The 121,896-nt window shown below is 49.4% G+C and overlaps 2 protein-coding genes and 1 non-coding gene across 5 annotated transcripts in view; 2 read left to right on the top strand and 1 right to left on the bottom strand.

Annotated features, from left to right (window-relative positions):
* Window positions 1–848: 848 nt before the first annotated feature.
* Window positions 849–101,105, top strand: LOC109563682 (uncharacterized). Its single transcript, XM_070795647.1, has 11 exons — window positions 849–901; window positions 1,605–1,697; window positions 2,046–2,227; window positions 3,365–3,615; window positions 22,040–22,186; window positions 85,476–85,559; window positions 88,258–88,367; window positions 97,343–97,403; window positions 98,038–98,237; window positions 100,273–100,372; window positions 100,777–101,105. Exons 1-11 carry the CDS (start codon window positions 849–851, stop codon window positions 100,819–100,821), a joined length of 1,326 nt encoding a protein of 441 aa, XP_070651748.1. The 3' UTR covers window positions 100,822–101,105.
* Window positions 81,770–81,871, bottom strand: LOC139185068 (U6 spliceosomal RNA). The gene has a single exon (XR_011568647.1). It is a non-coding gene; the product is annotated as a U6 spliceosomal RNA (small nuclear RNA).
* A 14,207-nt stretch (window positions 101,106–115,312) lies between the features above and the next one.
* Window positions 115,313–121,896, top strand: part of TBXT (T-box transcription factor T) — a 10,480-nt gene continuing 3,896 nt past the window's right edge. Inside the window, exons 1-6 of one of the 3 annotated variants that reach the window (XM_019967008.2) lie at window positions 115,313–115,650; window positions 116,290–116,554; window positions 117,531–117,665; window positions 118,766–118,827; window positions 118,944–119,005; window positions 121,048–121,221. In XM_019967008.2, coding sequence (XP_019822567.2) covers window positions 115,445–115,650; window positions 116,290–116,554; window positions 117,531–117,665; window positions 118,766–118,827; window positions 118,944–119,005; window positions 121,048–121,221 — 904 coding nt within the window. In that variant the 5' untranslated portion in view covers window positions 115,313–115,444. Of the gene's footprint in view, window positions 115,651–116,289; window positions 116,555–117,530; window positions 117,666–118,765; window positions 118,828–118,943; window positions 119,006–121,044; window positions 121,222–121,896 lie in introns of all 3 variants that reach the window. The other 2 variants (XM_070795648.1, XM_019967009.2) reach the window with 2 other exon arrangements.

Below are 121,896 nucleotides of genomic sequence, written 5' to 3'. Positions count from 1 at the left end.
CTTCACTTTTCATGAAAAAGACTCAAGAGAAAAGAAATGTATTATATTCTTAAATGGGCTTCCTTGGTACTTTAGACAGTAAAGGATTTGTTTGCAATGCAGGAGACCTGGGTTCTATTCCTGGGTCTGGAAATTCCCTTGGAGAAGGAAATGGCTACCCACTCCAGTATTTTTGCCTGGATTATTCCATGGACAGAGGAGCCTGGCGGGCTAAAGTCCATGGGGGTCACAAAGAGGCAGACACGACTGAGCAACTAACACACACATGTTCTTAAATACTCTTGGAAATAATGTGGAGGGTTTGATTTTTTTTTTTTTTTTTTTGAGTCATGAAAATAAGTCTTAAGTGGAGGCACCATTAAACTGTCTTTTTACTTCCAGCTGAGTTAACAGCTCTTCTGTGTCATGGTTGAGCGATCTGTGTTCAGCCCTGGCTGCCCCTGGATCGTTAGGAACAAACAAAGCAGGAGACAACGTCTAGTGACTCAGATCCCCGGGGGGCCTGGGCGCCCGGCCGAAACTTCCTGGTGCTCGTAAGGTGTGGCCAGAGGTGGGAACCTCTCTAAAACTCGACTACCCAGACTCCACACGCCCAGCTCCCCAGGGAGTTATTTAAGCACCTCACTTACACCAGCAACTTAAAACCCACTCGTGTTTCATTTCCCTTCTCACCAGCATTTGTAGCGGAGAAACCTTGGGAACGCAGGCTGCAGAGCACCACCTTCACGGTGTAACTCGAATAGAAGGAGATGCAGAGTTTCGGTTCCCAGTACGCAAACCCGAGGAAGCGGTATTCTGGCTTTCGGCAATGCAGCAATGCTGAAACGTGTCCAAGGCAATAAACCCGCATGGCACTAAACCAGAGCCCCGTCACCTCCCGCTGGTTTGGGTTACGGACAGGGTGAGCCCTCAGAGTTTGCAGCCACAGGGTCCCAAGATATTAACAGGGAGTCCCTGCGTCAGGCAGGTGAGGTCCTTCCAGTCCCATTTACAAATTCAGTTCAGTTCAGTTCAGTTCATTTCAGTCGCTCAGTCGTGTCCGACTCTTTGCGACCCCATGAATCGCAGCACGCCAGGCCTCCCTGTCCATCACCATCTCACAGAATTTAGAGGGAGGCCCAGCAGTCCCTAACAGGCCAGAGGGTTAGACACGTTTGGGTCGGGATCAGACACACGTGGACTGATTCCTGTCCTTCTACGACTCAGCCACGTGAGCTTGGAGTTATGGGCCTAAGTCAGACTTAATGGCAGACTCTGGACACTGACCCCAGGGCTCCACCTTGCTGGGCCCTTTCATGCTTCCAGGACCCCCTCGCCCCCAGGTGGCTCACTGCCTCTGGGGGGTCTCACTGCTTCTGAGACCCTTTACCCCAGTCCCCGACCCCATCTAGCTCTCATTCCATTCAGTTCTACCACCATCATCTCAGGACACGCACACTCATGTTCTCCTTTCTGCGTGCTGACTGGTTCTGGGTCGTGTGCTGTGACATCCTGGGCTGTGCTCCACCGATACTCACCTGAGTCCCCACAGGTGACACCCTGTGGACCCGCCTTCACGCAGTGTGACTGCAGCTGTGCCCACCCCCCACTGCTGCTCCCTGCAGACAGAAGCCTCCACCTCCGGGCAGCACAGAGCAGCGAGGTGGTCACAACATCGCCGCCTTCTTGCACGCCACCCTGGATTCATCGAGTTCAGCGTGAGCACATTTGCAGAAAAGCTTTCCTCCCATGGTCAGTGCGGTTGTGCTGGGGGACCCCCCGCAGCCCACAAGGTGTCCAGGTCACGTCAGCTGTAGGCCAGGCTGCCCCCTCCTCAGGGTCTCCCCGCCAGGGGCCTGGGACTGAAAGAGAACGGGGCAGAGGAAAGAACGGCGGAGCGACTTGGCGACGGCCCCGCAGGGCGCACCGGCCACATCCCAGCGCCTGACACCAGGGCTGGCTGGCGGCAGGCCCCCAGGGCAGGCCCGGGAGGACAATATGAAACCTGTGAGACAAAGGCGGCCTTCTGTCAGCCTCTTCCCTCCTGGCCTCTCCTCCACATGCAGAATACATGCCTGCCTCCCTGCCTCCAGGCTCCATGGCCAGGACTGCGGATCTGAGATCGCGGGGCCAGTGCTGATGGGCGGTGGGCTGGGGTGTTCCTTGAAAAGCTCCTGCCGCCTCTCCCATGGAAAGAGGTCCCAGGCCGTGGTGTCTGGCTTGTGTCTCAGCCTTCTGGAAGGATCTGGTAAGGAAGCTCCCAGGGGAGGGGAGCTCCAAACAGCGTGTTGATGCCGCCATATAGAGCTTTGCCCCATCTCAGCTCTTTCCCCGAAGACTGTGCTGTTGGATGTGAAATACTCATCTGACTGATTTCCACAGACTCTTACTTCCATAGATCAACCCATTGTGCGTGCTAAGTTGCTTCATCGTGTCTGACTCTTTGCGGCCCCCTGGACAGCAGCCCACCAGGCTCCTCTGTCCATGAGATTCTCCAGGCAAGGATACTGGAGTGGGTTTCCAGTTCCTTCTCCAGGGGATCTTCCTGGCCCAGGGATTGAACCCAGGTCTCCTGCATTGACAGGTGGATTCTTTACATTTAGTGCCACCTGCAAAGCCCTAGATCAGCCCATTAGTTTATACATTTTCTTTGCTTCTCAAGTTATCTGGGGTGAAGAATCAATTTTTTTTTCTATCTTCAATTTCAATGAAATTTTAAAAAGACCTGCAAAGTACACGGCAAATTTTTCTATTATTAATTCAACAGACGTAAGGCTTCTTTGACCCACGTTGTAGCCCAGATGGCTCTAGTGGTGAAGAGCCTGCCCACCGATGCAGGAGACGTAGGAGACCTGGGTTCAATCCCTGGGGCAGGAAGATCCCCTGGAGGAGGCAATGGCAACCCACTCCAGTATCCTTGCCTGGAGAATCCCATGGACAGAGGAGCCTGGCAGGCTACAGTCCATGGGGTCACAGAGTTGGACACGACTGAGCGACTGAACACACATGAAAATTTCCACTTTCAGTTTTCTAAGCGGCTTTTGAGTCCTTCCTACCGGCTTCTGTGCTCATCTCCCAGGGACCAGCTTTGAGCGTCACGGCTCTGAAGGGCCTTTGCCTCCTTGTGGGTTTGCGCAGTGCGTCAGGTTTAGAACCTTCTGGATGTGACTTTGCTTCTGACTAGGAGCCTGAACTCAGCTCCTGACAAGCTGACGGAGAGAATCTGTCCAGATGAGGGAGCTTGCACGGCACACGTCTTATCGGGCCTTTGCTTTGGGCCTCCCCGGGTCTCCGTCCTTAAGCCCATGCCGTTAATCTTCTCGGTTGCTTTCAGGCGAATGATGAGCTGTGTGCGCGCCTGGCCGTCCTTCCTGTCGCATTTCAGGTGGACAAGCGTGGGCTTGTCGAGTGCAACCGCAGAGGCACCGGCGGCCACCACGTCACCCCTCCCTTCGCAGGGTCCTCTTCCTTTTCTCTGACTCTGCTTCGGAGAGTGCTTCCTTAGCTTCGGGAAGAGGCTGTAATCTAACTCATTGTCTGTTTGCTCTGAAAACCAGCGTGGACGTGCAGAGGCCGACTGGATCACCGTCAGTAACCGTGCTGCCAGTCCGAGAAGCCAGCCCGGCCTCTGAAGCGGTGAGTGCCACCCTGCTGGTGGACGCAGGTCAGGTTTCCCTGGCTTTCTGTCAGGCTGTGTCCTTCCACCTTTCCTCTCCGTAATGACAGTCATCGAGCACATATGTATTGAGCGCCTTTTGGTTCCAAACAAGGCTGCGTTAGTGAGACTCTTGGTCGGAAAAAGTAGAAACCAATTCTGAATAACTTTGCAAAAAAAAATAAAGGGAATGGATGGGAGGGATGGTCAGCAGCTCACAGAGCTGATGCTTCTAGAGAGCAGCTGAGGGAAAGCGAGCAGGATGGAGGAGACCAGGGGTGAAGCCACAGGTGGGGACCGTCACCAAGGCCCGCACGCCCCTGCTCCACTGGCCCGGCGCCCCGATGCGCCCAGCCCTCAGGATCTGAACACGAGCTCTCCTGTGGGCAAATGCAGGTCCCAAGCTCGGCTGACGCTGCCAGGACCTGGCATTTGAGTAGAAGGTGGCGGGGGCTTCCACGAGCAGGTGAGTGTGGACAGTGACCAATTGGGGGTCTTTGCAAGCGTCTCCCTCTGGGACTGCACTCTGGCGAGTCAGGGGGCCTCATGTGTCCTGCAAAGAGAACGGACACCCCTCCTCCAGGCCAGGGAGGCCCGATCTCCACGACACTGACGGTGTAGGGTGGGCTGTTCTCGGTGGCTCCGGGTGGGCCGGCTGCCCGTGCACTGGGGGACGTCGAGGAGCACCTCTGGCCTCTATTCACTGAGTGCACGAGCCGCCCCTCCTCAGGAATGACGACCGATAGGCAACAGTATCTGCCCCTCCTGACTGTGACCCCCATCAGAGGTTTTGTTAAAGTTCCCCAGCCCATGTCAGAGCCCTTGGAGCAGAAACCCCGGGACCTGAGGTTAGAGTTTGCTTTTTAAAGTCTTCCCTGATGGTTTTATGCACGTTAGAGCTTGAGTGCCATGGATATGGGAGCTTTGTAAGTGGTGGCAGGGGAGGGTGGTTAGGTTTCCCTTCTAGAGAGGTCGCTCTGACAGGCAGAGGAGTTTAGAAAGTCCGGGATGGAGAGGATGAACCTGCGATGAAGACCGAGGTAGACGTGGAGCAGAGAGACCAGATGTGAACCCTCGGGGGTGAGTCTCAGAAGACGCACTGTGGGTGCAGGGACACGTGCCCGAGCACCCCTAGATTCCTGATTTGGAGGATGGCGTGACGGTGCCCGAGATTGGGAAAGTCAGGGTGACTCCCAGGAGAAGAGAAGGAGCTCAGAGTAGGACCCGTGGGGCTCCCGGGGCTGACGGGAGCCCCTGATGGAGGCCAGTGTGGAGACGGGGTGTGGTGCCGTCAGCAGCCTGGGGGTCACCGCAGAAGGAACAAGAGGGCAGAGCAGAGCCCTGACAAGCCAGCGGCATGTGGGCAAGGGGAGGACCCGGGAGACAGATGGAGGGCAGAGGCCAGGGAGACGGGAGGAGGAGCAAGGGGAGCTGAGGGAGACCGCAGGAGTGGACCCCTGGCCGGGTGCCAGGATGAGGTGATGGACAAGGGCCAGGGGTCTCATACTCTGTGGATAAGAAGTGGCCTTTGGCAGAGTGATTTTGGTAGAGTCATGAGAATAGAAATCAGATCACAGCAGCGATTAGTAAGGGGTGAGACGGTGAAGGAGGAGAATGCTGTCTTTGGAGGGAACAAGATGGTTGACAGCACTCCCCAGGGGCTGAGAGGCAAAGGAGGATTTCCGTTTGTCCTTAAAGCTTTTGCCATGTCGCAGGCACACATTCTACCTCACGGACGTAAGCCCACGTACTTTGGCCAGTTTTGATATATGTCGCATCTGCGAAACCATCGCCACGATCAAAACGGTGGCTGTGTCCTCAGCCTCAAATCTCTGGTTTCTCCTGGGAAGTCCTCCCCCCATCCTCCCCCGCCCTCCCCTCTCACCCCAAAGCAACCACTGACGGGCTTTTCATCACGATCGATTAGTTTGCGTTTTCCAGAATTCTATCTGAGTGGAATCCAAGCTGTTGGCTGTGACGTATAAGGTTACTATAAACACACACGTGCACAGACGTTCCTACACTTTCTTCTGGGTAAATACCTAGGCTTGGAAAGGGGATTCAAATCGTAAACTATGATTAACTTTTTAAGAAACCAACGTGGTGGCACGTTTCACGTCCTCACCGGTTGGAGGCCGAGCTCTGTACCCCAGCCCACACTTGGAGTGGCCCCCTTTTCAAGTTTAGCTGTTCTCTTCGGCCTCTGGTAGCATCTCATCCTGATTTTGACTTGAGCAACATGTTTGTTTACCAACCCTGGATCTTCTCTGCTGGGGTGTCTATTCACATCTTTTGCCCATTAAAAAATGTTGTTTCTGGCGATTTTCCTCATTCTAATCTTAAAGGGTCCCTGCACTCACTCTGCATGCGTGCGTGTGTGTGTGTATGTGTGTGTGTGTGTTTGCAACCTCTCCAGGCAAGAATACAGGCAATATGCTCCAGGCAATTCTCCAGGCAGTACTCCAGGCAAAATTCTGCAGGCAAGAATACTGGAGTGGACTGCCAAGCCCTCCTCCAGGGCATCTTCCCAACCCAGGGATCAGAGCCCTGTCTCCTGGGTACCCTGCATTGTCGGGCGGGTTCTTTACCGTTAGCGCCACCTGGGAAGGCCCACTCACTCACTGGAAAGGGATCAAATATTTAATGAGGAGAAATTGTGAAAGGCTTAAGAAATGCTAGGCTTACACAGACACTGCCAGGAATGTGGTTTTCTTAAACAGTGTCCTTTGTCTTCGGTGTTTTTGCCCCTGTGAATGTGTCTTGTTTCTTCAATGACTGAAAGATCAAAATGCAGACACCACAGCGTGAAGCAGCAGCAGGATCCGATAGAAATCCTGAATCCACTTCTCAAGGAAACCGCGTTGCAGCGCCGGGTCCCCTGGGTGCCTCTGTGGCCTTTCTCTCCTTTCATCTGCTTCATCACCAGCGAGGGGGCAGCCCAGCCCCCAGTCCGCGGCCCAATCCCGTGCGGAGGTTCAGGCTGTCTCCAAGGGAACCGGGCCCGTCTTCCTGTTGCTCCACCACCCGCTCCGAGTCCCGAGTCCTGTAAGCGCATCTCTCATGTAACAGGAAAAAACGCAAGAGGGGAGCTTTGCCTGCTGATGAGAAGAAATCACTCGGCCTGGCGGGGGCTTCCCATCGGGCTCCCTCCTCCCCCGCTACTGTGGGCGTCAGGGACCCGCGGTGCACGGAGCCCCCCAGACAGCAGGTTCACAGGCCCAGCAGCCGGGAGTGACAGGATGCTACAAACGTGGAGGCGGTGAGAGCAGGTTGCCATGACAACACAGGTGAAGGCCCAGTCGGCACAGGGCCAGCCTGGTTTCTGTCTGCTTGTGGGCAGAGCATCCCTTCTGGTTGGAGGGTCATGCGAGCCTCTCCCAACCCCCCAGCCTCACTGTGACCTGCAGAGGAAAGGAGCTTCACACTGGGGTTGTGTGTGTCCAAATCAGAAACGTGTGATGCCACGGTGCTCGCCCTTAGTATGTGAAATGCAATCTCTTCTCTTCTACCACATTTATAGTATACAGAGTATGTTGCATTATTTTCTCTTCTGTTCCATAAAAAATGATCCACTAAACTGAATGCATGACCCTAGCGGTTGCAGACTTGAGGTTTAGAAAAGTGCCCAGATTAATGGATAAACTTTCAGGCGCTTTCCTAAATGTGGTCAGAGGTTTACTTGCTTCCTTTCCTCTTTGAGGCAGAAAGAAACTGAGGCACAGGTTCACAGACTTTCCTTGTGGGGTCCCAGCTAAGCGGGCAGGGTCTGGGCAGCCAGGTCAGGGTCCTCCCCGATGTCCATGGCCTCCTGGCTCAGGCAGGGAAGGGGTGTCTCCAGTTGCAAAGGAGAAGTTTGTTTTTTAGCCACTTTTAGCTGGGAAAGACTGATGGTAGGAGGAGAAGGCGGCGACAGAGGATGAGACAGTTGGATGGCATCACCAACTCAATGGACATAAGTCTGAGCAAGCTCCGGGAGTTGGTGATGGACAGGGAAGCATGGTGTGCTGCAGTCCATGGGGTCGCAAAGAGTTGGATATGACTGAGCCACTGAACAGCAAACAGCACTGAAATACAGTGGACTTTATGGGGGCTCTAACTGGTATACAAAGGCACTAGAGTATAATTTCTTTCTTTTCTTTAAAAAATGTTTTTCAGGGATAAAAGTCCATATTCTTGGTATTTCCAAATCTCCCAAAGCAATTCATCTGAAGTTTAGAATATTTTCTGGGAAGGTGTCCTCCGATTTGTAACATACATTGTCAACACATTTTCCTCTAGAAATGCATTTCAATTTGTCTTTATTTTTGTTTCAACATTGAGTTTATTCAATTTAAATTTCTCTTTTTAGATTTTATTCTACCTGCTTCTGAGTCATAGTTATTTGACGCCATAGTAAATCAGTAGGGCCCCAGAATCATTAGTATAATTACTTACTGAAAAAATAAGACTCTGTCACGAAGCATGAAAGTATGAGAATTTTCACAGGAGTGTAGTATTTATTTCAAATTGCACAAAGCTGGTTCTGTGCTTGCCTCTCCTTTTTCTAGCGTGCCGTTCTTTTTTTCCCTTCCGTCTTTCCTTGCCTCACTTAATCTCCTTTTCCCTCTCATTTATCCTTGAGTCTGTGTGATTGTCTGTTTTGAAATGTCAGCAATCTTTCTCTTTAGTCATTTACACTCTGGGCCAGTTAAATATCCAGGCCATTCACCTTTCTGTCTGTTCCGTCCTCACCCTCATCACCTTCACAGCAACGGGGTCTAAGCTGCCCAGAGAATGTGGGCTGACTCAGCACAGGCAGGAATCCTGATAAAATATGAGACCACAGCATCATTTATGAAGCTTCCCTCCAAAGTGAAAACATAACAGTTCCTGGAGACTAGCAAGGGCATGCTGGGTTTGGATGTGACAAATGATGGATAATAATGCCATCTTTCTTCAGGAAAACAAGGCTTCCTGAGCGTGTGGGGAGCAGCGGCAGTGGGCGGTGATCTCACTTCTAGGGGTGGGTTGGACAGGGACAGGGACAAGAGAGGCGACCAGCTCCCGGGCCAGCTACTGAGCCACACTGAGCACCATCAGGAAGGTAGCATAGCACCTGCCTAAAACAGAGAAATCTCACCATGAGTCATCGGCATTTAATGCAGAATTAGCAGACCTGCCGTGACAGTGAAAGTCGCTCAGTCATGTCTGACTCTTTGTGACCCCCATGGAGTATACAGTCCATGGAATTCTTCAGGCCAGAATACTGGAGTGGGTAGCCTTTCCTTTCTCCAGGGGATCAACCTAACCCAGGTCTCCTGCATTGCAGGAGGATTCTTTACCAGCTGAGCCACAAGGGAAGCCCAAGAATACTGGAGTAGGTAGCCTTTCCCTTCTCCAGGGGATCATCCCAATAAAGGAGTAGAACTGGGGTCTCCTGCATTGCAGGAGGATTCTTTGCCAACTGAGCCATCCCACGGTGTAATGGTGAGCACTCTGGACCCCGAATCCAGCCGTGAAAGGCCAGCTCATCATAGTCCTTCAGAAGCAGAGACCAAGGAACCCAAGTGCAGACTGCTTGGGTGCAAGAGCCTAGGAGCCGCCTGGAGCCCCTCTGCACGGAGGAGTCAAGTCCCTCCTGCCCCTGTCCTCTTGCACAGACAGCTGCCACCTCCCCACCCTCACCTGGTTTTAAGAGCAGGCTGTGGGACAGAAACTGGATCTGCACCTTGGGGTGACAGCCTGTCCTTCACGGCACCAAGTACCTGGGCTGCACGGTTCCCTCGGGGGGAGCACCATGTCCCCTAGTTTCCCCATGCTGGCAACTGACTTTGTGAATGTTTTGGAAACTGAGACACTGGCATTTGCAGTTGCATAAACTCTCTTTCAAAGGCATAGTTCAATCTGTCAAACTCTCATCAGACAAGAAACTGGATCTTGGAGCTCTGGACTTGTGCTACCATGGAAACCTCCAGAAATTTCAAGTTGTTGGCATCTCATTATCTCAGAATCCGTACCTGATGCTGAACAGAAGAAAAGCAACGTGAGAGCTGAAATACCTGTGGGTTGCGACTTTTAAGAGTCACCAACGTATTTGTGCATGTTATGTAATCACTATTGTTAAAGAAAACCGTATTATTCCAGGAAATTAGCTCCAGCTCCTTAAAATGTACAAATTACACACTCAAATTTTTTCAAAATAGTTACAGAAAAAAAAAGTATTTAATGCTCTGCCACACAGGAATCAGCATAATAGATTATAATGCTTTTGATAGCCATGACGTCAGTAAAGAATATTTTCTGTTGTGAAATACAGTTACTATGAAAACCTGAATGTTAGTTGGTAGGGGACGAAGCAGAAATGTTGAAAAGTTGAAACCTGGTTTGCTAGCAGTGAAATGAAGTTGCCGAAATCCAAGGAACCCGGACCCTGAGGGGCGTGTGAGAGTCTCCAGTTGGGGGGTGGGTGGCATCCGGTCTGCTGTCTGAGTGTGGTCTTACTTCCTGTATAATCCGCGCTGCGGCAACATCAGTGGGTCAGAAAGAGAGCCTCGCCTGCAGGGAAGGGACGGGCAGGTGCCTGGTGGAAACACAGCTCCAGCACCATGGACAGGGGACACGCTCTCCCTAGACATGAAGCTGACCCCGGTCAGGGGGCAGGTCAGGAGCTGCGGCGGGGTGGAGGGTGTGGATGGTGATAAAGGGTTAGAAAGGAAGGTAAGGCTGAAGCCAGGTGCCCAGCGCTCCTTTTCTCAGGCTTCTGCCGGGCACAGGGCTGTCACCGCGGGATGCAACCAGGGAAGAGTCTGACCACACAGTGGCCAGGGCACACGCGCACACACGCACGTGCACACACATGCACACACATCATCGAGGACGGAGACTCGGCAGCATAACCCAGGCTGTGGGGTCCAGAAGGAGACCCTCCTCCGGCACGAGACAGCGGGTCAGGTTGCTCAGAACTGCCCGAGAGCTGCACTGGGGCTGGAGCTGGTCCCCTCTGGGGCAGGTCTTTGTTGACCTTTTGAACTGTGGTTTTCAAAAAAACTATTGAGAGTCTGTTGGACTGCAAGGAGATCCAACCAGTCCGTCCTAAAGGAAATCAGTCTTGAATATTCATTGGAAGGACTGATGCTGAAACTGAAGCTCCAATACTCTGGCCACCTGATGAGAAGAACTGACTCACTGGAAAAGACCCTGATGCTGGGAAAGATTGAGGGCAGGAGGAGAAGGGGACAACAGAGGACGAGATGGTTGCATGGTATCACCAACTCGATGGACGTGAGTTTGAGTAAACTCGAGGAGTTGGTGATGGACAGGGAGGCCTCACGCGCTGCAGTCCATGGGGTCGCAAAGAGTCAGACACGACTGAGCGACCGAACTGAACTGAACTTGATGACCTTTCAGGAATTCCTTGGTTTGGCCAACCTCGCACGAGAAGCTTGAGATCTGCCGCCGTGAAAGTATTTGCAGCACAGAAGGGAGCCAAGGCCACGAGGCGGCACATAGCTGGAAAAGGCTGTTGGGGGGAGCGGGTGTAAAACGAGGGACATGCAGCTCCTCTGTCACCGCCTGAAGCAGCTGGAAGACCTGCTTCCCAAAGGTGCTGGCCACCCGGGCTGCTCTGGCATCTCCTGCACCCCCACTCCTTGGACGGTCACTCTCATATGGAGGGTGTTCTGCCAATTTGCACAGTTGTGCCAGTGCACCCAGGGAGGTACCCAGAGCTCAGTGACAGGCACAGGTGGGGGCTGTTAACCAGGCTGGCAGGTACCGGGTGGTCCTGGCGAGGCCGAGCCTGAGGGCCGTGCCCGGGGCCCGAGTGCTGGAGCTGGGGGGCTCTTCCGCCACAGCCGCCACGCGTGTCCAGCCTTCCGGGTATCTGGGCTCCAAGGGGACAGAGGGGCCACACTGATGGGGCTGCAGTTTCCTTCATTTGTGACCTTAGTATTATTATTATTTTTCCTCAGAATTTGACAGTGTGGGTTTCTCTTTTCTTCAACTAACTGCATTCATAGCACCAACTCTCAGGTCAAAAGTTGACACAGAATATTCTATGGTTTTAAAAATAGTTTTTCCCGCAATGAAACAGGTAACACACCTGAATGTCAGACATGGGTAATACATCAGCTTGCTGTAACAAAGCGGCACAGGGTGGGTGTCTTAAACACCAGAACTTCATTGTCTCATACTGGAGGCCAGAGAGCGTGGTTAAGGCTTGGGGAGGGCTGGTTCCTGCCTTGGCGCTGCCCCAGCCCCCAGCGATGGAGGTGATTCTTGGGCTTCCTGGGCTGTAGGTGCATCTGCCCGAGTCTGTCTTCACCATCACAGCGTTCTCCTTCTCCTGTGTGTGTGTCTGTGGCTGAGTTTCTCCTGTTTATACAGACACTAATCATGTGTGATCTGGGGCCCACCCTGCTCCAGTATGATCTTGTCTCAACTGTGTCTCCAACCACCATCTTTCCAAGTGAAGTCACATTCTAGGCACTGGGCTTAAGACATCAACCCACAGATTTTTAGTAAAGGTGATGCAACCCGCCAGCGTTGCAGTCAGTTGTAGCTGCCACTTTTCCTTCTTAGACTTGAGCCTCTTTTTAGCATAGTGTGTACCCAGAACTCAGATTTCCAAAGGTTAATTCTGTTGTCAGCAGCGGGCTCTGTGAAGGTTGTGAAGATAAAGACATGAATTTCACAGCGCCACGCTCATGCGGACTTTAGTCCTATTTTGAAAAGATCGCCATGTTCTGATGAAACAGCAGGAAGTAACGTTTGGGGTCAACGTGATGGTGGTTTCTTTCTGTCGGCCTCTATGAGCTCATTCGCAACATTGATGCTTGTGAAATAGAGGGTCTGAGCCTATCTGTGCTTTAATCACATGTGACACTTCCTGAAAGTGAAGGTGTCAGCCACTCAGTCGTGTCCGACTCTTTGTGACCCCCGTGGACTGCAGCCCGCCAGGCTCCTCTGCCCATGGGATTCTCCAGGCAAGAATCCTGGAGTGGGGTGCCATGCCCTCCTCCAGGGGATCTTCCTGACCCAGGGATTGAACCCAGGTCTCCTGACAGTTCATATCTGTTCCTGTTTCAAGATTTTCTTCCTCTGAGGCTCTCTTACTTCTGTTACCATAGCAAAGCCCAAAACTTTTTTAGGAAGATGTTTATTGAGACCTCATATACTTTAAATAATAGCTTTAAAAGCATCAAGACTACTTGGATGTGAAAAGAGTTCAACTATTTTATTTCATGGTCGAGTTTAAACACATCTGTTTAAGATGCTCGACGTCCCCGGGTTACTTCAACAGGAAGCTGCTGCTTCTCACCTCTGATGGGGTTAGGATTTTCACGAGGGCGGCCGGGGCTCTCATCAGCTTCCAGATTCTTCTCTCCTCTGAGCCGCGTAACACATGCTGAGCTCCAGGACCACGTACAGGTACCTCCTGTGGGCCGGGCCGCGTTCTCAGGGGAGAGACGCAAGAGGTGAGCAAAACACGAGTCCTCGGCCTCGCGGGCCTCGGTCCTGCCGCAGGGAGAGTCCTCGGCCTCGCGGGCCTCGGTTCTGCCTCAGGGAGAGTCCTCGGCCTCTCGGGCCTCGGTCCTGCTGCAGGGAGACAACGTGGAGCCAGAAGAGTCAGCCGTTGTTGTTTACTCACTCAGTCGTGTCTGACTCTCTGTGACCCCAGGGACTGTAGCCCGCCAGGCTCCTCTGTCCATGGGATTTCCCAGGCAAGAATCCTGCAGTAGATTGCCATTTCCTTCGCCAGGGCATCTTGCCGACCCAGGGACTGAAAGCACGTCTCCTGTACTCCTGAATTGCTGGTGGACTCTTTACTGCTGAAGCACCAGGGAAATCACTTGTCAATACAAGTCAGGTTGAATCACGCACAAGTACATGACATACGTAGAGAGTTTGCCCTGATGTGATGAGCAGAGTGGAGGAAAATGAACCAGGGGTGCAGCCGAGCACCAGGGGCGGGGGAGGCCCAGCAAGAAGTGCGCTGGAGGGGGTGGGACGGGCCCGCGGTGCAGACATGGGCACAGACCTGCCTGGACGGAGCTCCCAGGGCAGCGGTTGCCAGGCTCCTGGGCCTGGGCGTAAGCTGGGGCCCTGGGGCACAGGTCACGTGGGCGGGGAACTTCCATGGCAACAAGCCTCAGGGAGAGGAGGTGACCGAGCCCTGTTCTGGAAGGGCACCCGGGGGGCAGCCTGGGGGCCAGCATGGTGGGAGCAGGCTCCCAAAGCCCCTCTGAAGCAACCAGCCCAGAAGCTCCCGGGTTTGTAAAGCACCCGCTGTTTGCAGCCTTGTGTAGGCAACGCGGGCAAGGGAACAACAAAGTCACTCTGACCAGGACAGGGTCTTGTCCCGTGGGAGGAGGACACACACGTGTTTGCACACCCCCTGCAGGCACACACATGCACACGTGTACACACATCACACGCACACACGCACACACATGCACACATCACACACGTGTGCACACAGACACTTAGACAAGGTCAACATAGCCAACCTGGATGAGCTACAAGACCATTATGTGAGATCTGATAAGGGGTCGCACAACCAGTGATTACATTTCTCACGTTTGTGAAAAGTACAAACATTGGAAGGTGAGGCACAGAGAAGGAAACCACGTTATGTTTTCCACTCTTGACATAAAAGAGCATCCCAGCCACAACAAGCTGTCACCCCACAGTCACTCCAGTGGCTGTAACAAGAAAGGACAGACCGTAACGAGGACGTGGAGGAATCCAAGCCCTGTCGTTACGGTGACAGGGTAAAACTGCGCAGCCACTTTGGAAAGTGGTTTACGGTTCCTTAAAAAGTTCAGCCTCGAATCACTGCATGACCCAGAAATTCCACTTCTAAGCACATACCTAAGATAATAGAAAATTTATGTTCACACAAAAACTTGTACATGATTTTCATAACAGCATTATTCATAAGAGTTAAGCACTGAGAACAACCCTAATGTCCATCAAGTACTAACAGACATCAAAATCTGTCTCTCCATAACCATACCAGTTAGCCGTAAAAGGGAACTACGTTCTTATGTATCTGGTGCAGCACAGATGAAACTTGAAGATATTACGCTAAGTGAAAGGAACCAGATGTCAAAGACTACATGTTGCGTGGTACTATTTGTCTGGAATGATTCTATTTGTGTGAAATATCCAGACTAGAGGTCTGCTGGGGTCCGAATCAGTCTGCCGGGGCTGCCCTAACAAAAGAGCACAGTCGGGGCAGGCGCTTAGACGTTTATTTCCACACAGCTCTACAGGCTGGCTCTGCAAGGTCAGGGTGCGGGCAGGTTTGGTTTCTCCTGAGGCCTCTCTCCTTGGCTTGCAGACACTCGCCCACCCCGCATGTCCTCACGTGGACTTTCTCTGTGTACCTGCACTCCTGGGTCCCTCTGTGTCCGAATCTCCTCTTCTTATACGGGCAGCCATCAGGTTGGGTCGTCTCACTTTAATGATGACCTCGTAAAGCCTCCATCTCCACATACAGTCACACTCTGAGGGGCCGAGGTCAGGACTCCAACATCAGGCACCTCTGTCCCCGGGATTCTCCAGGCGAGAACACTGGTATAGGTTGCCGTGCCCTCCCCCAGGGGATCTTCCTGACCCAGGGATTGAACCCCCATCTCTTACGTCTCCTGCATTGGCAAGCAGGTTCCTTAGCTCCAGAGCCACTTGAAGCTAGCGGGCAGGCTTTTCCTCTGGGGCAATGAAAACGGTCTGACGCTCATTCTGGTGATGGGCGCAGTACACTGAGAGACATTCAAGTGAACTCTTTAAGGCGGTGAGTTTCAGGACCTGTGAATTACATGCCTCAGTTAAAAAACAATCTTCTGCTAACCTCCAAAAGAGGCTAATGCAAGTGCCCAGTGGAAGAAAGACATGAGAAATGAGGACGAAACGTAAGGAAGTGTTTCCTGTAGACGCAGGACCCCCGCGGACTGGTTTCCCAGTGCCTTTGAGTAGCCACCTGCTAAAGACTCCACGCTGTTGCCAGGCTCTGAATTCCAGGAAGGAGAAAATGCTGAGATGTAAAACAAAGGCTCTCGGTGGCTGAATTCCCCGGGCTGAGCCCTGGTGACTCACGCTTCTGCGGGCGGGTCCGGCCCGGAGCGGGCGCTGCTGTGCTGCGAAGACAGTCCCTCTGCAGCGTCCCCCGGCCTGGTCCTCTGAGCGTCTCGCGTCCACAGCTGCCTCGTGCAAAAGCCATCATTCCTGTTCCGCCCGCCCCCTGGGAGCCTGGGCGGGGGCTTTGCGGAGCCCCTTTCTGCTTGACGGAGCCCCGGGCCTTGGGGACGCAGGGCCGCCCACGGCGGCTGACGGCTGTCTCTGCCATCTGCCTGCTCATCCTTCAGCTGTGTGTTTGCACAAACCGAACACCGCAGCCTTCTCGCAGCATTGTAGGGAAGCACGTCTTGTGAAGTGCAGGAAAAAACAGGCTGAAAGGGGCCTTAGGGTAACAGGGATCTTCATCCACAGTTTGGTACGATTCTCCTCAGGTGCGCCTTAACAGGTCACGAATCTTGAAAGATCATGAGAAACGGCTAATGGAAAGAGCCCCTGCAACAGACATTTCATTCTGCTGAAGACAAAGGAAACACAGCTCGTCCTGCTGGAGGAGGCAGTAACTGCTTACGTCACAAGCCGACTCTGTGGCCTTTACTATCTCCCTACGTAACGCCCTCAGTTTCTGTGCGACACGGCCAGGCCGTTCTTGGTGGCAGAAAATATCCCTGTTGTGTGGATGCTAAAAGCCTATATTCTGGCAAAAGTAACACTTTTAAGAGTGTGAATTTGCAGTTTCTAACAAACCTTTCAGAAAAAGGTCATTTTACTGAGCGCGTGTGAGAAATTCACGCAGCTCGTGGTCACCCACAGTCACAAAAGAGAACATGAGCTGAAATCAGCCAATAATGTGGAAAATCCAAGGACCTCGCCTCTTCTGAACTCTTTCCCTGCCGGAGTCAAGATTGGCTCCAGGTAGGGGTGGCGGCTCCTTGGTCCCTGGCGCCCTCTGCAGGAGGAAAGGGGAAGTGACGAGGGTCAGCAGGACGTCTGGATGGCGCCAGCGAGCAGGCGTGCTGACAAAATGAGCTGTGAGTGCAGCTGTGGCCTGGGTAGCATCTGCGTGCGTGATTTAAGGCTCGAGCAATTTCAGGTTGAGAAGCCTTCAACCAGAGAAGACATACAACACTTTCATAGGAAGACTTACCGACATAAAGAGACCAGTTCTCCCTGATTTTCAAAATATTTGTTGTTTGGTTGCTAATGGACTGCGGCACACCAGGCTCCTCTGTCCTCCACTATCTCCTGGAGCTTGCTCAAATTGACGTCCATTGACTCAGCAGTGCCATCCAACCATCTCATCCTCTGCCGTCCCCTTCTCCTCCTGCCTTCAATCTTCCCCAGCATCAGGGTCTTTTCCAATGAGTCAGTTCTTCGCATCAGGTGGCCAAAGGGTTGGAGCTTCAGCTTCAGTCCTTCCAATGAATATTCAGGGTTTATTTCCTGTAGGATGGACTGGTTTGATCTCCTTGCTGTCCAAGGGACTCTTAAAGAGTCTTGTCAAGCACTGCAATTCAAAATCATCTATTCTTTGGCATTCAGCCTTCTTTATGGTCCAACTTTCACATCCATACATGACTACTGGAAAAACAACAGCTCTGACTATATGGACCTTTGTCAGCAAAGAGATGTCTCTGCTTTTTAATATGCTGTCTAGGTTTGTCATACGTTTCCTTCCAAGGCACAAGTGTCTTTTAATTTCATGGCTGCAGTCACCATCTGCACTGATTTTGGAGCCCAGGAAAATGAAATTTTTCACTGCTTCCACTTTTTCCCCTTCTATTTGCAATGAGAAGATTGGACTGGATACTATGATATTAGTTTTTTGAATGTCAAGTTTTAAGCCAGCTTTTTCACTCTCCTCTTTCACTTTCATAAAGAGGCTCTTCAGTTCCTCTTCACTTTCTGCCATAAATGCGGTGTCATCTGCAAACTATAGGTTGTTATTTCTCCTAGAATCTTGATTTTGGCTGTGATTCATCCAGTCCAGCATTTCTCATGACGTACTCTGCATATAAGTTAAATAAGCAGGGTGACAATATACAGCCTTGACGTACTCCTTTCCCAATTTGGAACCAGTCTGTTGTTCCACGTCCAGTTCTAATTCTTACTTCCTGACCTGCATACAGATTTCTCAAAAGGCAGGTCAGGTGGTCTGGTATTCCCATCTCTTGAAGAATTTCCCACAGTTTGTTGTGATTCAAACAGTCAAAGGCTTTGGCGTAGTCAATGAAGCAGTTCAGTTCAGTTAAATTGCTCAGTCGTGTCCAACTTTGCGATCATATTGAGTGAAGCAGAAGTAGATTCTTTTCTGGAACTCTCTTGCTTTTTCTATGAGCCAACAAATGTTGGCAATTTGATCTCTGGTTCCTTCCTCTGCCTTTTCCAAATCTATCTTGAACATCTGGAATTTCATGGTTCACGTACTGTTGAAGCCTGGCTTGAAGGATTTTGAGCATTACTTTGCTAGCATGTGAGATGAGTGCAATTGTGCGGTAGTTTGAACATTTTTGGCCTTTCTTTGGGATTGAAATAAAATCTGACCTTTTTCAATTCTGTGGCCACTGCTGTGTTTTCCCAATTTGCTGGCATATTGAATGTAGCACTTTAACAGCACCATCTTTTAGGATTTGAAATAGCTCAACTGGAATTCCGTCACCTCCACTAGCTTTGTTCGTAGTGATGCTTCCTAAGGCCCATTTGACTTCGCATTTCAGGATGTCTGGCTCTATGTGAGTGATCACACCATTGTGGTTTCTGGATCATGAAGTTCTTTTTTGTATAGTTCTGTGTATTCTTGCCACCTTTTCTTAATATCTTCTGCTTCTGTTAGGTCCATACCATTTCTGTCCTTTATTGAGCCCAACTTTGCATGAAATGTTCCCTTGGTATCTCTAATTTTCTTGAAGAGATCTCTAGTCTTTCCCATTGTATTGTTTCCAAATAAAGGCTATCAATTTTCTCCCTGGAGATAGATAAATTGATTATAAAAGTTTACATGAAAAATAAGTAGAATTTATAAGAATCAATAAGAAATGATAAGAATCAATAAGAAAATCTTGACAAAGAAGAATTTAGGTGGGGGAAGGGGCTAGCCCTTCTAGGCATTACAACACGTGATAAAGTGTCTATAATTACAGCAAGGTAGTATTAGCACATCACTGGAACAGAACAGAAAATCAAGGAGTCAACCCAAGAGCAGATGGAAATTTAGGGTGATAAGTGCATCCTCTTAGACCTTACTGGGAGAAACAATGGGCTTTTTACTGAATGACGTGGAGAATCGTGGACCGCCTCTGGGATTAGATCCATACCCTGTGCGGTCCCTAGGCTCATCCCAGAGCTTCAGAGATCTGTGAGCCAAACGCGAAACCACGGTGTCTGAAGAGGGGGTCGGTGGTGTGCCACGCTACCCTGGACCTCCACATGTGAGGTGCTAACTTCTGGGGCTGTTCCTACCGAGGAACCCACATGCTGTTCCCACCGCCACGAGCTGTGGGCCTGGGCGTCCATCACAGGAGCCACCTGCGTGGACTCTGCACGTGTCCATTTGCTGGGGCCCAGGCTGTGGGTCCACACGGCGGTCCACGGCACTGGGTGTCCAGCATCCTAACTCTTCAGAGAGGAAGGGCCTTCACTGAGGTGAACTTCCTCAGAGGCGAGAGGATTAAACAGGACGTATATGCTGAGAACTACAATTCTAAAAGACACCTGCACCCCGGTGTTCATCACAGCACTATTTACGATAGCCAGGACACGGAAGCAACTTAGAAGTCCATCAACAAATGAATGGATAAAGAAGCTGTGGCACATATATACAACGGAATATTACTCAACCGTAAAAAGAACGAATTTGAGTTAGTTCTAGTGAGGTGGATGAATCTAGAGCCTATTATACAGAGTGAAGTAAGTCAGAAAGAGAGAGTATATTAATGCATATGCATGGAATTAAAAGACGCTTGCTCCTTGGAAGAAAAGCTATGACCAACCTGGACAGCATATTAAAAAGCAGACACCTTACCTTGCCAACAAAGGTCCATCTAGTCAAGGCTATGGTTTTTCTAGTAGTCATGTATGGATGTGAGACGGCCCTGCTCTTCCGGGCGGGAGCGCTCCGGAGCGCGGTGGACGCCAGCCCACCGACCTCAGGAAACCTGTCTCCGTGTTGGAAAGGGAGTGTCTCCCCCGGTCCTGCCTCCTGCTTGCCCTGAGCAGCGTCCTGCCTCCTGCTTGCCCTGAGCAGCGGGTGATGGGGCCGCCCGTCCCCCACTGCTTTCCTCCCGCCTGCTCCCCGGGCCCAAATGTGTCCTTTTTCCAGGTTAGGTCAGGGAGATACCTGTGATTCTCAAAGAGGACCCTAAGTTACTCCTGGCAGTAGGTTATGTCCTGCATTATATCCTTCTTTTTTGGACTACTCGATTATCAAATAGCAAGACTGATGTTTCTGCCTGCTTATGGGTACCAGCCCTGTTTCTTTGTACTTAAAGCTTGTCCTGTAGAACTTTTCTGAACTGAAGAATCATCTACGGTGTAAACTAAAAGGATAAGGACGAATTTCATTTTTTTAAAAAATCATAAAGTAATCAACTTTAGTTCTTAGTTCAGTTGCTCAGTCGTGTCCGACTCTTTGTGACCCCATGAATCACAGCACGCCAGGCATCCCTGTCCATCACCAACTCCCGGAGTTCATCCAGACTCACGGCCATCGAGTCAGTGATGCCATCCAGACATCTCATGCTCTGTCGTCCCCTTCTCCTCCTGCCCCAAATCTCTCCCAGCATCAGTCTTTTCCAATGAGTCAACTCTTCACATGAGGTGGCCAAAGTACTGGAGTTTCAGCTTTAGCATCATTCCTTCCAAAGAAATCCCAGGGTTGATCTCCTTCAGAATGGACTGGTTGGATCTCCTTGCAGTCCAAGGGACTCTCAAGAGTCTTCTCCAACACCACAGTTCAAAAGCATCAATTCTTCAGCGCTCAGCTTTCTTCACAGTCCAACTCTCACATCCATACATGACCACTGGAAAAACCATACCCTTGACTAAACGGACCTTTGTTGGCAAAGTAATGTCTCTGCTTTTTAATATGCTGTCCAGGTTGGTCATAACTTTCCTTCCAAGGAGTAAGCGTCTTTTAATTTCATGGCTGCAGTCACCATCAGCAGTGATTTTGGAGCCCAGAAAAATAAAGTCTGACCCTGTTTACACTGTTTCCCCATCTATTTCCCATGAAGTGATGAGACCGGACGCCATGATCTTAGTTTTCTGAATGTTGAGCTTTAAGCCAACTTTTTCACTTTCCACTTTCCCTTTCATCAAGAGGCTTTTTAGTTCCTCTTCACTTTCTGCCATAAGGGTGGTGTCATCTGCATAGCTGAGGTTATTGATATTTCTCCCGGCAATCTTGATTCCAGCTTGTGTTTCTTCCAGTCCAGTGTTTCTCATGATGTACTCTGCATACAAGTTAAATAAGCAGGGTGACAATATGCAGCCTTGACATACTCCTTTTCCTATTTGGAACCAGTCCGTTGTTCAATGTCCAGTTCTAACTGTTGCTTCCTGACCTGCATACAGATTTCTCAAGAGGCAGGTCAGGTGGTCTGGTATTCCCATCTCTTTCAGAATTTTCCACAGTTGATTGTGATCCACACAGTCAAAGGCTTTGGCATAGTCAATAAAGCAGAAATAGATGTTTTTCTGGAACTCTCTTGCTTTTTCCATGATCCAGTGGATGTTGGCAATTTGATCTCTGGTTCCTCTGCCTTTTCTAAAACCAGCTTGAATATCAGGAAGTTCACGGTTCACGTATTGCTGAAGCGTGTTGTGGAGAATTTTGAGCATTACTTTACTAGCATGTGAGATGAGTGCAATTGTGCGGTAGTTTGAGCATTCTTTGGCATTGCCTTTCTTTGGGATTGGAATGAAAACTGACCTTTTCCAGTCCCATGGCCACTGCTGAGTTTTCCAAATTTGTTGGCATACAGAGTGAAGCACTTTCACAGCATCATCTTTCAGGATTTGAAATAGCTCAAACGGAATTCCATCACCTCCACTAGCTTTGTTCGTAGTGATGCTTTCTAAGGCCCACTTGACTTCACATTCCAGGGTGTCTGGCTCTGGGTGAGTGATCACACCATCGTGATTACCTGGGTCGTGAGGATCTTTACTGATGTGTAATTTGCACACAGCAAACGTCCACCCGTCTCAAGTATGCTCGTGGATGTGGATGACTGTTGATGAATGTGAGACTCTGTGAGCCTTCACCCCAACTCTCTCCCCGGTGAGTCCCCGGTGCTGTGGGCCTTGTTTGAATGATCAGTTCCTTATTCTGTATCGGGATGTTTCTTTCAGTACGACCTTGAGCTGCACAAGGACAAGCGCAGACCAAGGGATGCTCTCTGGATGAAGATGCTCCAAGAGAAAATGAATACGCAGCAGAGGCAGAGGAAGACCCCCAGCCTCGGCTCTCAGCGGGACCTGGAGAGCCAGCGGAGAGAGGTACCTGTGGTCTGTCGCGTTTGCAGGACGGACCCACGTGCTGCCATTATTGAGCTTGGGGACTCGCCCTTCAGGCCTCAGGTTCGCAGCAGGTGCCTGGTCTTACTTCACCTCCTCTCGATCACACGCAAGCCCTTCCCGTCACGTCTTATCCAGACCATTTCCCAGGGGAGAGCTGGGCTGGAAGAGGTCAGGGAGCTGCCCCCAGGTGCAGCTGGGCAGTGGCAGAGCCGGGGTGTGCCCCAGGCCTCTGGCTACTCCTCACTGCCCTCGGCAAGATGTGCTCTCACCAGCTTTCCCCCCACCCACGACCCTTGCTGCCCGTTCCCCCACAGTCCGGGCCCACAGTCCAGGCCAGTTTTGAGCAGAGCTTGCCCAGGACTGGCTCCTTCCTATCTCTATCTCTGAATTCCTCCTCTGAGTTGCCGTCTCAAGCCTCTCCAGAGAGGCTGCCCGAACATCTCAGACACGTTTCATATGCCTTCCCGACTCCAAGTTTCTTCCCAGTCGACGGCCTGCCTGACTGCAGGGGTCCTGGTCCTTCCCACCATCCCACCCTGTTCAGGAAGACTTCATCTGCTCTCAGCAGCTCCCAAACAACCTTCTCCCACACCCTTTATAATAATCCAACACAGTTCCTTTTTATTTTTTAGTCAGTTCAGTTCAGATGCTCAGTCCTGTCTGACTCTCTGCAACCCCATGGACTACAGCACGCCAGGCCTCCCTGTCCTTCACTGTCTTCCAGAGCCTGCTCAAATTCATGTCCATTAAGTCGGTGATGCCATCCAACCATCTCATCCTCTGTCATCCCCTTCTCCTCCCACCTTCAATCTTTCCCAGCATCAGGGTCTTTTCCAATGAGTCAGTTCATTGCATCACGTGGCCAAAGTATTGGAGTTTCAGCTTTGGCATCAGTCCTTCCAAAGAACAGCCAGGACTGATTTCCTTTAGGATGGACTGGTTGGATCTCCTTGTAGTCCAAGGGACTCTCAAGAGTCTTCTCCAACACCACAGTTCAAAAGCATCAATTCTTCTGCGCTCAGCTTTATGGTCCAACTCTCACATCCATACATGACTACTGGAAAAACTGTAGTCTTGACTAGATGGACTTTTGTTGGCAAAGTAATGTCTCTGCTTTTTAACACGCTGTCTAGGTTGGTCATAGCTTTTCTTCCAAAGAGCAAACGTCTTTTAATTTCATGGCTGCAGTCACCATCTGCAGTGATTTTGGAGCCCAAGAAAATAAAGTCTGTCACTGTTTCCATTGTTTCCCCATCTATTTGCCATGAAGCAATCGGATCGAATGCCATGATCTTGGTTTTTTGAATGTTGAGTTGTAAGCCAGCTTTTTCACTCTCCTCTTTCACCTTCATCAAGAGGCTCTTTAGTTCCTCTTCACTGTCTGCCGTAAGGGTGGTGTCACCGGCGTATCTGAGGTGGTTGGTATTTCTCCTGGCATCTTGAGCTGCACCAGGTCCTACTTGCAGCACACGGGGGCTTCTATCTTCACTGCAGCGGGAGCCATGTTTCAGTTGCAGCATGGGAGCCCTCGGCTGTGTCACGTGGGATCTAGTTCCCTGACCAGGGATCGAACCTGGGCCCCCTCCATTGGGAGTGCAGAGTGTTAGCCACTGGACCACCAGGGAAGTCCCTCACAAAGCTGCTTCTGAAGTTTGCTGGCTTCGTGCCTCAGGCTGATCACCAGAGCCCCCAAGCCCTGAGTTCCAGGATCTGGGACCTTCCCTGAAGTACGTGGTCAGTGCAGCTTGTGCCTCCAAAACATTTACTTTGTGCCAATGAGAGACAAATAATAAAAAAAAAAACTAAAAAAGATTAAAGAAAAATAGATTTGATGGTAAGATGGGAGAGGATACAGGCTGTGAAAAAAATGGAGGGCAGGTTAAAGGATATCTGGGGTGCTGGGGAGGGCGGCCTGCGGGCCTCTGGGTGCGACCACCCTGGAGAAGAGCAGGTGCCAAGGCCCTGGGGTGTGTGTGGTGAGCACAGTGAGGACCCCTGGGTGCTGGGAGAGTGGGGACGCGGGGGGCTCAGGGGCGGGGCGGGGGTTCCGAGCCTATGAGCCAGAAGAGAGCGGGATGTGGGGGACAGGGGCACGGGGGTCCCGCGCCTACGGGCCAGAAGAGAGCGGGGACACGGGGAGGGGCAGGGACGCGGCGGGCAGGGGCAGGGCTGGGGTCCCGGGCCTACGGGCCAGAAGGACCGTGGCTTTTACTTGGGGTCCGAGGAGGCGCCACCACAGGGTTTTAGCAGAGAGTGGCCTCGACCGAGAGCAAGCTCACAGGTGGTTCTCAAACTTTGGAATCCAGCTAATGCTGCCACATGTCTGCCGCTTGCTGTTAGGGCGTCCTCAGGGGTGTCTGTGTTGCGGTTCCCTGGAACGCAGCACACCGAGGGCTGGAGTGTGTCTGGAACGCCCTCAGCTCCTAACACAAGGTGGTGTTTTTACATTTTGCTCACACCACTCAGCCTGCGGGATCTTAGTTCCCCAAGCTGGGGCTGAACCCAGTGGAAAGTGTGGAGTCCTCACCACTGGACCCCACGCAGGTCCCTGGGGCACCTTTGTGAGGCTGTGGAGACACCACATCTTTTGGGGGTCCAGGGGGCGCCCCAGGCCACACAGCTCCCATTTATAAACGGTCCGGGCCGGTGGGTGCTGGGACCCAGACCCAGGCTCCGGCAGGCCTCGGAGGAGGAAGAGGACCCACAGAGGAGCAGTGCGCCCTCAGTGAGGGGGGACTCGGGTCCCCTCGGAAAAGGTGCTGAAGGCCTCCCGCAGGGACGGGAAACAGGGCCTGGGAGCACGTGAGTAGTCAGGGTGGGCCGTCCTGGTGGGGGGCCTAGGCCAGGAGAAACGGTGTCCTAAGAAAAGGGGACCCTGGACACGGGTGTGGGGGGTGGGAAGGTGCTGTGAGCTCAGGGCAGAGACTGGGACGCGCCTCCCGCGGCCCCCAAGACGGCCGCGGCCCCCAAGACGGCCGCAGCCCCGAGGGCCGGGTGGATCCCCCTCAGTGAATCCCCCTCGGCCCTGGGGTCAGACTTCCGGGGTCCACACCGGCCAGAGGAGCCGCGTCCCTGGTTCTCCGCCACGTCTGTGCCGCCCCGGTGCAGGCTCTCTCTAGCCGACGTGGGCGGCCTCCTCGGGGGTCTGTGTGCGTTTGCTGGGGAATCACACAAAACCTCGGACCCCCGCCCCGGCAACCTCGTACATAAACGGCCCAGCTCTGCACCGTATGCGGAACGCTGTCCCCGGGGTCTCCTCCCCCTGGCCCCCGGCCCGCCCCGTCCCTGCACAATGGGGGCCCCTCCTGCCCGGCCTCCATCCACCTGGCGTCACCGCGGTCCCGTCGCTGCCCCATGGCCACGCTCAGCCTGGCCCGGGCACTGTCCGCCCCGTCAGGTCCACTCGGTGCCCCTGGAGCGCCCGGAGGGCCGTGGTCTAGTACCTTCGCCCAGACGGAGCCCATTCCGCGCTCACCCCGCCCCCGGTGCCCTCGCCCCCCTCGCTGTGCCTGCCCCCCGCCCCCCCCTGCACCCTGAGTTGCGCAGATCATCGCCCAGTCTATCTCCCCGATGGTTCCATGGGAGGGAAGCCTTTATCTGTGTGCTTCGTCTTGATCCCCAGTGTCTCCCAAAAGCCCCGAACAGTGTCTGCCGCGGAGGGGGCATTTAAGCCGTGTCTTCAGAGGAATTGAGCAACTGCACGACTAGAAAGCACTTAGTGTTTGAGGGCTTCCCTGGTGGCACAGACCTAAAGCATCTGCCTACAATGCTGGAGACCCAGGTTCGATCCCTGGGTTGGGAAGATCCCCTGGAGGAGGAAATGGCAACCCACTCCAGTACTCTTGCCTGGAAAATCCCATGGATGGAGGAGCCTGGTAGGCTACAGTAAAGAGTCAGACATGACTGAGCGACTTCACTTTTCACTTTCAGTGTTTCTCTGAAATGTGCTTATAGCTGATGGGACAGCATTGGCTGAGGTTGAACGACTTCTCTGTATCTACCAGTAAGCAGTCTGTGCAAAGACAAAGGCTGGACCTGGAAATTGTGGGCTTCCTCCACCTCTGGCCCCTGCCCTACCCCCACCTCGGCCCAGAGGCTTCACCCTGTGGAGCTTTCTAGGCGTCCCTCTGGCCCCTGCAAGGAGCTCCAACCAGTCCATCCCAAAGGAGGTCCTGGATATTCATTGGAAGGACTGATGCTGAAGCGGAAACTCCAATGCATTGGAAAAGATCCTGATGCTGGGAAAGATTGAGGGCAGGAGGAGAAGGGGACGACAGAGGATGAGATGGCTGGATGGCATCACTGACTCAATGGATATGAGTTTGAGTCAACTCCAGGAGTCGGTGATGGACAGGGAGGCCTGGCGTGTTGTGGTTCATGGGATCGCAAAGAGTTGGACACGACTGAGCGACTGAACTGAACAGAACGGACTGAACTGGCCCCTGCTTGCAAGAGCATAAGAATGTCCTCATCCCCTCATCCCACTGCAGAGGAAGCTCCATGCTGCATCCCCCTTTCACCCGAGAATCAAATGGATGCTGAGAGCAGTGAGTCTCCGAGCCTGGGCCTGGGGGTGGAGGGGTGGGGGAGCAACACCCTGGGGAAGCAGAGCCCCAAGGCCCCCCAGACCTGCTGAGTCAGCGCCTGGAGGGGCGCTTGAGGTGGGGCGCTGGGGGCCACACACTGTGGGCCGAAGCTCCAGGTGACTCTGGGGGGTCCTCGCTGCCCGTGAGCAGAGCTGAGTAAACAGTAGCACCTGAGGACTTTGAAGAGGATGCTCACAGCTCCAGAGAGGGCCTTGAAGTGGAGACTGAAAAAGCGCTTTGCTCTCCGCCCAACTGGAGGTCAGACCCGGATCCATTCCCAAGCACCGGGGTCCCCCACCTCCCCCAACACCGCCACCCACCCACCCCCCCCAACACCGCCACCCACCCACCCCCCGCCCCCCACCGCGACGGGGCACCTTGATGGGATTAAAAAAATACACCCAAGCCCTTTCTGTTGACAATACTTTGTGCCAAATACCACTGTCCTCGCGGGAGGCTCATTTGCATTCTATTAATATGTGCATAAAATGTTGTCTGGTCTGAGCCCAAATACACAGACTGGGGAATCAAAGGGAACCTCTTCCCACCTTTTGCCGGCTTCCTCCCGAACAGTTATTTGTTCTAAAACAACTTCCTCAGCGAATTTCCTTTCTAAAGGAAACTCCTCTCCATTTTAAAGGAAAATTACCCCTTATTCCCCGCTCCTTAACCGATTTCTGACAGGGGGCCCTAATGAGGGTGGGAGATTGCAGCTGGCATTTTTCCTGCCCTCCTTTTTAAAGCTGTGGGTGAGGCTCTTGAGAAAATATTCCGAGGAAATTTAGTGACTACAAAGGACTTGCCTTCTGTGTGGAATTTATACGAACACCTAACTAATGCTTTTATTTTGGGGCGGGGCAAACAATTACTGAGGTGCCATAGACTTTGAACCAGGTCCTATGAGGGAATTATAAAAAGAGATCTAGTTTATAGACATTAAAGAATAGGTTTCCTGCTCAAAATAGCATGCCGTCGCTAAAGTAGATTAAAAATGGTACAGAGAGTAAAAATAGGGGAAAAAACCAGTTTTTAATGAAACGTTTAAAAATATTTAATAATGTTCAGCAAATACTCTTGGTAAATTTTGCATGCTTCGAAGAAGTTAAAATAGGCTTTTTGGGGGGACAAAAACTTTCTGTCTCTGAGACTGAATTCATTGAAGATCTTAAGGGCTTTAGTGGACTTATTTAGTTATCTCATTTTTCTTATAACCAAGGATGTGAAACTCTTGAAGTTTGAACAGTTGCAGAGTTAAATGGAGCTTGGAAATCCTCTGGTCCACTTTCCTGGTGGGAGAGACCCTGAGGGGCCAGGGCAGCCTCCCTCCCCAGGCTCTGTCCTGGCTCGGTGTCTGTCTGATCCAGATGCTTCAGAAGTCTTTCTGTTTCTGCTACTATATTTAACCAATTTTAATCAACTCTTCTGGTTTCCCTGTGGCTCAGCTGGTAAAGAATCTGCCTGCAATTCGGGAGACCTGGGTTCGATCCCTGGGTTGGGAAGATCCCCTGGAGAAGGGAACGGCTCCCCACTCCGGTACTCTGGCCTGGAGAATTCCATGGACTGTAGAGTCCATGAGCTCACAAAGAGTCACGAGTGAGCCAGTTTCACTTTCACTTTTCGGGTTAGAAGTGAATGCAGTGTACATTATTTACCTGCAGTTCACCATGATTTGAGAGACATGGTGCTGCCCAGCTTGGCATCAGTTGCACGAAGGCTCAACCCCATGAAAGTGCCTGCACTTATTCATAAAACAGGCCCTTGGACCCTGGAAGTCTGTGTTAGCTGGACTCTGGAGCGCAGATCTGAATGGCAGCGCTCCGAGTTCTAGGCTTTTGGTCCTGCTTCCCTGCTTTGTAAGTGGGACGTGTGGGGGCAGGCCTGGAGGGGGGACTGGATGGTGTCTGGGCTCACTCGCCCCGCTTTCAGACGCTGTCTTCTCGTGAGTTACGACCTGGTAGCACAATTTTCCTTAGGTCATATCATGCTTCCCCGGTTTTCATGGACTTTCCTCAGGCCCAGGAACTAAGAACTTCAGTCTCTGAAGGCCAAAAAGTCTGCTCTAAGACAGGTTTTTATAACTGACCTTTGAGAGATTGGACAGATTTTATACAGTTCTGTTTGTAAGAAACATGGAGTGAGTTTCCAACTTAGAAAACGACTCCCCATGGCCTCGTGTGTGTATTTAAGATGTGATTTCTATCTTACCTCAAATGTCCATCCTGTGGCTCTTTGGCACAAGGACTCACATCTGCAACACAAAGCTAATTGAGAGGGATGCGGTATCCTGTGGCCTTCCCAGGCGGCTCAGCTGGTAAAGAACCTGCCTGCAATGCAGGAGATGGAAGAGACGGGGGTTCGATCCCGACTAAGGGTTGAACCTGCTCGCCCTGTATTGGAAGACAAAGCCTGAAGCGCCGGACCGCCAGGGAAGTCCCCTAACTGGCTAAACCCGAACTTACTTTTACTTTTCCACGGCTTCCATCTTCCCCTTCATTGGAAGGGTCTAGACTCCCACATTCAACTGAATTAATAGATACTGACGTCAGGCAGGCTGTTGCAGTAGAATCAGCAGGAACCAGGCTGCACCTAACCATCCGACCTCCCCACCCTCCCCCAGCACCCTGACCTGTAGATTCTCTTACCGTGTTTCAAGAGGTGTCTGCAGGGAAGGGTTTCCTGGGCGCCACCAGCTTCGCCGGGGAAATTCAGTGCCCATTTTTTTCTTTTCATGTAGCTGCGAGCACAGGTGCCTCTAGTTTGCCATGAGCACAGCGTCTGGCGTGGCATTTGCTGTGGAGTACGTCCTAAAGGAAAGAGCTGGACAAATGCAGGGCAAGACATCTTAGGGCGAGCTGGCCATAGGCGCCAGCCCACCGGTCACTCCACACACGATGTGGTGTGGCGAGGGCTTTGAAGCCCCATTTACCCTACGTGGGGTAGAAAATCCTATTTAATTGTTCAAACGAACGTACTCATGATTTTTGGGCTTCCCTGATGGCTTAGTAAAGTATCTGTCTGCAATGCAGGAGACACAGGAGATGTGAGTTCTATCCCTAGGTTAGGAAGAACCTCTGGAAAAAGAAATGGCAACCCACTCCAGTAGTCTTGCCTGGGAAATCCCATGGACAGAGGAACCTGGCGGACTGCAGTTCACAGGGCCACAAAGAGTCAGACACGACTGAGCAAGCAAGCACACACACACATTCACGATTTGGACCGACAGATTTGTCCTTCATACGTAATAGATGAAACAAAGAATGGCTGACCCGTGAAATGAACGCTTGGTAGTTATTAAAATGAAATATTTTAAAACCAGTGCATATACTGACCATTTATTTATAAATTAATAGATACTTGTGTAATATCTTTTGAAACATTGAACTTTAATCCTTAAAAAAGAAAAAGATACCGGGCTTCCCCAGTGCCTCAGCGGTAAAGAATCTGCAAGCCAGAGCAATGCAGGAGCCACAGGAGACCTGGGTTCAGTCCCTGGGTCAGGAAGATCCCCTGGAGGAGGGCATGGCAACCCACTCCAGTGTTCTTGCCTGGAGAATCCCATGGACAGAGGAGCCTGGTGGGCTGCAGTCCATGGGGCCACAGAGAGTCAGACACGACTGAGTGACTGGGTCATGCCCACATGCCCCAGCCCAGTTCCACAGAAGAGGAAGTTTCCCAGTTTCCCGGTCCCAATTCCCAGAAAAGAAGAACGTGCTATACACTTGCCCTCCCAGAGGGTCAGTGCTTACCAAGATAAAATTGTTCACTTAAATAATTTTAATATAATAAATGTGAATAATTTAGTAGGAACTGAGATTTATGGGAAAGTGCTAGCATTTGGCAGATTCTGATGGGGTAGAAAGATCAAATTCATTATTTTCAGCAGTGTTCAGGTGGGCATTGTTCTATTAATTGTACATGGAGACATTAATAGAGAAAATCAATAAAAATATACATATCAGTTCAATTCAGTCACTCAGTCGTGTCCGACTCTTTGCGACCCCATGAATTGCAGCACGCCAGGCCTCCCTGTCCATCACCAACTCCCGGAGTTCACCCAAACTCATGTCCATCGAGTCGGTGATGCCATCCAGCCATCTCATCCTCTGTCATCCCCTTCTCCTCCTGCCCCCAATCCCTCCCAGCATCAGAGTCTTTTCCAATGAGTCATCTCTTCACATGAGGTGGCCAAAGTATTGGAGTTTCAGCTTTAGCATCATTCCTTCCAAAGAAATCCCAGGGTTGATCTCCTTCAGAATGGACTGGTTGGATCTCCTTGCAGTCCAAGGGACTCTCAAGAGTCTTCTCCAACACCACAGTTCAAAAGCATCAATTCTTCTGTGCTCAGCTTTCTTCACAGTCCAACTCTCACATCCATACATGACTACTGGAAAAAACAGCCTTGACTAGACGGACCTTTGTTGGCAAAGTAATGTCTCTGCTTTTGAATATCCTATCTAGGTTGGTCATAACTTTCCTTCCAAGGAGTAAGCATCTTTTAATTTCATGGCTGCAATCACCATCTGCAGTGTGATTTTGGAGCCCAGAAAATAAAGTCTGACACTGTTTCCACTGTTTCCCCATCTATTTCCCATGAAGTGATGAGACCGGATGCCATGATCTTCGTTTTCTGAATGTTGAGCTTTAAGCCAACTTTTTCACTCTCCACTTTCACTTTCATCAAGAGACTTTTTAGTTCCTCTTCACTTTCTGCCATAAGGGTGGTTTCATCTGCATATCTGAGGTTATTGATATTTCTCCCAGCAATCTTGATTCCAGCTTGTGCTTCTTCCAGCCCAGCGTTTCTCATGATGCACTCTGCATATCAGTAGTGGGAAAAAAAGTATTATAAGTATATTATTTCTGGTAGCAGAAATAATTGGTTTTCAAAATAGCAGAAAATTCTGTTTCTTTTTGCTACTTTGCATACATTATTAGGTGCATACAATTGTTGGTTTTACACAACACTGAAGTAACTGATTTTTTAAGTCATAGTGATGCTTTTGTGTCAGGGAATCTAGCACACAGTTTCCTATGACCTTGAACTCAGTGAAAACCAACCGTGACAAACTACATTATACCCCAGAGAGAGAGTAAGCAGAATTAAATTGAGACAATTCATTTCAACATGTTAACATTATTTTCACTGCTCTCAGCAGAACGCTTTCTGCTGTGTCTTAATGAGATTGAATATGCCTTTATTATTTAGCACAAATGAGTGCCTGAGATGTGTACAGTGTGTGTGTGTGTGCGAATACACGTGTGTGTCTTTTAAAATCACACACAGAGATTGTGTTGACACAGAGACAGGTCAGGATCAACCCTCTCTATGTCATCACTGATGCATTCCTGCAACTCTGTGATCTCTTTCCCATACAGGATTAACTCTCCAGCACCCTGAGCCTTTCTGAACTTTACTGATTACAGGAAACAAGCTAAATGACCTTAAAAAATCAAAATACATGTCACAGACTCCACGCACTGTGTAAATTGATATTGACAAAATTGATAAAAACATAATAGCAGCAAGCAGTTCTTCAGGCCAGCCTACCTTAAGTGCTTTGTATGTATCAACTAACTCGATTCTCACAAAAACCATGTCAGCTGGACACTTTATTTTCAAATCCATTTTGGAGATGAGGAAAATTGAGGTGTAGTGAAATGAAATCATTTGTTAAAGTGCCATAGTTTTCCAGTGGTGGAACTGGGATTTGAGCCCAGGTGGGGCGCTCTGGATTCTAAACACTGTTTTAGCTGACCATCCAGCCTTTCAAACAGCCGTGTGTATAAAGGCTTCACGAAAGCGCTTGCATTTCTTCGGTTGTCGTTCAGTTTCTGAGTTATGTCCGACTCTGCGACCCCATAAACTGCAGCACGCCAGGCTTCCCTGACTTTCACTGTCTCCCCAAGCTTGCTCAAACTCATGTCCATTGAGTCGGTAATGCCATCCAACCATCTCATCCTCTGCCGCCCCCTTCTCCTCCTGCCCTCAGTCTTTGCCAGCGTCAGGGTCTTTTCCAATGAGTCAGCTGTTTGCATCAGGTGGCCAGAGTATTGCAGCTTCAGCGTGAGTAAAAAATCAAAACAGCAAACAGCACTACCAGGCCCTCTCTGTGAACTCCAGGTTTCCCCGGCTATCATGAGAGGCACGGGGCACAGCCCGGGAGGACCGACAGGGCTTGGGGTCACCAAGAGATCTGCTTCTAGGTCAGTTTTCCCACCTATGAAATGAAATGACCACTTTGCAAGGTTGCCATGGCTTCATGTTTGTTAAGGAGACCCAGAGCACAGATCAGAGCCTGACTTCTTAGAATAGATAGGTTCAACACACAGCTGTGAAATTAGGTAACAAAAGCAGAAGGCACCAGACTGCCTGGAAGGTGCTTGGAAGGTGCTCAGGACTAGAAGTCACTTTGATTATTCTTAGAAATACAAGAGATGCAGAACATGTGAAGAGTTTCTGATTTCATCCTATACGTTTATTTTTGTAAAATTAACTATAATAATGCATAGTGGGGGGAAAAAGCCAGGAAAGTAGCTGATGCTTTTTTTTTTTTAATGAACAAAATGTTTAAAACTTTATTTTAAAATCCTATTACCTAGGCAATCTGACAGTCCAGCTCGTCTCAATTCCCTACGTTTCTGGATGGCTGAGGTTTTACTACTTCGACTTCTGGAGTAGAAAAGGGGCTGATCAATGGCTGTTTTTAATTTGTACCTATTGCCTGAAGGCAATCTGGCTTATGGTGAAGACACACAAACATAAAATTATACCTTTTTAAAAAAAATCAAACCCAATTGAGCACCCAGGACATAGCGTGAAACCATAGCTCATTCCACAGATGTTTGCATCCTTGGCACAAGCAGTTGGAACACACGCGTGTGACAGCACGCCCCACACCGCCGTCCCCAGGAGAGGCCCTCTTGTAGGCACCGATCAGCTCAGTTGTCTTCACAGCGCTGTGGGTGTGGGCTTCCCCTGTCTCTTCCCATCTTTAGATGAGAAAAGGGGGCGTACAGGTATGTCCCAGAAACCCAGCTACAAGGCACAGAGCTGGAGCTGGGCTCCGGCAGTTCGGGGAGAGAGGCCACGGTCTCCCCAGGAATTCAGCCCAGGAGGGGCCAGAGGTACAAGAGCAGAGGGGGGCCTCAACTAGAGACGTGCAAACGAGCTTTGGGCATACTGAAGACCCCACAAGACCAGCCGTCGATGGAGCTCCAGCCACATTGCTCCCCGACTGATACAGAACAGAGTTTAAGAACCGTTGGGGAGGAAGCAGCTGCATGTGTTCTTTGGCCCAGCAAATTAGCTCCCTGGGGCTATGGAAGGCGTGACCACAAAGTGGCGGTGGGCGCAGGAGTTCAGTCCCTTGCAGTTCTGGAGTGCGGAAGTGTGAGCGCACGGCATCAGCCTCTCCCGATGACTAATGTGCTAAAATTAAGACGTGACGGTTGGGAGAAAAAGCCAAGGATGTGACTACAGTGTTTGGAGGGGGGCAACAGAAAGACACCGAGGTCAGGGACTCCAGTCCCACTAGGACCTTTTCAAGGGACTCGGGGGGAGCCTCAGAGCCAATCAGCCAATCAGGGCCTCTGAGGAGCTTCAGGGCCTCCATCCAGGGTCATCTCAGCAGGATCCAGACAGAGATCATCTCACAAACATCTATGAGCGAGGTCTTCTTTTCATGCAGTGAGTCTCACTGAAGTCCGTGGGAGACACACAACGTTTCTGAGCAAACTACTTCTGCAAAAACACTGCCCACTTGGGCAGAAAGGAATGGAGAGAGTACAGCCCCCGGATTCCACTGTCAGGAGGCAGGCTGAGAAGGCCATGCAGCTGCAAACAAGCGCCATACCTTTCACTTCAAAGCAGAGACTCAGAAGGTGGAGCCAACAGCCGATGGTGAAGCCATGAGGATTATCCCCAGCGTGCTGCCTGTGGGCCCACTCAGTCGCTCAGTTGTGTCTGACTCTGTGCGACCCTGTAGACTGTAGCCCATGGGTTCCTCTGTCCATGGGATTCTCCAGGTAAGAGTACTGGAGTGGGTTGCCATGCCTTCCTCCAGAGGATCTTCCTGACCCAGGGATCGAACCTGAGTCTCTTACATCTCCTGCACTGGCAGGCAGGCTCTTTACCACTAGCGCCGCCTGGGAAGGCCCGATTTTCCCCAGACTTGAAGCCTCACTGGGGAACTTCCAAGCTCACCGTGTGGCTTCAGGATTCCTACAGCACAGAGACCCCTCTTTACCTCCTTTCTCTCTTCTTGTGAAATGAGCAGCCCATAGCCCTTTCCTGCTGCCTGTGCCACCATGGTTTTTCGGCTGGGCTGGGGACAGATGATTTTCTGTCTGGCTTCTCAGGTCCCTCATAGCTCAGCTGGTAAAGAATCTGCCTGCAATGCAGCAGACCCCGGTTCGATTTCTGGGTCAGGAAGATCCCCTGGAGAAGGTATAGGCTACCCACTCCAAGATTCTTGGGCTTCCCTGGAGGCTCAGGTTGTAAAAATATCCACCTGCAATGTGGGAGACCTGGGTTTGATCCCTGGGTTGGGAAGATCCCCTGGAGAAGGGAAAGGCTGCCCACTCCAGGATTCTGGCTTGGAGAGTCTGTATAGTCTGTGGGGTCACAAAGAGTCGAACATGACTGAGCGATCTTCACTTCTCAGGTCCATGGATGGGCAGAAACTGAACTTGATTAGACCCAGGAGCCTCCTCTGACCTTTTTCTAATTCCAGTGAGAAGCTGATGAACTTTGAGTTTGCGCTATGAGAGATAAGAATCTTGGGAGCCCTGGGAGCAGCTGAATGTGTTTGAATAATAAAAGCCAGAGGGTGGATGGTGGCAGACAGACCCACAGTGGCCCAGGGTCCTGCTGCTGCTGCCTTTGTGGAATCCCCTCCCTGACTCACAGAGCAGGACCTGTGACTTGGTTCTAACCCACAGCTTACAGCAATGATGACAAATACCGCTCTCCTGACCATGATACAGACTGCTGGTAAACTCACTTTCCCTCCCTTTGTTGACTCTGAAGATGCTAGTGACCATGAGTCCTGTGACCGAAGGAAACGATATTGTCAACATCCCTGTGAGCAGGGACACACGCTTCCACAGTGAGACCTCCGGATGAGAAGAAGCCTGGCCAGCACCTCGTGAGGCCCGAGGCAGGGGCCGTCCCATCCCTGGACTCTGACCCGCAGAAACTCGGAGATCACAACTGTGTGTTGTTTTGTTACAGCCGTGGTAATTTGTTACACAGCCACAGATAATTAGCGCATGCAATTTATTCCTTTAACATGAGTAAAGGGTGTGATGCCAATATATAGTAAAAGTTTTAATGGATATATGATTATGGCTTTGCTTCATTATTTTCATTAATCTGAGTCCTTAGAATATTTATAGCCCAGTTAATTTATGAAATAAGCATTAAGATTTTAAGACAATTTTGCACAGAGTAGTAATTTCTCTATATTTTTTAGCCCTCAAATTTTAATTGATACAGTTTCCTAGGTCAAACTTGGATTTATGGGGTGCAAAAGGATTGTTAATTGTGCTTTGATCTCCTCCTGTTTATCAGATAGTTCTAGGCACTTACCAGACATGATCATATTGTCAAAAAAAAAAAAAAAGGAGGGGATGGTCCAGGCTCTATATCTACACACAGAGCTGATTCACTTCCTTGCACCGAAGAAACTAGCACAGCATTGTAAAGCAACTATACCCCAATTAAAGAAAGTTTTTAGATGGTTATAGTCGTAAAGCAAACAAAGAAACAAAAATCCTGAGAGAAAGATATTATCACTAAGTCTAGTTTGCAACTGGAAAAACTGAGGGTTGACGATGTTAAATGACTTGCCCATAAGGGCAGAACTTGGATTTGAGCCCAAGTTAGATGGACCCCCAAACTCACATTCTTTGTGTACATTATGTTGGTTATTTTTAAATTGTTACAGAGGTAGAAGATTCTTTTCCCTCAGTGCTGTTCATCTGTTGACTTTAACCAGCACATGTTTTTTAGAGTGATAATCTTTAAGTATTTTAAAATTTTCGAGTAGTGGAAATGTAAGCACTTTTCTTTATTGTTTCAGCAACTCTTCCAAATTCATTTTATGAAGCCAGCATTATTTCGACACCAAAGCCAGACAAGGATGCCACAGGAAAGAAAATTACAGGTCAACATACATGCAAAAGTCCTCAACTAAACACTAGCACGGAGGGGGTTCCTTGGTGGCCTGGTGGTTAGGATTCTGGGCTGTCACTAGCGTGGCCTGTGTTCATTCCCTGGTTGGGAAACAGATCCAGCAAGCCACACGACATGGCCAGACCATGAAAGCACTGGACTGCACTGGTGGTTCAGTGGTTAAGACTCTGCCTTTTGATGCAAGGGGTGTGGGTTCAATTCCAGGTCAGGGAACCAAGGTCCCACGTGCCACCAAGTGTGGCCAATTGAAAAAAAAAATGCTAGCAAGGGAGAGGATGCTTGCAAATCATGTATCTGATAAAGGACTAATATCCAAAATCTATAAAGAACTCAGACAATTCAACAACAGGAACCCCAAACAATCCAATTTAAAAATAAGCTGAAGATCTGAATAAACATTTTTCCAAAGAAGACATACAGATGGCCAGTGGGTTCAGGAAGGGATGCTCAGCGTTATTAACCTCCATGGAAATGTATACCACAGCCACAATGAGATACACCTCACGCCTATTAGAATGAGTATTATAAAGAAGACAGGAAATAACAAGTGTTGGTAAAGATGCGGAGGAAAGGGGTCCCTTCTGCACTGTTGGTGGGAATGTGTGTTTGTGTGTGCATGAGTGCACACTCAGTCGTGTCTGACTCTTTGCGACCCCCTGGACTGTGGCCCACCAGGCTCCTCTGTCCATGGGATTCTCCAGTCAAGAACATTGGAGGGGGCTGCCATTTTCTCCTCCAGGGGATCTTCCCGACCCAGGATCGAACCTGTGTCTCCTGTGACCCCGGCATTGGCAGGTGGGTTCTTTACCTGCCATCTGGGAAGCCCCTGTCTATCGGTGCGGTCACTATGAAAAACAGTATGAAGATTCTTCAAAAAAATTGAAAATAAAACTATCATATGATCCAGCAATTCCACTTCTGGGCATTTATTCAAGGAAAACAAGAACAGTAATTTGGAAAGATATATGCACCCACATGTTCATTTAGCATTATTCATAGTAGCCAAGGTATGGAAACAACCTGTTTTCATTGGTGGATGAGTGGATAAAGAAGATGTGCTGTAGTATTATTTAACCATCGAAAGAATGAAAAGTTACCATTTGCGACCTGGATGGACCTCGAGGGGGGCATCATACTAAGTGAGACACAGGAGGACACTGAGTGATCGCTGTTGTATGTGGAACCTGAATACAGATTAGACTCAATCTAAAAAGTAAGACAAACCTCTCAAACCCAAGCCCACAGGCAGGACAGACGGGTAGAGGGTTGGAAGGTGGGAGAAACAGGTGAACTGAGTGGCACATGTATCAAAGATTTGATTCAACTAATTGCTTAATAAGGTGACGAGATGCTAAGATTGATTCAAAAGAGAATTTCAAGGATGAAGACTTAGTCCATGGAATTCTCTAGGCCAGAATACTGGAGTGGGTGGCCTTTTCCTTCTCCAGGGGATCTTCCCAACCCAGGGATCGAACCCAGGTCTCCTGCATTGCAGGCGGATTCTTTACTAGCTGAGCCACAAGGGATTTATGTAGTGGCTGGTAAACAGTGTCTTTCACTGAGAAAGACAACCGGCTGAAAAGAAAGGCACACACGCACACCAACAGAAGACAGAGAATCGCCGTAGTGGGAAATAACCGAGCTACGTACACTGGAATTCCTTTCAGGATTATTTCCTTGAAGTGACTTGTGGTTATCTCTCCTTACCTTTTATCAGTTTTTGTATCTTCATAGGTTTTTATAGATTTCCGATTTTAGACATTCTTTCCTTCCTGTGATGTATGATTAAATATATTCTTTCTTCCTTATGATAAAGGGAATTTATCACGTATAAAGAAAGCATAAGGAAGTAATTCTCAAGTCCTAGGTGATGCCGAGTGACTCCTTGGCTCCCCGAGCTCTAACGCACACTAACCACTTTACCACGTGCTTTAAAAATGCTGAAGATAACAGTCTAAGAGGCAGGTTCTGTTGGAAGCGCCTTTGCATAGCGCTCGAAGTTCCTAAGCCCGTCTGCGTGTGTGGTCTGGGGGCTGAACCCCGGGAGATGAACCCTGTGGGTTCCCAGGACCCGCCCTGGGACCGCGGTGGACGCCGCGGGGGTGTCACCGGGACGCGCCGGGCTGACCGCGGGGTGTCGCTGCTGCAGAGACCCCGCCTGGCCCGCGGGCCGCGCCCGGGAAGGGACCCTGGCTCCCCAAATCAAAGCGAGCTGTAAGGCATCTTTAAAAAGCTCAGACAGAAGCGTTCGACGGAGACCCTCAGTCCTTGCTGGACAAGCCACTGCCACTTGAAGTTTTAAGGAATGGTTGAAGGGCGCACAGAGGAACATTTGGTTATACAAAAGGATTGATTTTTACGAGAAGCTTCAAAAGACGCCCCGGAAAGTGGGTTAGTACTGACATCTCCGTGTCCCTTCACCTGGGGTTGGGGGGGGGAGCCCTCCTGCACCCCCGCCCCTGGGCTGAGCCCTCCACTGGCTCCCGGGAAAACGGGTTAATGTGCGAGATACAGGAATCCCAGTCTCCTTCCCTCTGGCCTCCCCCCGGGGCCTCTTTTGGGGGACGACAGGAATTGAGGCTTCGAACAGCTCGCCTTGAAAGGCCAGGGGAGCGCGGCAGGTGGACGGCCGCCGGCGGGGCTGCAGGCGGCGTGGGGGCCGCGGCCGCCCCCTCGGCGGGAGGCGGGTCCCCGCTGCGCGCTCATTAGCGCCCACTCTGCTTAATGGCTTCCTGGGGCTGGATGTTTACTTGGCGTTTGTTTTCGCCTCGGTTGCCCAGCTACCGAACCCGCACGCTGACCGCGGCTTTTCTTGGCTTCTCTGCAGCGCGCGGCGGGAGTTGCTGGACGTGCGCCCCCGCCTAGGCCTCGGCGCGCACAGGCCCGCGCCCGGCGGGCACCCCGCGCCCGGCTGGCACCCCGCGCTCCGGCGCCTACGGGGGAGGCCCCGGGGCGGGGCTGGGCGCGCGGCCCAGGACCCGGGACCCGCGTTCCCGTCCGGCCTCAAGTGCGCTTCACCGTCAGAATGGCTCAGGAATGGCGGGGGTGGGTCCTCCCTTGGGCAAGCCGCTGCTCTTGGAGCCCCTCTGCCCAGAATCTGGTGGGAGCTGTGCCGGCCCCGTCGGCCCCTCGGGGACACGTGAAATGCTGGGAGCGGACAGTAGGGGAGACCCGAGCCCCAGGGCCTTCACACCCTTTACGCTCCCGGGGGGGCTGCCCCCTGGCCAGAGCAGGGAATCTCATTCCAGACCGCAAGTCATTTTGGGCAGAGTCTTGAGAACAGGCCCCGGCGAATGAAAGCCCTTCCCTCTGGAGGGGGAAGGGTCCTACCTACCTTGGGGGGTAGGGGGGACCGCCCTGGGTACCTGAGGGAGTCCAGGGTGCTGCCTGAAACGACCTCCTGAATGAGGAATTGCTGTAGGAATCCGACTGAAAAACCAGTCAGTGCTCATCCGAGTTACCCTGGCAGCGTCCCCTATCGTCTCCCAATCTCCCAGAGCCCCGGACTTCCTCAGCGTCGTCTTGAATTGAATGGAAAATTCCACCCCAAGCTATTGCTACAGATCCTTGGGGAGATTAGAGGGGTCTTCTGGGGAGGCACTGTTTTAAAGAAGCTATTTCATGTATCTAGCTGCACCTCCTAAGTCAGGCCTTATCAGTTTCTAAGAGATGAATGATATTTAAAAGCGGTTAGACTCCCGGTGCCTGTTTTCTGTAAGCCTGGCAGACGCGTCTTTTATCACAAGCAGCATATTCCTATGTGACGATTGGTTTACAGTGTATGGTAATTCTGGAGTCTGCATGTCAAGGCGATAAAACTAGAAACTGAATTTTAGGAGAAAGTTACCTTTATCTACTTCCTCTCATCGCCCTCAAACCTACCCACCCTTTTCTCCCTTCCTTTCCCAAAGCCCTCCTCTCCCCCACCACCTCTCCCAAGATTTCTCCTTATATTAACTTCTGCTGCTGCTGCTGCTAAGTCGCTTCAGTCGTGTCCGACTCTGTGCGACCCCACAGATGGAAGCCCACCAGGCTCCCCCTTCTCTGGGATTCTCCAGGCAAGAACACTGGAGTGGGTTGCCATTTCCTTCTCCAATGCAGGAAAGTGGAAAGTGAAAGTGAAGTCGCTCAGTGGTGTCTGACTCTTTGCGACCCCATGGACTGCGGCCTACCAGGCTCCTCCGTCCATGGGATTTTCCAGGCAGGAGTACTGCAGTGGGGTGCCATTGCCTTCTCCGATATTAACTCCTAGTTACCACCATCTAGGATGAAAAAAAAAAGAAGAAAGAAAGGAAAACAGTTTACTTCCCTTGAAATTGTTTCCTTTAGTTTTTAAATATAAATAACCCCTAGAATTAAGGGACAGAGACTTTTAAAGGTGTTAGTTTTCTGGCATCAGTTACTGTTGAAAATAATCCTTTCCTAACTAGATAGCTGCAAGTTATCCAGGTGCTATCCTTTGATGCTTAGAAATGGCATTTTAAATTTCTAATTACCCACCGACTTATTGTTTGCCATTAAAATGTAACTTTGCGATATATGTATGTGCGATATATGTATATATATATATATATATATATGCCCACGCACATATATACTGTTCTTTTTGAAGATAAGATTGGAAGGGCTGCAGAATGAACTGCCCAAATGTGGAATCTGGAAGAACAGGAGTGGCAATGAGGAGTTTTGGAAGCTGATCTGGGAGGAAGCTTGTGGAACAGAAATCAAACAAAAACTCCAGAATATAAAATTTAAAAGTTTGTATTTATCCTTTTTTTTTTTCCTTCTGAAATTGAATAATTTTTTCCCCACTTTTTAGCAGTTAACTCTGGGAAGTAGGATGTAATCTGCCTTCCAATTAAGTTAACATTACATAGCATTTTTAAGTATTTTAAGACTATATTGATTTTAATATGATTTCTTAAGTAAAGTAAGCGCTGTAAAATAGTGCTGTCTGGTGTTTTCCTTTAGTATATGGACGTCAGTGATAGTGTACGGACGTCAGTAATAGCCATGATCATCAGGAGCCGAAGCTCAGAGGTGGCACAAAAGTGCCCGTTCAGTGATAGCAATAATCATCAGGAGCTGTAGTTCAGAGGTGGCACAAAAGTGCCCGTTTTTCCCACTCAGCTTTCACCAAAGAGAGGAAACCCGTTTCAATAAAGTGGAGCGCTTACTTTCTGCTTAGAACCGTGCACAAATACAGATGTAAGTAGCCTAAGGGTTGAGAACCCCGTGTTCCCAAAACCTGTTTGAGATTTTCAAGTAGGGCTGCAGGAAGCTCCGTGAGCTAGCTTTTCTTTATTGAGCCACGTAACACCAGTAACATCACACAGTGGTGTCATCCCGACAGCATCACTTACGCTAACAGAAGCATGATTTTTCAGAAGGTAGGACAGAGCAGTAATTTGAAAGTGAATTAGCCAACAGCTCTGAGCGGCTTGTGGTGCATTTGGGTAAATTTTGGTTGGTTCACGTGATCTACATGAGAATCTCATAGAGTTTGGTGGGTGACTGTCACCTTCCCTGAAGTCTGAAGTGTTCTCGATAATGAAACCCTCTGGAATTCTTGCATAAATATTTAGTAAACTTTCACCATGCCAGAACTGGTGCAGGTTGGTACAGGGGGAACATCACAGGCCAATAATCGCAGGTAGTTTTCCTATAGACACAGTGCTGAGGCAAAGCATTTTTAGGTGTTCAGTTCAGTTCAGCCGCTCAGTCATGTCCAACTCTTTGCGACCCCATGAACCACAGCACGCCAGGCCTCCCTGTCCATCACCAACTCCTGGAGTTCAGGTGAGCATCACCTTTTATTAATGCACTCATATTAATGGGGCTTCCCTGGTGGCTCAGAAGGTAAAGAATCTGCCTGCAATGTGGGAGACACGGGCCTGCTGTCTGGGTCAGGAAGATCCCCTGGAGAAGGGAATGGCTACCCATTCCAGTATTCTTGCCTAGAGAATTCCATGGATAGAGGAGTCTGGTAGGCTACAGTCCATGGGGTCGCAAAGAGTTGGACATGACTAAGCGACTGATACAAACACTTCACATTAATGTCCTGCATGAAGATTCCAATCTCCCTTCTCTAACCTGCATTCAGGATTTTAGAGTCAATGTAATCTTTCATGTTACCCCAAATACTGTTATGTACTATTTCCATAAAATGTCTAAAGAAATTTTGCTCAAGCTTGCAAATTTCTTAAGAAATTTGTGCATTTAATCCACTTAACATGGCATTTTCAGAGAAGATTTAAATGTTGTTAGTAGAGTCAAGGGCAATTTTGGAGTGGTGTGTGGAGCTTTGCAGCCCTGGTGAAGGGAGGTGATGGCATGCCATTTTTGGGAAGCTCCTCTGAGTGGGGCTGTGGAAAGGAGCCAGTGGGCTGGTCCAGACTGGAAGGAGGGATACGGGACCCTGCTGGAGCTGCTCGGTGTTGAACTCGGGCTTAAGCGTGTTCGCCCCGAACTGCCCATCTCTCTGTGCACACGACTCAACCCTGGTGACTCAGGTGGACCTTTTAGAGTGGACGCAGAACGCTGACTATCTCAACAAGGGCTTTAAATTAGAGCTAGAAGGTTGAGCAGAAACACCTTCCTCACCACTGAGACCCTGTGTGTGTGAAGGTGAAAGCTGTGGTCTCGTGTAACAGGCCGGTGTGATGAAGGGTCCTCATTGCCGCTGGGAATCTCAGTTGTCATGGTGATCAAGGATGTCACAGCTGTGAAATGAGGCTCAGTGTCTGACATGGGGGAGTCTGAGTGCCAGGCTGGCAGCCAGCTCGTAGTTCCCCTCAAGAGAAAAATAGTACTGTTTTCTGGAAAGCACGGGACTCTGATCTAAATAAGTGTCTGCGAATGTTGTTTGTGATGGTTTTGGAATTTCAAAATAAAATTTTATTGAAGTATAGTTGATTTACAATGTCCTGTTAGTTTCAGATGTTCAGCAAAGTGATTCAGTTACACACACACACACACACACACATACACGTGTGTGTGTGTGTGTGTGTGTGTATTTTCTCTTTTAGATTCTTTTCCCTTGTAGGTTAATACAAAATACTGAGTAAAGTTCCTTAGGCTATATACAATAGGTCCTTAATGTTGGAATATTTAAATGGTATATATATATAATGCATTTCTTGTCTCTACCAAGATAAGTTTAGTTTCTCTGAGAATTTTAAGAATTAAAACACTGATAATTTTTTACTTGTATACAATGATAAATTAAAAAGTCTACCAGTAGTTATGTTTATAAACAATAGTATCAGATACTGAAATACCAGAGTAAATCTGGCAGAGTTGAAAGAACTGTAAATTTCCAGTTTTAAACCAAAAGGAAGAATTTATTATTCAAATGTTAAACTTGGTCTTAAATATATATATACACACATATATAGTTTACAGTTTAGATTTATTTATGTATTTGTTGTTGTTTTTTAAACCTTTTGGTTTGTATTGGGGTAGAGTCAGTTAACAAGCAATGTTGTAATTATTTCAGGAGAACAGTGAAGGGACTCAGCCCTACATTCACATGTGTCCATCCTCCCCCAGACCCCACCCCCATCCAGGCTTTGGCCTTAAATATCAAGCAGTATATCTCATTGTGAATTCATATTCTTTTTTATTTATAAGGTAATGAATGCGTATGGAGAAGGCAATGGCACCCCACTCCAGTACTTTTGCCTGGAAAATCCCATGGACGGAGGAGCCTGGGAGGCTACAGTCCATGGGGTCGCTGAGAGTCGGACATGACTGAGCGACTTCCCTTTCACTTTTCACTTTCCTGCACTGGAGAAGGAAATGGCAACCCACTCCAGTGTTCTTGCCTGGAGAATCCCAGGGACGGGGGAGCGTGGTGGGCTTCCGTCTATGGGGTCGAACAGAGTCGGACACGACTGAAGTGACTTAGCAGCAGCAGCAGCAATGAATGCGTATAATATCAAATACTGCAATACACTGCTCCATGAGCAAACAGGACCTTATAATTAAATATTCTTTCCAGTGTCCCCTCCTAGGAGAATAGGAACCAGGCTATTCATCAACACTGAACAGAGGAAAGAGGTGAGATTTCTCATATTGATGAAAAATGTGTTTTCTAACACTATATTCATTTCCACTGGGGATATTTTTGCATGTCTACTATGTTCCATGGTTTTTAATTACTCAGAATTCAAATTTTCACTTCAGTGAAGTGGTTAGTGTAACGAGCATTTGAAAATCTTATTGTATGTAAAATAACATTTTGCATCATCCAAATAGTTTCATTTAGATGATGTCAAAGAAGGAAGTCATGATCTCTGCCTGCAAAGAGAATATAATGTGTCTGGAAGGAAAAGCATTCAGTAAATGTGATTCAAGGAGAGTAAGGAACTCACCCAGAGAAGGCAATGGCACCCCACTCCAGTACTCTTGCCTGGAAAATCCCATGGACGGAGGAGCCTGGTAGGCTGCAGTCCATGGGGTCGCCAGGAGTCAGACATGACTGAACGACTTCACTTTCACTTTCACTTTTCACTTTCATGTATTGGAGAAGGAAATGGCAACCCACTCCAGTGTTCTTGCCTGGAGAATCCCAGGGACAGGGAAGTCTGGTGGGCTACCGTCTATGGGGTTGCACAGAGTTGGACACGACTGAAGTGACTTAGCAGCAAGGAACTCACCAGATAGAAACAGAGTTGGAGAGAAAGAAAATAAATTATCCTGGGAAATCCCTGGTGGCCCCCTGGTGAGAACTCCATGCTTCCAATGCTGGGGGCCCTGGTTCAATCCCTAGTGAGGGAATTAAGATAAGAACCCACAAGCTGCATGGTACCAGAAACATAAATAAATACATTTTCTTTAAAAAAAAGAAAATAAATTATCCTTAGCCTTTGTTATAAAATCAAGGTGAAAATAAACTGAGGAGGTTTCCTGGAGATAACAGGTTTTAGTATGGTCTTAAAGGTTTTGCTTTTCCAGGAAGGAGAGGGCTTGCCTGCCGTGCATCTCCGGTGAGTTGTAGCTGGTGTCGTCTCCTAAGCGCCCGGCTCCACTGCTGTGGGGCCTGGGAACGGCCTTCTCCTGATAGGGTGTGTGTTTTCCATCTTTGTTCCTTTGCTGTCCTGTGCGCTGCCCTTCCCTCCTGAGGGAGCTCTGCTATTTCAGAACCCATGTAACATCTTCGGCAAGCTTGCACGGCACGGTTTGGAAATAAAAAGGCAGGAGAATCTGGGATAGAACGTGAAATATCATGAACTGTATTTTAATACCTGTACGTCATCGGTTGGGTTTAACAATGATGAGAATTTTTTGCCTTTGTTCCTAGAGCTGGGTTTTTGTTTGTGTACTCACACATAGCAGCAGGATAGAGGTAAGATGACCTGGATCTGACTCCTTGTTTGGCTCCTCCGGGGCCTTCTGAGCAGGTCCTCAGACCCCTGAGTGCCGCTAGGAAATGGGGAGGATGGTGCTTATTTCATGAGGCTATCATGAGAAGACCCTTATGTGCAAGTGCCTGGCACAGATTCATTTGAAGACAAAAGTGAAGAGTATGTCCTGTTTAAAATAGGTTTTATTTTGTGTGTATGATTTTTATCAAGTTATTTTTCTGGACAACTTGGTAGGCTGTGTACTGAACGTTTTCGTCATTAGAAGATGGTGTGGGTGCTGGTGGTACCCAAAGCCCTTGGCAGAGGGCAGGTGGTTCCATCTGTCTCCCGTCCCTGTGGTGCCCCGGCCCTTCCAGCTGAGCCGGGAGGCCCGGGCCTTCGCACCTGGGTGTCAGGACCACAGCATTCTCCATTGCCAGACAGGGCAGGGTGGAGCCGCTCTGTCAGATGGATGGAGATGGCTGAAAGCTTAATTTGTAGCAAACATTCGACTTCTGCTCCACATTCTCTGGAAAGAAGACAAAATGCCCTCATGACTGTAGACCAGCTGCTTAACGCTTTTAAAGCAGGATAAATCTTACATATTAAATTCAGAAAGGTGGTTTTCGCTAATACTAGAAATGCGGAGCTTTTGAAAAAAGTCATGATCCGCTTGAAATAAGGCTTTATTGTCTGTGCAGAAATGGGAGAAATTAAAAGTATTTTTAATGTTAATTGTTTCTAATGACCCCTCTGAATTCAAAGAGGAACTGAAAGCACTTTCCTCTTCCGCACGTACTTGCTAGTACTTACAGGTATATAGAAGTATTTACTCTGGCAAGAGTGAGAAAGGTTTTGGTAGACAACTTGTAAGATTTCATGGAAGTTTCGAGACAAGGATCAAAATGTTGTCTTTTTTTTTTTACTGTATATTAGTCTGCCAACTTCATTACTAACATTAATTAATAAAATGATATAAAGATATTACAAGAAAAGACAACTACAGACCAATATCTTTCATGACACAGATGTAAAAATTCTCAACAACAGTCAGCAATCAGATTCAAGAAAGTAGAAAAAGAATGAGAAGTCAAGTCATGGGACTAGGAGAACCTATTTGCAAAGGCCAACACCTAATAAAGGAGAGTTATACAAAAACACACAAAGAGCTCTTAAAGCTCAACCGTAAGAAAAGAAACAGCTGCGTTTAAAAAAAATGGGGTAGGGACTTCCCTGGTGGTCCAGGGGATAAGAATCCACGTTTCATGCAGGGGATGTGGGTTTGATCCCGGGTCAGGGAACTAAACTCCCACATGCTGAGGGACAGCTAAGCCCACACGCCACACTAGAGAGAACCCCGCACGCGCTGTACGAAGAGCCTGCACACCGCGGCAGAGATCCAGCCCCCACATTTCTTAGAAATAAATAAAAAATGGGCTAAAGACCACGATAGACTCCTCACCAAAGGAGATATACAGGTAGCAAATAAGCATGTGAAAACATGCTCCATTTCATATGCCTTCAAGGAATTGCAAATGAAGACCATGATGAGAAATCACTACACACCTATTAGAACAGCCAATAAAAAGAGAAACAGCCGAAGTCTGGCACGCTGACAACCCCGAATGGTGGTGGGTTTGTGGAGCAACAGGAACTCGCATTCATTGCTGGTGAGACTGCAAACTGGTACAGCCACTCCGGAAGACAGTTTTGTGGGTTCTTACAAAGCTCATTCAATGTCCTATCTTTTTCCAAATCGGGAAAGGGCTACGTCAAGGCTGTATATTGTCACCTTGCTTATTTAACTTATATGCAGAGTACTTCATGTGAAATGCTGGGTTAGGTGAAGCACAAGCTGGAATCAAGATTGCTGGAAGAAATATCAGTAACCTCAGATACGCAGATGACACCACCCTTATGGCAGAAAGTGAAGAACTAAAGAGCCTCTTGATGAAAGTGAAAGAGGAGAGTGAAAACGTTGGCTTAAAACTCAGTATTCAGAAAACGAAGATCATGGCATCTGGTCCCATCACTTCATGGCAAATAGATGGGGAAACAATGGAAACAGTGAGAGACTTTATTTTTTTGGGCTCCAAAAATCTCTGCAGATGGTGACTGCAGCCATTAAATTAAAAGACGCTCCTTGGAAGAAAAGCTATGACCAACCTAGACAGCATATTAAAAAACAGAGACACTACTTTGCCAACAAAGGTCCGTCTAGTCAAGGCTATGGTTTTTCCAGTGGTCATGTATGGATGTGAGAGTTGGACTATAAAGAAAGCTGAGCACTGAAGAATTGATGCTTTTGAACTGTGGTGTTGGAGAAGACTCTTGAGAGTCCCTTGGACTGCAAGGAGATCCAACCAGTCCGTCCTAAAGCACATCAGTCCTGAATATTCATTGGAAGGACTGATGCTGAAGCTGAAACGCCTATACTTTGGCCACCTGATGCTAAGAACTGACTCATTGGAAAAGACCCTGATGCTGGGAAAGATTGAAGGCAGGAGGAGAAGGGGACGACAGAGGATGAGATGGTTGGATGGCATCACTGACTCAATGGACATGAGTTGGGTGGACTCCGGAAGTTGGTGATGGACAGGGAGCCCTGGCGTGCTGCAGTCCATGGGGTCGCAGAGAGTCAGACACAACTGAGCAACTGAACTGACTGACTACAAAGCTCTGCATACTCTTTCCATATAACCCAGCTATCACAATCTTGTTATTTACCCAAAGGAGTTGAAAACTATGTCCACACAAAAATCTGCACCTGGATGTGTATAGCAGCTTCATTCATAATTGCCAAAATGTGGAAGCATGTCCTTCGGTAGGCAATGGGTAAATAAACTGTGGTACTTCCAGACAATGGAATATTAATCATCCCCCCAAAAAGAGCTGTCACGTCATGAAGAGAACTAGAGGAAACTTAAGTGCACATAACTGAGTAAAAGAAGCCAGTCTGTAAGTGCACGTACAGCATGATTCCAGCTGCATGGCATTCTGGAAAAGGCGAAGCCATGGAGATGGTGCAAAGATCAGGGGTTGCCACGGGTTAGGGGTGGGCAGGGTTGAACAGTCTGAGAGCGCAGAGGGTTTTTCAGGCAGCGCGAGTACTGTTGTGTGATGTCATAATGTTGGATGTATGCCGTCATTCCTTTGTTCAAACCCATAAACCTCCAAGAGTGAACCCTAACGTAACCTTCAGAGTCTGTGTCAAAGTAGCTTCATCCCTGGTCACAAAGATACATCCTGGAGAGTAAAGCTGGTAAACAGGGAGGTTGTGCCAAACCTGTACCTTCCTCTCAATTATGTTGTGAAGCTAAGACTGCTCTGAAGTAAAGCCTTTATTAGAGACAAGAGTGGGTGCTCAGTCGTGTCCAATTCTTGGCGACCCCATGGAGCCAGGCTCCTCTGTCCCTGGGATTCTCCAGGCCAGAATACTGGAATGGGTAGCTGTTCCTTCCTCCAGGGGAGCTCCCTAACCCCAGAATCTAACCTGGGTCTCCTGCCTTGCAGGCAGATTCTTTAGCGTCTGAGCCACCAGCTTCTTTCAAATATCCCCGTTTTAAAAGATGAGATAAAGTGACTCTCAAGCCTGAAAGTCCCTTTCCGATCATGGCTTTTCGCTCCACATGGGTATTTCTGAAGCCTTTCCGTGCAAGGACCCTGCAGGTGAGTTTGGAGCATGGTGGGGGCAGCTCACACCCAGCTGTGAGAAAGCCGGCCGCCTTTCATCTGGCCCGTGGGTCTCTGCCGGCCCTGGGGTGCCTGTTTGGTTTGCCTGCACGGAGGCCAGTGTATCTCTGACTCAATATTGTTACTCCAGAGCGGACCTGAGGAGGAGATTGTTCACAGAGGGGTGAGAAAAAAAGAAAAACAAACCTGAAACGCGGCAAGACCCTTTCCACCATGAAAAGGAGAAATGCCACTTGAAATTAAATCCAAAACGAGTTTCAGGAGGCAGCTCTAACGCTGTGTCAACAGAGGGGGTCGGTGAGCATGGACTCGCCGGCCTTTAGGACAGCGACAGGCAGGAGATGAAAGGGACGGAAGGGAGGGATGTGGCCGGCCGGCCCTGGCCTCGCGCTCGTGTCTGCGGCCTGCCGTGTGGGCAGCTGCACCTTCTTCCCTGTGTCGCTTCACGTTTCCCTCCTGTAACCACAGGGCGCTGGGTTGGGGTTTCTCTGGGCGACGTGATCCAGGTGGACATGTGACCACGGCTGCTGGTGTGAGAAGCTGGGTAAGGTTTAACCAGGAAGCCTCGCAGAAATCCCAGAAAGGACGTCTTGAGACACCAAAACCAGGCCATGCAGGCCGTGAGCAGCTCGGCCTGTGTGGCTGCGGGTCCCCTTTGAGAGGCTGCAGTCACCCTTGGGAGACCCAGACGCCGGGCAGTCCCAGTGGCCTTTTCAGCAGAGAACGGGGGTTCCCTTGGCCGCAGCGAGGAGTGTCTATCTGGGGCGGGAGCTGCCTTCCACTGCCACTTTCAAAGCCAGACTTCGGGTGGTTGGCTGGGTTACAGCGGGTGGGCACTCTAGTCAAAGTAGCGTCAGTCACTTAGTCGTGTCCGACTCTTTGTGACCCATGGACTATAACCTACCAGGCTCCTTGGTCCATGGGATTCTCCAGGTGAGAATACTGGAGTGGGTGGCCATTTCCTTCTCCAGGGGATCTTCCCAACCCAGTGATCGAACCCAGGCCTCCCACACGGCAGGCAGATTCTTTATCCTCGGAGCCACCAGGGAAGTGCCCCCAGTGGGCGCTGTGGGTGGATCCTAAGTGCTCTATTATCACCTTGTGACTCTGTGCGTGTCACCATTAACCACACACACAGATCTTGCTCTTCATAGACAGACAGTCGTACCCTCTGCTGTTCCAGGGGCCTCTGAGGGCTGAGCGTGGGGTTGCCTGTCATTTTGCTGTAAATCGGGCCCTTCGGTCAGCTGCGTGGTGTCTGCATCCTGAACCCAGCCCTTGACCACAGGGTGGACTGGCTTGGTGGGGCTGGATGCAGGTGTGCACAGGCGTATCAGCAAACTGGGCTTTCTTGTACGTGTCGGGATAGATTCTCCATCATCACCAGGCAGCGGCACGCCCGACCCTGTAGCCACACGGCGTCAGTGGTCCCCGGCAGTGGCCCTGACCAGAACCACCCCAGGAGACTCCTTAGAAATGTCCATTATGGGGACCTCCCTGGTGGCCCAGCGGGTAAGACACTGAGCCCCCAGTGCAGGGGACCTGGGTTCAGTCCCTCGTCAGGGAACTAGATCCCACCTGCTGCAAAGAAGACCCAGTGCAGCCAAATAAATACAAATAAATTAAAAATAAAACAAGAAATGCACACTCTCAGGCTGCCCGCACACCTCCTGAATGCAGGAACCCGGGCTGCCCAGCAGTCTGGTTTGACAGCCCCCCCAGTGATCCTCATCCTAGAGGCTAGAGTGTGAGAACCAGGCTCCCGCCTTCTCGATGCTCCGGGACTGGACTGTCCCACCTGATGTCAGGGCCGTTGAGTCGCATCTGAATCTGCAGCTGGACTGTCCCACCTGATGGCAGGGCCATTGAGTCGCATCTGAATCTGCAGCTGGACTGTCCCACCTGATGGCAGGGCCATTGAGCCCGCATCTGAATCTGCAGCTGGACTGTCCCACCTGATGGCAGGGCCATTGAGCCCGCATCTGAATCTGCAGCTGGACTGTCCCACCTGATGGCAGGGCCATTGAGCCCGCATCTGAATCTGCAGCTGGACTGTCCCACCTGATGGCAGGGCCATTGAGCCCGCATCTGAATCCGCAGCTGGACTGTCCCATCTGATGGCAGGGCCATTGAGCCCGCATCTGAATCTGCAGCTGGACTGTCCCATCTTATGGCAGGGCCATTGAGCCCGCATCTGAATCTGCAGCTGGACTGTCCCACCTGATGGCAGGGCCATTGAGCCCACATCTGAATCTGCAGCTGGACTGTCCCACCTGATGGCAGGGCCATTGAGCCCGCATCTGAATCTGCAGCTGGACTGTCCCACCTGATGGCAGGGCCATTGAGCCCGCATCTGAATCTGCAGCTGGACTGTCCCACCTGATGGCAGGGCCATTGAGCCCGCATCTGAATCTGCAGCTGGACTGTCCCATCTGATGGCAGGGCCATTGAGTCCGCATCTGAATCTGCAGCTGGCGCCCGCCTGCCTTTGAGCAGTGAGCGCCTGGGCCTGTCTCTGAAGGTGGTTCTTTCCCATTGCGTGCACCAGCCCCGGGGGTGGGCGGCACTCCTTGCCTGTCCCTGCCACCCCCAGCTGCACCCCAGTCGGTCAGGGCACCGGGCTCTGAGTGTTTCCTCACGGGCAGGTGTGGGCTTGCCCGTCCAGGCGCCTGGCCCACAGTGGGGCGTATCTGTCAGAGATCCACTGGGGGTTAACCTGTGGCCCCCGTGCTGACGCTGAGCCTGATACACTTGCCTGGGGGCTGCGGTGGGGAGCCTGTGGGGTGTCTCTCCTGCCAGGGTTGGGGGGAAGAGGAGGCGGAGGCGTCTGTCTGCGGTGTGAACACGTGTGTGTGTGAACCCCATGTGGCATTTCTTAGAATACAGGCCCTGGGCCCTCCGAGTACAGGGCAGCAACCAAAACTGGTTCCCAGGGGCGTTTCAGCGTGCTCCCGGGGCTCGGGGACTGCACACGCCCTGAACCCTCGCGGGCCTTTGGCTTCAGTCTCGGACCCTGCTGTCACTCCTGGCAGCCGCCGAGGTCTGCAGGATCCACGTGCTGTGAGAACGAGTGGGCAGATTCCGGCCCTTCCTCTGTCCAGTGGCTGCAGGCCGCTGTTTGGCCTCCGCAGTGCGAGAAGTAGAACTGGTGACACTCAGGCTCGGAGTAAACACTGTCCCGGGAGGTGAGACAAGCCCTTGGAGGGAGAGAGCAGGGGAGGGGAGGGGAGGGGAAAAGGATGAAACGGAAAATGAAGAAGGTTTTCATCATCTCGAAAACCACTTAGATAAGAGATTTCTTAGAAGGGAGGTTGAGGGGCTGTGGGATGGACATAACCCGTTGAGTGATTTCACAAACTGTTAGCCTTCCAGGAGCCAGGTCTGAACTTTGCTTTTTCTAGTTCTTGGGGCTTCCCTGGTAGCTCAGCTGGTAAAGAATCCACCTGCAGTTCAGGAGATCCCTGGGTCGGGAAGATCTCCTGGAGAAGGGAAAGGTTACCTATTCCAGTATTCTTGGGCTTCCTTTATGGCTCAGCTGGTAAAGAATCTGCCAGCTGTGGGAGACCTGGGTTTGATCACTGGTTGGGAAGAGCCCCTGCAGAAGGAAAGGCTACCCACTCCAGTATTCAGGCCTGGAGAATTCCATGGACTGTATAGCCCATGGGGTTGCACAGTCTCACGACTGTGAGACTTTCACTTTCTTTCTTTTCAATAAAGAATCACTCTTTGCAGACACCTGGTGAGCAGAGTGTTCCTGGACACACAGTAGGTGCCCAGAAGAGACCCACTGATGGAATGAACAGCCCCTGGGAAAGCCAAGGGAACTCCAAGGCCAGTTCCCGGGGAGGCAGGTGGCGCTCCTGTGGATTCCCTGGAGACCAGCGTCATGCTTCTGAGCCAGGGGCCACAAGAAGGGTCTGCAGCCATAGCCAGGACACCAGGGGCCGAGTGTCCCCTTCCTTCCGACCACTCTCAGCAGGCAGCAGTGGATGGGCTGAGGTGCCTGTCCCAGGAGAGGAAGTGAACTTGGGGTTTGATGACCCTCCACAGACTGGGTCCCGTTGAGTCAGTTCTAATGAGGTGGTGGATGAACCTAGAGCCTGTTTACAGAGTGAAGTCAGGCAGAAGGAAAAACAGGTATCGTATATTAACACATATATACAGAATCTAAAAAGATGGTGCCGACAGTCCTACGTGCAAGGCAGCAAAGGAGACACAGACGTAAAGAGCAGACTTTTGGACTCAGGAGAAGGAGAGGGTGGGATGATTGAGAGGATAGCACTGCGACATTTGTATCACCATCTGTAAAATAGATGACCAGTGTGAGTTTGACCTGTGACGTGGGGCCCCCAAAGCTAGTGCTCTGTGACAACCTGGAAGGATGGGGTGGGGACAGAGGGGGCTCAGGACGGCGGGACACGTGTCTGCCTACGGCCGATTCATACTGATGCATGGCAAAAACCATCGCAACACTGTAAAGTAGCTATCCTTCTGTTAAATTAATTAATTTTTAAAAGAAAGATTGTGTCCCAGAGGACACTTCCTCTTGGATTCTCCCTGAGAGCGCCTCCCCATTCTGCACTGTGTCCCCTCTTGGATTCTCCCTGACAGCGCCTCCCCATTCAGTACTGTGTCCCCTCTGTGAGCAAATAAAGAGAACCTGCTTCTTGAGAACAAAACCACAATTGGGTTTGTCAGGGGAGTGTGTCACTTCCTCGGTTCTGTCTCGTCACAACAAAAATTTGAAGCAACGGACGTTAAAGCCCTCGGACAGAACCTGTCTCAGCTCTCGGACAGACCGTGTTACACCTCTGGGACAGGTCAGTATTACAGCTCCGTGTTACAGCTCAGTTTTATTTTGAAAATAAAAAGAAAATACATCCTCGAGGCGTGAGGGCATGCCGACCCAAAAGACATGAAGAGAAGAGAGAGAGAGGGCACACGTGCGGGAGAGAGAAACCCCTGGCCCTTTGGCTCCTCTTTTTATATGTTTTTTCCTCCCCATGGGCCTGCCCTGTGTAAACTGGGCTAGCCAGGGGTGCTGTTTGTTCTACCTGAGGTCCTCACTCCGGTCCTCGGACCTTCCTCTGTTCTATTTTCGAGGGCTTTTCCCTTCCTTGTCTTTTGGGCACCGCCCTTATGGACTCCTGTTTCCTATTCTAACTGCCTAACAGGTTCATCTCCAAGAAGCCACTGGGTAACTCCAGTGGGGTCTTAAGCAATCAGCCCTCCTGGGTGCCCTCCATGGGGCCTTGGCACCTGTACCTGGTGCTGAGAGGAATTCCTAGCTCCCCGGTGTTCTCAGGTGGCAGGTGCCTCCCGCTGGCTCTGCTCACCCCAAGCCTGCACCTTTGCAGCCAGGGACCTCCCCAGGCACCCTGGGGAACAGCCGGCCTGTAGCTGCGGCTGAGTACCTGCTGATGGAGACTTTGGGCCGTGTGTATGCTGCTGCCCCATCGGCTGGTGAAGCCACAGCCCACGCTGCGTGTCAGCAATCGTGGCGGCCCCTTTAACGTCCAGAGGAGGCCACAGGCTCGTTCTGCCTGCCCTTCAATTAACGGAGTGCTACTGCAAGGCCTCTCTCTCCAGAACCTGAGCACAGGTCACCATGCCTGTGCACTGACGGTGACCCACGCCCAGGCCGGCCGGCCTCTTGTCTCCTTCACTGCCTTTGCTCCCCTGGACGCCACCACAGCCCGCAGTCTTAACAAAGCACTGGGGCAATGCTTGCCTGCATTTCAGTGATCTCTGCCCCGTGACAAAAGGCCCCTGAGCCCAGCGGCTTCAAATGAGACTGGATTACTTCTAAGGGTTGTTTGGAGGATTCCTTTATTGGTTTCCATCACCTGGCTGCATTTAGCTGGGATCTCACTGGCTTCTGACACCTTCTCTCTCCCTGTCTTCATCTCTTCTGTCTCTCTTTTTGCGTCTTTCTCTCTCTGTTTCTGTTTCTGCCTGTCTCCCTCTGCCTTTCTCCTTGTGTCTCTCTGCCCACCCCTCTTTCTCTCTCACTGGTGGGACATCCGTGCTTCCTAAAGGGAGCCTGTTTTCTAATAAAGAGGCACCAGGAGCTGCCTGTGCTCTTCAGACCTGGGTTTGGAAGTCACAGAATTCCACTCTGTCACACTCTGTGAGTCAGGAGGTCACAGGGATGGCCCGGGGAACCTGTCCCACCTCTGGACGGAAGTGGTCACTTGTCCCTGTGAAGACGGAGGAGCCCGGGTGCCTTCTGAGGCCGGTCCTATGAAAACCCTCCAGTGGTTCCCCGTGTCGTAAAGGCCGAGGTCCTGAGCTGCCTGAGAGCAGACTTGTTTATTCGTTCCTTGTCAGCACTCTGCTCTCCTTACCTGGATAGAACCTCACTTCGAGCCAGCATTTCTGTCCTGTGGTCCTCAAAGCCGAGAGTGGTGCAGAGCACGTAGGAGGAGCTCAACAAATGTTTGTGGAATGAGTAGAGGGAAAATGTGCACATTTAGGTAAACCAGACATAGGTTTTTCTCTAATTACAAGCACACCCTGAAGGATGCTGTGTAAGGCAACGCCTGTGACTGCAAGTCCTTATGACCCACGTGGGACAGAACATATCCTCCTGGGTCTGAGCTGAGGTTTTGAAGCAAAAGTGTAACTGAGCTGAGAACCCAGCATGACTGGAAGGGGTCCCACTCACCCCGGCTACTGCAGTGCCCAGAAGTCAGGCTGCTCCGAACAGCGGGGCCACATCTGTGCCGTTGGCCACAGCGAGCAAGCGGACAGTGCGCAGGCCCATGGGTGCCAGAAGGCAGTACCACACAGGACCAGGCTGGGCTGATCCATCCCGAGACTCACCAGAGAAGCTTCTCTTCCTGTTAAACCTGTGTTTAGATTTAGAGGGATGACCACCACCTTCCCTGCTGGCCTGTTAATGTGTGAATTTTTATCAAGTGAGTCTTTTTTCTTTCTCTTTTTCTGATTGGTAAAAAAAAAAAAGTACCAGTTTTAAGATTAAAATACATTAAAATGATATGTTGTTGTCGTTCAGTTGCTAAGTCAAGTCCAACTCTTTGTGACCCCATGGACTGCAACCCACCAGGCTCCTCTGTCCATGGCATTCTCCAGGCAAGAATACTGGAGTAGGTTGGCATTTCATTCTCCAGGGGATCTTCCCAACCCAGGGATCAAACCTGAGTCTTCTGCATTGACAGACGGGTTCTTTACCACTGAGCCACCAGGAAAGCCATTAAAATAATACAGCCATAAAGTATTTTTAGCTCCCTAACGGATCTCCAGAGCTGAGGCTTTTCCTTAAATTGCCCTTGTTTTGGAGTTAGTGGGAAATTAGTCACTCAGCTAAGAACCTGAGTTTAGTCTGCTTACAGAGTATGACCAATGCAAACATTGGGTTCTAATTCTCGAAGCTTAGTTTGTGGCACTTTATTGAACAATAGGGCCCTTAAATCTGGGAAGGTCCTTAGTTTCTGCAAGAAAGATACCTGCTGACATTTTCAGGCAGGATGGAGATAAAAACAAGTGACGGTAAGAGTGCATCCAGGACAAGGGGAAGAAGGGATTCTTCCCATTCCTAAAGCACCAGGATGAAGCAGAAACACGGGAAGACTTCCCGTTCCTGAAGCACCAGGATGAAACAGAAACACGGGAAGGCTCTTTTAGAAGACTGTCATCTGGCCGTTCCCTGATAGTTTCATTTATTTTTTTGGCCACACTGCCAGGCCTGTGGGATCTTAATTCTCACCCGCCCCCCACCCCAGGGATCAGACCTGTACCTGCTACACTGAAGCGTGGACTCTTCACCACGGGACCACCGGGGGTGTCCTATTTGGCCATTCTTCTTTTTATTTTTCACTTCTTTCAAATTTTCATTTTTATTTATCTTCCACAATTTTGAAGCCTTAATAGTTTAGCTGTAAAATTTTTGTCAATCCATTCAGCTATAGCACACATTCATTTTAAGAGGATAGTTAATGCTGAAATTTTCATTTTCCTTGAATGTAAATATAAACAGTATTTGGAGAAGGCAATGGCACCCCACTCCAGTACTCTTGCCTGGAAAATCCCATGGACGGAGGAGCCTGGTGGGCTGCCGTCTATGGGGTCGCACAGAGTCGGACACGACTGAAGCGACTTAGCAGCAGCAGCAGCATCAAGAAAAATAAAACTTTCCTAACTTCAAAAGTGAAAAGACAAAACAGTTAACATCATATTAAATATAGTTTAATTTGACTTGACCCAGTATTAATGAACCTGAAATCGCAAGTATATTAGTTTAACTTTTCTAATAAGTTATTTTTCTTGGCAGTCTGTCTTATTTTGACTGGAAGCACATCTGGATATTCTGAGAAGCAATAGATCATATGGCTGTTTAGTTTTATAGATATTTATTCATCACTAATATTTGTGTGTGTGCGTGTGGAGTGTGATTAGTTGCTCAGTCATGTCCAACTCTTTGCGACCCCACAGACTGTAACCAGCCAGGCTCTTCCGTCTATGGGGTTTTCAGGCCAGAATACTGGAGTGGGTTGCCATTTTCCTCCTCCAGGGGAGCTTCCCGACCCAGGGATCAAACCTGCATCTCTCGTGCCTCCTGCACTGCAGGCAGATAGTCACACAAGGAATTTAAACGATCAGAGATAATTTTCCTCTAAAAATGATACCAAATAAAAAAATAATAAAAATGATGGAAAATAATAGTACATTTGGGGCATCTTATTATGTGCAACAAAACATTTGTTATATGTAGAGAATCTAAACAGATATAAAGAGTGTATTTATTTGAGGTGACGAGAAGTTATCTCCATTACCAAATTCCAAGTAGACATGCCAGAATATGTTTATAATCTCAGAAATGTTGAAAAACACATCCCCAAATAAGAAGCGCTTTATTTCTGTGAAATGCTTTTGTGCAATGATGCATCCATTCATCCAAGCTGACCTGTCTTTGGAATTGAGCATTTCTTTACAGACCCCGGCGTCTTCCCCAGAGTCCACACAGGAGGTACCTCAGAAGCCCCCTCCCCGAGTAAGTGACAGAGGATGCTTCAGTGTGGCCTGGAAATCTTAAGATTATTGATCAGCTCGGTGACCAAACCAGGACGGAGTGTGGTGAAGGTCATCTTCCTTCCCGAGACGTTCACTACAGAGTCCCTAAGTCTGGGGCTGTGATGTTATCCTGTCCACGCAGCAGCCTTTTCTCTGTGAAGATGAAGCTGGTTGCGTATTCCTTCTGTCTCTCCTATCGGAAGGGGATATTGTTCTCAATGTGAGGGTGCGTGTCTCTAAAGTTCAAGTTTACTTGTGAACATAATCAAAATCACTCACCCGTTTATTTAAAAAAAATATTCCATTAAAAAAAAAACCTTGAATGTGCTCCAAAATAGATTCTGTGAGTGACAAAGACATGAACCAACTCCTCGAATGACCAGCATTTTGCTAAATTTTTGGTATCTATTACTGTACTGTAACTTGATTTGGGTTTTAGGATAAGTGGTAGAGTCATTTTTTCATTGTGATAACATATGTACAATTTGACCTGGCTGTTTTTGCTTTTTCCTTTCTTAAAAATACTTCCAGCATGAGAAAGGCTCTAAAGGGACCAGAAATCACAGGCAATGAGCAAATAGCCATGAAAATACATGCTTTCTCCCTTATGTTCTACCTGATTGACTACGAGCAACTCAGGGTTCCAATTTGTCCTTCATTTTATCAGCATCCTTCAATCTGTACTTAATATTCGTGTAAACGGTCGTCATCAAATGTGGGCAGAATGCTTTAGAATGATTTTTGCAGAGGTTCCTAAGAGGTGCAACTACAGAGCCCTTCTGCAGCTCCTGTAGTTGGACTTGTAAAGAACTGCAGGCCCAGGGTCCCTCAGGGTTTGGATACCCCCTAAAGCAGACAGCAGAGGGTGTGCTGGTTTGTTTGAGATATTCCCCCCGTTTTTCTCGCAATTTTCTCCTTGTCACATAGCAGGTGGAGCGACTCTGACTGGCTTTTATCAGACGGATAAAATGATAAAATGTGTCCGCATGAAAATGAAAGTTCCCTAAGCAGAGGCTGCCAGCTGTCCCTTCCAGGCCGTGGTGTGGACACTGAGGGGCTTGCCAGGGCTGAGGGGACCGAGCCCGGGGCCCTTGGGCCATAAACAGCCTTCAGGGCACTTAAAAAAATGTGCATTTTGTGGGTGTTGGCTGAACGCACCGGCTTTCTCCCCGCCATCTGTCCTGTGTCTGAGCCTCCCTTTGAACATCTGCCTTGGCTTGTAAACACCGCCATTCACTTCACTTCCGGTTTCTGGGCGATACCACTTTGTCAGATGCACTTGCGGTCTGTTCTTAAACAGCCTTCGTTGTTTTGGTTAAGTGGATTCGGCTTTTCTTGCTGGTTTTAGGAACTGTGGTTCCCCCTCCGCTCCGGCCCCTTGCCTGGGACCTGACCCTCCTCCTCCTGGCGAGGAGGGCAAGGGTGGAGGCCCTTGAGACCCCACGTTCAGATCCCGGAGGCCCCAGCTGGCGTGCTCGAGAGTCAGCTTCGGATCCAGCTGCCCCCCTGGACTGGTCAGGACTGAGTTGGAGCAAAGGAACCCCCTGGGAGGGTCCCCGCCCGCCATTTACAGGGGCTCTGAGAAAACGTATGTTTCAGGGTTTGTGCTTAAGAGAAACCCTCCTCCCTACGTAGGCTGTTTCCTGGCCCAGTCCTCCCACTTCTGGAGGCAAGGCTTCATCAGGACGAGACCCCACCTCACTCTCAGTGTGAGGGACTGGCTCCCCTGGGTGGTGAATTTCTCAGAGGCTCCTGGATACCTAAGGAGGCGCACAGAGCTCTTTGCACTGATCACGATTTCTGAAATTGGACCTGCTAAATTCCTTCCGGAGGTTGGAAGGAGCCAGAATTTGTGAGCAGACAGCTTTATTGTTCTACGTGAGCAGAAATGGGGCTTCCCAGGTGGCTCTGGTGGTAAAGAATACCCCTGGCAATGCAAGAGACTTCCGAGACTCGGGTTCAATCCCTGGGTTGGGACGATTCCCTGGAGGAGGAAATGGCAACCCACACCAGTATTCTTGCCTGGAGAATCCCATGGATAGAGGAGTCTGGCAAGCTGCAGTCCATGGGGTTGCCAAAAGCATGCACCACACAGGAGCAGAAATAAGTCTAGAAACGATTCTGAGCCACAATAGGAGGCTGGCTCTCCTTCACGTCACCCACTGTTCTGCTCTTCCCACCAGGCTGCACCAGCGTCCGTGTTCCCTGAGCACAGCGAGGTCCTCCCACCCCAGGGCCTTTGCACTGAAGTTCCCTTTCCCGGGAATGACCCCCCAGACATCCCTATGGTGCTCCCTCACTTCCTTCCGGTCTGTACTCGAAGGCCTCGCCCAGGAACCACGTGACCCGTCCCCACCGCCTCCACGCCCTTCCCTGCGTGTAAATCCCCTTCTTCTGCTTTGGTTTCTCTTCTTAGCACACCACTGTCCAACACTCCATGCATTTTTTACTTATTTTCTTTAGCGCGTTTCTCTCCCCTCTGCTCTAGAGCATCTTTCTCACTCTACATAGTGTTTCCTAGAATCCCCAGTGTCTTAGAAAAGTGCCCGGCATTCAAGAAACACTTGATGAATAAATGAAAAGATCCGGGCGTCTTCTGAAAGCATGTTATTTTCCCTGGCAAAACTTTTCATTTTGTTTTGTAACACACCATCTCTGAACCATGAGCTTGGACCCGTGAAGGTGTTTGGCGGTGGACGTGGTCAGAACTAGTGTTCAAGGCCGGCTGTCACCTGCTCCCGGCTCCCTGGGGCGGGGGCCCATAGTCGCCAGGCTTCCCTGTTTTGGCCAGGTGCCCCCCTCCACCCTTCCAGACTTCTTCCTGGCCCAGCTCATGCCTCATCTCCCCGCACGCCCTCCCTGGCGGATCCCACTGGTGACCCCCGCTCTCCTCTCTAGTTTAATCTGCAGAGCAGATTGTCGGTGCCGAGATGGGGTGGTCAGTCCTGCTTCAGCACCTCCCCAGGGCTGGCCCTGTGCAGCTCGGGGGCCCACTCAGCCTGGCAGCCGGGAGTCACCCAGGGGAGGGTCCCCATGCACCCAGGCCTCGTCCGGTCAGGCCACACTGCTTTACCCTCAGCCTCTTCCGTCCACCCACAGGCGTGCCCTTCACATCAAACGCCTCAACATCCGCCCCCAGGTTTAAACCTCTCAGGGACAGAGGCTCCTTCACCGGGGTCCCCCTCCCACGACGTGTCACGTTCTCACCGGGTTCGAGATGGGGTGGTTGAGGCCATCACTTCTGGCTCCATCCTCAAGGTCGATCAGCCCCGAGAGTGAGAGTGCTTCCTCCCGGCCCAGCCTGCTCCTCTCGGTCACCTGACAAAGGGCCCTGAGCCGGACTCGGACAGACTGAGACGGGGAAGCCCCCGCAGCCCCAGAAAGAGGCAGGCCCAGCCTCTGATCCCCAGGGACCCTTGGCACCTCGGAAAAGGGTGTTGGTGAGGATGCTCAGTGCTCCAGGACAGTCTGTAGAATCACCTTCCTTTTCTGAAAACTCTTTCTTTTGGTGCAAAATTCCATTTCAGGAGATCTCTTCTCCCTTTGGTGTAAAGAACACATTTGACTTGAGGCAAAAGATCCTCCTTTATGTTCTTTCATAAGCGATAGTAGATCCTCTATGAGACCGAAGTGCTGGCTTTTAAAGTGGAAGGAGCACAGGGCTTCCTTGGTGGGCAGTGGCTGGGACTCTGCACTTCCAGGGCAGGGAGCTCAGGTTTTTTAGGGGTTTTTTGGTTGTGCTGGGTCTTAGTTACTGAGCACGGCCTCTAGAGCCCCGGCTTCAGTACTTGTGGCCAGGCCAGGACTGGAATCCATGCCCCCTGCCTTGGCAGGCGGATTCTTTACCACCAGACAAACCAGAGCAGTCCCAGGGGGCTTAGGTTTGATCCCTGGTCAGAGGATCCCACATACTGCACGGCTTGGCCAAAAAAAAAAAAAAAAGGAAAGAATAAGAAATATATACAATGAAGAGAAAAATAAATAGTGATGATCATGTCCCATCACTGGTGGCCTGTTTTCAAGGTGCTTTATTTTCCTTTGGGGCTTCCCCAGTGGCTCAGCGGTAAAGAATTTGCTTCCCAATGCAGGAGACGCAGGAGATTCTGGTTCGATCCCTGGGTTAGAAAGATTCCCCTGGAGAAGGAAATGGCAACCCACTCCAGTATGCTTGCCTGGAGAATCCCATGGACAGAGGAGCCTGGCGGGTTGCAGACAAGAAGGTTGCAAAGAGCTGGACACGACTGGGCACACGTGCATGCGTATTTCCCTTTGAAAACACTAATTATTATTAGATTATGTTCAATTTGGAGTGTTTTCAGTCATCTTGTTTCCTCTTTCAATGTGTGTGAGACTGTGAGTGTTTGGGGCCAGAACTAGATCTTTTAAAAAAATCTCTGTGTATCTAAGTTCTAATACAGTTGCAGGCACAGAATGAGTGGGACATAACAAACGTGAAAAGATGAGGAATGAATGAATGAATGCGTCCTACCCCACCATGCTGGGTTATGAGGGTGACCTGTGATAGAATCTGTGGCCCTGTCTTAGAAGTTGTCAGCAGTTTTGATGACATCATGGGGCCCTAACCGTGGGACCTGAAGATTCATGGCTTCAGTTCAGGGTGAGGCTATACTGAAAGTGAAAGTCGCTCAGTCGTGTCCGACTCTTTGCGACCCCATAGTCCATGGAATTCTCCTGGTCAGAATACTGGAGTGAGTAGCCTTTCCTTCTCCAAGGGATCTTCCCAACCCAGGGATCAAACCCAGGTCTCCTGCATTGCAGGCAGATCCTTTACCAGCTGAGCCACAAGGGAAGCCTCTCGGCACACAATTCCCACTATTGGGAACCTTCAACTGACTGATTCTATTCAACCAGAAAAATATCTTCTTTTAAAGCTCCTTTACTACCTACACATAAGATTTCCTCAATAATGCCTCAGAGCACTTTAGCTTTTTAGCTTTGTTGGAAAACACTGTAAGCTGTGACACGCACTATTGTTAACTATTGTTAACTATTCTGAGTTAGCCAGATGTGGACTTTGAGCTGGTTCTTCCAACTGCCTGTTGCAGGCGATAACCCTTCTGCTTGCCCTGTCTCTGTGTTCCTGTCTTTAAAATAAGAACAGTAATTCCAACCCTCTTCAGTAATTAAAGAGTTCAATCAAACAAATTTAATCATACAAACTTCCTCTCACAAACTTACTACTCATGGAATGTATGTTCTTTTTATCTCTCCGACTGAGTTCAATTTAAAAAATAGCCTTGATTAAAATGGGAAGTAAAGAATTGAAAATAATGGAGAGGGAACATTACACTCTGCAAAGAAAGTGAAAGTGTGAGCTGCCCAGGTGTGTCCGACTTTGCAACCCCCTGAACTGTAGCCCGCCAGGTTCCTCTGTCCATGGAATTCTCCAGGCAAGAATACTGGAGTGGGTTGCCATTTCTTCTCCAGGGGATCTTTCCAACCCAGGGATCAAAACCAGGTCTCCTGCATTGCAGGTAGATTCTTTACCATCTGAACCACCAGAAAAGTGTCTCTGCTTAGTTTACCATTATTCAGAATAAATTCAGTATTCAGGTCACGCCGCAGCCGCTTTCTCTAATCATTTTATAGATTTAAGAAATGGTTCTATATCACATGGATCCAATACACAGTTATACTCTTTTCCATGAAGATCTGGGACAGAAAGGTTTGGTTGATGAGCTGTAGATGGGTGCTGTCAGTCAAACGTGATGCTGGATTTCAGGGTCCCCACACTGTTCTCCTTCCTTGGAGGGGTGTCTTGTTCCCTGCTGAGGGGAGTTAGCCGCTTGCCAATCAGATACACATGGCATCTGCTTGATATATTCATGCTTGTCGATATTTCTTTTCCCCACTTTTCTGGAACATTTAAGGGAGTCTGTAACCCTCTTCTGTCCTCAAATCAACTCCAATAATCTTTGGTAAATAATTACTTGTGTCTACTGTGTAGCATTTCTCCCCCAAACTTTCAAATTGGTAGAATTCTCTGGGCCACAGAAAAATGTGCCTGATTGCATTCTGTTCAAAGAGACTGAGCAATAAAATCTAGGAAGGTGTATAGCTGTAGCTGGTGGGATGCCTTGCCTTAATGCAAATTTTGAAACAACTTCTTGTTGTCTTTAGTTTATAGCTTCAGCTGGGAATTTTACATGCAGTTGCCTGACTGTGGCAGGCAACTCGTACTTAATCAGGCCCTGCTTGTCCCCAGGTAGGTTGTCATCTATAACTCAGGGCTTGTCCCTGTTGGGTCCGGCCAGCTGTGAAATGTGGCTGCAGCTCTGGCTGGTACAAATGGCATTAATGACCTCAAATGGGCATCAGCCAAATGGAGTCATTGGGTTTAGGAACGAACCATATCCTCTATTAAGATCAAGGATCAAACTTTTATTCTGCCTGCTTCCAGGAAAACATGTTTTGTTGTTTATATTGAGCAAATGTGTCATCCATAAAATGATGCAAATTCCAAATAGATGTTCTTTTTATTTGATGTGCTTTTTTTGGGTAGATACTCTACATATCTACCATAAATAAATACAGGCTGATGTGTTTTGCCTTAATTTCTCAAAATGTACAAATTCCCATTCACTCCCAAGTATACGTGAAGGTAATATAAAATGCCTACATAAAAATTCTAAAAACCCTGACTTCACCATATGAGTAGTTTACCAACTCAAAAAAAGTGATGACAAGGGCAGCATGTAAATGTGCCCATGAAAATCCCAACGACCTCAGTGTTTACTCCTTGGAGAAATTGGCGTAGTCTGAAATTTTGCTTAGACCATGTATTTTAATTGAGAGCAGGGACATAACTTGGTGATTAAATGAAGACTTGTTTTCGATTATCCCTAAAAAGTAATTTGTCCCCAGATGAAACAATTTTTGTGGTTTAAGTGCAACTAGATAGAAATTATGGTTCTTAAAAATGCAGATTATCCAATACATGTGTTTATTTTAAGCAGGCAAAATGTCTGGGTTATAAGAGGTGCTGTGGTGAAGTGGCCAGAAAGACTGTTTAGGGATCAACAGCGTTTGCATATTGTTAGACTGTTTAACATAGTGAGAGAGGTTTAACAGGGGGGAGACAGGAGTATACCTTTGGCTGATTCATGCTGATATATGGCGGAAATTAACATAATATTGTAAGGCAATTGTCCTCCAACGAAAAAAAAAAAAACTAACACACTGATACCTTCATTAAGTAAAATCGACATAGTCAATGCTAAACCAGAAATTCAGATAAATTTAGAATTAATCTGAATTAGCCCTCAAGTATCTGAGGCCCTGAGAACTCCAAGAACAGGAAGATGAAACGCTGGAGAAGCAAGGCCTATGCTCTTCATGTTCTTATGAGCGAAGACGCCGTTTCCTAGAAGGGGGTGGTGGTCGTCGTCTAAGACTCTGCAGGCCACCGTCGTCTCTGTGGTGTATTCTTTCCTTTCTTCTTTCCTTTCTTTCTCTTTTTCTTTCTTTCAAAAACCCTTTAAAAACCTGAAAACCACAACGTTGGCTCGAAGGCTATAGTTGGCAGACGTCTCATCTAGGACGGTAACTTGACATTCTCCTTTCTGAGCTTAAATTGTAGAAAAATGAATTGAAATGTGTCCTGCATCTTTTGGAATCTGTAAGTACCAACGCTGCCTTCTTTATAATCTTGCGTTCTTCTGTTTAAACCACAAACTCTATTATGCTTACCCTTCTATGCTAAGATCCTAACCCAATGCCCGATATACAGTAGGTTTTTAGAAAATACTTACCATACGATAACATTCTTATTTCCATCAAAACCTATAGTATTGAAAGGATGGCTTCAATTCTGAGAGCTGGATTTTCTTCCATCAGCCTTAATTGGAATATTTCCTTATGTCACTCCGTCCCAACCCTCCGTTTTCTGTAGAATTTAAAGTATGGAAACCAACAAAAACAATTTACCAAAACTATTACCTCATGAGCAATATTTATGTATAGGGCAAACACACTATTAGAGACTGAAAATTTAAAGGGATGAGATAAATTCTCAAATGCTGTTTTTACAATGTGTCTAAGCTCATTTTGCGTTTATTTGTTGGGTCTCCTTGATTATAAAGTAGCGTCCTTGAGGGCAAAACCAGGACTCTTTCTCTCTCATATTTCTTTCATACTTCTTTCCCCTTCATCCCTCCCCTGGCCTCCTCCCCTGAAGGTGATGAAGTGCTCACGACTCGACACACGCTGGGAGCTCAGTAAATGCTAAGGCTCCTGTGCTTGCCTCCAAGATGGTCCTTCCCCTTCCCATTATTTTTTTCTCTTCTTGCAAAAATGCCGCAATGACGTTTCCCTTTGTTTAGAAAAGCATGCATTTTTCAATCTGCCAAATAAAAACAATATGAACAATTTAAAGTGGCTTTAAATAAATTGATTTTCTGTTCATCCCCTTTATCCCCCCAAAACATTGGCACTAAAGCCGTACGACATAATGACCTAGTGCTCTGCAAAGTTAGAGTACAACTGACTAATATGTCACCTGCAATAATTCATTTCCCATCACTAAAAGAAGAGGAAGAGGGCAAGCTATTACATCCTTACTACTGAAGTCCTGACATCTCCAAAAAAATGCGGTGTTTATTCATCTCTCCCAGTTTGAAGAAGAACCAGAGCCTGGTTCTGTGATTTCAGAAGCATCTGTGATGGTACCTGATGCTGTTTAAGACATTTTTTTAACGTGGGTTATAAATGTCGGCGTTGACTTGGCTTCTGTCTGCTTCCCCCGTCAGTGGCCTGTTGTCATCCGGTCGCTCAGTCGTGTCCGACTCCAGCCGCATAGACCGCGGCCCGCCAGGCCTCCCTGTCCTTCACCATCTCCCCGAGTGGCCTGGGTTTTGGTGAATGTGAGTTGCACTAAAATGTTCTGCCGGGCAGGCGTAGGGACATGAGGATCTAGGAAAGAGGGATATGAGACTGGTTTCCGCACACCCCCAGCACACAGAGCACGGAAATCTGGGGGGGTCGTTCTGAGGAGCTGCAAGCCTGGCTGGGGTGAGCTGAGAGGCGGGTCTCCGCGGCACAGCAGGCGGCTCCAGGGAAACCGTGAGGGCATCCTGGCCCCTGCCTCCCACACCTGCTGCCGGGTCCCCTGCTGCAGTTTTATGGGCGTGAGGAGGCAGGTTTGACGCCGGGGGACACAGCCTCTGCCGACAGCTGCAGACAGTCAGCTCACCAGACAGTAAAATGGAAAGATGGGGGAGGGAGAGAGAACCTTTGAAGTTCACAAAAAAGCATGACTTTGACCACTTCCTTTTTCCTTTTCGAATTGGTGTCCCAGGTATGCTGAGAGCCACCATCGGCTGACTTTACAAGGACGGATCCGCTTCCTCCCCGCACTGCAGGGCTGTGCGGTTCTCAGCCTCTTAATCCCAGAGCCCAGGGGCCTTCATTTCAGAGACAGCATCTGTAGGGAGCGGATGAGGAGTGTGGATTTTGGCTGAAGGTGTGTAGTAAGGGGTGATGCTCTGCCTACACACACCCACAAGCATGCAGAGCGCTCTCTGGATTCAAGTTGAAGGGTAAAGGGCACAAGCCATCACCGCGCCCCCCCATTTTGCCCCCCTGGGCTTACTCAGGCTGTTGTCCTTAAAGGAGAAACGCAAAGAAAGTGAATAGGAATTTTCGCACTGCGTTTTCCTCTGATTTTCATGTCTCAGTTTTAACTTCCACTGGATGCTTTTCCTTTCCGTTTTGTTTTCAGGATTCCTCTCTGTGTTTAAGCAAAGGATTTCAGGATTTTAGCTGTTCTGTCGGTTTTACACAGTTTAGCATGAGATGTCCTGGAGAGTGTGTGTGTGCGTGTGTGTGTGTGTGTGTGTGTGTGAATCCCGTAGAGCGGATCTTCAGGAGACCTCGCTGGATTGTGGGGCTTGAGTCTGAAGTTTGAACCATGCACATGAGAAAAGTAAAAAGGATTCTTTAAAAATTGCATAACAGACCTCATATTTGGCAGTTTTGTGATTTCCAGATGTAACTTCCTTCGTTGCATCATTTAACAATGTTACATGATGTTAACATCATTTGTTAACATCATTTAACAATTTAACAATGATCTTAACTCTCTGTTTAAAGAAAGGTACGCAAAATGGATCAGATCTAAACTCTCTGATGTTCAATTCTAAAATAAGAATTAGGGCCATTTTATAATGACTGCTTCCAAGCCAGCATAATATTTAAAGAAAACAAAGAATCTCACAGTCTGTTACTTTTCCTTCAAAACTATTAAAAGGAACATAAATACTTACACGCTTTTTGTAGGGTGGAAATTAACCTAGAAACCAACCCACAGATCCTCCCATTTCCATCACTGAAGTACTCAGTGTCTGGTTGTAAGCCTTCAGACCAATCCTTGAATTTCCTGGGACTCCATTCCCACTCTTGGGGGAAACAAGGCATGTGGTCTCAACCTTTTCTGTCCAATTCTGTAGCCACTAATCACCTGTGACTGTTTACATTTCAATTTAATACAATTGTTGTTGTTTAGTCGCTAAGTCATGTCTGATTCTTTTGTGACCCCATGGACTGCAGCCCGCCAGGCTTCCCTGTCCCTCACCATCTCCCGGAGCTTGCTCAAATTCATATCCGTTGGACTGGTGATGCCCTCCAACCATCTCATCCTCTGTCACCTGCTTCTCCTCCCTTCAGTCTTTCCCAGCATCAGGGTCTTCTCCGATGAGTCGGCTCTTCTCATTAGGTGGCTAAAGGATTGGAGCTCCAGTAACATTAACAATTTAATCCCACGGTTGAGCAGCCACATCTCAAGTGCTCGGCAGTCCCAGGCGGCTGGTGGCTACTGCACTGTCCGCCCCTTGGATCCAAACCCCGTCTGTGAGACACTTCTGGCCGCTTGCTTCTCGCGTTCCTTCGTTAATTTTCTTGGTTTGTACACCTCCCTCTTTGTTGTTTTGGCGTCCTACTCACAGGGCTTCCCCGATGGCTTAGTTGGTAACGAATCCACATGCAATGCAGGAGACCCCGGTATAGTTCCTGGTCGGGAAGATCCCCTGGAGAAGGGGTTGGCTCCCCACTCTAGTATTCTTGGGCTTCCCTGGTGGCTCAGCTGGTAAAGAATCCACCTACAATGTGGGAGACCTGGGTTCAATCCCCTGGAGAAGGGAAAGGCTACCCACTCCAGTATTCTGGCCTGGAGAATTCCAGGGACTGTATAGTCCATGGGGTCGCAAAGAGACAGACATGACTGAGCGACTTTCATTTTCACTTCACTTTTCATTAAGCAATTTTATTTTTGGTCTCCTTAAATCTTTATTTTGACAGCAGTTAATTAATGTTAATCTCTTGGAAGCTTGTATTTTCTGTATAAATACACTTATAATTAACATTCAAAAAACTAAGATCGTGGCATCTAATCCCATCACTTCACAGCAAATAGATGGTCAATGGAAACAGGGACAGACTTCACTTTCTTGGGCTCCAAAATCACTGAAGATGGTGATAGCAGCCATTTAAAAGACACTTGCTCTTTGGAAGAGAAGCTGACCAACCTAGACAGCATGCTAAAAAGCAGAGATACTACTTTGCTGACAAAGATCCGCATACTCGAAGCTATGGTTTTTCCAGTAGTCATGTGTGGATGTGAGAGTTGGACCATAAAGAAGGCTGAGTGTCAAAGAATTGATGCTTTTGAACTGTGGTATTGGAGAAGACTCTTGAGAGTCCTTTGGACTGCAAGGAGGTCAAACCAATCAATCCCAAAGGAAATCAGTACTAAATATTCTTTGGAAGGGCTGATGCTGAAGCTGAAACTCCACTACTTTGGCCACCTGATGCGAAGAGCCAACTCATTGGAAAAGACCTTGATGCTGGGAAGGATTGAAGGCAGGAGGAGAAGGGGACAACAGAGGATGAGATGACCGACTCAATGGCCATGAGTTTGAGCAAGCTTCAGGGGAAGGTGAATGACAAGGAAGCCTGGTGTGTTGCCGTCCATGGGATCACAGAGTTGGACAAGACTGAGCAGCTGAACAACAACATGCTTGTAATTATTTTCACTTTTCAATCATAGACTCAAGCTTCCTTTTTATTTACCGTAAATCATTAAAGCCATCTGTGCTTCCAAGAAAGGACAAGGCACAGGGAAGGTTCTGCAGGTCAACACTGGACCGTACGTGTGTGTCACCCTATGGGACCCAAGAAGCAGCACCCAGGACTGCTGGGCTCTGCTCACAGCCACCCACTCTCCCCTTCTGTGGACAGCTGGTGGAATCACGATTATAGTATTTATCACAGCAGGTCTGCAGTCTTTGATTCATTAGATATGTGGTGAGCACTTGCTGAAAGCCAAGAATCGTGCCCTGGGCTGGAGACATAAAGACAAAATCCATCGTGGCTATGTGCTAGGTGCCTACTGTCTGCAAGAGGACACCAGCAAATAAACAGTCCCAAATGCAGAAGCGACAGGGGCGGCGTGCAGAGGCTGCTGGGCATCCTGCCGGGGGTGCTCCCGAAAGGGGCACTGAGCCTTGGAGGGGGAGAGGCGCTTTGTCGCAGCAGTCACGGGGGAGCATTGTGAGATGAAGACTCAGAAGTGGAGTTGCTGAGGTCAGGTGCAGGATATGTCTGCAAGCTCTCCACGTCTCCACTGGCTTCCACTCAGAGAGCATCAGTCTTCACATGTTGGCCAACATGGACGCATTTCAATTAAAAAGTGCATTTTATCAGTGTTTCAAGTGAAAAAGGTTAGTTTTGCATTCCTTTTATTCCCGGTGAAGTAGAACCCACTTCTATTGCTTCATTGACATGTGTTCTGTAGATCACTTTCTGTTCAGTTCAGTTGCTCAGTCGTGTCCGACTCCTTGTGACTCCATGAGCCACAGCACGCCAGGCCTCCCTGTCCATCACCAACTCCCGGAGCCCACCCAAACCCACGTCCATCAGGTTGGTGATGCCATGCAGCCATCTCATCCTCTGTCGTCCCCTTCTCCTGCCCTCAGTCTTTCCCAGCATCCGGGTCTTTTCCAATGAGTCAGTTCTTTGCATCAGTATTATACACGCAGAGTGTCAGTTCCCTTTTAATGTGCATATATTTTAAAAAATTAGTTAATTTAGATGTTTGACTGCTCTAGGTCTTAGCCGTGGCATGCGGCATCTTTAGTTACGGCATGTGGAATCTAGTTCATTGGATCAAACCCGGGCCCCTGCGCTGGGGGTGCGGAGTCTTAGCCACTGGACCCCCAGGGGAATCCCAGATACTTCTATATTTTAAATTTGTGGAAGCAAAGACAGTTTTCATTATTAGGTGATTTAAAAGTTTCAGTCTTCTCCTTTGTGGTGGTACGTCTTCCCAAAGCAAATCTTCTATAAACACTGACCTGTGTTGTGGTTTTGTACATTGGCTGAAGGGTGGAGCCCTCTGAGGAGGTTGAAGACATACAGGTGCCGGGGGCCACCCACCTCCCCAAGAGTTCTACCATGTGCCCGCTGGAAAGCCACGATAAACCGTGATCCATACTGTGTAGCGCTTTTATGATTCCATGTTCTATGTTTATCTGATTGAAGCAGACAGCTGACATTATATTTACAAAATATTTAGCCATTTGCCTTTTCATACAGTTTACTTCATGGGAAATAGATGGGGAAATGGTGGAAACAGTGTCAGACTTTATCTTTTTTGGGCTCCAAAATCACTGCAGATTGTGATTGCAGCCATGAAATTAAAAGATGCTTACTCCTTGGAAGGAAGGTTATGACCAACCTAGACAGCATATTAAAAAGCAGAGACAGTACTTTGCCAACAAATGTCTGTCTAGTCAAGGCTATGGTTTTTCCAGTAGTCTTGTATGGATGTGAGAGTTGGACTGTGAAGAAAGCTAAGTGCCAAAGAATTAATGATTTTGAACTGTGGTGTTGGAGAAGACTCTTGAGAGTCCCTTGGACTGCAAGGAGATCCAACCAGTCCATTCTAAAGGAGATCAGTCCTGGGTGTTCATTGGAAGGACTGATGTTGAAGCTGAAACTCCAATACTTTGGCCACCTGATGTGAAGAGCCGATTCATTGGAAAAGACCCTGATGCTGGGAGGGATTGAGGGCAGGAGGAGAAGGGGATGACAAAGGATGAGATGGCTGGATGGAATTACCACCTCGATGGACATGAGTTTGGGTAAACTCTGGGAGTTGGTGATGGACAGGGAGGCCTGGCCTGCTGCGGTTCATGGGGTCGCAAAGAGTTGGACACAACTGAGGGACTGAACTGAACTGAACTGAACTTGCCATTTGCCTTAAATCCATCTGTTATAAGCCATTGGTTATTAAGTCCATTCTCTCCCAACTTGTTTGGAACACCATCTTTTTCACAGACTCCACTTTCAAAGACATTTGGACTTTGTCTGTGTTTTCTTTTTTGTCTGATTGGTTCCTGTGATGGCACTGTAGACTGTGCCCGTAGACTGAATTCTCCCTGGTTACTTCTGGATGTGGAGCTCACATTTTAAATAGCACTTATCAATTTTAGACTTCCCTCATAGCTCAGTCAGTAAAGAATCTGCCTGCAATGCAGGAGACCCAGGTTCGATTCCTGGCTCAGGAAGATTCCCTGGAGGAGGGCATGGCAACCCACTCCAGTATTCTTACCTGGGAAATCCCAGGGTCAGAGGAGCCTGGCGGGCTATAGTCCATGGGGTCGCAAGAGTCAGACACAACTTAGTCACTAAACCACCATCATCAATTTCAGTTGATTAAGTAGAAAGGCCCTAGAGAGTCATGGTGTGAATATAATAATTGATAGAACCATCTGGATTGGTAGGTATTGAGTTAAGATTAAAAGCTGGTTTATTCTTGACTCATTTAATGTAAATACATTTAAAGTGAAAGATACACTCATAGATTCATTCAGAAACTTTTTGCCGGGGTCAAGGCCTTTCCTTTGAATTTGGGTTTGCCAATTAGTTTCCTGTGGCTTTTCTTGCATCACCAGCAACTTAAAGGCACTATTCAGGTTTCAGATTTCTGGTTACACGATTAGTTAAACACTCCTGGCACCAGATCTAAATGCAGAATCCTTTTCAGACCCTTCTCGTTTTCTCCCTTGACCCAGTCCTTTGGTGGTCTTTGGTGACTTACCTGTATGTGTCTTCCCAAAGCAGTTGGCACGGTGGTCCCACCCCTTCCAGTTATACTTTTCCAGAGTATGTAAATAGTTCATTAAATTATATAACTCTAATTATAGCTATACTTGGCGTTGGAAGGGAACTAACACAGTGGACCCCAGATGACCATCACTTTGGTGATGGATGGAGCCACGCGGTCACACCAGAAGGTCCTGCCGTCCTGCTTAACCGGCCCTGGTGCCTGTGGGCGTATTTCAAGGAGCGTGGAGGGCTAGTCTGGTGGGTGGTTCAGTGGGGTTTCAGGGAGGTTCTGGGGTGGGAAAGCGCCCCACTGGTTGGGAGCACCAGAAGCTACACTCTCGGTCACTCACTGTGACCAGAGGGTGATCCACGAGGTCCTCCTGAGCGTTCAGTGTGGCCACACCCAGGGACAGTTTAGAGGCCAGAACCCCGGGCACTGTCCCCCCAACACTCTCTTCCTTCCCCCCGCCAGATCCCCCACCCTTGTGACGAACACCCCAGACTCCAGGCGGCCGAGGCCAGGCCTGCTGTCCATCCCTGCACCCTCCCACGCTGGGCGCGGCCACGCCGTCTGCGCCTGGACCAGCAGCCTCTGTGTCCACTCTGCTCTTTGTTACACCCATGCTCATTAGCAGAGTGACTTCAAAGGGACCCCTAGCATCCTGTCAGCCTCCCCCTCAAAATACTTCAGTGTCAACCCAGGGCTCCTAAGATAAAGATGAAAGCCCCAGTCTCGAGGGACCCTGTGTCCTCAACTCCCATCTCACTGGCCTTTGGGTCCCGAAGTGGATGAAGGGGGTCTTCACCGGGGCCTCCTACACACTTTTCCCTCCTGCTCCCTCCTCCCTGGCCCTCCTCCCTGACCCTCCTCCTGCCCTCCTTCCTGGCCCTCCTCCCTTCCCCCTATCCCACCCTCTTTCTCTCCGAGGCTCTCAGCTTTGGGGTCCCCATCCTCAGGAGCCCTCACCCAGCTGCAGTTTCGGATGTATTTCTGTGGCTCTTTGGTTAATGACATCTGTATCTCCTGAGGAACTCAGACCTCTTGGGGACAGGAATCCTGTCCCTGACACCCTCCAACGGGCCCACCGTGGCTGGCACAGGTCTCAGCAAACAGTCCATAATCGTTTATGGAGTATTCACTGGAGCAGATGATGATTACAATAAAGCCTCTAACAGAGTCTGACATGTAAGATGCCCTTTTACACACACACACACACACACACATACATATATATATTTCCTTTTCCCTGTCCTTTTAGTTAATCAATAGGACCATGTTACCTATTCAACGAGGTATTTCATACTGGGCTGCATGTGATGTGGGCGACAAATGAGATGGCATTTACCTTCAAAATGATTTCTAGACCATTTGAAACAAGCAGGTCTGAGACCACATCTTGACAAAGACTGGAAATTTTCCATAGAAAAGTTGCAGCGATTTCCTCAATTGGCTTGTAGTAAACGGAAGATCCCTTGGAGGAAGAAATGGCCACCCACTCCAGTATTCCTGCCTGCAGAATCCCAGGGACAGAGGAGCCTGGCGGGCTGCCATCCACGGGGTTGCAAAGCATCAGACACGGCTGAGCACAGCACCTACAAACTGCTGTCCATAAACCTCCACCTCCGTAACCGACTGTCACAGCTGCCGATGACGCCAAATTGCAGCTTACTTGTAATGATATTAGACTTCTCCCTCCCCCGTGGAGAGGCCGGGATGGGCAGGCAGGCTTTGATCCCGCCTAGGTGTGTTAACACGGAACAGCAGGGAGCCCCAGGCGATCGCTCCCAGCCCAGCCCACCCCTGCCGCCCCAGCACCGGCTCTCTGCTCGGCCTGATGAAGGAACTGCTTGAAAGGGCCCAGGCCCTGGTCACAGCCGCGCCAGCTGAGTCCACTGGGGAAAATGGTTTAAGGAAACAGCGTGAGAGTCACTGGTTAACTTGGGTCAACAGTGAGTATGAGATGGGGACTTCTAGTTTATATTTCGTGGCGTCTACAAACCTTCCTGCACAGCGCCCGGGGGCGGGCAGGGCCCCTCTTACTCTGCCCTTCCGGAGCTCTGAGCCCTGCCTGCGGCCCTCACCAGGGTGCTGCGGAACCCCAGCCCACCCCTCGTGCCCCCGGGTCCCTTCACAGGCAGCAGACCCATCTCCCAGCAGGTGGTTCCGGGGGTTGCTGTCCTGCTCGGGGTCCGCCCCCTGCCTGCTGGGCAACACGGGACCCCTGGAGGGGCATCCTTGACCACCCTCTCTTCTCGGGAGACAGGCTGACCTCCATCCTCGGAGGGCTCCCGCCGCCCGCTAACCTTGGCATTTGTGTCAGGACCGAAGGGTTTTCCTGATCTCCCGGGGCCTCCGCCTGCAGGTGTGGAGCGGGGCTTGGCTTCCCCGCCAGAGACGGGAGCTGGGGTCGCCGCAGAGAGAGCCTCAGAGCGGAGCGCTCGACCAGTGGTCAGTGACAAGGCCCTGGCCCTTCAGCTTTGCAGAAAAGACAGAAAATAGTGAAACGAGTATTCATTAAGAGGAAAAAAGTACAGTATGTGTGGATAGACACACGGGCAGACTCAGGGAAAGACAGAGTTGCTGAGTTGCGTCCTCGTGGCAGTTTGAATTACTTTCATGGAGTATTTCTTCCAGGTTTCTTTGGTCAGTTGTTTTAACTTCCCTGGCTTGCAGTCCATATTTGGTTTGTCTCAGGATCCTCCCAAGTGGGTGCACGCATCTCTTCGCTAAGACAGATTTTACTGACCAGGGTCTGAACCCGCGTCTCCTGCATTGGCAGTGAATTCTTCACCACTGAGCCATCAGAGAAGCCTGTTTGTACAACACCGTTTAAAAAACATTTTTGAATATCACCCATGGTGTATACAATAAAGGCATATTTTCAAAGAGTCAATAACTTAAAAATTATGGAAACTCATTGAAAATGCAATTGCTGCTGTAGTGACAGCTTTGGCAGGAATTAAGGAGAATGAACCTGGGGCAGAGCTATAGGCCCAGCATCGTGTGTGTGTGTGTGTGTGTGTGTGTGTGTACTCAGTCGCTCAGTCGTGTCCAACGTTCTGCGGCCCATGGGCTGTGGACTGACAAGCCCCTCTGTCCATGGCATTTCCCAGGCAAGAATACTGGAACGGGTTGCCATTTCTTTCTACAGGGGATCTTCCCAACCCAGGGATCAAACTCGAATCTCCTGCATTGCAGGCAATTTCTTTACCACTGAGTGACCTGGGAAACCCAGATACAGTATCATGTGTGAAATTAATTCATTGGATCATCCTAGGCAAACTCAGGCAAAAAGAGTGGAATCCAGAAGTGTGCAAAGATATGTAGAACATTATTGATCTGATAGTTAATAAAAATAAAACATAAACCGTGTGAGGGTTGTTATAATGACGTGTCACAACATGGGCCCTGGCCACGCACTCTTGTACCACACAGCGGTTACTGGTCCATTTTGAATGAGACACTTGGAAGACTTTAGTGTGTGATGAATGCAAAGAAAGAGCTCCAAATTTACTGACCTTCTCTGAGATAACAAACAACTACTGGATTGCTACCTGGCAGAGTTAAGAAGTCAAGCCAAGACCCTTCAAGGCAAGGATAAAATTACCACATTTATTAACTCTAGCCCGCAGTTTGCGTTGTGGTTTGCTCTCAGAGGTGTACATTCTATACATTTTGACAAATGTGTGCTGCTGTGTATCGACCACATTAGTATCATAATGGTTAGTTTTACTGCCCTGAAAATCCTATGCTCAGCCTATTTATGCCCCCACTCCTCAGCCCCTGGCAGCAATGACCGTTTTATCATCTCCTTGGTTTTTACATTTTCCAAATGTCCTTGGAATTGTACAGTGCGTAGCCTTTCCAGAATGGCCTCTTCCACTTAGGAATAGGCGTGTAAGATTCCTCCGTGTCTTTTCACGGTTTGATGTCTCGTTTCTTTTTAGTGCTGAACCATATTCCATGGTCTGGATGGACCCTGCTATTTGTCCATCAGCTACTGTAGAGCATCTTGATTGCTTCCAAATTTTGGCGATTATGAATAAAGCTGCTATAAACATCTGTCTTTGTGGGGACATTAATATTCACCTCTCTTGAATAAATACCAAGGAGCATGATTGCTGAATCTTGCGGTCAGAGTATGTTCGGTGTTATTAGAAACTGCCAAAGTGTCTTCCAAAGTGCCTGTACCGTCCTGCGTTCCTGTCAGCAGTGAGTGGGTCCTGGTCAGCATAATGGCCATTCTTTCTTCTTCTAAAACTTTTTATTTCGTATTGGAGTATAGCCAATTAACAGTCAATCCTAAAGGAAACCAGTCCTGAATATCCATTGGAAAGACTGAAGCTCCAATACTTTGGCCACCTGATGAAAAGAACTGACTCATTGGAAAAGACCCTGATGCTGGGAAAGATCGGAGAAGGCAATGGCAGCCCACTCCAGTGCTCTTGCCTGGAAAATCCCATGGACGGAGGAGTCTGGTAGGTTGCAGTCCATGGGGTCGTTGAGGGTCAGACACGACTGAGCAACTTCACTTTCACTTTTCACTTTTATGCATTAGAGAAGGAAATGGCAACCCATTCCAGTGTTCTTGCCTGGAGAATCCCAGGGACGGGGAGCCTGGTGGGCTGCTGTCTATGGTATCGCACGGAGTCAGACACGACTGAAGCGGCTTAGCAGCAGCAGCAGCAGCTGGGAAAGATTGAAGGCAGGAGGAGAAGGGGACGACAGATTGTGAGACAGTTGGATGACATCACCAACTCGATGGTCATGAGTTTGAGTAAGCTCTGGGAGATGGTGATGGACAGGGAGGCCTGGCTATAGTCCATGGGGTCGCAAAGAGTTGGACACGACTGAGCGACTGAACTGATAGCCAATTAACAACGTGGTGGTAGCTTCAGGCGGACTCAGCCATCCATGTTTGGGTATCCGTTCTCCCCCAGTCTCCCCTCCCATCCGCCACATAGCACGGAGTGGAGTTCCGTGTGCTGTCCAGCAGGTCCCTGTTGGTTAGACACTGGCTGTTCTAGCAGATGTGCAGTGGTATCTCTTTGTAACCTGCATTTCCCTGATGACATACGATGTGGAACATCTTTTCAAATGCTTCTCCGTGTGTCTTCTTTGGTCAGTAGTCTTTTAAGATCTTTGGCCCATTTTTCGATTGTACAGGTTTCTGATTGTTGAGTTTCAAGTATCTTTTGTGTATTTTCAATACAAACCCTCAAGATATTTTTAATGATTTGATTTTGATTACTATTATTATTATTATTGGCTGCAGCTTGTGGGATCTTAGTTCCCTGAGTAGGGATCAAACCCAGGGCCTCCTGCAGTGGGAAACTCAAAGCCTTAACCCTTGGGCCGCCAGGGAAGTCCCCCTTCAGATATGTTTTTGCAGATATTTCCTCGAGTCTCTGACTTGTCTCTTCAGTGTTGCAACAGTGTTTCCCTCAGAGCCTACGTTTTTCGTTTTAATGAAGTCCGGTGCATCATTTTTTCCTTTCATGGACTGCGCTGCTTTTAGCATGGTAGCTTAAAAACTCCTTGCCAAAGCAAGGTCACCTGGCTTTCTTCCTGTGTCCTCTTCTAGAAGTTTCATACATTTGCTTTTCACATTTGCAGGCTGCCAAGGTGGTGCAGTGGTCAAGAATCCGGGAGACACTGTCAAAAGACTGAGGAGACAAATCAGAGACTGGGAGGAAATACTTGCAAAAACATTTCTGAGGGCGAACTTCCCAAGAACCCTCACATGCCTCGAATTAGATGATTATACTGTGGCTCTTGGTTACAAGGTTAATATATGATGATCAACTTTCCAATACACCAACAGCTAATGATTGGAATTTAAAGTTAAAAACACAGGCATCCTTGCTTCACTTCCAGTCTTACAGGAGGAGAATTCAGTCTTTAACCTGTAATTGTGATACCGGCTGTGGGGTTTGTAGATGGTCTTCATGAGGCAGAGGAGGCGCCTCTCCATGCCCAGTTTGCTGGGAGATTTTATGCCACTGGGTACAGAATTTGTCCATACCATTTTTCTATGCCAATGGATTACTTAGCCTGTTAATATGGTGGTTTGCACTGGTTGACTTTTGAATATTGATCTAGCTTTGGATATTTGGAAATTCTACTTGGTCATGGTGTTTTATTTCTTTTTATACATGGCTGGATTGGGTTTGCTAATATTTTGTTGAGAATTTTTGAGTATATGTTCATGAGAAAGATTACTCTGTACTCCCTTCTTTTTTGAATGGAGAACGTATTTTGGACTTTGCTGTCAGGGTAAGTACTAGCTAGCCTCATAAAATGAGTTGGCAAATATTTCTTCCTCATCCATTTTCTTGGAGAGATTGTATAAAATTTTGCGTTAATTCTTACTTCGAAAGAAAAGAAAGAAAGTGAAGTTGGTCAGTCGTGTCCAACTCTTTGTGACCCCATGGACTGTAGTCCTCCATCCATGGGACTTTCCAGGCAGGAATACTGAAGTGGGTTGCCATTTCCTTCTCCAGGAGATCTTCCTGATCCAGGTATTGAACCCGGGTCTCCCACATTGTAGACAGACGCTTTACCGTCTAAGCCACCAGGGAAGTCCAATTCTTACTAAGTGTTAGATAAAATTACCTTGTGAAATCATCCGGGACTGGATATTTCTAAATTCAATTTCTTTCACGGTTTTAAGAGTTCTGAGATTAAGAAGCTTATCTTTCTCATCTTGGCTGAGTTTTGGTCCTTTGTGGGTTTGAGAAATGACTCCATCATGATCAGAGAACAAATTCTGCATGATTTCAGTTTTTTAAAATTTGCTTACATTTCAATTTTTGCTTTGCTTCTTCTGTTTCTCATTCCTCTATTTTTCTTTCCTTGATTTCTTTTGGATTATCTCAGCATATTTTAAAATACCGTTTTTATTTATGTATAACATTTTGATCATATCTTTGTATGTAGTTTTATTGGCGGCTGTTCTGGATCTTATGGCACACTTAAGTTACTCAGCATGGCCTCGTCCACGCCTTAGCACTCTGAGTGAAACGCTGAGTGTTTACTCCCATTTAGGTCCTTTAATTCTTTCTGCTTTTAAAATAAAATCGTCCTAAGTATTTCCTCTGCACACATGGAACACTACAGCAGACAGCGTTATCATGTTTGCTTCAACCATCAAATCTAATTTAAGAATCTGATGAGAAGGATAGTCCACTGTCTTTACCCAGTGAGTTACTCTGCTACAGCTGCTGTAACAAAATCCCACAGGTCGAGCAGCTTAAAGAACAGAAGTTCATTTCTCACAGTTCTGGAGGCTGGAGGCCAAGATCCAAGCACCAGCAGGCTGGGTTCCTGGTGAGAGATCTCTTCCTGGCTTGCGAAGAGCTCTCCTCACGTGGCCTTCCTTTGTGTGAGAGCAGCCTGGTGTCCCTCCCTCTTCCCAGAGACCAGTCTTCTTGGACCAGGGCCCCATCCTCAGGTGACCTTCCCTCCTTTTTAAAAGGCTCTGTCTCCAGACGTGTCACATAGAGGGTTAAGGCTTCAACACAAGGATCTGGGGGGAACATAACCCAGTCCATAACACTTACATGCTTTTTTTCCCTTTCTGGAAAGGATAGTGACCATCTCGTGAATTTATGCGTCGTCTCGTGCAGGAGCCACGCTGGCCTTCTCTGCATTGTTCCAGTTTTAGTATATACATATTGCCAAAGCGATTCTTCCAGTATTTTCTTGAATACTTAGACAATTCTTGTTGATTGAGCCTGTTTCTCACCATAGAATCTGTTTCTCACATAGATTTTTTTCCCTTTATGACACAGATCACTTTTGAAAGCAAGTTGTGAGTGTTAATAACATCCCTTTGTCTTAGTTGACTGAATGTCAACATGTCCTTAAAACATTATAACTATAGCACTCTAGAGAAACCAGTTGGTAATATGTAGGCTGAGAATCAGATAATAGCATTATAGCAATATTCAGTTCCTAAATCTGGTCATTTTAGTGATGTTGTGTAAGAAAATGACTTTTTTACTGATAAAATATTTATGAGTAAAGGGTCATTATGTTTTTAACTTTCAAATGGTGAACTAATAATAATAATATTAGCATAATTATATGTATACATATAAAAACATGTAAAAAGAGAGAAAGGGAGTCATAAAACATGCATTTAATGTGACACAATGAGAAATATGTTTGTAATTGATACAAGTAGCTGAAGAACTGATGGGAGTTCATTGTATAATTCTTGTAAGTTTGTGTAAATTTGAAACTCTTTCAAACTAAGCAGTTAGAAAAACCTTAGGGAAATTCCCTGGTGGTGCAGTGGATAAAAATTCACCTGGCAACGCAGGGGACATGGGTTCGATCCCCGGTCCAGGAAGATTCCACAGGCCACAGAGCAACTAAGTCCATGCACCACAGCTACTGAAGCCTGCATGCTCTAGCACCTGAGAGCCACAACTCCTGAAGCTGGAGCTCCTAGAGCCTGTGCTCCACAGAAGCCACTGCAATGAAGACTGGTCCCCTCTCGTCGCAACCAGAGAAAGCCCACACAAAATGAAGACCCAGCGCAGCCAAAAAAGAAAAAAATGAGAAATCTTAGAGTTCACAGCCGAAAAAAATGAGAACTCTTAGAGTTAAAAAGAAAAATTTCTCCCAACTTTACCTCCTGGGAGTATCATAGATTTCAAGATAGCGTTACTTTTATTTTTCTTTCAGTATATTAGCCTGGCTAGTGAAGATAGAACGAAAGCAAAACTACAGTGCTAACTTCAACTATAATCAACTGTCAGTGTGCGTTTCCAAGTACAGAAAACAGGTAAACAGAAGTTGCGTTTTATTGATTTTCGAGGATGATCCAGTGATTCTGTGTATGATGTGCAGAGCCCGTGGGAAAGTGTCCCTTCATCAGCTGGTTGACAGCTTGTTATGAATTAGAAAAGTCTGAGACACAAACTGCAGACAGACAAGTCTTCTGCAGCTGAAGACTGGAAGAAATCCAACTAGGCTCTTGTGCAGATATGGCGATTGAATGGCGCTCTGATTAAAGTGGATAATCGCATGAAACACTTGTAAAGAAGGACAACTGTTCAGAAATGGAGGTGATTGATTTGACCACTTCAGTTAATTTCAGTTCAGTTCAGTCGCTCAGTAGTGTCTGACTCTCTGTGACCCCATGGACTACAACACACCAGGCCTCCCTGTCCATCACCAACTCCCGGAGTTTATGAAAACTTATGTCTATTGCTTTGGTGATGCCATCCAACCATCTCATCCTCTGTTGTCCTCTTCTCTTCCTGCCTTCAATCTTTCCCAGCATCAGGGTCTTTTCAAATGAGTCAGTTCTTCGAATCAGGTGGCCAAAGGATTGGAGTTTCAGCTTCATCATCAGTCCTTCCAATAAATATTCAGGACTCATTTCCTTTAGGATGGACTGGTTGAATTTCTTTGCAGTCCAAGGGACTCTCAAGAGTCTTCTCCAGCACCACAGTTCAAAAGCATCAGTTCTTCAGTGCTCAGCTTTCTTTATGGTCCAACTCTCACATCCATACATGACTACTGGAAAAACCATATCTTTGACTTAGATGGACCTTTGTTGGCAAAGTAATGTCTCTGCTTTTTAATATGCTATCCAGGTTGGTCGTAACTTTCCTTCCAAGGAGTAAGCGTCTTTTAATTTCATGGCTGCAATCACCATCTGCAGTGATTTTGGAGCCCCCAAAAATAAAGTCAGCCACTGTTTCTACTGTTTCCCCATCTATTTCCCATGAAGTGATGGAACCAGATGCCATGATCTTCGTTTTCTGAATGTTGAGCTTTAAGCCAACATTTTCACTCTCCTCTTTCACTTTCATCAGGAGGCTTTTTAGTTCCTCTTCACTTTCTGCCATGAGGGTGGTGTCATCTGCATATCTGAGGTTATTGATATTTCTCCCGGCAATCTCGATTCCAGCTTGTGCTTCGTCTACTTCCAGCTTGACCACTTCAGAGCAGCGGAACTTCCAAAATGAGCAGAGAAAATGAATACAGGTTATAAAGGGACAGTGTGTCCGTGACCTCAGATCTAGAAGTATTTCAGAATGATTACAAACTCCAAGATAACAAAAGTTCTGACTAAAACAAGGAAATAAAATATTTGAAAACCTTTGAATCTTTTTTGTCTGGAGAACTGGAAGGGTAGGCCTGCTGGAGTGGGAGAGACCAGACGCTTTCTGGCAAAGACAGTCTGCTGGAGAAGACAGGGCACCCATCTGGCTTCAGCACTTTAGGCCAGTGTGAGAGGAACCGGACCGAGCAGGATGGGCAGGCTGACCTGGTCCCGAGTCCTGGGAACAGTGATTGGCATTCGAGCATCCAAACTCACCCAGGTTCCCCTGGGCATCCTGAGTGCCAGGAAGCCGCCTTCACCCGTGTGCTTTGTACCTCAGTGCAATGCTGGGGCCCTGTGAGTAAGGAGGAAAATGGGCCCCCAGTGGGCCCCACCCCTCCCCCCCCGGGAGAGTCCCCGCCCCCGGCCGGGCCAGGCAGTGACGTCACCCTACACCGGGCAGACGGCCGTGAAGACCCTGTACCTGGTGCCCAGAATGCTTGCAGAGCCAGCAGTGAGAGGAGCCAAGGAAAATATGGAGGGGGTCGTCAGCACTGTGCTGTATCTGAAGCACCCCATTCCTACCTAACCAGAGAATCCGAGATCCAGCTCCATCGCTGGCGTTCTGCATGAGACGCAGAGCCGTCGTAACGCGGACACGGAGGTCCCGGCACCATCGAACCAGGGACGATGTGCTGCCAAGTCACTGCAGTCGTGTCCGACTCTGTGCGACCCCACAGACGGCAGCCCATCAGGCTCCCCCGTCCCTGAGATTCTCCAGGCAACAACACTGGAGTGGGTTGCCATTTTCTTTTCCAGTGCATGAAAGTGAAAAGTGCAAGTGAAGTTGCTCAGTCGTGTCTGACTCTTAGCGACCCCATGGACTGCAGCCCACCAGGCTCCTGCGTCCATGGGATTTTCCAGGCAAGAGTACTGGAGTGGAGACGATGTGCACGCACGTCTTAAAACCAGGGAGAAGCCTCACTGAGACGTGGGTCTCAGCCACACTGGGCTGCGTTTGGAACCTTAGCCTTAAATAACAGGGGGACTTGCCCCGTGCCACCCCCGGTCCGGGTACAAAACGCTGAGGCAAGACCCCCACTTTGTGAGTTGTGGTAGAAATTGGAGGGCCACGCTCAGCTCCCAGGGCTGGTGAACTGTGACACGGGAGTGTTAAATATTAAATCCTTTAATATTTATTAAAGGATATCTCACGTTCCTCCTAAGGGCCTTCTTTCTCGGCTTATGGAATGGAAGGAACAGCGTGAACAGCGAGAAACTGCAGCCCGGCGACCCCGAGGCCCGGAGCAGGTGGGCTGGGGTGTGTGTGTGTCCCTCAGTCCCTTCTGGACCACCTTCCCCCGTCCCTGCACCTTCCCCCCCAACCCCTACCCCTCCTCCTCCCACCCTGGGCGTCTTGTGGATTCCACCCGTTCAGCCTGAGAGAAGGCCCAAGGTGTCAGGGGTTCAAAGTGAGATTCAGAAGAACCAGTGGTGGCGAAGAAGAAAAGAAAAGCCACAGACAAATGCTTTTCTTTACCATGAGAATAGCCACAAAGCCTGGCTGAGGGCTGAGCACAGGCTCCCTTCCCTGCGATAAAGGGGTTATCTTCATTATCTGAAGTACCAGCCTCAAAGCCAGATACACTGGCTCAATCTCCCAAAAGCATGTCAAAGCCACGTTAGGATAACCTGAGCCACATTTGAGCCTCTTAGGGTGCAAGTGAATTCTTGAAACTCCTGGATTTTGCTGCACAAACTTTCCGCTAAAGGTTTACTGTCGTCAGTTATGAAAGCCAGCATCGGACTCTGTTTAATTCATTTATAGGCTGAAGTTTAAGGGAGGGAGCTCCAGAATCCTCCCAGGCTCAGAAAAGGGTCAAAGACCCACACCTGCAGTAAGGTCCTCCTGTGCACACACACGTGGAAATGTGCGAGCCACAGGGGCATCTCCTGTCGGTCAAATGAGGGACTTTGAGAAGATGATCTTCTCAGCCACTTGTTCAGACTGTAAAATTCCATGAATATTCATGTGTAGAAATCTAGGGACCAGGTTACAGCCACCACCCCAACAGGACAAGTAAACTGGAAACACACACACACACACACACACACACACACACACACACACGAATGCCTTTCACTTGTAAAACAAACCTTGTCCTGTAACTAATACGAAAGTGAAAGTGTTAGTCGCTCAGTCGTGTCCGGCTCTTTGCGACTCCTCCACGGACTGTAGCCCACCAGTCTCCTCTGTTCATGGGATTCTCCAGGCAAGAATACTGGAGTGGGTAGCCATTCCCTTCTGCAGGGGATCTTCCTGACCCAGGGATCCAACCTGGGTCTCCTGTATTTCGGGCAGATTCTTTACTGTCTGAGCCTCCAGGGAAGCCCATCACTAACGTAGTCTATCTTGAAATCTGATTCCTTAAGCGAAGGGGTAAGTGGTAAGCAGATGCTGTGGGACTGTCTGAAAGACTGACTCTTCCGTTATTTCTGGCTTCTCTTCCTGGGTCATCCTCAGCTGTGTGGCCGTCCCCAGGCGTGTTGGGTCACAGCGGTCGCCTGGGGCACCTGTAAAATGTGCAGTTCTAGGCCCTTCCCCAAAGACTCGGTTTGAGTGGGTCTCTGGGGGGACCCAGGAATCTGTGCTGTTATCAAACTTCTCAGCGAATCCCTGTGATTCTGAGGATTAGACAAACATGGGAAATCCTGAATCAGAGCACCTGCCTGTGACCACTGGTGCTGGCTTGGTCTGGTGGACATGAAATTAAGGGATGGCTCACAGGCTCAGCTCCTTCCTTGGCCCCAAGTGAGCCGTGCACGTCCCGACCAAGGCCTTAGGGGTCTGAAAGCTCAACCCAGCAGCCCTGATTTCTGAGTCCTCCCTTCCTCCACCTTCCTGGTCTCACTTGTTTCTTGGTTTCTTTTCATCCATTTGGGATTTTCTCTAACCTGATATTCTATCACTTGGCATTCAGTTCATTTTATTGGTTGGTCAAAAAGTTCGTTTGGGTTTTCCCGTAACATCTTATAGACAAATCTAAAGGAACTTTTTGACCAACCCATTACTTTAGCTTTCTGAATATTTCTATGTTTTGTTCTGTGTGTGTGTTTTTTTAAATTTCTCCTTTTCTACACTTAGGGTGATATAATTTACATCACTATTTTTGAATTTTTAAAATGTTGTCTCAAATACTGCATTTAATACTACCCTTAATTACCCTGTGCTAAATCGTGTGCTTTGGTTCGAACAAGTCCTAGCCTGGGAGTCTGCTTTTCGTGAGATGTTTCGGCAGTCCAGTGGCATTAACGTGATCTTGTCAACTAGTTTATACCAGAAGGCCAGGGCAGGGAAGTCTAAGTATTAATATTTATAGCATACCCAGAATATTTTGACATAGATCCAAAAGCATTGTAGATATAAAATTCAGAGAGTAGCTGCTAGGTTTACGTGGCATAGTAAACAACAATACTGAGTCCAAGCTCGTACAACATGGGCCATGAACTGAGAGACGAGTTGTTGGGGCAAGGAAAGGCGCCAAATGGAGAAGATGGTGGACTCGTGTCCCAGAGAAGCATCTGCTTGAGTTAGAAGGCAGGCTTCTTTTATGCTAAAAGGGGAGGGGGAAAGCCAAACGTCTGCTGGTCCCGGGCAGCCTCCTGAGGGGACGTGTGATTCCTTCCTGCCGCCATTCGCATATAGGCTTGGTCACCATGTTTCCTGAGAAGATATTTTAGCTTAATGCTTCTAATCTGCAAGACGAGGTTCCCAAGGGTGGGCCGCCATGTATCGTCTAAACTTAGAGTCAATGTCCCTTTAGAGATTAACTTGTAATAGGTTGCAAAGGCTCTTCCTTATTCCGGCAGCACAGTGCACACTGATTGTGTGTGGTACATGAATCCCGGCCTCAGAAGTATGAAGAGGAATGAGGACCCATCTTTGACAGCCTTAGATTCTAGCTTCAGAGGTAAGACACAAAAAATACAAATAAAACATTTCTTTCAGGACAAGATTATCTGTAAATCAGATAAGAAGGATTCTCAAAGTAAAAGATATCTTAGTCGCTTACATCAGATGTATTCCACTTCGCTCGCCAACATGGAGTTCTCCAGGAGGTAAGTCTGTTTCTAACCCATACGTGGATGCTTATTTTAGATGCCTTTTGCACAATCACATCCATGGTGTTTTCACAGAGATATGAAAGGATTGTCACTACACAATATGGTACCAACACTGTTTTCCAGGAAAAGAAGCATCATAAAATCTAATCAATAAGAATCTGTTGTTGTTGTTTAGTCATTAAGTTGTGTCCGATTCTTGCAGCCCCATGGACTGTAGCCCTCCAGGCTTCTCTGTCCATGGGATTTCCCAGCAAGAATACTGGAGTGGAGTAACTAGCATAATGTAAATCTGAAAAGTAAGCAAAAGTAACCCCTGTCCTTTGGGGTCGTGGAGACTGTAGGAGGTGGAGGTAGAGAGGAGAGAAAGGGATGGGTATCTCAGAGGATTGTGGAGCCCTTCCCTCGAGACTGCAAACTGTTAAAGCCTCTCGCTCATGCCGATTTAAAACCAGCGTTGCTCCCACCAAATATGCAGATTCTGGCAGAATGGAGCCAAGTCCAGGCACGCACCAGGAGTGAGAGAGTGTAGCAGTTGGTGGGTGCAGGGTCCACTCATGCACAAGCATGGGGTTGGTGGGTGTGTGTGCTCAGACACTGATGTGTCCAGCTCTTTGTGACCCTAAGGACTGAGGCCCGCCAGGCTCCTCTGTCCATGGGTTTCTCCAGGCAAGAACACTGGAGTGGGTAGCCATGCCCTCCTCCAGGGGATCTTCCTGACCCAGGGATCAAACCCAAGCCTCCTGAGTCTCCTGCATTGGCAGGTAGATTCTTTACCTCGTGCCACTTGGGAAGCCTGATGGGTGGATAGGGGCGACACAAAAGCAAATATTAAAAAGACACACAGTTCTTTTTCAATCAGCTCTTCAATCACTCATTTTAGTCACGTAGAAAATGCACTCCATGCTGTGTTGACAGTTTGATGGTAAGAGACTAAAAATGAGATTAGGCAGGAGATTAAAGTCAGGAGATTAAAAATGACAAGTTATGTGGTGAAGTATGTGAAAAGGTGTTTACACTGATATATAATACCTAGGTTGATTTACAGCTAAACAATAGCTGTTGTAAATCTAAGAGCAGGCCTCGAGGCCTTGGGCCATGTGAGTTAAACGTGGCAGCTCAGCATGTCCGAGGGGCCCTGGCCACACGTGTAGGGAGATGCTGCACTGGCCAGACGCTGGTCAGGAGTGCACAGGGGCTGCCTCTGAGCCCCTTCCCTGGGGGCGGGCTACCTGCACGAACACCTCTCAGCCCTGCCTCAAAATTTAGTTTTCCAGAGTTTTGTGTCCATAGAAGTGTCGGATGCCCAGTCAACCATTTTGTCTTAAAACATGGGACTTTCCTGGAAATCCCGTGTTTAAGCCTCCAAGGTTCCGACGCAGAGGATACGGGTTCAATCCCTGGTGGGGAACTGGATCCCACACGCGCAGGGCAACTAAGCCCGCACCCCGTCAACAGAGAGGCCAGCACGCCGCAGCGAGAGCGGCACAGCCCTGCTCACCTTTAAAAAGTAAAGAAATAAAACATGCTTTTCTGATTTAAACCCTCCCAACCCTGCAAAAACACAAGAACAAGACCTAGTATCCCCCTCAGTCAGTCTCTCCCATCAGGAAGCTTCCATTAGCCTCTTAGCTTTCTCCATCAGAGGGCAGACACGATGAAAACCACAGTCACAGAAAACTAACCAATCTGATCACATGGACCGCAGCCTTGTCTAACTCAATGAAACTATGAGCCATGCCGTGTAGGGCCACCCAAGACGGACAGGTCATGGTGGAGAGGTCTGACAGAATGTGGTCCACTGGAGAAGGGAATGGCAAACCACTTCCATATTCTTGCCTTGAGAACACCATGAACAGCATGAAAAGGCAAAATAATAGGATACTGAAAGAGGAACTCTCCAGGTCGGTAAGTGCCTGGTATGCTACTGGAGATCAGTGGAGAAATAACTCCAGAAAGAATGAAGGGATGGAGCCAAAGCAAAAACACAACTGGCGTTTTGGATTGTGGATGTGACTGGTGATAGAAGCAAGGTCCGATGCTGTAAAGAGCAATATTGCATAGGAACCTGGAATGTCAGGTCCATGAATCAAGGCAAATTGGAAGTGGTCAAACAGGAGATGGCAAGAGTGAACATCGACATTCTAGGAATCAGCAAACTCAAACGGACTGGAATGGGTGAATTTAACTCAGATGACCATTGTATCTACTACTGCGGGCAGGAATCCCTTCGAAGAAGTGGAGTAGCCATCATGGTCAACAAAAGAGTCCGAAATGCAGTACTTGGATGCAATCTCAAAAATGACAGAATGATCTCTGTTCGTTTCCAAGGCAAACCATTCAATATCACAGTAATCCAAGTCTATGCCCCAACCAGTATGCTGAGAAGCCGAAGTTGAACAGTTCTATGAAGACCTACAAGACCTTCTAGAACTAACACCCAAAAAAGATATCCTTTTCATTATAGGGGACTGGAATGCAAAAGTAGGAAGTCAAGAAACACCTGGAGTAACAGACAAATTTGGCCTTGGAATACAGAATGAAGCAGGGCAAAGACTAATAGAGTTTTGCCAAGAGAACACACTGGTCATAGCAAACACCCTCTTCCCACAACACAAGAGAAGACTCTACACATGGACATCACCAGATGGTCAACACTGAAATCAGATTGATTATATTCTTTGCAGCCAAAGATGGAGAAGCTCTATAGTCAACAAAAGCAAGACCAGGAGCTGACTGTGGCTCAGATCATGAACTCCTTATTGTCAAATTCAGACTTAAATTGAAGAAAGTAGGGAAAACTATTAGATCATTCAGGTATGACCTAAATCAAATCCCTTATAATTATACAGTGGAAGTGAGAAATAGATTTAAGGGACGAGATCTGAGAGAGTGCCTGATGAACTATGAATGGAGGTTCGTGACATTGTACAGGAGACAGGGATCAAGACCATCCCCAAGAAAAAGAAGTGTAAAAAAGCAAAATGGCTCTCTGAGGAGGCCTTAAAAAATAGCTGTGAGAAGAAGAGAAGTGAAAAGCAAAGGAGAAAAGGAAAGATATACCATTTGAATGCAGAGTTCCTAAGAATAGCAAGGAGAGATAAGAAAGCCTTCTTCAGTGATCAGTGCAAAGAAATAGAGGAAAACAACAGAATGGGAAAGACTAGAGATCTCTTCAAGAAAATTGGAGATACCAAGGGAACATTTCATGCAAAGATGGGCACAATAAAGGACAGAAACATTATGGACCTAACAGAAGCAGAAGATATTAAGAAGAGGGGCAAGAATATACAGAAAAACTGTACAAAAAAGATCATAATAACCCAGATAATCATGATGGTGTGATCAGTCACCTAGAGCCAGACATCCTAGAATGTGAAGTCAAGTGGGCCTTAGGAAACATCACTATGCACAAAGCTAGTGGAGGTGACGGAATTCCAGTTAAGCTATTTCAGATCCTAAAAGATGATGCTGTGAAAGTGCTGCACTCAGTTCAGTTCAGTTCAGTCGCTCAGTCATGTCCGACTCTTTGCGACCCCATGAATCGCAGCATGCCAGGCCTCCCTGTCCATCACCAACTCCTGGAGTTCACCCAGACTCACATCCATCAAGTCAGTGATGCCATCCAGCCATCTCATCCTCTGTCGTCCCCTTCTCCTCCTGCCCCCAATCCCTCCCAGCATCAGACTCTTTTCCAATGAGTCAACTCTTAGCATGAGGTGGCCAAAGTACTGGAGTTTCAGCTTTAGCATCATTCCTTCCAAAGAAATCCCAGGGCTGATCTCCTTCAGAATGGACTGGTTGGATCTCCTTGCAGTCCAAGGGACTCTCAAGAGTCTTCTCCAACACCACAGTTCAAAAGCATCAATTCACTCAATATGCCACCAAATTTGGAAACTCAGTAGGGGCCACAGGACTGGAAAAGGTCAGTTTTCATTCCAATCCCAAAGAAAGGCAATGCCAAGTATTGCTCAAACTACCACACAATTGCTGTCATCTCACATGCTAGCAAAGTAATGCTCAAAATTCTCCAAGCCAGGCTTCAACAGTACATGAAGCATGAACTTCCAGATGTTCAAGTTGGATTTAGAAAAGGCAGAGGAACCAGAGATCAAATTGCCAGCATCCATTGGATCATGGAAAACGCAAGAGAGTTCCAGAAAAACATCTACTTCTGCTTTATTGACTATGCCAAAGTCTTTGACTGTGTGGATCACCACAAACTGTGGAAAATTCTTCAAGAGATGGGAATACCAGACCATCTGACTTGTCTCTTGAGAAATCTGTATGCAGGTCAGGCAGCAACAGTTAGAACTGGACATGGAACAACAGACTGGTCCCAAATAGGAAAGGAGTACGTCAAGGCTGTATATTGTCACCCTGCTTATTTAACTTATATGCAGAGTACATCATGAGAAACACTGGGCTGGAGAAAGCACAAGCTGGAATCAAGATTGCTGGGAGAAATATCAATAACCTCAGATATGAAGATGACACCACTCTTATGGCAGAAAAAGAAGAAGAACTAAAGAGCCTCATGATGAAAGTGAAAGAGGAGAGTGAAAAAGTTGGCTTAAAACTCAGCATTCAGAAAACTAAGATCATGGCATCCAGTTCTATCACTTGATGGCAAGTAGATGGGGAAACGGTGAAAACAGTGGCTGGCTTTATTTCTGGGGCTCCAAAATCACTGCAGATGGTGACTGCAGCCATGAAATTAAAAGACGCTTACTCCTTGGTAGAAAAGTTATGACCAACCTAGACAGCATATTAAAAAACAGAGACATTACTTTGCCAACAAAGATCCAGCTAGTCAAGGCTATGGTTTTTCCAGTAGTCATGTATGGATGTGAGAATTGTACTATAAAGAAAGCTGAGCACAAAAGAATTGGTGCTTTTGAACTGTGATGTTGGAAAAGACCCTCAAGAGTCCCTTGGACTTCAAGGAGATCCAACCAGTCCATCCTAAAGGTAATCAGTCTTGAATATTCATTGGAGGGACTGATGTTGAAGCTGAAACTCCAATTCTTTGGCCACCTGATGGGAAGAGCTGACTCACTGGAAAAGACCCTGATGCTGGGAGGGATTGGGGGCAGGAGGAGAAGGGGCGATGGAGGATGAGGTGGTTGGATGACATCACCGACTCAATGGACATGAGTTTGAGTAAACTCTGGGATTTGGTGATGGACAGGGAGGCCGGGTGTGCTGCAGTCCATGGGGTTGCAAAGAGTCGGATACAACTGAGTGACCGAACTGACTGAACCCTACAAAAACAGACCCATACTGTGATAATGGCAGAGAGAGGCTGAGAAGGTTTCCAAGCCTCTCCATCAGGGGAGACTTTGGAAGCCTTTGTTGGCAAAGGCTGCAGGTCGAGAGTGGCCACTGTCATCCTAATTCATCTTGATTCTGACATGGCCTTGCTTCCACTGTGCTCCCCACAGCCACATCCCCCCACCCTAGTCCTCCCACCAGCATCCTGCACCCCAGCGCTCTGCTTGCTGGGGAGGTGGGACAGCTGGAGACAGGCAGCCGTGGGGCCAATGATCCCAGCTCAAGTCCTACCGTTCAGGGCGTGGCCTTGGGCCCCATTCTGTGCTGTGTGTTCCTTGCACCCTGAGTCCTTAGGGGGACAGTCCCAGGAAGAGAAGAGCCGTGTTTGCCTCCCCAGGCAGGAGGGCATGTGCGCCCTGTGGGGCCCGCCGGCGCCCCGCACCAGCCTCGCCCTGACCGCTCAGCTGGCGTCCGGGGGGCGTCCTTCTGTGACAGCCTCTCCTGTAACACCCGACGATGCGCCCAGAACTGTGGACGCCAGCGCCGTGCCCGGTGTCATGCCAGATCCTGTCATTTCTCCCTGGACGTGTAATGGGAAGAGGAGAACTTTGTTCAAACTGGAGGCCGTCTTCTCTTCTCCAGGAACAGGCTCCCGGAGCTGGCCGGGCCGAACACCACCTCAGGGCCGTTTCCCGTGAAGCGACTTCACAGATCTCACAGGTCTCTGACTGGGCGGATCCCACGGGTTCTTGGGCAAAGGAGTGGCCTTGTGGTCATTTGCAGGGAAAAGTGTCTCCCTCTCTTAGTGGCCAATTCAGGCCCCGCGATTAGCATTTGAATCAGACCGCCCTGCTGTTTTGATTGAAAAGAGAAACCCAGCCTTTGTTGTTGCAATTCAGGGGCGTAAGTGATTTTCTCCCCTCCTTTAATCAGGCCAGAGAGTTGGGGGAAATGGCGATATATACGGGAAAGGTGTGGTCTGGCCTCGGAAATGCAAACGCAGCTCCTGTCCCAAAGCTGAAGCTGCCCGAGACCAGCCCCTCGTGCTGCAAGTGACGCTCAGCCTGGGAGACCCCCGCCCCCATTAGCCGGCTGTCCTGTCCGTCAGAGGCTGGCTGGATAGCTTCAAAATATTATTCTCTTTGTTTGCATTAAACCAACCCCAATAATTATGGCTTCCCAGGTGGCGCTAGTGGTAAAGAAACCGCCTGCCAGCGCAGGAGACATGGGTTCGATCCCTGGGTCGAGAAGAACCCCTGGAGGAGGAAATGGCACACCCACTCCAGTGTTCTTGCCTGGAGAATCCCAGGACAGAGGAGCCTGGCGGGCCAGAGTCCACGGGGTCACAAAGAGTCAGACACCACTGAGCGACTGAACCTGCACACACAGCAGGACAGACGCAGCTGGAAGGTGGGCATTCAAGGTCTCCTCTTTGTGGGCTGATCCGTGGCCTGTGCACGAGGCGGGAAGGGGCAGCTCCTTGGCAGGTCCCGAGGTGACACCGACACGCCCAGAAGCCAAGGTCCTGGGTCCAGGGAGCGATTTGCTTTTAATTTGTGTGCGTAGGAGACACTCTGTTCACTTTCCTAGCGAAGAAAAGCTGCAAAATTCTAAATTGAAGAAGATGCCGGGCCAAGTTCTCAGAACCCCTCCCTTGCCTCGTTGTTCCTTTACTTCGCTCACATTTTCTCATATTATGCACACACAGACATGACAGTTTGGGATTCTTAGAAACACAGATGACTAAAGACCACCCATCTGGTGAAAAAAAAGGTCTTTGCTAAGTTGACGAGTTTGTAGCCAAATTCAGAGCCGAGGTCAGCAGGATGGCTTACTTCCGCACCCTGACAGCCAGGCCGGGCCGCCACCCGCTGGGAAGCTCTTGGCTGCTCTTCAGGGCCTACGGCTCCTGGGCCCTGAGGGTGACGGGCTTGGCGACATCCCCACAGAGCATCTGGAAAGCAAGACTGTAAAACCCTAGGAGTCGCGTGAGCTGAGGCCCAGGGAGGAGTTCTGGACCCATGGTCTCAGCTCCAGGTGGGGGGAGCCGAGGCTGCCCTGCTCTGCTCTGCACGTTCAGAGATGAGACGCTTCTGGCCCTGCTCTGCCCCAGGACCAGGCTCAGCACAAGGAGAAACTGCTCCCACATCACCCTGGGCCTGCAGAGGGTATCCGAGCACAGCAAGCCGCGTTTTGTCATGCGTCCGGCTGAAACATTTGCTAGCTACCTTCCCCCACCTACTTTGGACATCTGGAGAATTCCCCTCTCTGAGACGTGGTTGACCCATCCCCTTCACAAATCACCACTTCCGGGAAGCCCTCGAGGATGCCTCCCCTTCTCTCCCGGGTTCCCGGCTAAGCCAGGGCTGAAACCAGCCTTCTGCCAGTTGCATTTTGCAGCTGTGTGAGCTCTGTAAGGACCTCAAAGGCAGGCACCGTGTCTTCTAATTATCGTGTGTCCTCCCACAGGCCTGAGCACTTTCCCGAGGAAAGCAATTTGTCAAGCAGCTGCTCCCCAGGAGGGAGAAAGGCTGTGTTTGTTTCTGCCTTGGTGTTTGCAGTGTCGTGTGTACAGAAGACAAACGGCAGCCGGGCTTTCAGACACCTGTCCTGTCCCGGCATGCGGGCACCCGTGCCAGGGAACCCCACCTGCCCCCTGGGGCTGGTGCCAGCACCCCCAGAGCTCACCCCTGGGGCAGGGGTCGCCTGTACTTTGCCAGCTGCTCCGCCTCTCCGGGAGAAGCAGTTCGGGAAGGGAAGATGAAACGCTGGGGGTCTAGGGCTGCCGCTGAGAGCGTGCCCTGGGCAGTTCTCCCACCTGGTCTAGAGTCCGTTTTCTCAGAAATCAGTGATGACCCCCATCACTCCGTGTTCTGGCGGAGCTGTTGTGAGACCCAGGGGAGAGGGTGTGGGGCCACTGACAGCCACGGAGCTGGGACACGTCCTTGTCACTGTCCCCGGGGTGTCCGAAACGGGCCCCACGCATGACCCTCTGGTCCCAGTGCCCTGAAGCGAATTCCCCATGAGACCACGGTCTCCTGGCCTCTGGCCTCACCTTCCCAGGCCCTCCAGGATGCAGGTGAGAGAGGCAGACCGGACGCAGCCTGGTGACAAAGGCTGCCCCTGTTGTTAGCGTCAGCAGAGAGGCGGCACCTGGTGGGGCCGGCGGGGGGCCGGGCACTGGGCACGTGTGTCCCTTGTCCCTCGTGGGCCTCTGAGTCATCAGGGTTGCAGATCAGAGAGCGGGCTCAGGGGGGACTCGCAGGGCCGCAGCAGCGGGCAGCCCACCCGGGCTGGGGGCACAGGTCGGGGGACCACATCCTCACCCGCATTAGGGAGGCGCCCTCCAGCCACGCGCTCTCCGTCAGCCCCTAACTTTCTGCGTTCAGGCACACTTTGTGCCAGGTTTTATTACTGATGCTCTGGAGGCGGAAAGGGAAATGGGCTCTTATGATGGTGGATTCAACGTGCTTCATACAGAATCCGTGTAGATGGTAGACACGTGAACGCACACTGCACGGCGTCGGGAATGCCGTCTCCCCCGTTTACTGTTGCTTCTTTCATGATGAGTGCGCGCGCTCGGCTTCCAGCCAGGAAAAGCCTCTAGGCGTCCTGACAACGGCGCTGTGTGCTCAAGGCGCCGAGCCTGACAGCTTCTTCTGTGTTTGCTTTTCTCTGTTTGGTGCTACCCCGAGCAGCCTGCTGGAGGCGAGCCGCCGGGGTGCAGACGTGGGCGCGGACGGCAGAGCCGGCGGTCTGGTCAGTGTCGTCTGGGTCTGGCAGGCGCACAGGGAGGCTCTGTCCCCATCTGGGTGGGGCGGGTGGGCAGGAGCCACCACTGCGCAGTACCCCCCGCTCCTCCCACTGCTGCAGGGCAGCGATTGTGCGGTCAAAGTCCTGACGCACCCAGGAGGGCTGCCTGGAAGCAGCGGCCACCGTTAATAACCTAGGATGAAGGCATGTCCATCTGCATTCTGGGTCTTGATGCGGTGACCAGAGGACAGAGACGTTAGTTCTGGTTTTAGAGACACAGATCTAACCTTGACTCTAATTTAAAACCAACGCAAAGCCATAACCGCACCTGCCTTTCTGCTCTGAGTTTTCTGCCTCTCTTCTCCACCCACTTTCACGACCCAGCAAAGCTCCCCGCCCCTCAGTGGGCAATCATAGACAAGATGAACTCGGGGACTTAAGTGGTATTTATTATCATTTTTTATTAATAGCAATAAGGTACTATCTTCCAAAATATCAAAGAGAGTATAATGAAAATATGAATACATATTTTAGTGATTATTGCTAGTTCAACTGTATCAAGATCTGTTTTAAAAGTTATTTCTCACATTGTGAATGAAATGAAAACTGTAACCACAAAAATGATGCTTGCTTCCCGAAGTGGGACCCCGCGTTCCTCAGTGGACATGGGCAGCACCAGGTGCGGCCCCCGGAGAGGCGGCCTGAGGGTGCCCACTGGGCCGCTGGTCGTCAGCGCGAAGCCCGGCCTCCTCTCATCTTCCTGAGATGCGACAGCCTGCCTGGCAGGAAGAAAGATTCCAATGAGAAGGCAAGAGGACACGCAGCAGCCCTGGGTGGCATGTAAGTGGTCTAGAAAAATGCCAGAAATGAGAAATACTCCAAAGAAAACAATAAATAAACAGAACAACCCCCGCTATTTAAAAAAAAAAACACTTTTTATTTTGTATTGGAGCATAGCTGATTAACCATGTTGCGATAGTTTCAGATTAATAGCAAAAGGATTCACCCATACATCTATTATGCATGTATCCATGCTCCCCCCAAAGCCTCCTGCCGTCAGGGCTGCCAATAGCATTGAACAGAGCTCCCTGTGCTGGACAGTAGGTCCTTGTTGGTTATCCATCATAAACTCAGCAGTGCGTACGTGTCCATCCCAAACTCACTGTCTCTTCCCCCATCCTTCCCCCTGGCAACCGTAAGTACATTCCCTAAGTCTGTGAGTCTGCTTCTGTTGTGTAAATAAGCTCATTTATGTCATTCCTTCTTAGGTTCAGCGTATAAGGGACGTCATATGGTATTTCTCCTCCTCTGTCTGACTGACTTCACGCATTGGGACAGTTGCTAGATCCATCCATGTTGTTGCAGATGGCATTCTTTCTTTCTTTCTTTTTCAGTTCAGTTCAGTTGCTCAGTTGTGTCCGACTCTTTGCGACCCCATGAACCGCATTCTTTTTAGTGGTTGAGTAATATTCCATTCTATATATGTGCCACATCTTCATCCATTCTTTAAAACCTCTGCTGTTTTTGAGAAGAGTTTGGCAGGGGGAGTGGAAAGAGACTTGAGAGATTGCAGACAGTGGCTCCACTTTCAATCTCAACCCAAGTATCACCTCCTCCAGGAAGCCTTCTAGGATGCCGGTATCGGGGAGTGGGGCCCGCACTGGGCCCCTTCCTGCCCCATCCTTCCCATCTGGTGTTTTCCTCCTCTCATCACCACGGAGGGAGGGATAATGGCTTACGATCTACGCCCTCCTCTCTCCCCCTCTCCCATGCGGGAAACCGGTGAGTGGACAAGAGCTGTCTTGGTCACTGCAGAGTCTCCTGCCTCAGGAACAGTAACTGGCCCACAGAGGAGATCCATGACTTGTCCCGAATGAACGAGGGAGCGAGCTCCTCCCCGTTCAGCTTTCCATCTACCAAGTCAGTGCACTGCCCGTGCCCCGCCCCCGCTTCTCGCGCAGAGACAGGTCCTGCCTGGCCTTGTCTCCTCACGTGGCCTCAGTGAGGTCCGCCCGTGGTGTCCTTGTTCTGAGCGGTGGGTACAAAGGCGCCTGCTCAGGGTTGTTGTGAGGATGAACTCTCCAGGGTTGCTGTGAGGATGAACTCAGCAGTGCAGGTGAGGTCCCAAGGTACCATAGCGCCTGCTCGTGGTACAAGCTCTTGACTGTCCAATCCGCATTGCAGGTGGATTCTTTACCAGCGGAGCTATGAGGACAGCCTCATAAATAGTGGGAAGGGGAGGCCTGGGCTTCCAGCTGGAGCCGCACTGGTGAGGCGGCCTCTGATGAGGGGAAGCTCAGCTGCGGCCTGGCTGCTGGTCTTGTCTGATTGTGTCTGTGAGAAAGATGCTTTTGGCATGAGCCCAGCTTCATGTGGCAGACACGGAAAAGCCAAGACAAGACACTGGGGTTACATATCTCACTACTTTGCTAACTGGTCAACTCCTCTTGTCTTTCTGGAGAGAAATGAACAGAGTTCTTGTTTTTGTTAAGGCCCCTTGCATTGTAAAGAAGCCGCCGTAACTGGGAGTTGGGCCTTATGGAAAGACTGGGAAAGTCAGGCTTCTGGGGGGTGCCTGGGAATTCCTGAGATAAGGCTTGCGTTGAATCTAGATGACTTTTGGTAACATTGAAATGTTAATAATATTAATTCTTTCGGTCCATGGACATGGGATAGCTTTGCATTTATTTGTATTTTCTTAGCTTTCTTACATCAAAGTCTTACAGTTTTCAGAGTAGATAGCTTTCATCTTTTTGGTCAAATTTGTTCCCAGTATTTAATTGTTTTTGATGTTATTGTAAATGCGATTGATTTCTTTTTCAGAAGATTCACTGTTGGTAAATACAATCTTTAAGACTCTGTCTCTTTCCTTCAGGAGTAACCTTCCAGAACAAATGAGGAGTAAGCCTGCCTCTCCAGGGATGACCACAGCACCCCTCACCCTGGAACAAGCAAGTCAGAAGTCCCGTGTTCTGGTGGGCTCCTCTCTTTTCTCTGCCCAGACAGTTAGAGGGTGTGGTTCCCAGGAGATTGAAGAACAAGTTAAAGTGGGAGTACAAGCAGCAGATGCCTGAGGTGGGAGGTTGGGGTCAGAGCAGGACGCTGAGCTGAAGATTAGAGTCGCAGCAGCTCTGGGCAGTGCCTGAAGGCAGGAGTGTGAGTGCCTGCCCTCCGTGGAGTGGGGGTGAAGGTCACGGCGGAGAATATGGACGTTCCCACGAAGACGCAGGAGGAGGGTGAAGGGGCGTGAATCTCCCCCCAGTTCCTTGGTGAGTAAGAGCAAAGAGCCAAGAATTACAGTTATAGTGGAGGTGAGGGCACTTCCCCACGGCACTTTGCCTTCAGAGTTTATATGTTGTTTTTTCTTTTTTGATTCTAGGAGGCTAAGACAGCAAGTCGATACTGGACTAACTATGTGGATTGAGAAAGCGAATGTAGTGTCTCACCTGCATGAAAAGAATGAAGAAATGTTGAAACTCCCCCCAAAATAATTAAATGGCAGATTTCTTTTTCTTCAAATTTATGACAAGAAAATATGGTATTATCTAGTAAATAATAATATAAACCCAGAAATATGAATAAAAATCAGTAGAAATAAGAATCAGCTGAAGTAGATTCACAAAAAAGTCAAGATAATGGAAATTATCGTGTGTGGAAAATACAATAAATATGATTGATATGGTTAAATAAAATTTTACAAATTTTAAATCATGAGTAAAAACTATGACACTATGAAAATGAATCAAATTTGTTTGAAAAAGAAATTTTTAGAGTGGAAAATACAGTAAGTAAAAATAGCAAGTGGGTTAAAGAGTATATTATGCATATGTGGAGATAGAATTAGTGAACTATATATATCAATAGAGGGCTTCCCTGGTAGCTCAGCTGGTAAAGAATCTTCCTGCAATGCAGGAGACCCCAGTTCAATTCCTGGGTTGGGAAGATCCACTGGAGAAGGGCACAGCAACCCACTCCAATAGTTTTGCCTGGAGAATCCCCATGGACAGAGGAGCCTGGCAGGCTACAGTCCATGGGGTGGCAAAGAGTCGGACATGACTGAGCGACTAAGCACGGCACACAGATCAACAGAAATTATCTGAAATAGGGCACAGAAGAACAAAGTGGTAGAATATATAGCGCAGAGGTTAAGGGCGGACAGGACAGAGCGCGAAACTCCGACATATGTTTCATCGCGTTACTAGTAGAAGTAATCAAGAGGAGGAAGAAGCAATATTTGAAACTTTTTGTTTTCAACTTCAGAATTGATAAAAGACACCAGTCCTCAGATTTAAGGATTCCAAAGAACCACAAGAGCAATAGATTTTTAAAAAACCACCACAAGTAAAGTGAAATTTTTTAAAGAAGCCAGAGAGAAAAGACAGATCACTCACAAAGAAATAACGATTAGAAATGCAGATGACATCTCAATAGCAACAGTGGACAAGTTACTTTAGTAAAGAGAAATAGGAAATCCAAGTAGTCCTACAGTTATTAAAAAAATTGAATCCATAATTTAAAAACCTTCCCACAAAGAAAACTATAGGCCCATATGATTTCATGGGTGAATTTCAGCCAAATATTTAAGGGAAAATAATGTCATCTTTTATAAGTAAACTCTTTCAGAAAATGGAAAAAGAAGGCAAGTCCTCCACCTCTTTTTGTGATGCCTGCAAAACTTAGAAGAAAAAAAAAAGGTTAATCTCACTCAAGAATACAGCTCCAAAAATTTTAAACAAGATATTAATAAATTGAGCCCAGTAACTATTGTTTATTTCAGTAATTTCTGCTCATAGTGAAAATGATAGCAAAGTATAAATAAGAGGGAAACTTCTTAATCGGTTAATATAGTTTTAAAAATATTTGCAAATAAACACTGTACTTAATGGTGAAATACTGAAACCTTTCCTTTTGAATTTTGGAATGATAGAAGGAAGCCTGTTTTTTCCTTTTTCTATTCAAGCTTGGACTGGAAGTTTGACCAGTATAAAAAAGAAAAAAGAAATAAAAATCATAAGGTTCATAAAAGATATAAAATGTCTTTTTTTAATAGAAAAATTCCAGCACAGAAAAGCAAGAGAATACTTATTATAATTTTCTGGAAAATGTTTAATGGGGAGGTAAAGGCTTGTGATTAGGAAGGGAACGTATGGTTGCTGAGAATGGGGAGGGGATTACTAATGCTTGTTTCATAATGAGTCACTATGTGACATCTTGTTACGAGATAAAAGTGCTTACAAATATTATTAAGGGCTTCCCTGGTGGCACAGTGGTCAAGAATGTACCTGCAATGCAGGAGATGTGGGTTTGATCCCTGGGTCAGGAAGATCCCCTGGAGGAGGGCATGGCAACCCACTCCAGTATTCTTGCCTGGAGAAGCCTATGGACAGAGCAGCCTGGAGGGCTACAGTCCATGGGGTCACAAAGAGTCAGACACGACTGAGCAGCTAAAGAACAAAACAAAATATTATTGTCATTCAATTGCTCAGTCATGTCCAATTCTTTGCGACCCCATGGACTGCAGCACATCAGGCTTTCCTGTCCTTCACCACCTCCTGGAGCTTGTTCAAACTCAGGTCCACTGAGTCGGTGATGCCATCCAACCATCTTGTTGTCTGTCGTCCCCTTCTCCTCCCACCTTCAATCTTTCCCAGCATCAGGGTCTATTCTAATGAGTCGGTTCTTCCCATCAGGTGTCCAGAGTATTAGAGTTTCAGCTTCAGCATCAGTCCTTCTAATGAATATTCAAGATTGATTTCCTTTAGAATGGATAGGTTTGATCTCCTTGTAGTCTAAGGGATTCTCAAGAGTCTTCTCCAACACCACAGCTCAAAAGCATCAATTCTTCAGTGTACAGCCTTCTTTATGGTCCAACTCTCACATCCATACCCAAATACTGGAAAAACCATAGCTTTGACCAGATGGACCTTTGTTGGCAAAGTAATGGCTCTCCTTTTTAGTATGCTGTCTAGGTCTGTCTGAATTTTTCTGTCAAGGAGCAAGTGTTTTTTAATTTCACAGCTGCAGTCACCATCTGCAGTGATTTTGGAGCCTCCCAAAATAAAGTCTGTCACAGTTTCCACTGTTTCCCCATCTATTTGTCATGAAGTGATGGGACTGGATGACATGATCTTCATAGTTTGAATGTTGAGTTTTAAGCCAACATTTCACTCTCCTCTTTCACTTTCATCGAGAGTTTCCTTAGTTCTTCTTTGCTTTTGGCCATAAGGGTGGTGTCATCTGAAAATTTTAGGTTGTTGATATTTCTCCTGGGATTCTTGATTCCAGCTTGTGCTTCATCCAGCCCTGCATTTTGCATGATGTACTCTGCATGTAAGTTAAATAACAGGGTAATATACAGCTTTGAAATACTCCTTTCCCAATTTGGGAACAGTTTGTTGTTCCATATCCAGTTCTAAATCTTGCTTCTTGACCTGCATACAGATTTCTCAGGAGGCAGGTAAGGTGGTCTGGTATTCCCATCTTTTTCAGAATTTTCCAGTTTATTGTGATCCACACAGTCAAAGGCTTTGGAGTAGTTAATGAGGCAGAAGTAGATGTTTTCTGGAACTCTCTTGCTTTTTCGATGATCCAGCGGAGGCTGGCAATTTGATCTCTCGTTCCTCTGCCTTTTCTAAATCCAGCTTGAACATCTGGAAGTTCACGGTTCACATACTGTTGAAGCCTTGCTTGGGGAACTTTAAGCATTACTTTGCTAGTGTGTGAGAGGAGTGCATTTGTGCGGTAGTTTGAATGTTCTTTGGCCCTGCCTTTCTTTGGCATTGGAATGAAAACTGACCTTTTCTAGTCCTGTGGCCACTGCTGAGTTTTCCAGATTTGCTGGCATATTCAGTACAGCACTTTCACAGTATCATCTTTCAGGATTTGAAATAGCTCAACTGGAATTCTGTCACCTCCACTAGCTTTGCTCATAGTGATGCTTCCTAAGGCCCACTTGACTTTGCATTCCAGGATGTCTGGCTCTAGGTGAGTGATCACACCATCGTGATCACCTGGGTTGTGAAGATCTTTTTCGTACAGTTCTTGTGTATATTCTTGCCACCTCTTCTAAATATCTTCTGCTTCTGTTAGGTCCATAAGGTTTCTGTCCTTTATCGAGTCCATCTTTGCATGAAATATTCCCTTGGTATCTCTAATTTTCTTGAAGAGATCTCTAGTCTTTCCCATTCAATTGTTTTCCTCTATTTCTTTGCATTGATCGCTAAGGAAGGCTTTCTTATCTCTCCTTGCTATTCTTTGGAACTCTGCATTCAGGTGGGTAATATGTTTCCTTTTCTCCTTTGCCTTTCACTTTTCTTCTTTCCTCAGCTATTTGTAAGGCCTCCCCAGACGACCACTTGGCCTTTTTGCATTTCTTTTTCTTGGGGATGGTCTTGATCCCTGTCTCCTGTACAATGTCATGAACTTCCACCCATAGTTCTCCCAGCACTCTCTCTATCAGATCCAATCTCTTGAATCTATTTCTCGATTCCACTGTGCAATCATAAGGGATTTGATTTAGATCATACCTGAATGGTCTAGTGGTTTTCCCTACTTTCTTCAATTTAAGTCTGCATCTGGCAATAAGGGGTTTATGATCTGAGCCACAGTCAGCTCCAGTCTTGTTTTTGCTGCAAAGAATATAGCCAATCTGATTTCAGTACTGACTCTTTTATACAGGTCTTTTAAAATATCTCTCAATAATTTTTATAATTTTGCTCAGTTTCAGAAATGAAATTCTGATTCTCCACGTTTCATCCCTTGGCCTTTCTGCGTGTATTGTGGAACCTGTGGGATGTGTTTCCCACACCACTCTGTCAGTTTTCTTTTTTTTCAATTTGTCAGTATGCCGTTACAGTGCTGCACTCAATACGCCAGCAAATTTGGAAAACTCAGCAGTGGCCACAGAACTGGAAAAGGTCAGTTTTCATTCCAATCCCAAAGAAAGGCAAAGCCAAATAATGCTCAAACTACCGCACAATTGCACTCCTCTCACACGCTAGCAAAGTAACGCCTAAAATTCCCCAAGCCAGGCTTCAACAGTACGTAAAGTGTAAACTTCCAGATGTTCAAGCTGGATTTAGAAAAAGCAGAGGAACGAGAGATAAAATTGCCAGCATCCATTGGATCATCGATAAAGCAAAAGAGTTCCAGAAAAACATCTACTTCTGCTTTATTGTCTATGTCAAAGCCTTTGTTGTGGATTACAACAAACTGTGGGAAATTCTTCAAGTGATAGGAATACCAGACCACCTTATCTGCTTCCTGAGAAATGTGTATGCAGGTCAAGAAGCAAGAGTTAGAACTGGACATGAACAACAGACTGCTTCCAAATTGGGAAAGGAGTATGTCAAGGCTGTATATTGTCACCCTGCTTATTTAACTTCTATGCAGAGTACACCATGTGAAATGCCGGGTTGGATGAAGCACAAGCTGGAATCAAGATTGCCAGGAGAAATATCAATAACCTCAGATACACAGATGACATCACCCTTATGGCAGAAAGTGAAGAAGAACTAAAGAGCCTCTTGATGAAAGTGAAAGGGGAGAGTGAAAAAGTTGACTGAAAACTCAGCATTCAGAAAACGAAGATCATAGCACCCAGTCCCATCACTTCATGGCAAATAGACGGGGAAACAATGGAAACTGTGAGAGACTTTATTTTCTTGGGCTCCAAAATCACTGCAGATGGTGGCTGAAGCCATGAAATTAAAAGACGCTCGCTCCTTGAAAGGGAAGCTAAGACAGAACTAGACAGCATATTAAAAAGTAGAGACATCACTTTGCTGACAAAGGTCCGTCTAGTCAAAACTATGGTTTTTCCAGTACTCATGTTTAGATGTGAGAGCTGGAGTATAAAGAAAGCTGAGTGCTGAAGAATTGATGCTTTTGAACTGTGCTGTTAGAGAAGATTCTTGAGAGTCCCTTGGACTGCAAGGAGATCCAACCAGTCACTCCTAAAGGAAATCAATCTTGAATATTCATTAGAAGGACTGATTCTGAAGCTGAAACTCTAATACTCTGGACACGTGATGGAAAGAGCCAATTCACTAGAAAAGACCCTGATGTTGGGAAAGACTGAAGGCAGGAGGAGAAGGGGATGATAGAGGATGAGATTGTTGGATGGCATCACTGACTCAAGGGACATGAATTTGAGTAGGCTCCAGAAGTTGGTGATGGACAGGGAAGCTTTGCATGTTGCAGTCCTCGGGTCCCAAAGAGTTGGACACGACTGAGTGACTGAACTGAACTGATATAAAAGGGATATCATCCTCATGGAGAGAAATACTATACATTTCCAAGATTTCAGTTCTCCCCAGTCTGATCTTTAGATGTAAAGCAATTTCAATAATTTTTCATGGAACACGACAAGCTTATGTTTATATAGAAGAGCTACCAGTTGTAACAGACAAGACCTACCCGAAACAGAAAACAGGGAGGCGTAGGGCTTGTTCTACTGTCCGCCCCGATTCAAAGCCATAGAACAATTAAGCCAGTGCTTCACTGGCACGAGTACAGATAAAAGCCTCTGTCAGTGAATTAGAAGCGAGCCCAGGATTGGTGCCCAGACTCAGATGCAGAACGAAGACTATTGACGGCAGATTTATTGCTGATTGTTTAGTGAAATAATGAATGATTTAATAAACAGTGCTTGACAATCAGTTTTCCAAATTGAAAGTGGACCTCTTTCTCATCTTATGTGCAGAAGTCCATTTTGCATGGCTTAAAGTCCTGAATGTAAAAAGGCAGAGCTATACAACTTTAAAAATCCAAGTGACCATCTTGGGAGATGGCTCTCCTAAACAAAGACACAAAAAGCGTAAAGTGGAAAGGAAAAATGCAAGACCTATGACCTTATTGAAATTGAGAATTTATGTTTTGGCAAAAAGACATCATTGAGGACCTGAAAAACTACTCATGAAGAGGGAGAATGACATCAAGAAATGAGTAGTATCAGCATTAAAGAAAACGCCTGTAACTGAATTTTTAAAAAAGATTCAATGGACAAATTCCGTATACTTCTCATATGCTATCTAAAATATGACGCAGATGAACTTATTTACAAAACAGAAGCAGACTCATGGAAGACAAACTTGTGGTTACCAAAAGGGGAAAGGGGGTGTGGGGAGGGGTAAATGAGGAGTCGGAGATTAACAGATACACACGCCTACATGTAAAATAAACAGAAGGTCCTCCTGTGTAACACAGGGAACTAAGTTCAGTGTCCTGTAATAAACCATAGTGTGAAAGACAGGAAAAAGTTAGATAAATACAATAAACGAAATATTTGCTGTAAAGCAGAAACTAACAGAGCGCTCTGGACCAACTGTCCTTCGATTAAAAGACCCAAAGTCCTCAGTGCTCCAGGAAACGCCGTCTAAAACCAGGACGTTCTTCTTTATTCCCTTCAGATTGGAAAAACTGTAAAATCTGACAGTATTAGGTGCTGGCTGGGATGCAAAGAGAGAGGAGGCTTACTCACCGCAGGGGGCATATAAAACGGCTACAGCCTCTTCTGAAAAACAATTCAGCAAACACTGTAAATACCGAAGGTGGACCTTACTCAGAAATTCCCTTTCTAGTCTTGTAACTCACACATGAACACTCTCACACATGGGCATCACAAGATTTATAACCTGTATTCAGACCTCAGCAGATAACTGTCCAAGTTCCCACACCGTTTCACGCCTTTAATCTCACCAACACGTCTAGCACCCAAAGGAGGTAGCTATAATAGCAGATTTTGTTTAAAGCCAAGGAGGTAGCTACAATAGCAGATTTTTTTTTAAGCCAGCCTCTGAGATTTTTGATGATGTTTGAAAGTTATACACGTTGACAGAAATGAATTAAACAAAGACCAAGGGACACAATTTGAGTCTTCCTACTTCTGTTCCGGAATGACACTAGTCCCCTAACCTAACTTGGAGTTCCACATGAACTGTGCGACCTTGGGAGACCTCTTTACCTCTCTGATCCACGCTTTATTATGAAGATTTTTAAAAGAAAGGGGATAACTATAGTGACCTTCATAGGGTGCTTTGGAAACACAGGGATGATGTATTCAGGCCAAAGCATTGTTTGGCTTTTGCTTTTCTCCGAGTCACTAGCACCTCTGCAGGACTGTAAGTTGTGTAAGGGAGTGGTTGTCCAGCTCCTATTACACTGTTACCCTTTGCATAATGAAACATTTTTTAGATTTTGAAAGTATTTAAGCCCACCACCTCTGCTGGACTGTAAGTTGTGTAAGGGAGTGGTTGTCCAGCTCCTATTACACTGTTATCCCTTGCATAATGAAACATTTTTCAGATTTTGAAAGTATTTAAGCCCACCAGTGTCCCCTCTGCAAACACACACACACACCAGATTCCATTTGTAAGCAATTTTATGAGTGTGGTGGGTGGGAAAGAGAAAAATACGTGTTTCCACTTGCTCTTTATTTAACCTAGTTTAGGTTAGTGAAAACAAGATGAGTTTTAAAGTAAGACAAGTCAGAAGTCCAGCTGGTCCCCTTCCCCTCTCTCTGGAGTCCTCATTGCTTTAGCGGCTCCATCATGCCCAACTCTTTCGCGACTCCAGGCACTGCAGTCCGCCAGGCTCCTCTGTCCGTGGGATTTCCCAGGCAAGAATACTGGAGTGGGTTGCCATTTCTTTCTCCTGGGAATCTTCCCCACCTGGTGTCTCTCCTGTCTCCTGCATTGGCAGGCGGGTTCTTTACCACTGAGCCATCAGGGAAGCCCCTGAGGAGCCATTAGGAGCCTTAGCTACCTGAATATAAAAGAGGAGTATCAGGGCCTTGCAAGCTGATGCCTGGTGATAGCATATGCAGGCCTCCTTGCATATAATAGAGCACACTGAATGCTACTTCCTCCTCCTTGGGTTCTGGGCTGGGACGGCTGGGACTCTGGAAACTGTGTGGGTTTAGGTGGCAGAATGTGCTAATTCTAATTTCCAAATGGGTTTTCCTCCTCTGAGGCTTCTTTTCAGCTGGCAAAGTCCCCGCGGTGGGAACCATTGACCGGGGCTCCTTTCTCACAGACATGCTAACCCTCCCCTTTGTCCCGTCAGTCTGGTACTTGGTATGGAAGGAGGCTGCCCTTTAACCCTGCCCCCAGCTCTCCCCACTGGGCGCTCCCCAGGGTCTCCCTCCAGCTTCCTGCTCCCACCCCAGCTGCCCCCGCCCGCCCTACCAGTCCTTCCGCTGGCATCTGCTCTGGGCTGCACCCTGTCTCCCTTCTCTCCCAGGCCCAGCTGAGCCCTCCCCAAATATCCTACACTTGGACCACTCTTCCTCTTCCTTGTGTGCGTCTTTGTCTACAGGATTTACGGGAATTTCTACAGGAAGCCTCTGGACGTGCCCCAGAGTGTCTACGATGCGATGCAGACCTTTCTAGAGTTCCTGCTATTAGTCCCTAAGATCCCTGAAACCCACCCAGTGCCCCAGCCCCATACCCGCCCGCTCATCTCTGACCTCCTGTCTCCTCTTCCCAAACCACCTAGCATGCCTGCCTCACCAGGATCGCTCGTGCACTCAGCCCTCCAGTCTTCGTGTCCCACTGGTTCTTACTAATCAGATGACTGCGTCCTTGGAGCCTCCGCTGTCATTAAAAGTCCATGGTCTCTCGGTTGTCCTCAGTTTATGTGAATTTTTAAACTTTTGTATTAGTTATCTATTTTATACATGTTGTTGGTTAGCCACTAAGTCGCGTCTGCCTCTTTTGTGACCCCATGGACTGTAGCCCGCCAGGCTCCGTTGTCCACGGGGTTCTCCAGGTAAGAACACTGGAGCGGGTTGCCATGCCCCTCTCCACTGGGCCATGTTTTGTCAGAATTCTCCACTATGACCCATCTGGGCGGCCCTGCATGGCATGCCTTGTAACTTCATTGAGTTACACAAGCCTTTCACCACGATAAGGCTGTGATGCATGAGGGGGAAGCCTCACATGCTGCAGTCCACGGGGTGACCAGGTTGCATCTACCTGCATTTATTTCCAACGTTCTTTCCTGGAAGAGAATTGGTTTGGGACTTCAGATATAATTTGTGCCAAAATAGGATCCTCAAAACTAAGGTATATAGAGAGGAGCGTGGGGTGAGTAGTATTATACACAGTCACGGAATAGATGACGGGGTAGAGTCCCCAGGCATGACTTCTTTAGCACCTCTAAGCCTAAAATCCTACCTCTTCGCCCTGATCACGTCTCTTGAAAGAGTTCATTTCTTTTCATTCTTAGATCTCCTTTTATACACAATGCCCACAGGGGGTCCTTCCCTTACCGTCTTCCCGACAACAGGCGATTTGAGTCCATGATAATGGCCGAAGAAAGGCCACTGTGGATTCTGTGGCTCCTGTTTTGGTGAAAGTTAAGGGTTAATGTTTTGTCTACACTGCTGTTAAAATGCTCCCTGGCAGGTCTGGGTGTGTGTGTTGGGGGGGTTGGAGCTCTAGCTTCTCCTTAGATGCCCGTGTGGGCTGCTTTCCGATTTTGCCCACCCAGTCACTCCACAGGGACCCCTTGGGCCCCCAGCGGGAGTCAGGCGCTGGTTTGAGTGAGTAAACAGACCCTGCACCTTGCCTGCCTGTGGGGTGGCGGGAGGGGTCCTCAGGGCGGCGGGCAGGCTGGGGAGACCGACCGAGGGAGGAAGAGAATGAGGGGCGGGGAGAAAGTAGCAGGGAGCAAGGCGTTCACGGCTGGGAGCAGCAGGGTGAGTCCTGAAACCCAAAGGTGAAACAGTCGCTGGAAATAATCAGTGACAAGGAGCAGAAGAGAAAATCAGAGAACAGATTGGCTTCCTTTCCAGTCAAACACAAAAACCATGGCCTCTAGGAAAAGGAGCCGCCGGGAGGCTGCAGGGACGAGGGAATCAGGATTGTCCGAAAACCCACCCTACGGCTCAGAAAGGAATCCTGCACCGGAGGCGATAAAAACCAAACGTGCCGGAAGAAAGCAAACTGACAGAAGGAAGCGGGAAAATTATCTCACAGGCTGCAGGATTCTTGCAGAAAGGGCTGAGGGATGCAACGGTGGAGAAACGGGACGGGCAAGAAATACGACGTGGAAGCAGAGATACGCCTCGAGGTAGGAACAGGACTGAAACGGGGACCACGACGCAGGGCAGAGCTGAGAGACGCCCAGCCTTCCGAGCAAAACCAGGAAGCAGAGATTCGTCCCTCGAGACAGCTGCGAACTCCGAGGAGTGAAAACTCAAGAGCCCAGGGCGGGCGGCCCGCCCCGGACGGGACCTCAGTTCAGCCACCTCCAAAGTCCGGAGGGGCTGAGTCCGGAGGGGCTGGACTCGTACAGAGCAAGCTCGCCGTCCTGAGCCTCAGCCTCACCAGGCTTGTTTGTTTTTAGTGTGTGAACTCCCGTCAGGAAACTGCGCACTGTCATCCGTGGCAAACTCTGCCAGGATGGGTTTGGTCTTGAAGCACTTCCTCGGGCTAATAAGGCTGCTCCTCCACACCCTCCCATGCAGTTTCTGGGAGAGACTTCCCGAAGCTCAAAAACGGTAGCCCCACAGCCTGGGCTGCAGGGCTGGGTCAGCCAGGTCCAGGGCCAAGACGCTGTGCTGAGAAGACTTTGAAAAACAAGTCTTGGCTCTTTTCCACAAACCAGAGATGTTCCTGAACAACCCAATGGGCTTGGAAAACTTTCCATGTGAAGGAGTCTAAAGAATTGCATGGTACGACTTTAAAAGCCATAACAAAACTCATCAGGCTTCTTCTTTCAGTGGGCTAGGCATACACCATTGGTGACAGAAAAGATACACTATCAAATGCCTCTAATATGTGGTCTGAAATTTAGGATGCAGATGCTATTGTTATGTCTGCTTAACCAGAATGGAAGAAGAGCTCAGCAGAAGAACAAAATGAAAAAAAAAAAGTTGAAGAAAACACTCACAGAGGCACAGCGGTTCGTGGTTGAGGCTTGCATCTTCACATAAGCACACACGTACAAGAGTGCCCATGTGATGTATATGCAGATAGGCACATACACAGACGTGTATAGCATATTCTACAATGAGCACAAGTTATATAATCAAAAGTAAATTTATTTTCTCTCTGAAGAAGGAAGCTGGAGGGCATGGTGGGGGTCCCACCAGGACAGTCCCTGCTCCATCTGACCATCCTCCAGCCTATTAGGGCACCATTGATACCTGCTCCCACAAGACAAATGGTTTTGTGGCTTGAGAGGGGGTTGGTCTGGGGGAAACCTGCCTCTCTGGGAACTGAGGGGTGTGTGTGTGTGTGTGTGTGTGTGTGTGTGTGTGTGTGTGTGTGATTTCTTGTAAAATGCTTCCGAACTTATTTGTTTGTGAGGGTGATGTCCAGTTGCATTCTGAGCCCCAGCCGTAAAGCTTTTACTTATTTTTTCTGGAAAGAAGAGAAAGACCTTGGGAAAGACGCGCCTGGGGAGCCTTGGCCCCCCTCCCCCCAAGGAAGCACCTTGTTATTAACTCAGAACTCTTTATAGCTGGCCCGGAGGAAGTTTTTGGCTGTAAACTGTCATGCACCGCAGCCTTCGTTGAAAGGACCCCGAGAGCGGAGAAGCTGGTCCTGAGAACCAAGGAACGAAGATCCAGAAACCCCCGCCCAGAAACGAAAGGGAAAAACCTAGGCGCTGACCGTCGGGGGGACCTCCGCAGCTAGGCGCAGCCCTGCGCCCCAACCTCGGGGCGGGGGATCCCGAAAACCGGCCGTGCCTGCTGGAGGGCAGAAATGTCCCCGCGCAGGTTGGAGAGCTAATATTCCCTTCTGCCGGGTTTTCCCCCTCTTATTCGGCGGTGCCACGCCGCGTTTGTAGAGCTGAACTGAAATCGGAACTACAGTTGGCGGGAGGGACCCGGGAAACCCGGGGGTCCTCACCAGCGCTTCCAGACTTTGGGGGAAAAATCATCCCCCAAGCGGCAGCGCCGAGAGCTCCCCGCCTTGGGGGTCAGGGAGCGACCTAAGCTTCGCTCTCGAGCCAAGGTTTTGGAGAAACCCCGCCCTCGCGACTGCCTGATATTCACGCTTCTTCCGTCCACCACCTCACACCCACCCCCTTATTCTAAGTACTCAGGCTTGAGCAGTCCCAGGCAGCAGAGATCACCTTCTTAATTTGTCCAAAAAGACACGCAAAGCCCCCCAAAGCCCGTGGCCCAGGAAGCAGGGTGAAGGTGACTCAGCAGGGTCCGGGTGCCGCGAGCACATGAGGTCATTTTCAGTGTCTCCTTCCAGAAGGAAACTGTCCCCCTCAGGCCAGCCCCTGGGCATTTCCTTGTTCCTAGACAACAAAGAAACTGAGAAACGCGACGGAGTCGAGGCGCGCGGGGCTGCCCGACTCCCGGCCAGAGTTGGAGAGGGCTGGGACGGCGAGCGCGCAGGGTCGGCCGCCGTCCTTCCCGCGGTGGCCCCCACGGTTCTCCACGGCGGAACGAGGCTGCCCCGCGCCGGGCGGGGAAGGGTTAGCGCGGGGCGCCGAGCCCCCTTGATAAGGCGTGGGGTTGTTCTGAATGGGGCGCCCCACCGACGCGAGGCTCCCTCCAGAAAGCCTGGAGGTGGGGTGCATGCGGAGCAGACCCGGGGGACCGAGGCTGCGGCCACTCTGGGCTCTCTCGAGCCGCGGGCTAGCGAGTCTGAGGCGCGCAGTCCGCGTCCCCACGAGGAGCGCCTGCTTCCTTCTTTACTGGGCTCCCGCTTTAGGAGGAATGTTATTGTCTGAAGAGGCCCCATTGAACTATTTCCTGCCCATTGTCACCTTTCCTGCGCTCTCCTCCCGGTCCTCGCGGAAGGTAATAAACCACCCGGGCCCTGCCACCCCGCCAGGCGCTCCGTCGCGGCCGCGCGAGGAGACGCTCCCGAAGCCCGCTCGCGGGGAAACCGTGGCCCGTCCTCTTCTGCTCCCACCTTCCGCGAAAGCAAAGACCAAAACCCATAGAAGTCGAACAGACTCCTGGGTTACACCCAGTGCACGCACAGACCTCGCCATCAAAGTCCTGCTTTTATGCAGGGAAGCGAGAAAATATCCAGAAGGCGGAGGGCGGGGGAGGTGCGTTTTATTGATTTCAGTCTATTTCCCTCTCCGGGCGCGAAGTGGACTGTGGGCAGAGACTCGGAGCGTGCGATGTCTCTTTCCAGACCCGTGAGGGCTGCGGAGAACAGGGGGAGCCCGGTGGGCTGGTCCGTGGTCGAGGGTGTTGGTAGGGTCACCTGAAGCGCCGAGGAACGTGTCAGGCCGGGACCGGGCTCGGTGGCAGCTGAGCCTTCGGAAAAGCCCGACTCGGGCCAGGCCCTGGGCACGCACTTAGGCCGGGCTGCGCGCGGTGGTCGCGGGCTCGGGCGCGCGTGAGAGCCGCTGTGGGAATGGCATACCTGTGGGGTCCGGGACGCCCTGGGAGAGAGAGGAGGGGACCGCGCGCGCGAGAGAGAGTGGGGGAGCCTCGCGGGCCGCCGAGCAGCCCCTGGGCAAGGTGCGCGCCGGGGCGAGCTCGCGGGCCGGCCAGTCCGCGCCCACCCCGTCCCCCACCTCCTCCCGGCCTTCGGGGCCCGCCCAGACGCTTTGATGGAGGTGCAAACATTTGGGGGAGGGCGGAGGTGTAGGGGCTGGGCCGGGGCTCGCAGGGTCCGGCTCCGGATTTACAAAAAGCTGGCGCGGGAGCCCATTGATGACCCCCCGCCTCCGCGGCCCGCCCGGCGGGGTCTGATATGGCCGCGCGCGGCCAATGGGCGGCGGCCCCGGCGCTTCAAAGGGCTCGCGGCCCAATCCGCCGCGCCCCCCTGCGCCAGGCTGCAGGCTCTATTTATGCCGAGGGGCGATTTTCCTTCCTAGGAGACCTACTCTCGTCCCTCCTTGCGGGAGTTCAAGTGGAATAACCTCCCCCCCACCCCTCTCCCCCGCCCCCTCCTCTCCAGATCGTCGCCTTCCACGGAGGTCGGCGCTGGGTCTGTGCCGTCGCGGGTCTGGGCACTTCTTGGGTCTTCTTGGAAGAGCGGCCGTCTGCGGCGGCGAAGGTGGCGCTTGCGTAGCCAGTCGGGATTTGGGGGGGCGTCGGGGCGCGGGCCGGCAGGAGGATGACCTCCCCGGGCACCGACAGCCCGGGGAAGAGCCTGCAGTACCGGGTGGACCATCTGCTGAGCGCCGTGGAGAGCGAGCTGCAGGCGGGCAGCGAGAAGGGCGACCCCACGGAGCGCGAGCTGCGCGTGGGCCTGGAGGAGAGCGAGTTGTGGCTGCGCTTCAAGGAGCTCACCAACGAGATGATCGTCACCAAGAACGGCAGGTGGGCGCGCCGGATCCCTGCCCGGCAACACCCTCGCCTAATCTTTCCGCTCATTTCCGCTTGGGCTGGGAATAGACTCGTGTGGCCTCTCCCTCTGCCTCTAGGCCTTCTTCGCAGAATTGTCACTTTCCTGGGGAGGACGGGGTGGCGTCCCTGCGGGCTCAGATAGTAAAGAAGCTGTCTGCTATGCGGGAGACCCCAGTTCTGGTTTCTGAGTCGGGAAGACCCCCTGGAGAAGGAAATGGCAACAGGCTCCAGTATCCTTGCCTGGAGAATCCCGTGGACACGGGAGCCTGGTGGGCTACAGTCCATGCGATCGCAAAGAGTCGGACAGGACTGAGAAACCAACACAACCCTAGGGAGAGGGACTCCCCCGGAACTCGGGGGACCTATGCCTCGCCTACTCTTGCCCCCGGACTGACCCGTGTGCTGCAGCCTCTACCAGGTCCTGTCCCACCTGCCTCCAGAGGCCGAGGGATGAGGGATGGTGGGGTGGGCGCATGCGGATCTAGGTGAGTCCTGGCAAGGAGCACCGTGCGTGGCCCCTTTTAAGTTCCCAGGGGGAGCTTTGTGCCCCAAATGACAGACGCCCCTGCCTTCGGCCTCACGATCCCATCCGGGGTCCTCCTTCCTTTTCAGGAGGATGTTCCCGGTGCTGAAGGTGAACGTGTCTGGCCTAGACCCCAACGCCATGTACTCCTTCCTGCTGGACTTCGTGGCGGCTGACAACCACCGCTGGAAGTACGTGAATGGGGAGTGGGTGCCGGGGGGCAAGCCGGAGCCGCAGGCGCCCAGCTGCGTCTACATCCACCCCGACTCGCCCAACTTCGGGGCGCACTGGATGAAGGCCCCCGTCTCCTTCAGCAAAGTCAAGCTCACCAACAAGCTCAATGGAGGGGGCCAGGTAGGTGTGAGGGGTGGGGGGCAGGGGCCAGGTAGGTGTGAGGGGTGGGGGGCGGGGGTCGACTCTAGGAGGGGCCTGCGACTCTGCACCTTCTCGTGGCAGAAAGTGGAAGGGCGCTCTGGCCTGGAGGTGAGGTCTGCCTTCCTCAATTAAGCCCTCAGTGTTGTTTATAGTAAGCTGACGACAGTAACACCCGGGCCTGGAGAGCGAGCTCGGGGAGAGGGCGCGAAGCCTCACCTTTGAACAGGCAGGCAGTTCTCAAGCTAAGAGGGCACTTCTGCGGCCTAGCCTTCAGCTTCCCTGGGGTAGAGAAAATATGCATGTCGAGGGTAAGTGCTCACTTCAGAGCTGAATGTGCCTGGACTGACTGCTGGGAGTCTGAACAGACTTGCAAAGCTGTCCTTTTCTACAGATAGTCTTTCCTTGGGGAGTGTTCCCGAAAGCGGCGCTGGTGCTCAGGCGTTCCAAGCTGTCTACAGCTGCCCTGGAAGCCGTAGAACTTTGCTCCACCAGGTCGAGCATGTCCGGAAGGGCAGGCGTTGCCTCTGATCCTGTGCAGCGCCTCTCATCCCCTTTCCGACCTAGTCGTGGGAGCAGCGCCTGACGGGCCACCTACCACCTTCAACTTGCTCAGTCGCTCCGTCTTGTCCGACTCTTTGTGACCCCAGGGACTGTAGCCTGCCAGGCTCCTCTGTCCATGGGATTTTCCAGGCAAGGATACAGGAGCAGGTTGCCATTTCCTCCTCCAGAGGGTCTTCCCAATCCAGGTATCCCTCGTCTCCTGTGTCTCCTGCATCTCCTGCATTGCAGGCGATTCTTTATGCCCCGAATCACCAGGGAGGCCCCCAGCGTCAGCAGTGAAGACATTTTCCTGTGAGCTGCAGTTTCTGCGTTTACATCAGGACAAATGGAAGTTTTGTTGTCTTTAACGGTGGGACTTTGAGGATCTCAGTTCCTGTGTTTGTGTCTCTCTCAGATCATGTTGAACTCCTTACATAAGTATGAGCCTCGAATCCACATCGTGAGAGTTGGGGGTCCACAGCGTATGATCACCAGCCATTGCTTCCCGGAGACCCAGTTCATCGCGGTGACCGCTTACCAAAACGAGGAGGTGAGGCACGGGCAGTCAGGGGGCTCGTGTGTGTGTGTGTGTGTGTGTGTGTGAGAGAGATTAGTGTCCTTTAGAGTCTAAGGTTTAGACCGATATTTAATGCCTTTTCAAATAATTTCCCATAACGGTAAATACCAAGTGGGACAGAAGGAGGAAAGTTTTAAAATAAGTACTCATTCAGGCACTTGCTCCTTTACTTTTCCCTAGAAGGGTCTAAATCTAGAAGCATCCACTAAATGCTCAAAATGAAAAGATGAATCAAACATTCAGGTTCAGGACTGTAAGATTTCTTGAGAACAAGACTTGAGAGAGAGGGGGGTGGGGTGTCTCCTTACTCTGAAAACCTTCCTGAAAGGGTCAGGGGGCACCCCTCCAAGTCTGTGCTGTGTGAAGAGTCAAGTAGACACAGCATGCAGTTTAGAGCCTGTGGATCTGTGTCTACGCCTGACACAGACAAAGGACAGACAGTAGGTGATTAGCTGGTCAGGCTGAGAGTGTTGCCCGCCAGCCAGACTAGAAGTCACTCTCCCTAAGCGGACCTGGGTTATGTTTTGAGCCATGTTTGTTAGACGGGATATTTTTTTAGATACTTTGTTAGACATGCACACAGAATATTTTGTTAGACATGCACACGGAATATTGTCAGCAGTGAAGAAGTGAAATGAAAGTCACTCAGTCGTGTCCGACTCTTTGGGACCCATGGACTACACAGTCCAGGCCCGAATACTGGAGGGGGTGGCCTTTCCCTTCTCCAGGGGATCTTCCCAACCCAGGGATTGAACCCAGGTCTCCCACATAGTGGGCAGATTCTTTACTAGCTGAGCCACAAGGGAAGCCCTTGTCAGCAGTAGGTTAAATTTATTATTGTGAATTCCACTTAGGAAATCAGCATTTAAAAGCTTTACATAAATGTGCTGTTCTTTATGAAATATTATAATTACTTGTCTACTTCAGATTCAAATAGGAAAATATACCTGGAAAGAAGTCTGAATATATTTGAATATTTAAAGGGGGTACTGGTGGTGCCTGATTTCTTGGTGCCTAATTAAATCCTCTGACTAACGAGCAGATACTAGTAGATGCAATTTCTTGTTTTTCAGATCACAGCTCTTAAAATTAAATACAACCCATTTGCAAAAGCTTTCCTCGATGCAAAGGAAAGGTGAGAGAATGCTAACGATACCCCTTGGGGGAAGAAGTGTGCAGAATGATGCGCTACTGCTGCAGATACTGTTTCCTGAATGTTCTCCTTGACCATTCAATACACTTTCTTGACAGAAGCGATCACAAAGATATGCTGGAAGAAGCAGGAGACGGCCAGCAGTCTGGGTACAACCAATGTACGGTTTGTTGCGCTCTGCCCAGGGGCACCTTGTCTCAGGGACGAGCCTGTCTGGGGCAGGGGGCTGGGGATATAGAAGACAGAGCTTCTGGGTGCCCCTGGGAGCACACCGCTCTTGGCTGTGCAAGGCAGTGGCCCTGCGTGTTGATGCTGTTCCTACTGGTCATCGAACTGCTGGTCGTCAGCCTCTGCTCCATCGGGCCTTTTGGAGGGCGCCCCCCGACCAGCTCACGGGATTCCTGACAGAGGAGCCTGGGTTCTTTTGCTTTGAGGCCCCTCCAGAGGCTTCCTAGGTGGCATGATGGTAAAGAATCCGCCTGCCAGTGCAGGAGACAAAGGAGACCCAGCTTCGATCCCTGGGTCGGGAAGATCCCCTGGAGGAGGAAATGGCAACCCACTCCAGTATTCTTGCTTGGGGAATCCCATGGACAGAGAAGCCTGGAGGGCTACAAGTCCATGGAATCAGAGTCCATGGACATGACCGAGGGCTGAGCACACACGAGGCGGCTCCAGCCACGGCTAGGATGGACTGCTGAGACCCTGATCGGTGTTCAGACTCTGCTGTGTTGGGCAGGAGAAGAACTTGGCTCTCATCCACTCTGAGATGGTCTGTCTTTTTGTTAATGGCTGAGAACGGAAGGACCGTCTTTGGGACGGTGCTTCTGATCATGTGTAGCTCTCCTCCAGCTTGCTTCGGGGCTGGGAATGGCCCACTGGGTCATGCTGGAGACAGCAGCTCGCAGGATGGGCAAGTCTGCTTTCAGTCTGGCCTCCTTCAGGAGTTAGTGAGGTAATCAGTGGAGTGATGCAGGTCTGTAGCAGAGTCTATCAGGGGAAAAGGCTTTCTCTACCCATCCAGGCGGGGTAAGGACTCAGAGATGAGAAACTGGCAACTGTTGGGAGAGAAAAGTTACTGCTGGCTGCTCACTTCTAAGTTCGGGAGGAACCAGAGCGCCGGCTTCCTCAAAGAACTGTTTTCCCTTTCTTTCTCAGTCTTTCTCCCTCCCTCCCTCCTTCTTTATCCTTCATGGACTACTTTAACAAACAGCTCTCCTAAGTGGCTCACGGCTGCCACCTCACAGAGCAGAATATGAACAACTGCTCTGGCCAGCCGTGGGCCGGAGCTTTGTGGACAGGTCTGGACCCTCCTCTCGTTGGAATGCTGTCTGCAGTTAGAGTTTGGGACTTGGAGCCCGAGTAGTTGTCCTCCTCGTGGTTGCTTTTCTGAAATTTTTTTTAAAAAAGAGGAAAATAAAGGGAATGGAGAAGAAACGGGAGCTGTAAAGGAGGGCAGGGCAGTGTTGGAATGATTCTCTGATTGACCTGTAAGGTGGGAAAGGGTGAGCCGAACGCAGAAGAAAAGCGAGAACACGGGTGCCCGTCCAGGCAGGACGAGACTCCTCCGCGTGACGGTGTGGTCTGCAGCGGGGAGGGAAGCGGGGAGAAGCTGGGGGCAGGGCTCTCCCTGTGCGTCCTGAGTCTGAATTTTGTCTGTTTTAACATTTATTCACGCTCAGTAGTTTGGCCTTGAAAACTGACCTGCCTGGAGGGTCAGCACGTCGCGGGGGATATTCTGGGAGGATCCTGGCAGGGGGGATTTTTTGAGGAAGCCGCAGGGCTGGCAGAGGTTGGGGTCAGTCTCTCAGGTTCTTGGGTGCCCTGCGCGTCTGGACACCTTGGCCCTTCTCTGGCCGCACGGGTGATGCCCACGACCCCTGAAGCCTGGTCAGGCCCTCGGTGTCCACGGACCCTGAGGAGGAGACCCGTCGCTCCCTGGCCTCTGCCCCGCTGTCCTTTAGCTTCGTTTCCGGCCACGTGGCTCGTGGGATTTTTAGTTTCCCGACCGGGGCCTGAACCGGGGCCCTCCGCAGTGAGAGCTTGGAGTCCTGAGCCCTGGACCGCAGGGAAGCCCCGTCTTGCCTGTTCGATGACGGAAGGGAGGCCGAGCGGGGTCCTAGATGACGGAAGGGAGGCCGAGCGGGGTCCTAGATGACGGAAGGGAGGCCGAGCGGGGTCCGCAGCGTGCTTCTCTCACAGCAGGGGGCTGGCTGATCCCCGGAACCAGCACCCTGTGTCCACCCGCCACCCCCCACCCCCAGTTCGGAGGCCCCCTCTCGCTCCCCTCCACACACGGCTGCGAAAGGTACCCGGCCCTGAGGAGCCACCGGCCAGCCCCCTACCCCACCCCGTACGCGCATCGCAACAGTTCTCCAAGTAAGTCCCGAGCGGAAGCGGAAGGCGGCCGGGGTTGGGATGCTGGGAAGACTTCCGGGAAGGAAGAGGCAGTCGGTGAGCGTCCAGGGAGCAGGCTCTTGACTGGCTCGAGAGGGACCTTTTGTGTCCATGTCGCTGCTGGCTCGACCACAGAGACCTCCAGGCCAGGGGCTTCGGGGCTGAATGTGACTGCTACCGCTTGAGCCTCTTTTCTTTGGGACCCTGGGCCCAGGCTTGCATATTTTGAGAACCTTGTAAGGTGATGATGCCGGGCCAGCCAGGCACGAGGATTACTAGCTTGACGACACGCAAGAGTGTTTCTCCAAGTATGAGGCCAGGGTCAGTGGCTCCAGCATCATCTGAAAACCCCCCCGACCCACAGAGTCAGAAGCTCCGGTGGTCCAGCACTTGGTGGTCTAACATGCGCCTAGGGGATACAGGCTTATCCCTGCCCCTAGGTGCAGGCTTGAGTGGTATGAACACCGGGCCAGACCACGAAGACCCCTGGACCTAATTCCCTCTAATACCACGGATGCCCCAGACTTCATTTTGTCTGGCTCTGAAAGGAGGAAAAAAGCAAATGAACGCCATAAAACAATTAAGCAATTAAAGCTGATTTGAAATGGAAGAAGCTTATTTGGGAAGGAAATAGGAGTCCAGCTAGAGCCTAGATCA

The sequence above is a fragment of the Bos indicus genome, chromosome 9, assembly GCF_029378745.1.
Source record: "Bos indicus isolate NIAB-ARS_2022 breed Sahiwal x Tharparkar chromosome 9, NIAB-ARS_B.indTharparkar_mat_pri_1.0, whole genome shotgun sequence".
In the NCBI taxonomy this organism is placed as follows: domain Eukaryota; kingdom Metazoa; phylum Chordata; class Mammalia; order Artiodactyla; family Bovidae; genus Bos; species Bos indicus.
The sequence above is the reverse complement of the archived record's forward strand: the minus strand, read 5'-3'. Positions and strand labels throughout refer to the sequence as shown.

What these genes read in the sequence shown, in the direction of transcription:
- LOC109563682 (XM_070795647.1), top strand. Translation starts at nt 849, where the DNA reads ATGGCACTAAACCAGAGCCCCGTCACCTCCCGCTGGTTTGGGTTACGG. An exon ending in CAGCCTTCTGGAAGGATCTG is followed by an intron (nt 2,228 to 3,364) that starts GTAAGGAAGCTC and finishes GTCGCATTTCAG; the next exon opens with GTGGACAAGCGTGGGCTTGT. An exon ending in CCAGCCCGGCCTCTGAAGCG is followed by an intron (nt 3,616 to 22,039) that starts GTGAGTGCCACC and finishes TGTTTCTTTCAG; the next exon opens with TACGACCTTGAGCTGCACAA.